General features: G+C 47.3%; 2 long non-coding RNA genes and 1 pseudogene across 2 annotated transcripts; 2 read left to right on the forward strand and 1 right to left on the reverse strand.

Annotated features, from left to right (window-relative positions):
- The first annotated feature begins 15,249 nt into the window (after positions 1-15,249).
- LOC120846566 lies at positions 15,250-21,541 on the forward strand. The gene is made up of 3 exons (XR_005717063.3): positions 15,250-15,352; positions 17,438-17,631; positions 21,436-21,541. It is a non-coding gene; the product is annotated as an uncharacterized LOC120846566 (long non-coding RNA).
- A 14,732-nt stretch (positions 21,542-36,273) lies between these two features.
- Positions 36,274-37,221, reverse strand: LOC120846562. Its single transcript, XR_005717060.2, has 3 exons — positions 36,578-37,221; positions 36,416-36,490; positions 36,274-36,328 (listed from the first exon to the last, which is right to left on the reverse strand). It is a non-coding gene; the product is annotated as an uncharacterized LOC120846562 (long non-coding RNA).
- Positions 37,222-60,884: 23,663 nt separating this feature from the next.
- On the forward strand, positions 60,885-105,746 carry LOC120842987 (annotated as a pseudogene).
- The last annotated feature ends 38,433 nt before the right edge of the window (positions 105,747-144,179 follow it).

Raw genomic sequence — 144,179 nt, forward strand, 5'->3', positions numbered from 1 at the left:
GACGCTCGGTCACTCGCGCGACGACGCAAGCCGCATGAAAGCGGAACGATGTTTTCTTGAAATCCAAAAACCGAGTGACGCGACGAGCGATAGTAAGAAATCTTCGTAATACGTCGCTGACTCGTCGCTGTCGCCGCCGCTCGCTAAATCGCTTTATGCAGTTCAGCCTTTATACTCACGCTAGTACCGACCTGCATTACCCGCTGAGCCCAAGCAAGCGATAAGGATATTCAAATATGTCACAACAGTGGCGTGCATTCGCTAAGAAAACATATATCTCAAATTCCTGTAGTTTGACTCGGGATCCGTTACTTGTTCTGCTGTCACCTTGGCGAAACGGTCACTAAAGAGAAACTAGTCAGTTTGTTTTATCAGAAATTATAAAAACCTTATCTAGCCACTGTTATGCACAAAAGCACTCTGGAATTTCATATAAATAGTTTAGAATAAACTGAACACAATCGGTAACTTAATTTTCCAAGCATAATAATAAAAAAAAAAAATCTTAGAAAACAATGTATTTTTAAGGTGCTTCAAATAAAAAAAAATTGAAAAAGGAGCCTTATTTCAGCTGCACTATCACGTAAATACTTTGGGAAAAAAATATCCATTGAGAAGTAGGTTTTGCAATCTCTAATTTGCTTCTTTCAACTTTCCAGTTACTTCATGCATACTTGCAGATTGTATCCTAACAAATCTAGACAAAATTGTATAAAAAGTAACAGTCTATATAAAATTTATAGCTTAATTAAATTCACATTTGTTTGATAATGTTCAATCTTAAATATTAGTTTTAAATTTCACATCTATTATTACAAATGATTGAATTACATGCTGCTTGATGCATGCTGTGCCGCCCCCCCCCCCTTCCCCTTTTAAATATATATATCCTGTATATTTGCTGTTTAGTTGTTGTAAACCTCTTAATGTCGTGTTATTTGTTTGTTGTTGTAGGTGTGTGAATGCATATGTTGTACCCCACTCCTACTTGGGCCTTCAATGGCCAGTAGTATCCTCTAAATAAAATTAAAAAAAACAAGTGAGCAGTAAAAATCTGGAAGACAAAAGTAAACACAGAGCCGTACAAAAAGGCATTCAGTATATGAAACAGATACAGATATGGGCCTCTGGCGGTCCATCGGTTCAGCCTCCACACCGCCTAAAGACGGCAGTGTTGCAGTATTACGAACCAGCGCACAGGTAGACAGTTACCAAAAATCCAAACACAAAAAACTCCCATCAGCGCTGTGCGAGTGCATATTTTTGTGTATTTGGATTTTGAGTAACTCGTCTACCTGTGCGCCGGTTCGTAATTATGCCGTACCAACTCGCCCAATCTGCCGTATTAGTAGTGTTGCAAAATACTTAGATCAACTATAATGCTAATGACTGCAGTGTATAAAAGCAAGCTACTCGTCGGAACGAGCTTGACGGTACGAGAATAAAGAGAATGTTTTCACAGTTAAACTCAGAGTCTGTTGCACCGTGTCTTCCGTCCTCAAGATCGAAAGTGCTACAGATTGGTGACCTGGACATGATGATTGACTCCGAGCACCTGCTATCCAGGGGAATGTTCTTCGTGGCCAAGGGCACGGCAATGGCTCTGCCTTTTCGGACGAAAATGCAGTAGGCACATATTCAACTTTCTCAGCCTCCACATCTGCAGCGCCTCCGCAACCACCTCTGCTCTGTCGCATCTAGCACCGGCATCTCCCAGCAATGGGCTGCGACCACCTTGCTTGCCCCACCGGCAGGGCAAGTGAATATTCATCGACATCTTCACACTGTTCACAAGGCATGTTGCTAGCCGACCAGGGTCTCCTCATCGTTGCCATGTCAGGCATTCGCTCTCAGTTCGGTTCCTCATCTTAGGGGATGTTGCATCGGCCCCGCAGCCGGCCGGCATCCCCCTTTCAGTCCGAGGCTGTACACTCCAAACTGATCGAGCCGGACTGAAAGCACGACAGGGTCGATTTCCCCCGTCTGCTGCCTCATTTCCTGACCTTGGCGTCAACTACCATGCACGGCTTCCAAACGCTCTCTTTCCTGCTCTCTAGTATGTCATCCTGCTTGCGGTACATGTCAACAGCAACGACACCTCTCTGGAGCCGCAATCACTTCAACAAAATCGTGCCATTCCTCAAAGTGCAGAGCTGAGGGCGATAGCTCTGCGGCAGTCTATCGGTTCAGCCTTGGCATCGCCAAAGATGACAGTGCTACTCATACTCGTCACCATGAGCTCAACGACATGAGAATAAACAGAATGTTTTTATTGCTCGGAGTCGGTCGCAGCATCTTTTCCGTCCACAACATTGTATACTCTATAGGCAGTAAGCAAGAGACACACTTCAGATGAAAAGAACAAATGCTCAGATCACACATGCCGCAGGTGTCCAAAATTATCCATCATGTTGAATATTGTTTTGGTTTTTTTTTAATTCTAACAGAAGACAAACATCATTATCGCGCAATAAAAATGAATACTTACGAAACACCTAAGTCGCAGTGTAAGTGCTCATCGCTGAGCTGCGGCTGTGGCATATATGTATTTATTTAAAAGTGCACCGATGATAAAATCTTCAGGTTTGGCAACAATACCGAGATTACAACGGTTGTTGTCCATTATAAAATACAAAAGAAATAAAAAATACCGGAAACAATGCAAGGTACAAATCTGCACAACAGGCTTCCGAATTCAACTACTTCGTCGTACTGGAGTTTGTTACAATAATAACAGCTTTGGATGGGCTGTGAGGACAGCATTCACACTGAACTGGGTGCCTTGGTGACTATCACCAGTGTTGAGGAGTTGCCACTCCAGAGTTGGAACGATTCCGCACTTCCACAACCCTGGAATCGAATGCAAATAAAATGGTGGCAGCACTGGAATGGAATGGGAATGAGATTAGTAGTTACATTTTGCCCAGAATAGAGTAGGAATGGAATAGGCTTTGTTCTAATGCGAGCTGCTTAGATGCCGTCAAAGGGGCTTTCGAAACGGCATTATTGCACTTAGGTAACTGACGGTTTGGTTATCTGACTGCTTATGTTCTTTCGAGGATGAAAGTGGCAACCCCAGTGAAGCAACCCAAACTGTAGAGTTGTAGGCTGACAAGGGCAATTTACTCGATCTTAATCCAGGGTAAGGGTTTTGCACCTCAGCGTTCCAAAAACTACCCGTGCCCAGCACTTTTCAATCTGTGTTGTCACGTGACACGACCCATTGGAGTAACTTGGATCTATTTGGGTAAGATTTGGAACACAGCCAAAGTGTCGTTCCTGGTGCTGCGAGATGCAACCGGCTGTTGGGACCATGTGTGATTACAGCACCAGTTGCAGGCCACCAGGCAGGGACAATGTCACACCGCCCGCACTTCGTTAATACACGTGACTCCTCACTTATTATGTATCTCGTAAAAGTGGAGGACATATACGGTTCTTTTGTGGAAAAGATGGGCTACTTAGTTTTCCTCTCTGTTACGAGGCTTTTACACCTGGTGGTGCGGTCAATATCTGCAGTGCCCCCATACCAATTGCCACTAGTGCTATGTGCGACCAAAGCTCAACTTAGTAAAATCAATGATTGCGGGTAGGGTTTTGAATTTTGCAGTTGTCTACGCATTTCACAACGCCAGCTTTACGCCGACGTTATTTTCCGGTAACTTAGTACTAGCTGTCAAGTGCCATTTTCACAATTGGGAGGGATTGAGAGGAATGGAATGCAGCAGTTCAGCCATTCCAGGAGTGGGAATGGGCCCAGTTTTTCCTTTCCAGGAGTTCAAAGGAATGGAATTAGTATTAGAAAATTCCAATTCTCTGCAATGGAGTTGGGTGGAATGGGGAATCTTTTGTTTGTTTGCACGCCTAGAATGTTTGAGATGACTCGAGAATCTTGTTTGTTCGAGCTCGGAACCTTCTAGATACCTACGGGCTTACAAAAAGAGCTTTGCATGGCTGCTCGAGTCAGTCGTCCTTTTGTCGCTGTCAAAGAATGTGCGGTCTTTGTTACTTTATGTTTCTCGGCACAAGTTCGCTGCATTTAACATTGATCTGAAGTTTTATTAATCAAGTTGGTTTTTGTTCATGACATATTGGTGGATGTGCAGGGTAACGCAGTCTATGCCCATAAAGCGTACCATCTGTGAACACGATAAGTCTGAAGACGACGATCGTGAAGGCGACGTCCTTGAAATCATCCTAGGACGACTCCAACTCTGACACCAACGACGACCTCAACTATGGCCTCGGAAGCGACCCGGACAATGAACTTGACAAAGCCCCTGGCTACCACACTTAGACGAAAACATCATGACGACTTCTACGCTGATGATGAAACGGACGACAACTCCAAAGACCAAACCCGGCTACAATGTCAACAACCAACCTGACAACGGCCTCGATGACAAACAGTCTTCAACCGTGGAGACGAGACTGATGACGACACTGATGATGACCCAGGCGAAGACTCAAACAATTTCATGGAAGACGATCCCGACTACGGCTTTGACAGTTATCCAAGGGCAATCCGGACGATGACTTTAAAGGGCAACTCCGGCCAAAACTCGAAATTAAAGAAATTACTGGTATCGCTGTAGTGACACAAAATACGACCCCAGCCAAAATATTACGTCCGTGGGATGCCGCATTCTCAACTAATGCCGATAATAAAAATGTGACCCGCCGCGAGCCGCTGCACCTTAGCGGTCGGCTAGCGGGTTGCCGATCACTAAAGCAACATTGGGCCGTGACGTCAGTATCGTTCTTTTTTTCCTCCAAGCGTTACGCGGAGTGCGCTTCTTTGAGCCGCTACCACCGCTACTTGGACTTGTGATTGTCATGTTTAGCCATTGCTTTTATCTGTAGCCTGTGTAGCTTCGGTATAGCCTTTTGTTTATTTGCTTGTGAGGACTCAAAGACTGGTTTTAGCGAGCAACTCGTAGCGCCCAAGACTGCCCAGCTGTTCCTCAAAGGATGCCGAGTAGAACTTGTAGTGCTGTGGGCTGCTCAGACAACCCGCTGCACAACCCGGAGGTGCTTTTTCACAAGTTTCCAACGTACCAGAAATTGAAGAAGGTGTGGGTAAACGCTGTTCGACGAGTGGACTTTGGCTTTTACGCGCCCAAGGAAAAAAGAATGCAAAAACAGACATGTACAGCCCTAACGCAGCAGCCCGTGCCGGAAAGCCTCAAAGCTTCGTGTCTGTTACTGACCCGCAGCGCGAAAGCGAGAGGGCACCCAGTACTGTACTTCACTGGCAGCGCGTCGTAGAGCAACGCCGCTCCATCCACGGAGCCCCGATGACAATTTAGGCCTAGCGACAGAGTACGGAAGACTGCACACACGGCGACAGCCGCCGAGTACGGTACTGAACGAGTTCACTCGTTTTCCAGTCGCTACCTTTTGGGTATACTAGCGACAAGTACGGCATGGCACACGCACGGCGGCAGCGGCCGCCGAGTACGGCACTGTACGAGTTTACGGGTTTTCCAGTCACTAGCTTTTGGGTATACGCACTAACTCTTCCTACATGTGCTGGATAACTACCACATATACAGAATTAAAATAAAATCAGCTTACCTCCTACCTTTAGACGGCTAGCGCAACAGAAGTAGCTGCTGATCAACCTGCATACTCGTTGAACAAGAGCGATCCTGACGTCACGTTCACATAGCGGCTGATTTCTAGTGCTGACAGGGCCTCGAGCGGCTAGTTTCGGTTTTGTTGGCCGTGCCCCAAACAAAACTTTCAGGCGTCGATAACTTTAAAACTACGCACAATAACGAGGAAAAAATTACACCTTGCAATTCAGGGACGCAAACTGCACTAAAAACAGTCATAATCCCAAAATTGAAAGTATGGTCCGGAGTTGCCCTTTAACGACAACCACGACTACAAACTTGACGGCGACCTTGATGATGAACCCGATGACAATACCTACGGCAAGTGTGGTATCTGTCACGAAGACGAACAGGACGACGACGCCTGGTATGTCACTCAACGAACGGAGGAAGTTTGCCAGCTTGGTAGCATTTTGATGCAAGCCAAAACTTCCTGACGATGACTGCTACAATCTTTGTCACCACGACGCCCAGTTTCAGCCTGGCTACCCACTGTGAATCTAAACACCAATTCATCGTCGCAGCAAGGAACTGTTAAAGTGGTGCTTCGACCTCAAGGTTATTCGCTACATGAGACCCAAGTTGCAAGTCGTTGGCCAATGGCACATCAACATTGTCACGCTGCCCTCTGCGACCCGTAGGCGATTCACGTCTTCCGACTCAACTGAACTAGGTATGCCCGGTAGGACTGTGACAATCTGCTATTTACGAGACTGTATTTTGACCTAGTCTTGTTTAAGCTAATTTAATTTAATTTTGTGTTGCATAAAGACGATGAGTCTTTCACAAGAGGGGAGTAATGCCACGTGCAAATAGCCGAGTCAGCAGCGTGATCGACTCGCATGCCGCTGACCCCGCCAGCGCATGTCCTTCTTTCTATTGTTTGCGTGACTGGAATGATGAGACGACTCTAAATGTTTTTTGTTCGAGCTCAGAAACTTCTAGATACCCACGCGCTTACAAAAGTACCTTCGCTTGGCTGCGTGAGGCAGTTGTCCTTTCGACACCATCAAAAGTCTTTGTTAATTTATGTTTCTCAGCACAAGTTCCGCGCATTACACACTGATTTTAAGTTTAATAAAGAAGTATGTTTTTATTTGTGACAATATTTAGATGAATTTTGATAATTCAATCTTCTGATATTTCAAACTAAAGTGTGTGGCTTCCAGGGCCCGTTTGCTCAAGCGCTAACCGCGGCTAAAGTTAACCGCAGTACCTAGGAGAGGGATTTTGAAATCACGTGACTGGCTCGGCAGGAATGCAGGGAAACATGGCGGTGCCCCGGTGAGTGAGCGCCGCTCGCTTTGAAACTAATATGTCGTTGTAGCTGCAATATTGGGCGCGTTAGTCAGCAATGAATGGTGCCAGAGGCTTTCGCTTTGCCTTACTTCATTTAAATCGCAAAGCATGAGCATATGACCTCGCCGCATTTTTTAGATAGTCTTTCGATTCTGGCCATTCCTAAGCCTAAATGAATGCGATAAATGTTAGCATGGCAATGTCTTGGGAAAGTGGATTGCCTTGACTCAATCGGCCGGGTATTAATAGCACACAAAAGCAGACAGCGTCCCAATAGACCATATTAGACCTTTCTCTAAATTTCCCAAGCACCGAGGTGCATGCTACAAGTGTAGTTACACGCGTTGCACGTGCTGGCGTCTGAAGTAGTAACTGTTCTAAAGCAAAAAGTCTAAAACAAATTTTGTCTTGCACGTGCGTTGGTCAAATATTTATTATGATTATTTACTTCGAATCTTTTATAAGAGGAAGGCCAGTGCGCGCAGACCGCAGAATTATACTTCCAGCGTTCTTCTCGATGCTTGGGTAATTTAGAAAAAGGTCTATAGGGATGCTGTTTGCTTTTGTGTGCAATCAATACCCGAGCGATAGAGTCAACACAATCCGCTTTCCAAAGATGTTGCTAAGCCGACAATTACCACATTCATTTAGGCTTAGGAATGGCCAGAGTCGAAAGAATATCTAAAAAATGCGGCAAGAGCCTTGCTCATGCTTTGTGATGAAGTGAGGTAAGGCAAACCGAAAGCCTCCTGCACCATTCGTTGCTGACCAACGCGCCCGGTATTGCAGCTACAACGACATATTAGTTCCAAAGCGTGCGGCGCTCACTCACCGGGGCACCGCCACGCTTCCCCGCATCCCTACCGAGCCAGTCACGTGATTTGAAAATTTCTCTCCTAGGTACTGCGGCTAACTTCAGCCGCGGTTAGCGCTTCGAGCAAACGGGCCCTGGAGTTTGAAATAATGAGAGTCGACTGTAAAACACCATTTTTGCTACCCCAAGTAGCAATTTATTTTAGTGTAATTTCTGGAATCTTTTATTCAGACCGAACACTTCTTTTTCAATAAGCTTGTCGGCATAAAATTTAGACTATTTTTTATAGCCTAAACGTAGCAAGCGTTCAAAACAAATACAACCTAGTGCATCAGATACACAGAAAACACAATATTAGCAAATGCTACTTTTATTGAACACATCTGGAGTTTCTGTTGGATACATACAGCGCTGTGAAGAAGTACACCATTCTTATATGAAAATAAGCTTCTCACCAGTGAAATTTCTCAAGTTGGACAGCCTTGTTGTAAGTCAGGCAGGTTAAAGAGAACCCTGCCCAAGTTTTCATAGACACTCTTACGAAGTTGTTTCATCCGTACAATAGCGACTTCAAGGTAGATGTGTAGAAACTTCCCAAAGTGCAAACATTATGTGAAGAAACTGCATTTCAAAGTTGACGTCCTTGCAACCCCCCCCCTATCGGTAGCTGCTCTACCGGCAACAATGAAAAGAACTATAGAAAGACCGCTGAGGCCACATAACGTAAGACATGGTGTCCAAGATTCGCCATGGACAGCATTGTTGGTAGTTGGACTTGTTTGTGCTCACTCTTTTACCCAGTCTGTCGTTTGACAGCTATTTAGAGTGCATGATAGGAACTATTTGTGCTGTAGACATAAAAACATGTACATGTTGCCCCCCCCCCCCCCCCCCTTTGAATCTGGCAGGCGAGACCACTCGAACATGTTTGAGAGTAGCTGTGTAGAACTGACATGTTCTAACATTCTGATGACACAATTATTCATATTAAAAGGTATGCTTAACCGAAATTCGAAGCTTGCAAAACAACACTGGGGCGGTAGGCGGGACGCTGCAAAACCCCCAAAACATCACACATAGAGCATTATTTCTAACGGATGGCCGTATTTTTGGAAACATGTGGGATTCAACAAGGCCGACGAGACATGTGATGTCGCGATTCTCATTCCCTCTCCTCTAGGCTCCATGCCCTTAAGCAGGTGAACCGAAGCGGGAATGAGAGAAGGGAGGCCGCTTCCCCTCATTCTAAAGTGTACCAGGAGAAGTATGATGTCACATTTCTTGTTTGATTGTGCCCTTTTTTTTCCAAGAATACGGCCATCCGTTTGAGATATTAATGTATGAGTGATGTTTCGGAGTTTGTAGAGCTCCCATTCAAAGCTTCCGCGGCCTTATTTTATGAAATCCAAATTTTGGTCCAGCATCCTTTTAAAGGGAAGCTACGGAGCTTCTTGGAAAAATTGAGTTAGAAGTGAATTCTAGTGTATTTTTACCCCATGAACCCGAATACCCAAACCATTTGCTGCGTAAGTATTGTTAAACGCGAGAAAAACGCGAAAGACAGTCGCTGTCCGTGACGTCATCGACGGATCTTTTGGCTGCCCAAGGCTAGGGGGGCGGGGCTTCAGCCCTATTTTGAAATTGCTCTTGTGGCTCTCCGGCGCGTCGCAATGAAATATAATTTTGATATCTGTTATTCTAAAGGCCAAATGAACGCAATTCAAGCGTTTTTTCTCAAATGTAGAAGTGCCCCATCTTCCCTTTAAACAAGCTTTTTCAAATATTAGCATAATGAACATACAATTGGACAACTTGCTAACTCACAACAGCATCCTCCCGATGATGCCGTACAAAGGTTCTGTCACACGCACCAACCGAGGGGATTGGTGCAAGTCCATCCACCCTCAACTTTTAGTCACCTTTGAGACTGAAGAACTGCTGTATGAGGCCCGTCCAGCCACTGCGCACACAAAGATAAACACGGGAAATAACACTCAGTGACGAGCAAAGTCTCTGGGCGGAAAGCCCTCCATGACAAATGAGCACTGTTGGGTTACGGCAACGGCGTAATACACAGGTTCTGCTTCTTGGATGCCTTCACCGCTGCAGTGGGTGGTCGTAGCTAGTCGTAGCAGATAGTGTCACGTTTGTTGCTCGTACCAAAACACCAAAGCCGTGTAGTATTCTTGTTGCCGAAGTTCATAAGCCTACGTTCCCGGTCTACACACACTACACAAAGCCAGCCACGAGCAAAGCTAGCTAACCCCGTTTCTGCTTCGGCGACAAGCCGCCAGGGCGGTGACACCGCCGCTGAAACTTCTGCCTCGGCTCTTCAAACCAGGGCCCCTCAGTGCACAAGCATGACACTTGCTAGGCTGCTCTGCCTGTACCAAGTGACACGTGCCCGCATGTTCCCTCTCATAATTCTTCTGACTGTACGTGCCCCGTATTGTACACGGCCATACTGTGCACATGGCGAAAGTTCCCTTTTGAAAGTGCTCCACGGTCGGCTTACAATGCTGCGAACACATAGCACATGACCACTATAGGTGACGACACTTGGGACACTTGCCATCCGTCGTTGTGGCGCAAAGTCGCTTTCTCAGTCGTCCTCACAAGGGGCGAGGAAAGGCAGGCACTGCATAAAAAATCAATACATATTATAACACTGGCTGTGGCAAACTAGTTTCAAAGATGATACAGTCAATATTTTTTTTCTATAATGTAAGGTGTTTATATGAGAAAATTAAATTTAAAACAAAAATTGGATAACAAGCATAACCAAACAAACAGTTTATTCAGCTAAAAGATAATGAGATGTGAGTTTGCTCTATCGCTTTAGAGCCGTTTAACATGGAGCACTACTGTCGTTTACAAGAACAGATACCCAGGCTGTAAAGTGATGATCGGCTGAATAGCAAAAGATGTTGCACTGTATGCACAAGCCGGATGTAATTGACACTTAGCTGCCGGCAGTCAGGATCCTATAATCTTATGATCGCAGACGGGAATTACATCCGGTGCCTACGGCTGGAATAATGTCTCGCTTCGTAACAGAAAAAGCACAAAAAAAACACAGGATGGAGAAACCGGGTGTCACAAATTCAGGCTTCTCTTAATTTTTTTTAATACTTTTATGATCTTTTTTTTGGACCACTTTAAGTGTTGGTACGGTCAAAAAGGGGGAGTGTGGTGCCACTTTTAATCTCAGTTCGTCCCGTCGTAGTTCCTTTCTAAGTCCCCAACGAATTTGCTCGTTTGCGGAATGGGTTTTTGTTAACGGGCGACGTAGATCATCCCAGGTCACAGTTTGTGGGTTTGACCCCCGCGGACGGAGGGGTGCGTATGCTGGCTCGCGTATGGTGCCGATTTGACATGCAGGGGCGCCGCCGGGATACAAAGATCCCAAGCAGCACACTTGCTTGGGCTAGCTGGGGCCAGGATGGGGCCTTGGCCGTAGTAGACTGGACCGGGACCGCCCAGGGAATTCGGTGAACTGCCAGCCTGGCGTCTCACCGTATTTCCCGGGCACCGGTATGCCACGGAACTGCCAGGGAAGGGATTTCCCTGGCGTTCCTCGTCTTTTCTTGGTCCGAGCAGACCAGTGTAGACAGGCGGCCGCCAACATTGGCGCTTCAGTGTGTTCATTGGCCCCAGGATTTTACGGAACTGCCAGGGAAGTGATTCCCTTGGCGTTCCTTGTATTTTGTTGGTCCGAGCCGACCGGGGTAAACAGGCGGCCACCAACATTGAAGTCTTAGTGGCGCTTCAGCGTGGTCATTGGCCCCGGGATTCTACGTAACTGCCAGGGAAGTGATTTCCTCGGCGTTCCTTGTATTGTCCTGGTCCGAGCCGACCAGGTTAGACAGGCGGCTGCCAAGATTTAAGGATTTCGTGGCGATTCATTGTATTCACTGGCTCCAGGATTCCACGGAACTGCCGGGGAGTGGTTTCGGGCAGTGGCGTCACAAGGGGGGGGGGGGGGGGGGGGGGGGGACCGCGCCCGGGTGCTGCGCTCAGGGGGGGGGGGGGGTCGCGACGGGATGCGGGGGGAGGGGGGGGGGGGGGGGCGGCGGGCCACGCGAGAGCGGAGGGGGGGGGGGGGAGTTCGCGGCGGGCCACGCGAGAGCGGAGGGGGGAGGGGGGGAGTGGCGGGTCACGCGGCCACGCACGAGCGGAGCGGGGGGGGGGGGGGGGGGCGGTGTCGCGGCGGGCTACCGCCGCGAGTGCCGCTGACCCTCGTGACGCCACTGGTTTCGGGTGTCGTTTATTTTTGCAAGATCAGCGCGCGAAGGAACGACGGGCAATTACCGTCGTTCATTATTTTTTGTCTGGAACTTGCTTGACATCGGACCCTGAAGTACTTGATACGGCCACTTTTACTTACATCAACTTAAAATCCGTTCTTACGTTGCGCTTAAATTTGACTCTCACGCTATTATCACAAAGCCAGTGACATACAGCTTCGTACACGAGAATCTGTGCTTAGACCTTTGGCCAGGAACAGTTTCCTCCTTTTCAAGAATATTGCGCTTGCCGGCGTGACGCGATCGTCGGGCTTTATTGACACACCCGTGCCGACAGTACATCGCAACCGCAAGCAGGGTCCGCAAAACAGCAGCCCCCATGTCTGATTTCACAAAAACGCCAAAAACAAACTGTTGCACTGGATGTGTAAATTAGAAAAAAAACAATAGAACACATTTCATCAAATTCCAGAGGTCGGTGTTTATTCCAGAACAAATTAACTAATCGCAAATCAGTCGGCGCTTCAAGAAAAAATATGTGAAAAACATGCTGCTCAACTAAATCTGCGTACATTGCAGAGGCGTTGAGCGCGCGTGTTCAATTTTCCGTTCGCTAAGACCCCGAGTTCTTTCCAGACTGAAAAGAATGACCGGGTGCTTCAGTCAAATTGATCGTCCCACATTTAAATAAACAACAAATATCAGTTTCACATGCTACGTAATTGCATCCTGGTGGTGCGTTTTCTTCGCGAAAGCGAAATTGCCTCACAAGCTTCAAGCAAGAAATGCTTTTTAAAACCGACATGTGCTAAGCCTTTAGTTTTTCAAATGAAACGCGACACGCAAAACTTCCGACACGAGAAAAGCTTAGATGTTGGCTGGTATTTCTAAGTTCAAGAAGAGGCAAGACTGCTCTCGCTGCACCAATGTCAACGCTTAGTGCCGCAGTATGAGAAACTGATTTTTAGTATTTATTTAAAGCGGGAACGACCCATCTGACTCACCTTACACCGCCAACACACGTGGAATGCGGTCTGCACGGACCGCACCACAAGTTACGAAAGCCTTGGCCACGCGTGGTGTAAAGCAAAAGTGTTGTATGTGCAAGTGGCGCTAGTGATCAAGTACATAAAAAAGAAGTTTATTCAGCTGAAAATCGCATTCACTGATGTAAGGAATCGAAACAAAGTAAAGTGCACCGGGAATGTAAATATTTATTTACATTTTTATTTTAATCTCAAAATTAAGCAAGCCGGATTTTAATCCGCGTTTGGATAGGTTCCCACGTGGACTCATGCTTATCAGAATTTGTAAATACGAAATAGGCTTAGCGTAGGCAGTCAAAACATAGATGACATAGATCTACCCTGCCATCTATTACACTATCTACATACAAAACATAGATTACATCTATGTTTTGTATCATTCCTTTGTTCTATGACTCTTCATTCTCTCTTTCGCCATAAATACGAGCGAAGGTGAGCTCGTGACGTGTCAACATCGACCTTACATTGCTTTCGCTCGCACTGAGCGTGAAACGAAGTGTAGGACATGTGGGGCACGTTTCGGCGGTGCACGCGTCGACGTGTTCAGAACTAATTTGTTCTACGTCATCAAGGTTAGCGTAACGTCTGCAGGGCAAAAATTGCAAATTGGGTTATGGGGATATTTTTACAGCGTGCAGTTGGTCAGCCATTTAAAGTTGCGACGAGTCACTCGCGGTATAGATGAGCAATTTAGCCGGTGCAGTACAACCACTAGCGTGGGGTCCTTAACGTGCACCACGCAGTAGTGATACACGAGCGCAGGTCGGTAGGATGCTCATCCAGATCGAAACGGGCAGGGGTGGGGCTCGAACCCAGGATCCCTGGGTTCTGCAGCGCGAGCTTTCACTCCACGCGCGTCGAGCTGGGTGTGCGCTTTAGCCCACTTCTGCAGGGCTCCAATTTCGTCAAAGCTGGGGTGAGCACATGCAAATTAGAGGCAACGCAAAGCCTCGTGGGCGTGCTCTTGTAGTTAGTTTTCTGAATGCGCTGATCACGTGCGCTGAACCTGTAGCTATGGCTCCAGAGAAAAATTGGGGAGTGTGTATGTTTATACAGCCTAGAATTTGGTCTGCCTCAACGGCCGACTGGTCTCCCAGCTGTAGATGAAAAATTTAGCCAATGCAGTACAACTGATAGCGCAGGGTCTTTAACGTGCATCACGCAGTAATGATACACGAAAGCGCGCCTGTAGGATGTTCATCCAGGTCGAAACGGGCAGGGGTGCGGATTGAACCCAGGATCCCTGGGTTCTGTTGCGCGAGCTTTCGCTCCGCGTGCTCCGAGCTGGTGTGCTCTAGCCCACTCGGCCGCCGATCCCGCTCCGGAGGGAAACAAGTCTTCTGTTTAGACACGCACAGCAAGTTAGCGAGTGGATTACACCGCTGTATGCACTGAAGCTGTAGCGATCTAGAAGGTCCACGAAAAAAAAAAAAAAAATACAGCCACACTCGTTGGCAGGTTGAAAGTAAACGCTGGGGAGGGGGTCGGCTCCTCCCGAGCGTTCGCTCTGCAAAAGTGGAAAGAGATGGGAGGAGCTGCTTCATCTCAAAACTAAAAGTTTTCAGATGAAGCAGCTTCTCACTCCTTCGATTTGTGTGTATGTTGATAAGGGAAAAAACGCAGTGCCTCTTATGCTCATTTAGCGACGCAGCCAGGAATATTTTCTAAGGTGGAGGGGAAGGGGGGGGGGGGGGGGGTGCGCTTCTCCCGCCTCCCCTGTATTTACATCACTGGTGTATTGTCGGCTGTTCATGATCTTGAATTTCTCAAATCAACCTGTTTTACTGAGCCACAAAACACGGCCTGTAATTCAAACCAAACCAAAAAAAAAAAAAAAACTTAAAAAATACGTACATTTTCTTAGCAAAAAAATAAAAACTTAAAACAGATATCCAGTGAATGATTAAGCAATTACATGTATTCACGAATAAGAAATCAAGTCGAATTAAGATATTGAACACCGTTTGTTTGAAGGACCAGATGGACATGAGTTGATGCAGATTCCAATCAGCAAACAAAGGTTATCAAGCAACGTATAACAGGAGAAGAAGCTGGGAAATTACGTCTGCTCGCATTAGATTGACTTCAAAGTTCGTATAGAGTACGATAACTGCAGTCATGTCAACCGTAGTGACACCGGTCCCAGAAATATGGACTGAGATAGAGTGGGGTCGAAACCGAAACTATTAAGTCGTTTTTCAATCCTTGGCTGCCTTGGCTGGCTTGGCTTCGTGCCAATTCAAAGCCGCAAGCAACTTCTGGATCCTTGTTCGTTCCGGAGAGGACACAAAGGCCTTTCTCGGAGTGCGTCGGTCGATCCGAGTTTAGGTAAGTTTTGCCGATTTCATATTCAAAATGCATGCTAGAAGAATATCCAGATATGCTAGATCATCTTCGGAACAACGTAGCTCACGTTGCCACCATAATTCGGATGATTTTTCACTTTTTTTCTACGATTTGAGTCGAAAAAAGTGAAATCGTCTTAGCACTGACCGGCGGCGGCGGCGGCGGCGGCGGCGCCGCCGCGGTGCCGCCGTGCCGCCGTGCCGCTATCTTGAGAATCCCGTGAATGCTCTGCGACACCGGAGCACTGCAGAGACGATGATTAGATTGTTTCTAAAGTACGCGTTGCTATCAGTGAGCTGTTCTGTGTTGTTAAACGCTTGATTGCGTGTCGTCTCGTCCTTTTTCATGCTAGCGGCAGCGTTGAGTTGTGCCCACTGTTTTGAAACTCCCGGCCCGCGCGCTCTGGGTTTTCACGCCGCGTCCAGCGGGATGGCGCGGTTCGACTGGCGCTGGCGTTTGGCGTATTGATAGGACACGCTCCTAACTGGGTGTCGTCGTTGTGCTCGTGTACGGCGTGTGCCTCGCGCCGGCGTGCGGTGCGTGGCGTTGGGTTTGAGGTGCTCGGGCCTTGAGTTTCTTATACTTGGGACACACGGGCAACTCGAATGCCATTTACAACGAATGACATTTGAGCGGACGGCCAATCGGCGCGCGACACTCCGGGCGTGACGCATTCCACGCGCGACAGATAGCGAGCTGATTCGCCGATCACACAATTGTCATTCGTTGTATATGGCATTCGAGTTGCCCGTGTCGCACGGGTATTAAAAGTGTTGACCGAGCCCTCTTAGTCTCATCGTTCTTGTTGTTTTCTCCCTTGCTGCCTGTTTGTTATTTTGATCATCTTGCTCTGGTTGATTGGCTAGCAGACGATCGTGCGTACGGGCCCCTGCATATATGTCTAGCCTTGCGAGCCACCCAGGGTACTACTGTCGCTAATAATGATTATTATTGCTTGCCTTAGCGACGTTTTAATTTACCCCGGCTACATTCGTGACTTGTAGAACTCGTGGGTGCACAAGTAGTTTACATGGCTGAGGAAAGAGGTTGAATGATTTGATTAAAATGCTCTGATCTGGTATAGAACGTTTAGTGGTACTGGGGAGACACATACAAAGCAAGGAGATCCAGCTTTGAATGTGATGGCTCCCTACTTACTACAACGTTTAAATACCTGAGGCCCTGGTAAAGTTGAAGGGAGCCTCTTAAAACATTTGTGGAAAGACCCAAAGCTGGATACAATTTTAATCTAATAGCTGGTCTACACTGCAGCAACCGACTAGGACTGACTCCGACAAAACCAGTCTTTAAGCCTCTTGTGACGGCTTATGACCACGCCGTCCAGCAGTAATAATGGCAGTCGTAAGCGGCTTAAAACCCTGTTTTGTTCAACTCGGTCGTAGTCAGTTGCAACAGTGTGAACCAGCTCTAACGCCTCTTAGGTGCATGCGCAAACAGTAGCTTCAGGATAAACTTGCGCATTGCACTGCCCCAGAGGATATCGATCACATCCCCGGTGTTTCTTTTTAATCTGTATCCCTGCACTGCAGAACATGTCAAGAGGCTTGTTGATTGCTGTGCATGTGCCTACCAAGCGAGCTGTGCTATTTTTAAGTGGTGTTTAATTTGTTTTTAGCTTCCTGGGATTTCTTAAGGTACCAGTAGGTATCTAAGCTCTACATGCACATTTTTCTTAACAGGCACTTCACAAGAAATTTGTTTTTTTTTTTTTGGGGGGGGGGGGGGGGGGGGCGGGGGAGGGCCCAGCAAAATGGACGATTTTGGTGGGTGGGGGATAGGGTAGGTAATAAAGAAAAGGTGAGGTAGGCTCCTACCCCCCCCCCCCCCTTTCCGGCTGCGTGCCTGGTTCTTAATACAATTACGTTATGAAGAAGCTCATTTTCCTTGTTTGGTTGAGTTTAATGGTGCTGTCATCATGGTCTTTGCACTGTCGACAACAAGAGAAGCGTAATGTTGGCACTTTTTCTTTTGTTGATCTGTGAAGCAAGTTTTGGTTTCTTTGTTTGTTCCAGAATATCAGGCTGATTCTTATTCATGGTATTGCAGGAAGTCTGTATCATCAAGAAAAAACTGCAGGTGGCTGGAAGCTGCCGATCAGCTGCCAGTCTGGATAGTAGCCATCAACTCAGCAAAGGCCTGCAGGCTAATCAGCCCAACCTGTTTCTCTGCTGCCTTTCAAGACAGGATGGTTTGTGAAAAGTGAAACGGGGCCCATGCACCGCTTCCGCAGGGCCCTGCTGGTATTTATCTGACCTTTTGTTTTCCTAAACAAATAACACCATTCCAAACTGTAATATACCAAGCAATTGCCCACTCTAAATTGGGGATGACCAATGAGAGCTGGGGGATAGGGTAGGTAATTAAGCAAAGGTGTACATGGTCGGGTGGTCCCTTGGTCTGACCACGGAATTACAAACAGCTGCCTTTTGCAAAGCTGGTTGACTGTGCAAACACGTGAAAACAAACAGTCTGTTTTTTTTCTTTTTTTTTATTACAAATTAACATCCTAAAGAATGGTTGCTTACGCACTTGCTTGTTCTTGTTATAAAGCCTTAAATTTATTCTTCCGAGTTAGAACAAAAAAGCAACCCATCTTTTTTTGGGCACAACTTTCTTTGGCAATGAAGAGAAAACTAGGGAGGGGGGGAGGCAGGCAGTGCCAAAGGCTCTGTGTTAGTGCACCAAATAGTTATTGTTTTTTGTTTTTTTTTTGTCTCAGTTTCAGTTAGGGTGTTGGCGTGTCAACCACGCAGTTGCTTCATTGCATGTTTTTGTACGAGGATTGCGGTTGAGGGAGCTGAACCGCGATCGCCGAGCATGCAGGCATATTCAGATCTATTTCTGAAGGCTTCACCCGTTTTTAAGCGTAAGCCAACACTTTGACTGAAGCACTCGGACAGACTTGCAAGGTAGATTTCACCGTGGTCAATCTCCTAGAATTTAATTTGTCTCTCAGCTGACGAAGATAGGCAGTGTCGGATCAGGAAAAGCTGCGAACTTCATGATAGATAAGCGCCGGAAAAATACCTGGACAAAAATTTGACGTGAACACTGGCGTACCGGCAACTAACATTTATTGAAAACAAAATTTCTTATATAGTAAGTGGTAAGGATGCAGATTTGTGGTAATGAACTGTCCTCTCATGTTGATATCTTTTCAGATATATCAGTGTTTAGAAGGGAGCTAAATTTTTATCTTTAATTCGTGATTGCATGTTAGTCTGTTCTTTTTTACAAGTGGAAGACATTGTGTTAAGTCATCTACTACCATTTTATGTGCCACCACACTATGGCCTAGTGGTCGTTCTGGGGCATGATTCAAATAAAACATTATTATTATTATTATAGCTGTGAAAAACGTCAGTCATGACTACAACTGGTCAACCCTCTATCAAAAAATTCATTCTTTTGCTGATAAGGTTATGGATGTGTCACTTGTACACCTGGTGCCTTTGGCTTTAATCTTAAACGCCTGGTGTAGCTCTCTAGATTCTTTATCTGGGTATCTGGCCAAAAATTTAGTGTCTTTAAACAACTGGGAGCAAAAGCAGCGTCTGCAGTGTGTGGCCAGATGTCGTGATGGAGATCGCTTGTGTGGCCACCTCGCGTTCGCGGGCGCACTCATTAATACATAGGCCTGTCTGACCCGTGTACACAGAACCATATGACATTGTGATTCCGTACACAACTTTGGTTGTGCATTCTGTGAATTTTTTGCAGTGTTTAGTTTTGCATTTGTCTTTTCCAAGGGCCGCTGCTGCAGCGACAACACACATCAGCTGCTGCCCTTGTTTCCCGTCATTTAATGACACCAAATTTTTGGCCAGATACCCAGATAAAATGTCTAGAAAAAGCTACACGAGGTGTTTGAGATTATAGCCGAAGGCACGAGTTGTACAAGTGACACATCCATAACCTTATCAGCAAAAGAATATGAATTTCTCGATAGAGGTCTACATTGGTTGTAATCATGATTGACATTTCTCACAGCAATGTAACAGATTGTTTTTTTTTTTTTCAATGATGTTAGTTGCGAGTGCGCCAGTGGCAACTTCTTGACCCTGTCTATTTTTTGGCGCTTGTCAATGATCATGAACCACCTGACCCGAATTGCCACATGAACGAATTTCATGAGTGCTGCCGCGTTTTGAGGTCAGTTATCTGTAAACTCTTCTGGTGCTGAAAAACTATTGCGCGGGAGGAATATACAGAAATAGAAGCACGCACACTCCACGACGCGAAGTCGCATTCCATTTGGATCGCATTCAGTTATGGCTGGCCCTAGGGGGTCGCTGGCACAACACAGCTCAGAATATGTGTAGCGAGGATTGCGCCGCAGAACCCAGGGGTCCTGAGTTCCGTCCCCACCCCTGCTCAGACACACCAGTGAGCTTGCTAGCCAACCGGCATACGGAAACAACTAGGAGTCCCGGTTCCCACTGTCCCATTTGTCATACATGTTGCACACCACTTGCTTGGTTTGTTTTAAGATTTCTTGGTTGCCAAACTTCATAAAAATCTCACATGTCAAACAAAGGGGCGAGCTCACAGAGTGTGCCTGCAATAAACCGCACTGATGATGCCCAAAGATGCGCATGATAAAGATGCCATCTTAATTTTGCAGGGAGCTAGAAAACCTAGGGTGAATTTAAACCAAGAAAACACAAAATGGCTAAAAAGGAAATGCTCTAGGTTTGGCACATCCTGGCCAATGTTATGCTAACATTCTAAAGTCAAAGCTAAACAGAACAATTTTACATATATTTTAATTGGTTACGTTCCACCCAGCAAATTATTATGGTTGAACTATATTCAGCTATGCAGTGAAATGGTGTCCTTTGGCTCTCTAGCTTTAGCTTCATTGCCACGGAGCATTGTCCCCAAGTATATCACTTTCTAGCTCTTTTCGACTGCACCCCTCCTATTCCTCTCCTGCTTTGCTGTTCTACTTGTTCTATCCCCATTCTGCCTGCCAGTCGTGGAGATAAACGCCCATGGCGACAGGGTGCCTGATGTCTCTTTCATATATTTTTTTAGCTTGCTTAAAATAGAGGAATAGGCATTAATATGTCCTTAGATGAGTTGATATGTTTCAAAAGTAGGGGTTGAGCGCTTACTCTGCCGCGGGTGCATGCTCGGTGTTTTTTGGTAGTTTTATGGCGTTGTGCGTTACTAGAATAAGTTGGGCTTTAGTATAGTTACCGCATATGTGTACAGTAATTCACGCAGTTGTTAATGGCCGTTAGTACCTGACTCAAACCTGTGCAGGGTTTCTATGAGCTGAAAATTGGTATTGTTGAGAAATTCGGCAATTGGAAAAGTCTCAAGATTTCCAGCCTAATCAGTATCGATCAGGGAATTTCAGCCTTCCTTTCTCTGAATGTAAGCAAAAGACACGTGTGGTGTGACACATGCACCTTCCTCCTACTCAGCAACTCGGCCGGCCTGCCAACGTAAATCTTTGCTGGAAACTAGAGTCTTGGTAGAATCCAGAGATGCAACTTCATCTCGAAATGTATTTACAAGGCAAACTTCTATACTTTCAACGAACTGCTGCTGCTTATGGCAGATTTGTGGAATGGCTTCATAGTGCGAGAGTTTGTCTCTATAGCTACCCTAGTTGCTCCTGAATAAACTTCTAGGGGATCTTTTCCGGGCTGTGAACATCATGACAGTTGAGGTAGTTTCTGCTGGAAAAGGGAGGGGGGCAGAGAGGGTATCCCTCAGCTTGACAGTCCATAGAAGGTTTGTCAGCCAGGATTTTGAATGTTGCGAGGACAATGACAGCTGTGTTAGCTCATATATTTTTTGCCAGAAGTTGTACGACTAACTGCCAGGATTGCAACATCCAACAGCATGACATGCCAGCTCCTGTGGTGTCATTTAATTTTGTCGCTTAGAGACCACTTTTGGTACATGGGTTATATAGAACACTAAACGAACCAGTTGGAGGTGCATTCCAGGCACCATAACGTAGCCTCTGCTGCTGAGATGTTCTTATTGCAGGTATAATTTCCGATTCTGCTTTTTTTTTTGTTTTTCAGTGGGAGCTCATGGAGGTGGCACGGTTCATGGAAGGACAGAGTGGCTGACAGTGAGCTGCCCAAGCAAGCTGCTGGCTCTTGTGACCGTCTCCGAAAGCCTCTGGATGGGCTAAATTGCAGACGTGCCTGGACATTTATAAATGGTAAACACAATCTAGACTACCTTTGAATTATGCCTTGGTCTAACGGATGTAGCTTGGATGTCGTGTTTGGCTGCTAGAATGGAACTGGATAGTGTTAAGCGGCACATGTCACCAAGTAAGCACACGCTGGGACGCTTATCCACAAACTCGGCTTCCCAGTCCACGAGCCACCAAAGACCCAGCCAAAGAGATCCCGAGTCATCCATGATTTCATGTTTCATACGTATATGATGGTTTTACTGCAACAGCTCATAATATTTGGCATTCTAAACTTTCCCATCACTAAGAATACATTTTTGTGGTGCCATCCGTGTTGGTTTTCAAAAGCTCTGATATCTGGGCCTTGTTCTGTTAGTTTCCATGCGAACTGTGAATCGCTTGCCAGGGATGCTTTTGCCACTGCAGGCCAATTTCCTTGGCAAGGCATTTAACTATTTCTGGTTTCATACTTGGCTTCAATTGATTGTTGAGCCATTGACTTTCTCTTTCGACGCTGGCACTGCCACCACAATAGTCCCATCACATACACTGGCACTACTGCTCGTTACAAAAGGTACAGCCGTTTGCATCTATCTATCCATCCCTTAGATGGTCTTTTCTCCTATGCCATGGTGGCCCTTAAGTTAATGTTGCTATCCACTTGCAATGAAGTTCTTCACATCAAGGTAAAAGGAATCTTTCACATTCTTTTAGAAGATTCTTCACTTCAAGAGTAAAAGGAGTTTTTCACATGCCTTAAGAAGATTGGTCCCAATATAGGAATGTTGCTTGCCCCGACATCTCTAAACCACCTCTGTAGTGGTTTCTCGATGTCTTAACATGCCGTGCGTCAGAATGTGTTTTGTCGCGCTTTTATGTCACACCGTTTCTTGAGTAGTTTACAAAGATCTTGTGGGCTCCAGTGACACAAAACTTTTTGTCTCCTTCTCCACATGCCTTAGTATTTCAAGTTTTGTTGCAAATGTCAACTTTGCCCTCTAGACATTCACAGTCATAACAACTCTCACAGAATTCAGTGGTTATTGTACTCTTTTTACTGGTTTCCTTTTTGAGCAAAATGTGCGAGTGCCAAAAGCACAAGCTCGGAGGAAGGGATCAAGAAGAAAGAAGATGGAACCCGCGCACGGTGTGGTTGTGGTGGAACGCGAAGCAAGGCATCGGCGCTATGGCCGGTGGAACGGCAAGCAAGGCTTCGTGGGTTTGGGTGGTCAAACCTTGAGCAAGGCTTCGTCAAGACTGTTGGTGGGCCCCGAGCAAGTCTTAGACAATGTGCCTGTGCTTGTGAGTGAGCACTGTGTGGTGCTGTAAGCACCCAAGCCACCACCGACATCTTGGGACCATGATTGGACTCTCCTCCTCCTCCAAATGTATGGCATCTTTGATTTGGCTTCTGTTCCTTTTGTTATGCTTTCAAAGCTTTTGTGTTTTTCCTTCTGCGGTTATGAAGAGTGGAACGCTTGCAAGATATGTTCTATTCCTTTATTTATTCCTTTTTTTTTACGACTGTGTGTGCGTCCTGTGCACCTTTTCTTTACTTTTGAATTTCTTTACTATTAAATAGTGTTCCGTAACGCCAGGCTCGACTCACTCTCAATTCCTACCGCCTCTCAGGAAGTCCATCGCCTAGGTGTGGCCTTAGCACCTGGACAGTGGTCCAATTCAAATTACAAGTTTGTTTTTATGGGATCTTTTCCAACCGAACCTGTGACTAACTTGTGACAGGTTCAAGTCCTGTAGTGGATACCAGTTTGTCACAGGTTCGGTTGGAAAAGATGCCATAAACAAACCAACTTGTAATCTGAATTGGACCGCTGTCCAGGTACTAGGGCCACACCTAGGTGATGGACTTCCTTAGAGGCGGTAGGAATTGAGAGTGACTTGTACCTGGCATTTCGAAACACTATTTATGAGTAATGAAATTCAAAATTAAAGAAAAGGTGCACAGGACGTACAAACGGTCGTAAAAAAATGAAAATAATGAAGGAAAAGAACATATCTTGCAAGCCTTCTGCTCTTCGTAACAGGGGCAAGAAAATCACAAAAGCTTCGAAAGCGTAACAAGGAGGGAACAGAAGCCAAATCGGAACAGAAGCCAAATCAAAGACGCTATACATTTCGTATGAGGAAAGTCGAATCATGGTCCCGAGATGTCGGTGGTGGTCCCAGTCCCTTGCGGCACCAGTCGGAGTCGAGAACTTGTGGTGGCTTGGGTGCTTATAGTGCCGAACAGCGCTCGCTCACAAGCACATGCACATCGTCGAAGTTTGCTCAGGGCCCACCAACCATCTTGACAAAGCCTTGTACGGGGTTCGACCTCCCACACCACTGAAGCCTTGCTTGTTGTTCCAACCACTGAAGCCTAGCTCTATGCAGCTTCCGCCTTCCTTCTTTTTTTCTTTTTCTTCTCTTCCGAGCTCGTGTTTTCGGCGCTTGTGCATCTTACTCAAAACGGAATCACACGAAGAAAAAAATCGTTCAATTCTGTGACAGCAACATGTAGGCCTATTTGTTGGTTGATTCTAATGTCAAATATCCATGATTGTCCACATTGGATATCATTTGCCTGCGGTGTGTTCTGCAGCCACAAACATCTGCCATGCCACCGCTACGCATTAGTGTTCAGTGGAGAAACCTGCTACGTGGCTTCAGAGCGTGCAGTCATTAATTTCAACACTAGGGAATATGACAGTGCTGTCTCATGCAAATGGACACCTCCGTTCCTACCCAAAAGCGTCCATAATGTGAGCTGTGCATAATAACAGGACAAAATGCTGGTATTTACCCGGTTGGTCCCCAAAAACGGTTTTTATATAGCAGAGTATCCATATTATTGAGACATGACTGTTTCCCCACCCTGCCCGAGTCCTACTAGAGCGACAAAGAGAAACACCTGACACTGATATGCCTCAAGACTGGATAATACGCCAAAAAACACAGACGAAATGAAGGAAGATCTGGGCAGGACACGTCTTAACTTTTAACTGAATAGTTTACTTTGGTAAAAAAAATATATCTACTGATAGGGAGTAACACATGCTGTGTGAACACTGTAAACCTGATTCGCATGGTGTGATTTTACTTGGGAGTTTGCTGTTGTGACGTCACTCATGCAGCGAAATATAGGCATGGGGGAAGCTGCAGTGCCTGACGTCACAGGTGTAAATTTGCAAGCGAAATTGCGCCATGTGAAGTGGGCTGATGCGTCGTCTGAACGCACCCCCCAGAAACGAGCGTCATTGGCTCTGCAGACCGTGGAATTCTTTGTCATGTATTAGTAATGAGGGTGGGCTCACATGAGTTGTTATTCTAGGATTTCATCAAGAAGGCATTGTGAATTTTCCTCTTTGCTTTTGTCTTGTAGCAGCCCATGACACTAGTCTTTTTCTAAGTTGGACTTGCACTCACAATGGACACAGTGAATTGCTAGGTGACCTTCTGGATAAAATACCAGGGTAACAACTCTTGTCTGAGGTGCACCCTTAGTGTCATTGTCTGACAGAATTTCACTCTCTGTGGAACTAGTGGCACTGGTTTCTGAGGAAGTGCATTTTGACCTTACAGTGTTCTGCCAGCAGGTGTCAGTTTTTATCTGTATAGATGCTTTTAGGGAGTCAGTTGCTCGAGCTGCCACCAGTCGGCGCGCTTAACGGGCTGCCATAGCTGACCTTCATTTTGTCGCCATTGCTTCGCATTGTGTGCTGCACCGGTCACCACCAGAGCTTTGTTTTCGTGTTCTTTTACGTTCCGCGTTGAAGTCGAGTGTTTTCTTTAGGTCTTTTTGATATTTCAGGCTTTCATTTATTCATTTGATACCTAAGTTTCAATATAGATGTATTTTCTTATTTATAGAATGGAATCGGACAGTGAATGGATCACTATACAAGATCATGGCCTAGGCTTCAGAGAACATGTAAGTTCATCACATTCTTTTGTTTTTGTCGCTAATAAAGGGCAGTCAACACCATTGCGACATATGAAAATATCAACTGACGCAGTGAGGCTATCTCCAGATGCCCGTCGTTGGTTTGGCACGCAAAACCCCCAAATTTTTGGCAGTGAGGCTATCGCAGTCGTGCTTCTCGGTGCATGTGCGCGCTTTTAGACATTGTTTCCGTAGATAAAAGCCGGACCGCATGTAAGCGCTTTAGCAAGCAAGACGAGAGACAACGACGAGTCAGCAACGAAAGTTTCTCACTGCCACCCGTCGCGGCGCTCGGCTTTTTGATTTCTAGAAAACCGCATGAAAGCGATTTGGGGAGCAGCGAGACAAGCGACTCGCTTCGCTTTCGCTCGATCAGTCGCGCGACGAGGCAAACCGCACGCAAGCGACCAAAACGACGAGCGACGTTTTCTAGAAATCCAAAAACCGAGCGATGCAACGGGCGACAGCGAGAAATCTTCGTCGCTGACTCTCATCGTTGTCGCCGTTGCTCGTCTCGCCGCTCGCTTGAGCACTTACATGCGGTTCGGCTTTTACTTACAGAAACAATGTCTAAAGTTCGCACATGCAGCAAGAAGCACGACTGCGATAGCCTTACAGCGTCAGTTGAAATTTTTATGTGTCGCAATGGTGTTGACTGCCCTTATTAACGATAAAAACAAAATGTGATGAACTTAATGGTCTCTGAAGCCTAGGCCATAATCTTGTATCGTCGATCCATTCGCTGTCCGATTCCATTCCATAAATAAGAAAATACAAGAGCGATGTTCAAATGTCGGTATCAAATGATTAAATGAAAGCCCGAAATATCGAAAGGACCTAAAGCAAACACACGATTTCAACGCAGAACGTAAAAGAACTCGAGAACAAAGCTCCGGTGGTGGCCGGTGCAGCACACAACGCGGAGAACTGCGTGAAACTGAAGGTCGGCTGTGGCGGCAGGGTCACGTGACGTCAAGGTGGCGGCGGCGCACCCATGAAATGTTGCCTAAAAGGGTCTATGTGTATTTCTGTTTTTTTATACGAACCATTCAGTTGAAGGTTATGCAGTGTTCTGTCCAGATCTTCCTTTGTTGTGTCTGTGTTTTTTTGGCATATTATTCAGTGATGAATAGCCAACTTGCCATCTTAAGCCCCAAGACCATGCAGCATGCATACCAAGATATCTTTTGGCAGGCTTGCAATAACTTGTGCTTTTTTCATGAGCCTCGAAAAATGGGAAGCCTGCCAAAGGTATCTTCGTGTGCATGCTGAATGTATTTAAGTCGTGTCGGGGTCGGTTGTTGTTCCTCTTGGTTGCTTTAGTGGGACTTTCATCCCATTTTACATTGAAAGTTTATAATACAATTTCACGAAAATATTGCTCACATTCATTGTATTTATTGATTCAATATAATCAAGTCAGACTGAATGTTTTTCTGATCTGATTTTCTTTTGTGTCGTTTTAATTTCTAGGGAATTTGGTTTTTTGTGGGTTTATAGCTTCAGGGCTGTCAGTGGAAGTTGAGACCACTTTATATTGCAACCTTAGAGGTAGCAAGGTGTAAAGTTGGGCGAGTTGATTGGTGGTCATATTGGATGGGTTAAAACAGCGCAAAAAAGATTGACGAGTAAAAGGAAAGACAGCGCTGTGTTTGTGATTAAACATGAGGAAGATGCAAAGAAAGGGGGGACGGACAACGAAGTTGTCCGCCTGTCCCCCCCTTTCTCTGTGTCTTCCTCATGTTTAGTTACTGTTACCAACATGCTCGTTTTGTACGTAGCTGTGTCCGTGTTTCCTTTTACTGGTCCTTCGTCTTTTTAGAGGTAGGTAACATAAATACCAAAAAGTACTTCTATGCATTTAAAGAAAAGCAGATAGAAAACATTGTCTTTACAGTGAAGTTGTACTTATGGCTTGGTTTTACTATCAAGAGAATCAAGAATTCCCTTGCGGCAATTCAAAGTCTGCTTTCAAACGATCTGAGCAACCTTCCACAGTACTGTATGTTATATGTGGTGTTCACATTGAGGTGCTCTAACTGGCTTTTATTTTGCATTTACTGACAGTAGTATTCTACAAATGGAGGGAAATCATGTTTGTCACTGTCAAGTTCTGTAGTTCCTGCGTTATGTATTCTCCTGCAGTATGAAAGACCCAGTGGGAGCGCCTGGCCGAGGCAGTGACTGGTGTGCTCTGGGAGATCCCAACCTACCCAAGGGGGAACTCACTTAGTGTTCAGCTAAAGTGCAATGCACACTTATCAGTTTTTGGGTTCACGGTGGAGAGCAGTTCATTCACATTATGTCACAGCCACTAATTCTGAAATGGCTGTCCGAGAGAAACTGGCCCGAGTCAAGGCAATTATTTTCACTTCTAAAGTGTATGGTCCATGCCATCCTTCTGATTAATAAATCCGCTCATCAAGACATTTTATTTTTCAAATATGAGACTCGGGTGCAACATTAATATTTGTGCCTGTTTTCAAATTTTACACCAGAAACAACTGATAACAAAAACAATAATGAGCATGCTTACTTCGAGCCTCCATGATCATATCTGTGGGCGCAATGCCGATAAAGCACGCTCTTAGTCTAAACCTAAACCAAAAACTGTCCGCAAGTTCAGGACCAGTTCAGCCCCGAGTGAGCGTCCTTTCCTCGAGGCAGAACAGAATCTCGTGGAGCGCACATAGCGCCCCCGACCACGGTCATCTCGGCCACGCGCTTTTAGTACGTCTTTTATATTGAAGGAGACTGAAGATACCACCAAGACCTTTTGGGTGGCCTTTCTGCTGTTATAATTTAATTAGGAGCATGATTTATAGTTCATGTGAAACATATTTACTAAACATGCATCGCTGGTTATCTTGTTCCTTCTCCAGGTGCTGCTATCCAGCTCTACGTCACAGCCATGAAGTGGCCATGGGGTGAACTGTGTACAACTACTGTCATTAGTACTCGAATCGGCAGAGCCACCTACTAGCTCTGAAGCGCAGTTGCCAGGCACCAGATACTCGACCAGCAACCAACCTTTGTCGCTCTAGTGGGACACGAGAGCGACAAACAGAAACAAACGACAGCTACAAGACTCCAACCCATTCCGCATGCCCGTGGTGGTACTTTTGGCAGGCGGCGTTTATTCGTTCGGTGCTCGTGAAATAAGCATGAGTGATTCTAAGCCTGCCAAAGATACCCTCGCGTGCATGATGCTTGTGTTTAAGCATAGCCTCCTTTATTCTACAAAGCCTGTCAAATCGGGAAAGACTCGGGTTTGAGACTTGTCGTCATTTGTTTCTGTTTGTCGCTGTAGTGGAACTCGGGCATAAGCTAGCACCATGTACTGAACATGAAATAAAAAAAACCACTGTATCAAACTTGACTTGATTTTGCAGCTTCATTCGCATGCCAACTGCACAATAAATACAGCAGCTCGCGCACTTTCATTTTATTGTTCAAGTATTCTGAGAAAATTACTTTAGCAGCTCCATTAATCGTGGGTCACTAAATCCGGAACAAGGTAGCAACCAGTTTTTTTCTGCGCACAGCACCAAAAACTGGAGATGTTTGACTATATCATATACCACAAAAAACATCCTTTGAATGACAACATAGACTTCCTTGGGAGAAGTCTGTAAATTCCCCGTATAGCCAAGATTGAATGACCAGAGAACCCCCACCCTGGCCCACACTGCATTTACACCGTTTTGCCAAGCTTGACTGACCACTGAACTGCCAGTGTGGCCCAGGATGCATTTAGACCGTTTTGCCAAGCTTGGCTGACCACTGAACTGCCAGCCTGGCCCACGCTTGTTTTACACCGTTTAGCCAAGCTTGGCTGTACAAGGAACCCCCACTGAACTGCCGGGCCGGCTAGCCAGGCTGGGGCTAGCTTGCCCCTTGGAGCAAAACGGTGCTTGGGCCAGGGAAACTTTCCCCGGCTGCCCAAGCAGGCTCAAGCTTGAGCCGGTGAATTGTGCTGCTTGGGATGTTTACGCTGGCTAGCACGCTTTTTGAAGGCGGCGGCTTTGCTCAGTCTGCCGCCTGTCGTGTTCTATGTATCGGCGATAATTGATGTTTTTGGACTCGTACGGGGGAATGGATGGGCACATATGTTTTGTTGTCTGAAAAATGTAATAGGTTTTGCCATTTGGGTCGTTGCTGTGTAGCTTTGTTTTTCTTGAAAGTTGACTGACCCGAAAGGAGGGGAAACGGGAGGTTGGTCGGTAGACGAGCCTATAAAAGGGGGTTCGGGAACAAAGAAGGTAGTCCAACCCCAGAGCTGGCCGGGTCGCTACTCAACGTGGTTACTCCCTGCAGATGAGTCTTGGAACGTGTAATTTTTGGCTTCTGCCCTGCCTGTCGGACAAGTGTTTGAGTTTGTTGTGCTGAAGCGTGTGTGGCTGTGTGGTGCGCGGTGTCGACCTCATCAAGCCTCTAATTGGACCACTGGACTTCGAGACGCCGTTCTTCGGCCGACAACTCCAGACTACGGACTGCTCTGGACTCGGCACCTACCGGAAAGCTAAGCCTGGTTTTCTAGGACTTGTCTACTGCATTCTCTGGCTCTGAAGTACGAATTGTTGAATGTTGGGAAGATTTTTACACAGTGCTACTTTCTGTCGCGACTGTTTTGGGGGATTATCCCATGTGTGTAGCGGTAACGTTCGAGCTCCATCTCGGTTTGCTCTCGTTGTTAGTGTCGGGTTTTCGTCACTGTTTTGTTGGCTTATTCCGGTTTTATGAGCGTCGAGTCTTTTTAGTATTAGTTTCTGGCTCGCAGGGCTCCATAGCTTTGAGCTGGAGTGTGGTTTGTGTTGAGTGCTCTATTGCCGTGTACAGCTTAGTTTTTCACTTTATTAAATCTAATCTTTTGTTTGCTTATCCTCCCTGTGTCATCGTCTTTCTCTACTGATTATACACCAGGCGTGGACCTAGCATTAGTCACTGGTCGAACTTAGCTCTTTTGTTCTTTTTCCGTAATTTCTTGTTTATCCTCAGAGTGGATCATTGAATTATTTTTATTAATTTGAACCCCACTCCGTGACACCGAAACAGATGGGAAAGCACCACAAAGTATTAAACTCGTCGAACATTAAATGTTCTTGAATTACACCTCACCCTTGCTTGTTACGTGATGAAGCCCAAAGCTTAGTTCAATGCCAATCAATATTAAATGTCTTTAGATGGGCACCTGCTGCCCGATCATGGCCTTTATTGTAAAGCACTGTTCACACATTTGCGAGTCCTGCAGTGCCTTGTGGAATGGTGGGCGATACTTGCCGTTCCGCAAGGCACTGCAAGACAGATCAGGCTCAACTTTTGAATGCCAACGTGCTTACGGAATGCTGCAGCAAACCAATCATTCGCCGAGGGAAAAAGAAAGGAAGCTGCATGCCTCCGTGTGCTCATTGCCAGTGTTTTCTGCTCTGCTATGTACCCTGCTTGTGTGCTGTGATTTGCAAGCCATCGCGGGATATATTTCCTTGATTTGCTTGTGTGTTCAGCTGTGCGAGGTTGTGATTGAAACAACCAAGAAGTATAGACCGCCATTCTTTTCATCAAGCTAAGGTTTCGCTCATCCGAACCGGGGACGATGACTGCTGTTGTTTACACGATTTTCGACAGCTATGTGGAGTGGCTTTGTGTTTAAAATTGCAATCCCAAGTGCAAAAAGAAGTTACCGCAGACTATACTGTTAAAGGTTGCTGTTTATAAATTTCAACTGGCAGGCCCTGGCTACAACCACCTTAATATTCATTCAACATTGTTTGCATTTCTACTTACCCGTGATCGCTTCATTTGCCAAACACGTTAGTGGCCGGTCACCTTACCAATGAAACTAATGTGCTGGTGTCTCCGGCGAAGAATTCCCTCAGGGCTACATGCAATGCACAACCCAGTTTGTAGCCCGTTGTGACTGAAAGCTTTCACACTGGGGAAACGTTGTTGTCACAAACGCAGTCAAAGAATGCGATAGGATTGAGGGAACAGGGGGATTGTCCAAGTTGACTGACTGCATGAGCATATGTTTCTATCGCCACCGTGTTTCCTCCACGCAGGCGACAAAGAAAACGATATAGAGACTCCTCGCGCTTGCCAATGCCAAGTTTCTCTAAAACGTCGAAATACGAGACACCCAGCAGCGAAGTGTCGATATTGCCGGAGAGAGCGGCGGGACAACGATCAGCGCAGGATCGCGGCTTCGCCACTCTTATGCGACGGTGTCTTCGGTTTCCGCTCTCTGCAGCTTCCACCGGGACGCTAGCCGTGCCTAATTGTGCTAGCTTTGAGCACCACAGTTCATAGGGTTCACAGCGCCCGCAAAAGAACCGGCGAGCAGTCGAGTCGTTTCCAATCGACGGGGTGGCTAAACGCCGGTTGTGTGAATCGGGCTTAACGCCTGAGCCGGCTTGCTCAAAGCAAATCTAACGTTCTTGAATGTCATGTAATAAAAATCTGAGACGTGCTACATTCTATACAAACTTGATAAAAAAAAATCAAACACTCACCTTCGGCTGCTACGTCCGCCGTACCGCTTCAAGGCAGAAGCAACATGGCGCTCAACGTTTTGGGGTGTTGGGCTGGGGTTTTTTCAGTGTTGCTTACACGCCTAGTCGTGTAAACCGAAACCGAAACACCAATTTTTACTACCCCAAGTAATTTTTTGACGATTTATCACTAGCAGAGCGTGTAAAAATATGCTAACGAGTGAAAATGGGGTGTAAACAGGCGAAATATTACATTTTCGCTAACAGTGTAGGACACACGCGGCCAGCGTGCCTGTTTCATAAGTCCATAAAAATATCCAGTTTCTGCGTGGCGCAGAAATAAGCTATATTACTGTATTCTTCAAATACCTGCACAGCAATACGGCTTGTACGCAGCTGGAAGCGACTCTATGCACAGTGGCAAGAACACATCCTCTGTCAAAGTGCAACCTCTACGGCGCATCACGAGACTGTATAGACCATGTCACGATAATGTCTTTCTGCAGGTCTAGTCAGTTCGGTCACGCGACAAGACGGTGACGACAATCTGCTTCATCTTACCATGGACCGCAACAGACAACACGAGAGCCATCGAAACCAATCCAGTGCCTTCAGAGTGTCGCGTGACCCTTGGGCGCAGCAACGCGCCGTGTGTGTAGTCCCCCTCACGGTGCTAGGTTGGCTGGGGTGACTCGTAGCGTCCGCAGCCGTCCACCATAATGAAACACAGTAAGCAGAGTCTAAAGTCAAAGGAAATGAGCGGGAGTCACTTGAATGTAAAACATATAACGCAGAAAGCATGCATCGGAACAAAAACCAAGTAAAAGGCGGACTTACACGTAAAAAAATGCAGTGTACACTCTAAAAAAAAAGGTGTCAGAGGAGAGTAAGTGCCCCAACTTACTCTATTTTAACTCTCTCTTCATCAAAGTTACTCTTTTGCGACCACTTCTTTCGATGATACCCTCCCTTAACCCTCACTCGAACTCGAGAGTAACTGTAGCGAGAGTAAGTTTCTCCTCGCGATATCACGGGCTGTCAACAGATGGCGCCGCTATGGGGTCGGCGCTAGAGTTCCTGTATATGCTACGTAGGGAGCCTATACAGGAACTCTAGTCGGCGCTAACGTCCCTGGATATTTTTTCGTTTTTAGAGGTAGAGACAACTTTCCTCCTTTCCATCTACGATTCCTCTTTCCCCCCCAAAATTTTCCCCTCTCCCTCTCTAGCGCCGCCATGGCCCATTCGCTTCCTAACGTCAGACGGTAGGGCCAGGAGGGCGGTTCCGCTGTGTTATGTGATTAGCAGTAGCGTAGTCTTCCTTGTTTTGGTAATTTCCAGCGCGTGAAATTAATTTGGATATCATCGGGTTACTTACGTGAATCGAAGGTAAGCTGTTATTTCCGCAAAAGCACATATATATATCAATATTTTGCCGCAATCCCTATCATACCGCAGCGAGAGCTTTCGCGAGCAATGCTCTCGGCGATGCTAGATATGTGCGCGCCTGCGTTACAGTAAACTATTTATATTTGTAATAAAGACAAATACCTTGTAAAAATTTCGTTCCGTCGTCGATAGAGCCGCATGGTTAAGCTATTGTGAGAGCTCTATTTTGTTTGCAACCATTCTCCCTCGTGGCGAGCGTTGGTAATGCTACGCAAACGTGTGCACGGTGTAGACGCGAACGCGTCTGGAACTCATTATTTTGAGGTGTATCTACATGACTTCAACACGCATTTTGTTATAAGTACTAGTAGCAGTGTTTGGATGGAAAACAAACGTCGTGCAAAGTAGTGACCTTGAAGAGTTTGGACGGTGCGAGATCCAAACAACATTTCGGCTGAAGTTACACCATCGCACGTACTATCCCCACATGCGATAACGGGCAATCTCGTCCTCGAACCTCTACTGCGAAGCCGTGTTTGGTCTCAAATAACTCTGTAAAGGATTCTAGCTGGCAACTTTCGCTGTTTTTGATTGCTGGATTCTTCACTGCACACTGAAGGTGTGCAGTGAAGAAATGTTGCGTACAACTTTTATTATTTTGCCACATTAAACGGTGAATCCAAGACCAATTTTATTAGATCGCGTTCAAGGAATTCGTTATGAACGTGTTTAATGTCTCTGCCTACTTTTTTCTGCCTAGCTTCCACTGTAACATCCACGTAGATATTTTTTTAGACAAAACCCCCGAGACTGGGGGGAAGAAAGGACAACACAACACGAAGCACATGCATTGTGCAGACATTTTTGTTTATTTCAGCTCTTGTCGTGCGATTATATATACTGTATATCTCAAAAGACAAGTGTTGAAACTCATGAGCAGTGCAGTAAAATATAAGTAATGTAATTGGTTTCACACAAATGCAAAGCACATAAATAGTAAATATCGGAAGAGCCCAACTTTCTTGCAATTTAATTAAACTGCCAGATGTTATATGTATGCAGTTTGTGCATTCATGGTAGTGAAGATATGAAGAAAGTGTCTTGGATAAGACAATGCAGATTTTTTTTTATTCAAGATCTTTTTAGGAAGCAATCAATGTTGCAGTCGAACAAGTCATCCCACAGGTGATTAGGAGAATGTGCTTAAAATAAAAGATAACACAAAAAGAAACAGCTACTAGGGTGAGCTAGAGGGGGAGGTGTGCTCATTGCCTACTTCGCTCCGTTTTAGTGATCCAGGATGGAAGTGTAAAGAAGAGCACCTACAGCATCACTTCCAGCCTACTATGCCACAGCAGAAAATGAGCACACCATACCCCTCCAGCCCACTCTACCAGCACTCTTACAATAGAGAAGACACCATGAATGCTTTTCTTGCATGCGATCAAGTCCTCGTCTTTCTCTTCATATAAGTGTGTCCTCCCTTTCTCCTATTAGCACTTCAAAAAGATAAAGATGTCCATGGTGGTTGTGCTTCCTATTTTTGAGTGCCGAGATACTGGATTTCTGGTGTTTATCGGAAAACCAACTACTGTGTCACTGCCAAACAGGGATGGAAGCGCTAAATAAAAATTCTCCGAGCGTTGAAACTGAAAACTCCTCCGAAATCAACGACGTCTCGCGAGTACAATGGCCACTGACGCATTCAGCACGAACCCCAGCAGCCATTTCCGATGATAACAAAAGTGCCAATCCAACCGGCGATGACCACCAACCGACCTGAATGGCGATGATGATAAGAATTTCCAGTGACAGAGAAGTGGCTTTTGCAGCGATTGTGAGGCGAGCCGACAGGGAGACAACACCAGAAAGATGGTTGGCCTTGGTGATCGAGCGAAGTAAAGGACCACATGGACGGATGCCCAATGGTTGGTGGCCAAAAATAACAATCAAGCATAATCGGAAGCATAACCAGAATGTAACGTCGACAACGATGAAAAACAAGCATACCCAGTGCAAAAATTAACAACAGCCTACTGAATCGGGCAGTGGTCAGGTGGCCGAAGAAAGAGAATGGCCGTTGCCAGCGACCATAATAAACAGCCAACTGTACACCAATATAAAGAATCTGCTGGCCAGTAACATTGAGCTGGCCCTTAATCGCCAAACTGACCGAAAGAGAACAAGAAAGGTATACAGTCAGGAAGTAAACTATCAGGTCATCGGGATTGAGCTGGAAAAGAAGGTGAATATTCTAGCAGAGCTGAATGATTTGATCTGCGCTTGCCAGCTGACATATGAGGAGGTGACAAAAGGAAGTTGAACTGGAAGGAGGCCATTAAAATAAAGATCAAGGAGCTTAGTCAACAGCTGTAAATTGTCACCAGTCAAACAGAACAAGGCTCCCTTGAGAGCATTAAAACGAATTTGCAAAGCCAACCAGTACCACTCTAACAACAAGGACCAGTTGAAGAAGCTTGAGGACCAGATCGAAGAGGAAAGGGCAGTTTTTCACAAAAAACCGATCACTGCGGCAAACCGGATTGAGTATCGGAAAACGAACACGCTGTTCGAGCTCAATCGGTCTGCCTTCTGCCGGAAACTTGACGAAGACCAGAAGGAGATGGACGAGAACATTGATGTTGATCAGGCGATTACTTTCTGGCGACGAATCTGGGCAACCGGTGACGAAGAAGGGGAGCACCAGGAATTGATTGACCTATTGGACCCAGGGGAGGTGTACATGACTGGGCGGGGGAGCAGCTGCTTCCAGGAATGAGGGAACCGCACCTGAGTAGCAAGCAAAGAGCACAGCCAGCATCAGTCCTACCGTTCACTTCTACACACGACTGTCATTCATTCAGGAAAATGCCTTACCCTTCGAGGCACTTGTCCCCTGCGGTGTACCTGGCTGGAAGAAGGAGCCTGCTGCCAGAAATGAGGGAACCGCTCCTGAGTAGCGAGCAAAGAGCCCAGCCAGCGTCAGTACTGTTGTTCACTTCTACACACGACTGTCATTCGTTCAGGGAAATGTCCTACCCTTCGAGGCAGTCGTCCCCTGCGGTGTACACGGCTGGATGGAGGAGCCTGCTGCCAGGGATGAGGGAACCGCACCTGAGTAGCGAGCAAAGAGCACAGCCAGCATCAGTCCTGTCGTTCACTTCTACACATGGCTGTCATTCAATCAGGGAAACGTCTCACCCTTTGAGGCAGTCGTCCCCTGCGATGTACATGGCTGGACGGAGGAGCCTGCTGCCAGGAATGAGGGAACCGCTCCTGAGTATCGAACAAAGACAACAGCCAGCGTCAGTCCTGTCGTTCACTTCTAGACACGGCTGTCATTTGTACTTTTATAAGGAATGCTCATAATTGTGGAGGGAGCTGCTCCCTGCAGCATTAATCGAGAATGGGCATAAAGCTCTTATATGTTCTGTGTGTAATTTCATGCAAAAGCAATATTGCACCCTTTGGCATTGACCTACTTTGTTTAAGCACAGAGCACTGACCAAGAGTTCTTATTAGGATGGAGCCTCCGATTTTCGATTTTTGTATCGAGTCTTGCAGTGAACCTGTAAATTTTGTAGGCACAAAATGAAACCCCACAATATGGTGCATGCAGCAGACATTTGTATGGCAGAGTAGTCAATGGTCACAGAAATGCATTTGTTTTGAGAGGGACCAATAAAGACAAAAAGAAAGAAATTGTTGTCGTCCTGCCACCAATAGACCCACCTCACCAAACGTTCGGCGCATGCATGAAGCCGCCATAACTTTAGTTCACAATAGGTAGACGGTGGTGCCCGAAACGGCTTGTGCTGTCTCACGCGCAGAGTTCCAGTGTTTCGGGCACGTGCAGAAAGACTGAAGTTCCCTCAATGCATTGCGACAGCTGTGGCGCGTAGTCAAACTGGCTGGTGAGATCGGTTTATGGCATGAATTCCGTACGCCTCACCCCACTGGTGTTAAGGATAGTTCTGACCTAACAAAGTGCGACACTGTTAATGCAAACAAGGGATGAAAAATGTTCATATCGGGCACAAAGTTGCACCCTATTATTTGGTGCCAGCATTTACTAATTCAAAGTAAAATGCAAAGAGTGCCGCAGTTGTACTCGCACTAACAATGTCATGCAGCATTTGTGTCTGGCCATCATGTTACTCAGGAACTGCAGCATCCGCATTGGACACAAACTCCCAGTCGCAGCTTTGCATCTCGCTGGAGTGGGCGGCTGTGAGTATGGGCAAGGCTCGTGCTGAAGCCGGGAATTTTATCAGCAGGCAGTTAAATTCCACTCACGCTGTTCATTACAGCAGGGACCAGGGGCGGATTTAGAGGGGGGGTTCGGATGTCCTGACCCCCCTCTTGAATTTTGCGTGTGTAAAATTTAGGACGTGAAACGAGGGGGAGGGGGTTCCTAAACGTATGGTACGCTGACCCCCCCCCCCTCTCAAAAAATTCCTGCATCCGCCCCTGGCAGGGACGCATGTATGGTGCAAATCAACACTTACCCAAAGCACAGAAGAGCCTGCTGACATAAATTCCAATACTTTTTTACGATGTCCTCGGTACATACCGCACATATACGCATGGCAGGATAGTCGATTGTTGCAGGAATGCCCCAGAAAGCACATACCACATTTGAGATGGGCAAATACAAGCCGAAAAAGAAGGAACAGAAGAATTAGCCCAGAGTACGCCTGGCACACGGTCGAGTAAAGGATGATTGTGACTGCATATGTCGCTGCGTGTGCCCGGCTACTAAATGCTGGAATTGCGTGTGACTCGCCAACTGGGGGGCCCGCCTGAGGCACAGACTCCTGGTCGCAGTTTTGCACTTTGCTGGATTGTGCCTCTGTGTGCGAGGGCAAGGCTTGTGCTGAAATTGTAAACTTTGTCAGCATGCAGTTCAATGCTACTTGCATTAATTCATCACCTTGGACAAGCATATTCTCAATAATCTGTGAAGGAGGAAATACGACACCTGTGAGAGCAGCAGTTGAATGCAGAGATGGAAGCGTCTGGATGCTGTCTTCCTCCTACATTGGCTCCCCTGCTTAAAATAGGTAGCATTTTAATACCAAATCTAGCAACCAAGTGACTGCAAATTCACCATCTCTGACTGTGTCAACTTACTTTGGATGTTTCCCATTTCCCTTTCTCACAGTGGTCATCGAACTGGCTTTGGCGGCCTATGGCTAAAGTTGCTGTGACAGCGTCTGGTTTAAGTATTTTTGATGCCATGGCTCTGCCAGATCCGAGGTTCAAACTTATCCGGTGAAAAATGGTCCTGTCGAGAATGAACAGGGCTAACTTGCAAATCACGGTACAGTGCACTGAGAACACTAAGAAATTCGACTTTGTTTGGAGGTAGAGAGCGTCACACTGTTAGTACAGAAGAGTGATCGCCGCTTTTTCCTCTATCGGAATAAAAAGTTCGTCATCAAAACTGCTAGCGCGGTGGGAAGGGCTAATTTGGGGCGCTAACCTAAGCGGTAAAATTTTGCGCAAAGCAACACTCCATGGAAGTAAAAGACGTAGAGACACCGATGCTCTGTTCGCGCTAACAGTGCCGCGCATTGTACGCCCTCCACTCGCGCGGACAGTACGAGCTGGAACACCCGATCCAACCTCTTTCTGCGACTCCCACAAGCTCCATTATTCCTCAACTTCGCTTTCTCTTCCTAGTTCGGACCACAGCTCTCTCAAAAACAGGTGGTAAGCCAAAGAAACATGAAAGGCGTTTTCGGCTCATGTTGTCCTCGATAGTAGCTTTTCGTATTTCCTAGAGGTTCACTGCGAGACACTCACAGCTGAAGCGGCCAATCGGCGGCTTCATCTATTCATATCGTGTCCCTTAAAACTCAGACTACGCGAAAAACTTTGCCGGCGAACAACCGGGTTTTCGAGTGAAAAACAACGGGCAAAAACGGCAGAGCACCGAGGCCGCATTTCAGCTGAGACCGAGTTCGGCAGTCAGGCGCGTCAGGAAAAACATTGCATGTGTACCTATGTGAACGTGTGTGGAAGAGGTAACTAGCCCAGAAATGCTCACCTCACAAAGCTTGCTGCTTCTGGTAGAGACGAAGTTTTTCCTCCCAATCATGTGGTGCCATGCCTTCTGCCTCTTCAGATCGGCTTTCCGAAGCGGAATGGCGAACAAATTTTTTCCACTACCAGTACTCTGGCTGCACCCAAAAGCGCAACACCCCGTCATCTAACACAAACGCTTACTACTTTACTTGCCTCATTACGGTTCAGAAACACCAGAACGTCGAGCTAAAGTCGTCGGCGGGTATCACGAAACACGCGAGCGGACGGAGCAGCCGAGCACCTTGGAAGCAAATGGCGGACGGAAGTGGCGAGAATTCCGGAAATCACGTGACATCGCTCTCCTCCAATAGAAACAGATGTCGGCGCGGCAAAGAATGACGGTACTTGTAAAACGCAGTGAAAAAACATCGAGGGACTTTAGTCGGCGCATGTTCGACGCTGCTCGGCGCAGATTATTTTTTTTTTCGTATGTGCTTTCTTTTTTTGTTGGAAGGAAGATGGGCGAGGATGTCTTAATAAGTAAGTTGGTGCCGCCTACCTTTATTTAATTTTGTCAACGCACAATTCAAATGTTTTTCTGCAAAGTAAAAAAAAAAGGTGCGGAATTTACGGGTGATTCTTTGCTGCTCCTTTGTGCATATGCGTCGCCAGCGATATGAGCTCATAGGGACCGCCAAATGGGGCCGCCGATGTCCGCGTCTATGCATCGCCCTCCCGTCGCGGTGAAACGCTTGGGACTTTTCGCTTTAGATTATTATGTTGACTCTATGATCTTGACAGAAAAGCTTCGTACCCTAACTATGGGTTTATGGACTGCACTTCGTGTCAGGTGAAGAACTTTTTTGCGATTGACTAGGTCAAGAAAATATTCTGAAATGTTGTTATACAAAGACGGCTTTATGACTTTACAGCACTACTGCTGTCACAATAAGACGCCGAATGCCTCCGACATGGCGCCAAGGCAGACGACAATGTTGGCTTTGATCTACAGTTTAGCTGGAAGTGACGTCAGCTGCAATAAATCTATACTTAGAAGCGCAGGAAGAAACAAACAATTGAACTGTAAGAAGTAGTAGTGCAAACTCGGAGCGCTACTGGCAACTAAATTTTATTTGGAAAACAAGAACCTTTTTGCACACCAGTGGCGTAGCCAGAGGACGGCGTGGGGGGGGGGGGGGGGGGGGGGGGTGTTCAAGAATTGGAACATTCCCCAAATTTCATGTTGTCCTCTTTACCTCTTCTTTACCGTTTCACAACTTATTACGGCGAGGGGCCGTGCCCACAACATACCAAAGCAAAACGAAGAAAACGACGCTGTCCGTGGACTGGGTGAAAAACACATCTCCGGCTTCGGCTTTTGGAACAGCTAGCTCTCTCCAAACTCGGCCATTTTAGTAACCGAAGCTTTTCTTCAGGCCCGCAGATGCGAAGGGCTCAGCTCCCGACGTCACAAATGCCGCGAAATCCTTACCTCGAAGGACACTGGCCTCGCTTCAAGAATTGCAGCCGGCTTAAGTAAAGTTCCCCCACCCTTTGAGTGTCAAGGACTCGATGACAATTTCAGGGCAGCGCAAGAAAATCTCAAAATAGCAATACTTTGACTTTACGAACCCCACAATGAGGAGGAAACGGGACGACAAAATAGCAAACAGCTTAGCGGTTTTTTTTTTTGTCCCGTTTTTTTTTACGTTTTACTTGCCTGTACTCGTTTAGCTTCAAACAAAAATGCAAAAAAGAACACACACACAAAAACATTCACATCTTTGAAAAAAAAAAACAAGAAAGGAAAGAAACAAGAGAGAAAAGTGACAGCATATGCGCTGTCGAAGGAGCTTTGGAATGCTATTAATCACTTGGTTTCAAAGCGCACCCATACCCATTTTCACCTCAAGAAAAAAGCAAGTTTTGCGCATTGTTCATATGCGGCGCGAAGTAGTTCTAGCGAGATTTGGTTGTCGGAGGAAAAAGCGATGCTTTTGGCGTTTGGAACGTGTATGTGTTGATAAGATAACACGTATCTAGTCTACGATTCACTTACATATATCTTAATTCTCTACATAAAGGGGGGAATCAGTAAAGGGGTGTCCAAACAGGACACTACAAAACCCGCGACTCCGGCAAATCGTGCCGCGCTCTGCCGCGATCCGCTTCCGGCCGTCGGAGGGAAATTTCCCTCCGTCAATCCTTCCCGGGGGGAAACTTCCCTCCGTCAAATCTCCCCCTCGCTTCCTCCACGGCGGCCTTGCTCTGCTCATCACGTGGGTCCGGAGAGCCACCCACACGCTCTGTTGGCTGTCGGTCAATCGCTCAAGGCCTCCGCTCACAATACGGAACCGCGTCGGACGCCATCACGACGAAAGTGAATCTCGACAAAGAAAGCAGATCCGAGGCGGGCGAAACGCACCCTTCGACGCAGGAATGTCCCAAATCCACCCAAAGCCTTCCTTGGCCTTCGAGCCGAGGCGACGGCGGTACGCGAATGCGTTGGCGAGGTGAGACAGACGCAGGTGGCGTGTGACGTCAATCTGAAGAGGAGAGCAGTCGTGATCGTAAAAATTTTCACGACTCCTGCAAACATTTTCACGACTCCGACAGACCGTAAAAATAGAAGCGTCCGCTTCAATTTTCATGATTTGTCGGAGTCCCGGGTTTTGTAGTGTCCTGTTTGGACACCCCTTAATACTGCGCGAAATGCCAGACTTTTTTTACTATGGTTCTTGAGGTGAAAATGGGTATAGTTGACTTGAAGCGAATTATGCGATGAATATCTGACGAACGTCGCCCTACGGCACGCTCGCTTTGCGCGCGACGTAGCAGCCACTGTGCTGATGCCACGCGCTGAGCAAAAGCCGCCGGGCGTCGATGTTTTGCGGCGTATTCGTCCCATGGACTTCAGCCTTAAATCGCTGCAGTGGGTAAGGTTTACGTGCTTGCGTTTAGCATGTGAGTAGTGGAACTTCCTTTACGTATATAAACTTTCAAAAAAGAGTTCAAGAGTCAAGCTGTCGCTTGATGCTTTTTCAAAGATTGATTATTGACCTACAACTTCAAGCGTGCCATCAATATCTCCAACAGAGTTGGCACATTCACGTCAGGCAGCATCGTCCACCCTAGGCGAGAGTGATGTTGTGGCCAACGACGCCGGTCTTTGTGTCGCAAGCCTCGATTTCGAGCTAATATCCAGCCTGGGCGGAGCGTTCGTTTTGTTAAATGAACTTCCTGGGGAAGTACAAGTTTTGACACAGATGTGGAGGGACCCCACCACTTAAAGGGCCGCCCACACCAGCGAGAAAACGCGCGTCGCACGCCGATCGCGGGAAGGCGCGTCCCACATCCTGAACACCACACTAGATAGAGTTCTGCCGCCGCGAATGTCACGTGACAGCACAGGAGGCCTCGCGCACTCTTGAAGCACTCGAGCGAACGCATGATTTCCCGCAAGATCTCGAGGATTCAACCGATTTTTCGGAACGCGTTTTCAACGCGATCGGCGCGCCGCGCGCGTTTTCTCGCTAGTGTGGGCGGCCCTTAACTCGTCTGGGCGGTACAGGCAACTTGCATTTGCCCAGAGGCCTTGTATCCTAATGTAACCCGCCTGCTGCAAATCGTGGCCACCATGTTCGTTAGCAGCGCTGAAGCGGAACGTTTGTTTTCGAGACTCCGGAGACTGGGACGTTGAAGCACCTTAGTGCTTAAACGTCCCAGGGGCGCTTGCTACTTCGTTCTAAGCTGAGACCAGACGCTCCACCTTTAACGCGAGCTCGCTGGCTTCGGCAGTGCTTTGGTTGCGCGTGCCTGCGCGATCACACTTGTTTTTGCAAGGGCAGAAAGCTCGCGCTAAAAGCAGAGCTTCTAGTCTGAGCTTAGCCGGGAGCGCAGTATAGGGGCTGCGCTTTTGAACATCCACCGGAATATGCAAATCAGCACCGAAAGGGTACTCTCGCTTCTTTCTATCGACCGACGGCGGCTTCCACTAAATGTTTAAACCCCAGAAAGTAATAGAAACTGGTATTTTTCTCTTTCGCTTTCTTGTAAAACGACAACGAAAAACGGAAATAACCTAAAACATGACTATACAACGATAATTTCTGAAAAATGTGATCCGGGCTGGAACAATGAGCGTGACGCTTCACTAGCTCATTGCCCCAGTGCGCATTGTAGTTTTTGTGTTTAACTGTATTTTAAACTTCGCTATTCTCTGTCACTTTTCCGTAGTTTTCAGTCGTTGGATACCCGAATGTTCCGCATTGAAGTGCACACACCGTAATTTTTCGTGACCCCGTCTGGACTTTTTTGTTTAAAGCCAATTATAATATTTTATGACTGCGTTGTTTCGTCGTTGAACAATAAATTTCTATTTTTTTAAATATTGTAAGAACGAGATGTGGCAAAAATGTTTGGACTTTTTTGTCTAGGAAACAGGAAAATAGTAAACAAAATTGCGTTTGGACAGTTTCTTTCTCTCTCTTTTTTGTGTCTTTCAAACAGCTTAAGCAAAGAAAAACATCCCCTGCTAAAAGTTTCCTGGCTACGCCACTGATACACACTTTATTTTACCTGAAGCCAAATGAATCTGAATTCTTTATTTAATAAAAGAAGTGACGACGCACTGATGCAACTGTCATCTGTCTTTACACTGACATTGAACGCCTCAAAAACTTCCCCTCTGTTTTCCGTTCCTACTTGCCCGGGATCTGTGTTTTAGCTAGCAAAGAGTCATACGGGCACTTATCACAGTGGACTGCCAAGTTTCCCAAAGGAGACTGCTTTACAGAAAGTTCATGCCCTATGTACGATCCCGTGGTGCGCACGGTAGCACCCGATGTCAAATGCCCCACAGGACTTGGCGTCAGTCGTGCAAGTGTTTTGGATATTCTTCTTTGTAATAGGTTTCCATCGATCACTTCCGCTTCAGTAGTCCCCGGAATAAGTGATCATGAGGCAGTAGGAGCGACTATGAAATGTTTGAATGTGCCTAGATATAGAAACCCACCCAAAAAGGCATACATGTTCAATAGAGGAGATTATAATAGTTTAGGTTTTGACCTTATGAATTTTTTGTCTGATTTCGAGGTGTAGAGTATGTCATGTGATGTGAATACCTTATGGAACATCTTTAAAAATAAAATACAAGAACTTGTAGAAATTTATGTTCCAACAAAGATGGTCAGCGCGAAGCGCAAACAAGATAAGCCATGGATGAATTCAGAAATCAGACGTTCAATAAATAAAAATAAACGTGTTTTCGCACGGTATAAAAAAAGTAACGATTCACTGATATTGAGCCAGCTTAAAAATCTTCAAAAAGATCTCAACGTAAAAATAAAAAAAGCTGAGTCAGAATATTTTCTCTCCCTTTAAGGCAAACTTAAAGGGGCACTGACACATCAAAATCATATTTTATTTTACTATCCGAAACGATTGAAAACGATTCCTGGACATTACCCTCAAAATTTGAAACTTGGGAATTCAGTATTTCTGAATTAAAAAAGAACAATTTCCAAATGCCGAATTTGAAGTTCCCGCGCGATCCGCGCCAGTGCAGTGAGTCAAATTTGGCGGTCTCCTGCGACTTGACTTTCTTTCGGACCTCCGCTCCACGCTGTGAAGCTAAGCGCTGTTGCTACCGCGGCCCGAAGCGAGGAGGAGGCGAGCAGGCGGGATAGAAGGGTGCCGGCGCGGGAAAAGAACCGGTTTCGTCCCCGACTCGCCAATAATCCTCTGCTCGAGCGCCGCCAAGTTTTCCGAGGGAGCATACAAATCCAGGAAGCGACATCACACCGAAATCGGATTTTTGGTATTTCAAAAAGAAAGGCCGTAGTGCGTTCGCAATTGAGTTAAAAAACATGTTTTACGATTGCCGTTATTAAATTTTATAGAAAGGTCGCCTACAAAGCTTCTAAATTTCCTGATTTTCGACGTCACCGATGAAAAGAAGCAAAAAGGTGAGCGCGGGAAATATAAACGCCAAAAATAGAAAGGCGCGCGCGCGCGCGGGGAATTTTTTTTCGCGGTGCGTTTTTTTTTTGCGTGTTTATGACTGCAACGTGCATCGTTTTAGACAATAAAAAAGAATACGACCTTTGGGGTGTCAGTGCCCCTTTAAGGACTGTCCCAAAGAACTTTGGAAGTATGTAAAATCGCAACGAAAGGATGTGGCTGGTGTCCTCTCTCTTTTGGTTGATGGTAATCTAGTGACAGACGATAGCGTCAAGGCAGCCGCTTTCAATAAATACTTCAAATCTGTGTTTTCAACTTTCGCACCTTCATCACTACCGCCGACGGTTGATAATGATTAGCGGTAAAATGAACGAACTCGCGTTCGATAACAATAGCATAAGAAAATTACTAGGCAATATTTATTTATTTATTGATACTGTTAGCCCTATCACAAGGCCATTGCAGGAGTGGAAGGTACAAACGATAAAAAGCAAAGAGATACAAGATGTAAATACGCACAGTTCTCGCATTTCGCTTAGTTTCATAAAAAATGCTGACACTTCATAGATAACTTCCCGTGCTGGCACGTAATCACGACGATACACACGATACTCATTCAGTTACTCGCACATGTCAAAACGTTTTCAATGCAGTGAAGGAAGGCCATAATGGATGATGATGTCACCGTTTCATTCGACAGTTTATTCCATTCCCTGACGGCTCTTGGGAAAAAACTAAATTTAAAGCAATCGTTTTTCACAGAATATTCTCTTATGTATAGACTATGCCGGTGAATTGATTTTTCGTCTTTAAGAACTTGGAAATAATTATCTTTGTTTATCTTTACATATTCATTAATAATTAAGAAAATAAATTTTAATCTCTCAAAATGCGTCCTAGACAACTCGGAAAAGCACCTAAGCCGGATGGAATTCAAAATATCGTATTGAAATCTTGCTCCAACATTGTAGCATCACACTTATTACTAATATTTACTAGGTCGCTAGAGAGTGGACGTCTACCATGATGATTAGAAGTTTGGTAATGTGGTCCCCATACACAAGAACGGTAAAAAAATAGTGTCGAAGACTATAGGCTGATTTCCCTAACGAGTGAATGTTGTAAGATAATGGAACATATAATCTATTCTAATCTTATTAGTCATTTAAATATCAACAATTTCTCTTCCTCGGCTCAACACGGTTTCCGCACAGGGTTATCATGTAACATACAGCTCTAGAATTTTATCATGACCTTGCTTGTGCATTTGATAGATGCTGCCAAACTGATTGCATTTTTCTAGATTTCAGGAAAGCTTTTGACGTGGTTAATCACTCGCTCTTCCTTCTAAAATTACATAGCCTAAACATCGATGTAAAAGTTTTGCAATGGATAGCAGATTATCTTAATGCTGGGAAACAGCGCGTCATCATGAATGGATTTCATTCATCATATGTAAATGTAATGTCGAGTTTACCACTAGGCTCTGTTTTAGGGCCCCCTCCTTTTTCTAATTTTAATTAATCATATCACGCACGGAATTTAATCGAATATAAGGTTGTATGCTGACGATTGCGTTTTATACAGAGAAGTGACAGATGACACCGACGTCCAGGCCCTAGAGGGTGATTTAAATAAGATCACAGAGTGGTGTGACAAGTGGAAAATGTTCCTTAATGTATCCAAATGCGTCCACGCTCGATTCACTAGAAAACGTAAAACTGTCTCTGCCGTTTTTAAACTAAACAATCTTTCTTTGCAGCTTAGCACTGAGGCAGTTTATCTCGGGGTACGCCTAACCGTTGATTAAAGATGGAATAATCATGTGAAGTTCTTATGTTCTAAGGCCAGCGGCATGCTCCATTTTTTGCGTCGCAATTTCAGAAAAGTGTCGGCTCATTTGAAAGAAACTCTCTTCTTATATTATGTCCTCCCAATCCTGGACTATGCTTGTATTCTTTGGGACCCACACACGCAAACATGTATAAATCATATTGAAAGAATTCAAAACCACGCCGCTAGATATGTGCTAAATAACTAAAATTTTTATGACGGTGTCTCTCAATTAAAGCTTCAACTCGGATGGAAACCTTTACAACTAAGACGAAAGTGCCTCCGTCTCAAGTTCATGTATAATCCTTATCACGGTAGCGTCGGTATAGATAAGTCGAGATACCTATTGGAACCTCATTACGTTTCCCTTAGAACTAGTAATCAAAAAAAGACCCGAGATTTTCGCGCACGGACCGACGTTCTAAAATATTATTTTTTTCCGCGGGCAGTTAATGACTGGAATGTGCTGCCCGACTCACTTGTAGAGCTTCCTACTGTACAATCATTTTTTGATGAAAATATATTATTGTAGTCGGTTCGATGTGTGACTTCTGCACGCTGTTAATCATCTTTTGTTTCATATTATTGCAGTATATATTGGCATGTTTCTCCTGTTTGACATGGTTATTTTGCTGTTATTCATTTTCTTATATTGTTGCAGTATATATGTTTCTCCTGCTTGCCTTGATGTTGCTGTTCTGCTGTACGTTTGCTTTTGTAAATTTCTTTCGTCCCCCCCTAGTGTAATGCCCATCGGGCGATGTAGGTACCAAATAAATAAAAAAATAAATAAACCGGTCTGGTCTCTCTCGGTCGTAGTCGGTCGCAAGAGTGTGAACGGGCATTAAAGGTCCGTTCACGCTCTTGCAACCGAGTAAGACCGAAATAGACCAGACCGGTTTTTAAGCCTCATGCGACCTCTTAGGACCAGCCCCGCTGCAGCGCATCCGGTCCTAAGAGGTCGCAAGAGGCTTAAAAACCGCTCTGGTCTCTCTCGGTCGTACTCGGTTGCAACAGTGTGAACGGCGCCTGTAAAGACCATCGCCGGCGCGAAAGGCGCCACCGTCACGCCCCCCCCCCCCCCTCCCCCCTCCACCCTCTGCTTTTCGCTTTGACGCTTTTTTTTCTGTATTGCATTTGTTTTGCGTATAAGTCTCTTAGCGCTCCACGCGGGTTAGCTGTTTCCCGCCAGTTCATTTTATTTCTGAGCAACTGGCTCGCTGACTGGCTCAATTTCGCTGACCGTAAACACTAAGAATATATGAATAGAAGAACCGGGTTCATTCCATTCCCCTTCCATTCCGGGCAAAAGGCGTATAATTCCCTGTCCCATTCCACTTCCCTCAACGTTGCCGCAATTCCATTCCCATTCCATTCCGGGGTCGCAAAAATTTGGAATGATTCCAGAATCGTTTCAACTCCGGAGTGGCAAATCCGCAACACTGGTCGACATTTCTTTGCGGGGGCTGTAAAAAAGGGTGGGTAAGGGGAAGAGGGAAGGGACGCTTTTAGTTCCGCTTTTGTAGAGGAGGGAAGCTCCACGAAGTTTTTGCTTTTGTTATCTTAAAGACACCCCGAAGGTCGCATTCTTTTTTATTGTCTAAAACGATGCAAATGGTAGTCATAGACAAGCAAAAAAAAAAAAAAAACCGCATCGCGAAAAAAAAAATATCTTCGCGCGCGCGCGCGCCTTTTTATTTTTGGCGTTTATATTTCCCGCGCTCACCTCCTTGCTTCCCTTGATCGGTGACGTCAAAATACAGGAAATTTAGAAGCTATGTAGGCGACATTTTTATAACATTTAATAACGGCAATCGTAAAACATGTTTTTTAACGCAATGACGAACGCACTACGGCCTTTCTTTTTGAAATACCAAAAATCAGATTTCGGTGTGATGTCGCTTCCTGGATTTGTGTTCTCCCTCGGAAAACTTGACGGCGCTCGAGCAGAGGCTTATCGCCGAGTCGGGGAAGAAACCGGTTTTTCCCCGCGCCGGCTCCCTTCTATCCCGCCTGCTGACCTTCTCCTCTCTTCGGGTCGCGGTAGCAACGGCGCTTTGCTTCACAGCGTGGTGCGGAGGTCCGAAAGAAAGTCGAGTCGCAGGAGACCGCAAAATTTGACTCACTGCACTGGCGCGAATCGCGTGGGAACTTCAAATTCGGCATTTGGAAATTGTTTTTTTAATTCACAAATGCTGAATTTCCAAGTTTCGAATTTTGAGGGTAATGTCCCGGCATCATTTTCAATGGTTTCGGATAATAAAATAAATTACGATTTTGATGTGTCAGTGCCCCTTTAAAGCGCGCGCAAACAATCTATATAAAAAAAGAGAGAACTGCCTTTGGTTTACCGTAATATCAGGACGTTCAATTTTGTTCAGCATCTCCCGTTTTGAGCTGTCTCTACCTATCGAGGAAGGCACTTACTAAAACTGTCTAATGCTAGAACGACAAAACCACACACGCATGCACATTTATATATTGAACATATGATAAATTCTTAAAACAGTCGGTAGTGTAGCGCGCGACCACACACGCTCGGAGTTGGTAATAACGTAATCTCGCAAAGGTACGCCGGCGGCACTACCGATTTTAGCCGTCCCAGTGTTACCTCATTTGGCCACGCTGACGCTCTCTGGATGGCGATTGCCCCGACTTCGTTGCTGCGCGTCGTGGCGTACTCCGAGTTTAGTTTCGCTTCGCGACTTGCGACCTTTTTTTACCTTTTCGGCGAAGATCCAACGATCAAGCAAGGAGCAAGCTGACATACATGCAGTCATTATGATCCCATTAAAAGAACCAGGAAGCAGACTCAAGATAAATAATCGTTCCTCTAGACAGCTGTTTTGAGTGACTGAAGTGACGTGTGCTCATTTTACCTTGGTCCTCAGGAAACATACCTGCAATGGCTGTAACGTTTATCTTTGTGAATTTTTCTTATCATTCCTAAGAAGAAACTGCTTTCAGAAGATCTCACAACCTAATTAGACGTTTTACCCGTAATAGTCTTAAATCATATTAAACACTTTTCAGAATCGAAAAAAGAAAGATGCACGAAGATTATAAATAACCTTCTTTCGCAGTTCCACACGCAAGACTGTGAACACTGTAAGAACCCTAGAAACACAGTGGGCATGCATGCAAACAAATGTGGCCCATGAAGGAGAAAAATATTGAAGGTTAAAAAGCCTGGCAATTCGATCGAATAAATGGCCCGACCGTTACCACTTCATTAAAAGGGAAGAAAATGTTAAAAGCTTGCAATTACGAAGCCCGGTTCTTCGGCAGGAACTTCGGGGTTGCCTTGTAGCTGACTCTTCTTCGCCCACCTGACAGAAGCTGTTTATTAGGTGTAGGGTCTACACATCTTGAAAAGATAGCCTCTGGAAGGTACCATCTAGAAGGCTTGTGCGTAGCGTATGGCGCGTGTTTTCCTCGCTTTCTCTGGCGACGCACACGCGCCTGTCCGGCTGTGGAGCAGCACACGCTGGGCTGTTGCTTGGAACGCCTTCATGTGCGCTTTGCTTAGGGTGATGACATCGGACCATTTGGTTCCTGATGTTTTTGCAGGCACGCATCCCGGAGGGGGGGGGGGGGGGGGGGGGGGGGGCAATGGCCCCTCCCTCCCCCCCCCCCCCCCCCCCCGAAATCTTCATTTTTACAGGGACCTCCTCTCTTCCCTCCCCTGACCTAATTTTGGTGGTCAGCTTGTTTCCAGTCCCCTCGTCGCCGTGTTGAAGACGATTATGGTGTCCGAGGAATGTTTTTTTTCGTGCAAGCTGCCTGTACTTTGACCGGTGTCGTACGCAGTTGCTCGTCGCCAGCTGATGCTCGTTTTTGTCGATTGAATATGCTCTTCACTTTTACATAGAACAGAAATAGACGCCACATGGATAACCTTTTCTCGTAGGTTAAGTAAATTTTTTTTAATTATTTCTTGAGAAGACTGTTAGAACCCCATAGACACGGGTCGAAATAGAGCAAACATGTCGGGCAGCTACGCGATCATGCTAAAGGCGTAAACGGCAGTCCGTTCTGCAATCGGCGAAGCGGAGAAAGCGCTGACTCCGGTTTTCGGTAACTACTCCCAAACATTCACAAAACGTCGTTCGATCAAGATATGTTCGCAGAACCGGCTCCCTGCTCTGCGAAGTGCGCAGCAGTGCACTTCGCAGTGAGAGTTTTAAAGGAGCCCTGCAAGGACTTTTTTAGTGGTTTTTAATTTGCACCGAACCTTAGCGCACTGAACGTAGTAACTTAATGAAACTTTTCTTTTCTCGAATTTCGCTTTATTTCTTGAAAGTTATAGGCAAATTAAAATGACAAAAACAAGCAAAAAAAAAAACGACCTCCTTTATGACGTCCTTGGTTGCGTGAGTGGCCATGAACTAGCGGAGGGGTAGCGAGCTTAGCGAGTGCTCAAAGGCTTCCGCACTCTGTGTCGACGGCTCGAGAGGGCGCCACTGAAGCATGTTCTGGATAGGCTGTATGAAGCGGGAAGCCAGGGCGGCTCGCATTGCATTTGCTGCGGGATTAAACACTAATTCGGCATGACACTTTGTTGGCCTCGAACGACAGCAAACACGGGGCAAAGATCAGTTCAGAACGGGAGCCACTTCGCGCTGCCATACCTCCAAAGGGCCAAACCGCAAGCCAAGGCTGGTCGCCGAAGGCCTTCGGAACTCGGAACGCTCGGAACCGGTCGCCTCTTTGACTGCAGCGCCGCCGCGCACATCCGGGACCTTTCTACGCTCGTCGTTCGTCGGTGCCTGATCCCACTACACCTTCCTAGTATGCGCCGCTTTTCCACCGCTTGGTGGCGGATATGTCGACGGGTCATTTCTTGTTTCCATACTTTATAAACTGCATTTGTATTTTTCCTTATCTAAAATACTGAACATGAACAGAAACTACTTTTATAAATATTCGAAACGGCTCTCGCCACTTATATTTTGTATTTCGACGAAAAAGTTTCTAACGGCTCCGTCCAGTAGAAAGCCCAGGACTTAAAACGTCACGATGTCGTCACATATTGCGCGCTTTCGGCACCGCAGGTCACCCCGTAGGTGGAGGAGATTTCCGCGTCGTCCTGTTAAAATATGACGCACTGATATTTAGTTACTTTCACCGCGCCTGCTGGCTTACCCCAACCCCAAACGACGTGGAAACCGCAAAAAAGGGAGACGCGTAAATATGATTGCAGGGCCCGCTTAAAAAACTGATCTCACTCGTCATCGCATAAAATCTAAAGACACCGCCGTTCTCCAAGATTCAAAAATCACTCTGTCCCAGCGGCGTAGACTTTCCATTTTTCCGGGGGGGGGGGCAGGCTGAAAAGTTCTCCCGGAAGGGGGGGGGGGGAGGGGGAAGGGGAGGGGATGCTTTTCCGCGCAATTGTTTTTAAACCGGCAACTATCAGTAAATTATTTTTAGGGGTACAATTTAGAGCGTATGTATATCGCCATATGTCCGTCACTGTGTGCGTTTTTTGTTTACATGCCACTACTAGAAGCTCGTTATATGGCACGTAAACAGCGTCTCGGTAAGGATCATAACCCGGGGGAAAAAGGGGGGTTGTGCCCCCCCTCCCCCAGGATGTCAACAGGAAAGGGGGGGGGGGGGGCACGAGCCCCGATGTAGTCTACGCTTATGCTCTCTCCCCTCTTCGTTCACAATGTTAATACAGTTGCACTTGTCAATCTTATCTCACTCCCCATACACAATAGTGAACAAAAAGATATGATATTTTGTTTCTTTTACAGAAATATCGCTCGACGTCTAATGAATAGCCAATTATATTTTGTTTTGATATGGTACACCATAATGCAGCCTTTTTAGCCACCAGGGGTCGGGTTTAAACCTCTGGTGGCTAAAAAGGATAAAAAGGGATACCTCGTACTGAGTTGCGGTGAGCGGACGTGTTTCCTGGTTCTCCTCGAGCATCCGAAGCTAAGTGCCAGTTTTTCTTCTTTTCTCTCTCTTTTTTTGAGAGTTGATTGGAAGTGACTATGCGGTAGCAGTATTAGGTTTGAACAGCAGCAGTTAACGTTAGTTTCGCAAAGTAGGCTCTGTTTGAATTTTTGGCGGGAAGGGACGGTTTGTTCCCGGTCTAGACATGGGTCTAGATTTGGGTCGGCATGACAAGGGTGGGGACGAGTTGGTGCAGTGCGAGGGGTGTGGGAGGTGGTGTTACCTGGAGGAGCCGGGTTTCGGGAGCCTGGACGTGGCGGCGGAGGTGAGTTTCGAGTGTCGGCTTTGTGTGAAGCTTCAGCAGGTAACTGGGGAATGGGAGGGTAGAGTTCGGGAGATTGATTTCCAGCTTAAGGCAGAAGGAGAGAAGCGGGTGGGTCTCGAGGCCCAGGTAGAGGAGCTGACTAGGCAGCTTAATCATGAGAGGGAGCAGCGGGTCGGCCTCGAGAAGCAGGCGGAAGAGCTGGGGGAAGTATGGAAGGCGGGTTAGAGGAGCGTAAGAGGGAGTGTGACAGTAGGGTAGAGCGCCTGGAAGGGGTAATTCGAGCGAGTGAGAGTAGCGAGGGAAGAAAGGAGGAAGTGTCAGTTCTAGCGGGACGAACCACCAGTCTGCAGGCTGGGGTCCCTGGTGGTCGGGAGTCCGGCCTGTTGGCAGGCGGGCTCGACGACGCTGGAGAGCTGATTGAACCTCAGCTCAATGGCGCCTTCGAGCAGCAGGCGTCGGGCAGTCAGGTGACAGGAGATAAGTCGCAGGACAAAGGCGCGCAGGCACCAGGGGGATTTAGGGTACTGGTAGTGGGGAGCTCTAACGTAGCACGGGTTAGGAGGGGTGTACATAACAGGGTGAAGGGAGACCAGAGGGTAACTGTAGAGGTCCAGCCAGGGAAGTGTATGGTGGATGCTATGACCGCAGCACGTGAGGGGGTGTGGCATAACCGGGAGGGAAGGAACCTAGTAATAGTTCATGCGGGGCTTAATGATGTGCTGAAGAGTAGGAGCCAGAACCTCGGAAAGCAGCTAAACGTGGGAATACGTAAGCTGAGGGACGTGTCTGAGAATGTGCATGTGGTTGTGTGCACCATTCCAGAAGTTCGGGGGCAGTCCGGGTTAACGGAGAGGAGGGTTGTCGAAGCCAACGGAGTAATTAAGGGTATGAGTCGACAGCTTCGGTACGACGTAATGGAAGTAAACAGAGAGGTGTACGAGGCTGGCTCCCGCCCTTTTGCAGATGGCATTCACTACAGTGAGGCCACGGGTTACAGGGTGGGGGATAGGATGGGCCGCACGATGACTGCTTTTTTGGGGGGACCGAGGGCCCTGGGGGCACTGAAGTAATTGAAAACCCAACGAAGTCAGGAGAGGCACCCAGGGTTAAAAAGAGGAGAAAACGTAAGAACAGGTATAAAAAAACAGCACAATCAGACATTGGATATATTAACATGCAGGGTGGTAGAAATAGGTTAAAATGGGAAGAGGTAGAGGAGCAACTAAGAAAGGAGGATTTAATGGTGTATGGGTTTGTGGAAACACATCTCAGAGACATGGAGCAGCCACCTTGCAACCCTGACTATGTGTGGGAAGAATGCAACAGAATGGAGGGAACGAGGAAGGGAGGTGGAATTGGAGCATTTATTAAGAAGAATATGAACTTTCAAAGGATCAGAAAAGAGTGCGCCGAACATTTGTGGCTGAAAGGAAAAGTCGCTGGGGAATCAACAGTCCTTGGAGTGGTTTACTTATGGACAGGGACAGGTGCTAAAGAGGAAAACAGAAAAATGATTGATTGCATATCAAGAGACATTAGTAAACTAGGGGAAGGCTCCGAAATAATTATTATGGGAGACATGAATGCCCATATTGAGGGTCTGGATGGGTATACGGACTCAACTGGAAGCATATTACTAGAACTGGTGGAAAAACATGACTTAGTTTTATGTAATACCAGTCAGAAGTGTGACGGGCACATAACTTGGGAAACTGGCAATCTGCATTCAACTATAGATTACGTACTCATGTCACACAAAATATATGGTAAGTTACAAGTAATGAAAATAGATGAAGAAGGTTCCAAAAGTCTTGGTAGTGATCACAAACGTATTAAGCTGAATTTTGCCAGAGAAGTAAATGCTGAAACTAGACAACATAATTCAAAGCAAACTTTCTGCAGCGACAAAGAGTTGGAAATAGTTGTTGAAAGAATAGAGGCAGCAGTTTCAGGGCAACGGCATACAGATTGGACCTATGAGAGCCTAACTAGGCTTTTTGCTCTAGAACTAGACAAAGTGAAGAGTAAACGAAAGGGGAACCAAGGACATAGACCAAAAAGCTGGTGGGACAAAGAAGTGAAGCAAGCGATACAAAAACGTCAGGAAGCCTCTAGAGAACACAGGTATTCCAAGCGTAGTGGGGAGTCCGAAACGGAAGTAAAAAGAAAAAGGGACAATTTTATAACATGTCGCCGAAAGGCATGCAGTTTAATAAATGCGAAAATTCAGAGAAAGGGTGAGGAATGGATGAGTAATGTAAGTAAGAAAGAAACGCTGCCAAGAAGTTTTGGGAGCACTTGAACTCACTCGGTGAAACAACTCAAGCTAGAGAGAGGTTCATACTCTCGCATCAGGGAGATCAATTAGAGGGAGATGATGCGATACAATATATAGGAGCAGTGATGGAGGAGAAATTTCGGGAACGGTTACATGTGGAAGATAGGAGAACCGAAGGAAGTAGCAGTCCAGTTTGTGACATCGCGGATTTTGGACAAAGAGAATGGGAAAAGGCGGAACGAAGAGTCCCTAGTGGCACGTCGACAGGCACAGATGGTATCCCTATCAAGCTGGTGAAGAATTTGGGTCCTAAATCTAAGGCAAAACTAAGGGAGGTAGTGAGTACCATGATAACAAAAGGAAATATTCCAGATGAATGGAGGCTTAGTAGGATGAGTATGATATATAAGGGAAAGGGAGATAAGTCTGATATTAGGAATTATCGTCCTATAACCATAACACCGGTTATTTACAGGTTGGTAATGCAGATTATAAAGAACAGACTGGAGGAATGGGTAGATTGCGAGAGCATACTGGGCGAATTACAGAACGGGTTTCGAAAACAAAGTAGGTTGGAGGACAATTTATTTTCTCTAACACAGTGTATAGAAATAGCGCAAAAAGAAAACAGACAGCTCTGGCTGGCATTTCTGGATATCAAGGGTGCCTATGACAATGTGAAGCAAAGAAACCTGTGGGACATAATGGAGAACTTAAACCTAGATGAAGGACTAACAGCACTATTAAGGAACATTTACAAAGATAACAAGGTGATTATAACATGGGAAGGAAAGGCGACAGGGAAAATAGAGATAAGACGAAGCCTTAGGCAGGGGTGCCCGTTATCGCCTTTGCTGTTTATGTTGATCAGAGAGGATTGGAGGATAGACTAGAGAAGAGTTGGCTTGGGTTCAACCTTTCTTACAGTAAGCAAGGCCAAAACATTCAGCAATCCTTACCGGGATTGATGTATGCGGATGATATTGTACTAATGGCTAACAACAGGACAGAGTTGCAGGAATTAATGAGCATCTGTGGTAGGGAAGGAGAGGAATTAATTTTAGAATTCAGTAGCGAAAAATCGGCAGTCATGATTTTTAACAAGGATGAAGTTGAGAGGCTGAAGATACAGAATATTATAGTTGAGAGAGCTAGTAAATACAAGTATCTAGGAGTATGGATATGTGATGGTGCAGAATATCTCAGAGACCATGAAAAGTATGTAATAGGTAAGGGCAACAGAAATGCAGCTGTAATGAAAAATAGAGCACTTTGGAATTACAACAGGTAGGAGGTGGTGAGAGAGATTTGGAAAGGGGTCATGGTGCCTGGCTTGACTTTTGGAAACGCAGTGCTATGCATGAAATCCGAAGTGCATGCGAGACTAGAAATAAAACAGCGCGGAGTAGGTAGACTGGCTTTGGGGGCACATTGCAAAACGCCAAACCAGGGAGTACAAGGAGACATGGGATGGGCATCGTTTGAGAGCAGGGAAGCGGTGAGCAAGGTAGAATTTGAGGATAGGTTGAGGCAAATGGACGGGGAGCAATGGGCACGAAAGGTTTTCAGCTATTTATAGATGAGGAGTGTAGACACAAAGTGGAGACAGCGCACTAGGAAATTAAGAGGAAAGTTTTTGGGCTATAGCGAAGATACGGAAGAGCAAGTCTCAGTTAAGAAGAAAGTTAAGGCCACAGAAAGAGATTGGTGGCTAGAGGGAATGCAGACAAAGACGGCTCTGGAAAGCTATAGATTAAAAAAAAAGAGTTATTGCCAAAGAAAGCATTTATGACAATTCTAGGGGAAGCTCATTTCTGTTTGAGGCAAGAACGTGTGTTCTGCGAACCAGAACATACAGAGTGAAGTACCAGGAAATTGATACAGTGTGCACTGCTTGTGGAGAGGAGGACGAGACGGCTGAACACTTGATACTCTACTGTAAAGGGCTTCACCCTATGCCTACCGAAGACAACATAGATTTAATAAAGTCATTGGGTTTTAGAGACAGCGAAGGGAGAGTGGATTTCAAGACTGTAGAGATTACCAAGCAAAGATTAAGTGAATGGTGGCAGAAATCGAGAGAAAACTAGGTATTTTCTTATTCACTGATGGCAAGGGGGTTTCATAGCCTCACTTTCTTTGCACTGCTGAGTGAATATAGATTTCACATTTAAATATTCTAAGCTTAAATGGTAAAACAAAATGGCTAGGTGGCGTAAGCTACCGCCCGATCCAAAGGGCTCAGCCGTATTCATCCATCCATCCATCCATGGCTAAAAAACGGCTGAACAACCGACCCCTTGTGTCAACGTTGACAATTTCCTGAATTCCATGCACCGTCGGTGCCAACCGGTAATCGATGCAAATGGTTTCCCTACAAAGTACTGATCAGCTTAGGTTTATACCGAGACATAAGGTTTTACGCGGTGTCCCATTTTGTCACAACAACCAGATTATTGACGACGTCCTCTTGCACTGCTGTTACCAGGTTTTCAATAAATATCGATTACAAAAAATTGATTCATATTTAAGTAAGCACTATTTAAGTAAGTAAGTAAGTAAGTTTTGTGCTGAAAGAGCTGCAGGCAACGCAATCAAGAGCGGAAGAGGATGGCCGCCGCTTCCGGAGGCGCGTCTGCAAGACCTGGCCGGACACATCAAATCCCGGCCTTACCGGTAACTCCGGGACGGCAGTCCCGGAAAAGGGACTGCCACGCCAGCTGTCCACCCTCGTCGGTCATGTCGGATGCATCTTTCTCCGACGTCGAGTCATGCATGGAAGAAGCGGCGATACCCTTGAACAGTGACAGGGACGACACCGACGACGGTTTCATCCCCGTAAGGTCCAAGAAAAGTCGGCGAGCCTCGACAAACAGCGGTGACACCGTGGTCTCCTGGGGATCTCGCACGTCATCTAAAAACGCGGCCAATGGACACACGGTGCTGTTCCGACCGACAGACAAGACCAGCGTACGGGCGCTCAGCAGACCTCATTTGAATGCCCTCTTTGGCTCCGTTGCTTCCCAACAGGTCAGGGAGATAAGGGTCAACGGCAGGAAAAATTTGATAGCAGTCGACGTCCTGACGGAAGAAGCTGTGCCAGCGCTCCTTCAAATTGAAAAGATCTGTGAGACGCCTGTCGACGCACGCGTACCCTGGGAGGTCCGCCACATCGCGGGAGTCGTCCGTGATGTAGACCAGGCACTGACGGATAAAGAAATTCTCGAAGCCCTGCGGGCCCCAGATCACCAAGTCCTCGACGTGCGGCGTCTGGGGAAGAGCACCGCAATCCGTGTCACCTTCGCAGGCAAAGCCCTGCCGCACTACGTCCACATGGGGTACGTGCGTCACCCAGTCACGCTCTACGTGGCAAGACCACTGCAGTGCTTTCGATGCAACAGAATCGGACACGTGGCAGCGGCCTGTCAAAAAGAGCAGACGTGCGCCAAGTGCTCGGGCGGGCATGAATCCACGGCGTGTGACAGTGAAACTTCTCGCTGCATCAACTGCGGAAAGGGCCATGCAGCAACTTCCGGCCAGTGTTCAGTCCTGAGGAAAGAACGCCGTGTGTGCAAGATGCGCGCCAAAACGGCGTACACCCACTCGGAAGCAAAAGCGGCTGTACGCAAGCAGAACACCGGCAAGGGTCACCGAAACGCTGCGCAAGCAGCGGACACAGAACTTCGCAAGGCGAGGTCCCAACAGAGGCTATCCTTAACAGATTTCCCGCCGCTGAAAGGGAGTCAGACCGAAGGGAGGGAGAAAAGGAGGGACCAGGATACCACTCACCCTCCAAAGAAGAATCACAGCCGCGGTCTCCGGCCGGACGACACTACGATGGAGGACAAGGGCTGCCGCTATGCCAAGGCCGCACGCAGGGCTCAGGGCAAAGTTCCTGCGACGATGGAGACAGCTGACGTCGCCTTGCTCCGAATGGTATCACGCTTGTTTCGCGCAGTGAGGCAACTGGCCCAAGCACGGGGCCACACACCAGAAGCAAAGTTCGCACTGGAAGTTCTTGACGCCGTCAGCGAAAGTCTCAAGGCTATCGCCCCACAGTCCGCCTGAGCACGCACCATGCGCCCACAACACCAATCTCCCACAACAGTAACCCGTTGTCCTAAGGAAGAGTCCCACCCTAGGCGGAGTGACGTACCAACTGTGCTGCAGTGGAACTGCCGAGGCCTCTCCGTCAAACACAGTGAGCTCAGCCTGCACCTGCAACGCTATCCCAGCCCTGTGCTGGCACTCGCAGAAGCAGGGTTACCAGGGAAGCAAACTTTACCTGGATACGTGAAACTTACAACCCAATCCATACCAAGTTTCCCCCATGGGAGCGCGGCTCTTTTTATTCGACGAGGGGTGCCTCACGTCCCAGTTGACACCAGCCGACTGTGTACATTATCGCCGGAATTCGTGGCCGCAAAAGTCAGCCCCGGAAATCGCTCGCTGCATGTACTCGTCGGATACGTACGTCCCGATGGTACGCCGCTGCCGACGAAGGACATTGTAGAGTGGTGAAAAGGCATTGAGGGAGACCTTTTACTGTGCGGCGACTTCAATGCGCACTGCGAGGTATGGGGAAGTCAGAAAACCAACAAGCGGGGAGACGCCCTCAATCAAATGATAGAAGAGCTCGGACTGGTTGTCGCGAACAACGGTGCGCCTACCTTCTTCAGGCCCCCTCGAACGTATGTGTCCTCGACGTCACAGCACACACACCATCGCTGGAGCTGACTTGGGAAACAGCACCAGATACCAGAGGAAGCGACCACTTCCCCATTCATATCACGATAAAGGGGTGCCAGACGGCCCGAAAGGTGACGCGATCGTGCACGAACTGGGACGTTTTCCGTGCATCCTTGGACCTCACCCAAACAGACATCCCAGAAGCCATCGTTCACGCGCTGCAGGCGGCAACGCGCACGTCCCGTGTCTCGGAATGGCTCCCCAAACCGGACCTTACTTTCCTCAATCTCCAAGCGGCACGTACCAGGGCGCAGAGGAAGTACCGCAGGACAAACAATCCAGCGGATAAGTCCAAGTTCAACAGAATATCAGCCAAGCTGCGAAGACACGCTAAAGCGCTGGTTAGAAATAGATGGAAGCTCATGTGCAAAGACGTCAACGCACCCACCTCCCTCGCGAAGTTGTGGGCGGTACTGGGGGCAATGACCGGGAAACGTCGGACAAGACACGCTTTGCAAGTCCTAGCACTTGCGGCTAACGTAACACTCGTGGATGCAGCAGAGAGACTAGGCGCACTGTACGCCCCCGCAGAAGCGACGGAACGACCGCTGGCACCCGACGCTGCGCCTGGGCCCCTAGATGCCCCCTTTACTGCACCGGAACTCCAAAGCGCCCTCCGGAAGTGTCGTAAGAAGACTGCAGCTGGGCCCGACGGGATCCCTTACCAGGCGCTCACGAACTTAACGAACGATGCACTCGAGGCCTTCCTCACCTGGTTCAACTCCATATGGGACTCTGGCGACGTCCCAGAAGAATGGAAAGTAGCAACGGTTGTTCCACTACTGAAGCCAGGGAAGCCCCCAGACAAAGCTGAGTCTTACCGCCCAATCTCGCTGACCTCGTGCATAAGTAAGCTGTTCGAAAGACATGTGCAGTGGCGCCTTCGGTGGTACCTGGAAGAACGCACGTGTCTCCCGGAGTCCATGACTGGCTTTAGGAGAGGGCTGGCAGCACAAGACAGCATCCTGGACCTCACGAGCGACCTTGAGGAAAACAAGAACAGGCGGAGAAACACGGTGGCAGTCGAAGCCGCTTTTGAGCCTAGTACAAAAGCTGTGATGACCTGACAGCTTTTACCTTGGAAAGAATCCGTTGTAGCCCACACACCTCGGGTAGTGTCAGTTACAAACGGAATGAATGGAAGCGTAACAGCTCCACTTAATGGTGCAGGTTTCATTGATGATTCAGTCGGCCGGCTGTTGAATGACGGTTTTGCCGACCTCGACTGATAGGTGGCGGTGGTTCGACCGGATATGGCGTCAGTGTCATTTCCGCCACGCCTCTTTTCAGCGTAGCACGTTCCGTTTTCTTTCCTTGTGTGTTTGTCTACGTTTCGCAATGCGCGCAAGGAACATAATAGTGGCAGCTGTAGGTTTATTTCTAGATTTTTATTTATTTCCATCCTTACGTAGCAGCCACGCTTGCGAAATGGCTTGACTGGCTAGCAGTTTTGAGATGAACTTCTCCGGAGCAATGTCCGTGTGAAGTGGGTGGAATTCCTACTTGTCGGAAAACTCATAGTACACGACACATTGCATACTGCATACAGAAGAGTACTAAAAGAAGCTATTATCTGGACTTGTGTAAGGTCCGCATCGGCACTTCTTTGTGCTATATATCACAAGGCATTCCTTTTGTTAGCAGTTAGCGATAAGTTATCTGCGTGGGTAAGGTTATTCCTACACTGGCCGTGAAGCGGTTCTGGTGTCTTCGATCGTTTGCTCGGCCTACGAGTCTGCCAGCCTCTTTCGCAACCAAGTAAAACAAATTCAAAACCTGTTGCTCGACCTATGGAAACCAGTTTTGGGAGGTTCCAACAATAAATATTTGTCCTTTTTTTATTGAGTTTCTGACCTTTGTTTTACTCTAGCTCTGACGTTTCGAACACCTGCGCTCTACCAGCTTACAAACGGGGTTGTTGATTCCTTGCCATTGCATCTGCCCCTAACAAAGACAGATGTGGCAAATGGAGTAAACGGCTGATCTTTGAATGGTCTTTCAGAATTCATTTGTAGTGTTCCAGTTCTCTTTGTAATGAAGCATATAAGTGTACTCGTACTAGGCTCTCCAATGAACATTGTGATTTCAAAAATCACAATCTTTTTGTGAACTTTTTAGAAACCTTTTTCAAAAAGTTTTGTCGTGCACAACATTACAATAGTGAATTATTACCCAAAATAAAAAAAAAACAAATATGAGGGATATTGAACAGCCCCCTCCCAACGTTTTTATTCTCTCGTATATTTACCTAATCTTCCTTGGTGTGCTTGCACTGGTTATTGCAACAGCTTTCATTGGACAACTTCAGGGTGTCTAGCGACCGGGAATGGTCGGGGAAATTTTAGTTACTGGGAAAAATCGGGGAATTGTCAGGGATATTGTAAAAACGCGAGCCCATCAGAGAAAATGTGCCGGAAATGCCATCGAGTGTCTTCAGCATAGACTTGAGGACTTGGGGGAAGAAAAATAGGCAATGGATTCTGCTTAGAGCGGAGCGCGGGCTCTGCTCACCCCATGCAGAGTGCTACCCGATGCAAAGGGAACAGCTGACAAATCCAGTCCAAGGCTTGGATTGAATTGAGGGCACGAAACTAGGCTAGATCTAGTTAGAGCTACTAGATTTAGTAACAAATGGGAAATCCGCGGACCCCAATTCAATCTAAGCCGAAAGTATCCGAAAGTGTGCATCTGGGGGCTATGCCGTCATGCTGCCGTTCGGTTATTTATGTGTGTGGTTGAGCGTCGTGCTTTCATCGTGTTTCCGGAAGTGGCCCCTTCACTGACGATGTCGGCGGCAAGAAAGTGCTCGTTTAATCTGGACTTTACGAGCCCAAATATTTCGGAATATGCAAGTTGGGTTAAGCCCATGCAGAATGATCATCAGTGTTCAATGCTTAATGCCTTGTGTTGTAATTATCTTTTATATTTACCCGCCTCTACATTGGTCAGGGAATTTCACCTGAAATTGTCAGGGAAAATCTGGAGAAGTCGGGGAATTTCAAAATATAATTTGCTAGACACCCTGACAACTTTTTTTATAATTGAAGTGTAACGGCAGGTGTAACTGTAGACGCACTTCTTGCAGTCGGGGCTCGCTGATGACTTGCATTTTATGGGGTATACATAAAAAACTTTCAGTTCTTTTTTTTTCTTTTTAAAATGAGCCCTATTGGTCTGAAGCGAAACTGAGACAAACACGATTGAGTGCTTATTGGACTAGCTTTGAGTTGTGTACTGTGGTCACCTATCCATCGGTTTTTATCGCATAACATGACCTATTTCAGATTAATACTCTTTGGAAGTGATGCCCGCTATCCAGAGCCATCTTTAACCGTGTGTTTGAGGAAATGCCGACAATCCTGCGAGCAGCCACTTCTCGTAGTTGGAGTAGGTCTGGTCACGCAAACACTTTCAAGCCTTCAGTCTAGTTACACGCAGTTGATTGCCACTAAAGGCCCGTTCACACACTTGCGCTTGACTTGGACCGACTGAGACAAGACCGGGTTTTAATTAAGCCTCTTGAAACGGCTAACGACCGGATGCGCAGCAATGCAGCCGATCTTGAGCCGTCGAAAAAGGCTTGAAAACCGGTCTTGTCGGACTCAAGCGCAAGTGTGTGAACGGGCCTTCACACATAAATGTGCAAAGCAGCCTTTTGCCTAACATCGTTCACTGACGTGCATTTGCTTGCAACTTTTTAACCCCGTCAGACTCGCCAAACGAGAACGCGAGTGGTCCGCGGCTGAGCAATGGGTCACATCGCTTGAATCTCAAAACGTTAACCTCCAGGGACGTCTGAATCAGGCCCTTCCACAACTCAAGGTAAGGAAAGCGGCCAAACGCTTGTTTTTACGTTAACCGTCGTTTGTCAGCGTGGTCGGCTTGCTGAGTTTTCCGACGGCTTACTTTTTGTTGTGGTGGGAGGTAACTGGCGCTACGTCTACCAAACTTCTGGACTGGCCTTGGTTTGTGTTAACATTTTGGAGCGACAGCCTTGCGTGGAAACCCTGCACGGACCTTAGTCGCTCGTGTTGGCATTGGTCACGGCTCACACGGTAGCATCGTTGTGGTAGAAAATGTCTTGGCAGAGTGCAGCTGTTGATTTGATGCAGTAGTGTGGAGTGGAGGAAGTAAATGGTGTAACACCGTACCCCTCCTCAATGAGTGGAAGGAGTAATTACTCTGGTAACATCCCCCTCCCTCGACATGGAGTAGAGCAGTACGTAGTGTAGTAACATCCCCACTTCACTATTACCTCTACTGTGTAAGGGTGGGGCTGCTCATTGAGGTAGGAACTGTGTATTAGTGCTATTGCACGCTCGTTGCCTTGAACAAAGTATCTAAACCAAGCTATCTTTTTTATGGTCTTAGTTTTCAAGCGTAAGCTATGTGGGAGTATGTGCATGGATGTATATATTCCTCTTTCTGGAATCTTCTTTGCAAATTACGAAGCTCTGTGTAGAAAAATTTTCAGTTTTCTAGACACCGGGTTGTGCAGACATAGATATTGTACATTTCAAGAAAAGCCAAGTCTAACTGCAACTTTTAAATGAAAGAGTACAGTTGCTGACCAGGTGGAAACGGCAGGACTCGTCTTGGTTGGTGACCACAGTCTGTGCCATATCCACGGTCTAGAACGGATGCAAAGCCCTTTAATTTTGTTGTGTTGGTCCACTTTTTAGGATGTGGAGGCAGAGCGGGACGTGATGGCGAAGGAGCTTGACAAGCTCCGCAAAGAGCTGCAGGCGGAATTTCTGCGGAACGTCGAGCTGCGGAACAGGGCCAAGATCCTCTCCAAAGACCTGGATTTCCGGAAGTCCCTCTACGAGAAGGTGAGCATCAGAATGAAACGTCGCAGAGTAAGCGTGCTTCCCAAGGACCTTTCTAGAATTTCCGGACAATAGGGAGCATGTGGAAGGAGGACCCGCAAAAGCTCTTGAAATTTTCTTGCATGTGAATTTAGAAAATTCAGTCTGATCGGCAACTGCGTGAATTCAGTGGGCAAAGTATGCAAAAGGCTGTATTTTCAAAAGCGTTCTGCTGTCTAATGTTAGTGATGTGATGCCATAAAATCCTGTGAAGATACCCTCCTTCCGACGGGTAGCCCATTCGATTTTCCTAGCTAAATATTCATAGTGGAAAAACTCCAACGACCGCACGCGGATCGCGCGGTCGATGCGATTTCCGTTGACAAGAATCTCATCAACTGCGCGATCCGTGGGATTGGTACGCGTGGCAAGCACATTTGTAGTGCGTTTCTTCGTTTTTTGTCTGCAATATGCAGAGATAAACACAAAGACAAGTGTTCATCACGACACCGGTTTCCGTGACGGGCAAGTTTGGAGCAGACTACTGCACGGTCATTGCAGTATGAAACTCAAATCTGCTGCATCCACAATCTACGGCAGTGGTTCTCAAATGAGGGTCCGCGGACCCTTTGGGGTCCGCGAAGCCCTGCCTCCTGGCGATAAAACTTGTCTTTTTTGCAGATTAAGAATAAACCTTCCATTTCTTGGGTGTGTTTTCCCGTGTATACGTCAATAAGAGAAATCCACTTCAGGCTAGCCCTTAGTTACATCCATTTATTAAATCACTATCATAATTAATCAATAACTTTTCCTTCCCCTCACCGCGAATGGGGTCCTCCATCATATCCGGCGATCCACAAGGGGTCCGCGAAACATCAGTGGTTGAGAACCACTGATCTACAGTATCCTTTCCCGTGACAGAGTTTGTAGCGAATTCTCGCGTTTTTATTGCATCGTGAAACGCAAACTTGCCACATCCGTGATTCGTGGTGACGCTTTCCGTGTAGCATGTTTTATAATCCTGGTGTTCGTCGCTAACTTGATAAAATTGCTGTGGCATCCCCAAGATAGCCCACCCCATCTTTCCACAAGTTGTCTCTATTTTGGGTGAACGTCCACAAGGAATTTTTTGGTATTTGATGTATCGGCCAGAGGGGTTCACAAATTAATCGAAGAATGCCTTAATTAAACGGGCGACAGAACAATGCGTTCCATCGGCCGTTCATTCGTACCCAGCTTCTATATGCGCTCAGTTTGCTGGATCACGGAGCGCATACTAGTTCAGTGAAAACACTATCATCGTACCGTGGTACAATTTCAGTTTTGCCCGTGAGTCAAAATTCGTATCTCAACATAAATATTAACAAAAACAATTTTTTTACAAACGTTTTGAGACATGTCCGTCCAAACCAGGTAGAAAAGAAAATTGCCTATGTTTAGTGTCCCTTCAAAAAAGTACTCCGGCAATTTTTTTTTAGCTACCCTAAGTAACTATTTTTGCAATCGCTGGCCTCTACCCTTTCCGGCATGCTATTCAGTGTCGCGAAATTCAGAAAAAATGACCGCATCTCCACGTTCTGAATGATATTGATTGGGATAAAGCTCTGCTGTATGCTGATGATACTGATATTTTTTTATTGCTCATAGTTAGTGCTGAGTTGCGGGTTGCGTTTCGACTTCATTGTTACTGCTTTGTGGTCGGTGAAATGCGGTGCCAGGGGTTCTTCTAGCAGATCAGCTTGGATCCGCTAGAAGCCGTGGGAACGGATCTCCACCGCTTAAGTCAACGGTCCATGTCAGAAAGAGAATATATGGTATGGAACGTAGTTATACACGCATTTGAGCATTTCACCGCAGCGCCCTCTCGTCTATAAACGTTGAGCCAATGCATGCAAAGTTTAACACGATTATATACGCATCTGACCGCAGCGCCCTCCTGTATTGACGTTGAGCTGCTACATGCAACGTTTCATCCATGGCGAACCCCAGCTCTTGTGTTACTACCACATCTCAGAGCCCCCTACTCGTCCCGCAGTCGTGGCCGAGTGGTTATGGTGATGGACTAAAAATCCATTGGGGTTTCCCCACACAGACTCGAATCCTGTAGACTGCGCCAAGATTGTTTTCTTTTTATGTGAGCACAGACGCCGGCCGGACGGACGGACGGAGAAGGCTAGACCCCAAGGAGCTTCGCCCCTAATAGCTATTGTGAAATCGGCAAATGAAAATGACTCCAAAACCAAGATTCAAATGTACCCTCGCTTTTCAATGCCGTGACATTAGAGGAAAGGCAGGCTTGCAGGTTGAGCGGGCAGTATGGGAATTGACTGTGCCCAGCGTTCGTTCTGTGCTGCTGGGCAAAGACTGGAGCCAACTTCCAAAGCATTCCTTTGACACCATGAAACTAATCTGTTGGGAATAGTCTACAGCCCAAAGAGCAAACCCCTGCCTTCCCCTGAGGTCACCTCTTCATTGTGGCCAGTGGACTCGCTTTGAAGGACAAGGTGAGGATGACAATTGTAAGTTCAATAGCAGATTTTTTTTTTATTTTGGCACAATATTTGGGTTACTTTTTCAGTGATCTTTTTTGGCGTGTTTAACGAATTTCCAGGCAAATCTGGCACTACGACGACAATGCCAGAGGACACCTTCAAGGGAACGACATCCATGCCCCCCCACCGCCCCCCCCCCCCCCTAAACCTTCCCTTGCCCTGGCGTGGGTGCCATTGCTCAATGCAGGAGCTCCTGGAGGTGCGCGTGGCCAAGCAGACGGAGACCACGGAGATTGACGGGCGGCTGAGGGAAGACTACGAGCTGCGCCTGGCGGACACGCTGATGAAGCTGCGAGAACTGTACGAGTCGCAGATGCAGCTCGACCGGGAGAAAACGCAGAACATCTACGAGAACAAGATGCGTGACCTGCAGAGACTGCTCGAGCAGAGCTCCAGCGACAGTTCCAGCAAGATGGAGGAGATGCGGGCGTACAAGTCCCGCCTCGAGGGACTGAACTCCAAGATCTCGGAGCTCGAGTCGCAGGTCAGGGACGTCTTCCTTTTTGTGCAGAATTCGTTGGGGTTAGGGTGTTAAGAATAGATTTCGCAGGCTCTATTGTGCAAACAGACCTGGGGTCACAGATTGCATCCAGGGCAAACTTCTAGCACAAAGAAATCGAAATCGCTTTGCACTGAATTCTTCTTTAAATTGAGTTAGGTAATTGGCACGACACGGCATCACTTTCCACACTATGTTTGGCGGGAAGATGGACGTCGGGTCAAATCACGACAATCGTGCGACCTCAGTTTCTCTGCTGAATTTGGAGGAGAAATATATGTTGCGTGTCGAAAATTTGTTCAAATAAATGTTTTGGGGAAATTGGCGTGCTAGTCCTCCGCAGCAGTTTCTCAAGAATTTTTCTCGTCGAGTTTATTGAGCGCGCTACACCTCAGAGTCAGAGCCATGTAGAGTTTCTAACACAGAAACAAATTCTGTGTTGGAAACTCTGCATAGTTGTAGCTCTGAGGTGTACTGCACTCAACGATGTAGAGATGCGGAGAGCGTTATCAGCGGGTGAAGCAGAGGCCGGATTCTCAAAGCGAACTTACGACGAAAAAAATGCGTACTACAAATTTGAGAGAAAATCCGTATTTTCGAAACGAAATTGTCGTAACGTTTGCGCAGGTTACGACAAAATCCTACGACAGCTCCGAAGCTGTCTTACGCCCTTTCTATGATCAAAATAACATGGCCGACAACGTCGCTCAGTTGCTCGGTCGCGACGACCCAACGGACATTTATTTTTCTACCTGCTCTTCTTGCTCGTCCCGACTTCAAGCAGCAAGAAAAAAAATGAAGAAGTACTTGAAACCTACCACGACGAACATGAACGCTGGATCCACAGACACCCGGAAAAGGCAACAAAGACGACGACCCCACCGACCAAGCGAGCTCGGCAGAATATGAAGGCCTAGCAGGCACTCCGACCCGTTCCGGCGCAGCATTGCTCAGACGGTCTTTGGCCAAGACCGTCTGCCCACGACCGGCTGGCTTCCTGAATGGAATATGCCCGCGCGACCCTTGTGGACACTCCCGTTTGATAGCTGAACTAAATTTCAGAGGTCAACCGATTCCCGTTATCATCTCGATCACCTTGTTTTTCGAGGCGGCGGTGACGAACGCTGTCGTCGAAAAGGGACTCCTCGATTCTACCTCCCTGTTGTGTGGTATACAGCTCAAATAAACGCCGTATGGATTACCTTCGCAACACGGTATGTACACTTCCTTATTAGCATGCCATTTTTAACTGTCGAGCTGTATATCAGTTTGTGGGAGCTACGCGATGCCGGTCCAACCTTTCTTTGCCGACTGTCACGTCAGTATCGAGTTGCAATCATAGTAGATCGGTTCCGAAGCGCTTACCGAAACGCAGTCTGAATCCAGCACTTCGATCAAACGCACGCGTCCGCTCAGAGTGTGAACAGGTATTTGCGTGACTCTTGCTGACACTCTCGTAGTTCAAACGTATCTTTTTTAACGTCGGCTCGCTCCTGCATTTCCGAGGCCGCGAGAAACGCCGCGGCGGTTTGTTTCCTTCTACGTCGCTTTGCAAACGACTGGCACGGGGCTTTTACCAACGATGACAGTTGTGTTGGCTTCGTAGCGATCGAGTTTGTAGCAGTCAACGAAGCGTTTAAATCGTGTTAGCGTCGATATACCACTGCACGGACACGAACCCCAGACAAGCGGAGGTGGAAAGGTCGCCCGTGTTTATGAGAATCAGCTTGAACACTACACATTTACACACAGACAGGACAGGACGTACACAGAGCAGTCTATCAACGAGTGGTTAGCCTGTGTTTGTTATAAACAATCCAAGTGCTCCGAACTGTGCCTAGCTCTCTAATTGGTTGTTCGTTTTGCCGAAGACGCCGTTGCCATAGCAACAGCACCTGAAGTCATCGTTTCTCCGTAAGAGGTCGTAACTTTCCTCCTCTCACTTAAGAACGCGTTTGTGAATACAGTTCTCGCCTCATCTTACGATGATCGTAACTTTACGAACTTCGTAGCTAAGTTGTCGTAGGTAAGAGGTTTTTTATGAATCTGGCCTCAGATGAGCTGCACTCGTCCTGAACAGTTTGGAGGACAACTCCGGGGTGACGGGTTAGGCTCGTACAAAATGGTCGAGTGTGGACAGTGCGCATACATGGGAACCAGGTCCAACTAGCCCCCCCCCCCCCCCCCCCCAATTGATCAAGATCAATAGGGGGGGGGGGGAGACTAGTTGGCTGAACATCTAGACTTTGAGTTAACAAGCGCAAATGACTAAGGGAAGGGGACAGGACAGAGTGCTCACTTACAACTGTCGATATTATAGAGCGTGTTGAGAAAGACAAGGTGAAAGTGAAAAATAATAGAAAGTTAGAAATAAACTCTGAGCTGCTATTAAGACAAAATAATTAGCTTTAAAAATCGAAATAAACATTTTTTTAAGAATATACTTTAAAAAAATTGGAATGGCATGGATACTGAGAGTAGCATATCCCATGTCGGCGCGCTACAGTCCACGCCAGGCGTCATGATTGCCTTCAAGATAGACTTTCTAGCCGCACAGTGAATAAACTGCTCATGACGCCTGGCACGGACTGTAGCGCGCATTTTCTTCTTCTCCTCTGGGTGCCGACATGGGATACGGTGCTCTCGGCATCCATGTCATTACAACTAAATATTTTCTCTTAGTGGCAGCTGAGAGTTTATTTCTATCTTTCTCTTCTCCTTTTTCACTTCCACCTTGTTTTCCCCTACATGCTCTATTAAACTGACAGTTGTCAGTAAGCCCACCGTCCTGTCCCTTTCTTCTCAGTCGTTTGCGCTTGTTACCAAGTCTAGAGTTGATGCCCAACATTTTCGGTACTCAAAGACAGTTCAGGTGCGGTGCCTCGACCAAGTCTCCAACCGGTGTTTTAACAACGTCCTTACAAATGACCTCAATTTCCACGCAATGACTCGTAGAAGTTTCGTCGCCCTCCACGGTCGTGGCGGTGTCGCAGCAATCGAAGTGGCAGACTCCTGCTGTGCAGCAGGTCGCTTTCCCGTTCTTCAGTTCACGGAAGCTTGGCAGGGGCGGCACAGCCGCGCCATTTGGATACAATCACAATTTCCTGCGCCTGGCGGTGCCAAAAGGCTGAAATCGGCCGTAATTGTGCCGCGCTGCTCCGAAGATTACGGCGACGCTACGTTTAGCGGATGGCGAAACCTCAGTCGACCACCTTGGCTATTTCGTTGCCAGGTGCTGCAAGACGCCACCCGATTCCTTGGTTCAGCCATATATGTCAATCCATCCATCCGATGGATTCGATGTATCATACATCCTAGCCATCGTACTGCTGCGTCATACATTGTACAGTCGGGGACAAAAATCCCCAGGACGCGCGAGCTGCGACTGAAACGTATTGCTCTGCCATCTGCCGGCGGACCGCCTGGTTTCGAGATCACAGAAAAGCGCATGCGCGTCCTACTGAGTCTGCAAGCATGTGTGTTTTTCCGCTTTTCTGCGGCGCGGCGCCTAACTCGGAATCGGGCGCGTGGTACCGCTTCGGAGATAGCGCTTGCGGCTGACGAGCGTCTGCTACACATTCCAAAACTGGAAATACCGCCTGCGGCATTGTGCTGCATTTCGCCGTGGCAGCGCATCTTGCTTTATAACCAGCTGGGCTTATCGTTCAGTTGAGCAGCCGTGACGCCCTGCTTCATAGTTGCCATGTCAGTAAGCGCGGTGAGCGCTATCTCCGAGGCGGTCCCACGCGCCCGATTCCGAGTTAGGCGCCGCGACGCAGAAAAGCGGCAAAACACACATGCTTGCAGGCACAGTAGGACGCGCATGCGCTTTTGTGTGATCTCGAAACCAGGCGACCCGCCGGCAGATGGCAGAGCGATGCGTTATAGTCGCAGCTCGCGCGTCCTGGGAACTTTTGCCCCCCACTGGACATGTACATTTATATTGTACGTATACAATGTAGCATCTAAAATTTGTTGCCGAGTCTTGCCCCTTCGGTTTTAATTAAATTTTTTTCTAAAATAAATTTCTTTGTATGTGCGATTTGAGATATATTTTGCACTAAATTTTAATGCAATTATTTCCAAGACTTGTAGTACCAACCTCATTGGTTTAAGTTGAACTCGTGTACAACTGGCCGAGATGCTTTGTTAAAATTTAATTTAATTTTATTACCTTAAAGGGCAACTGAAAATAAAGTTTTTTGTTGTTCTTTTTCTAAGAAGTTGTGCAAAGATTTTAACGTTGAAAGAATTGGCATCTCTTGCTTTTCACATTGGTCATCTTGTCTCAAAGAACGGAAAACACACCTCCTTCCTTCGAAATGTTGCGATTCCGCCGCGTAATCGAGAGGTAAAAATTAAAATATCCCGCGACCTGCAGCCGCGAGCGGTGGCTATGAGAAACGCGTTGCCTGACGTGAATGGGGTGTCATTTAGAAAGATCGCAAGTTGTGCGAATACCTGCTTGATAAAAATCACTTTTTTATAAATCTTGTTGTTTCAACATGAATATAAATGTGTCAAAAACCTGGTATCATCGACAAATCTTTTATTATACGGAGTTTTAGTGGCGCCATCTATCCTAGGTCCACAAAACCGTCAGCTCTATCTGCTACCGCGAACAGCCGCAAGAAGCCGGAGGGGGACAGAACCGGAAGGGAATGGCCGGACCCCGATGAAACTTTCCTCCTTTCACCATATTGTTCGCGTTGCGCTGGCTGCGCCCGCCAGCACGTAGTCACGCGGTCGCGAGCGGATGAGTTATCACTGCCCACAGATGGCTCTAAAGAGGAAGCTTCACCGGAACCCCGCGTAAAACCTATTGACGTCACAGCGCACGTGATTAGGAAGATGGTGAAGGAGTTGAGAGGTGCCGAAAACCTCAATCTTTGTCCATTTTTAAAATAAAAAATAGGACATGCAGGCAAAATCGGTTTTTCTTCGTTACTGCAGACAGGTCAAGACACCAACTCCCAAATTATTTAAGCAAAGCACTGGAACTGTCGCAGAGCTCCTTTAAATAAAATTATAACATGCCTGTGAAAAATTTTTTTTTAATTTTCTTTAGTGCAATATCGACGGTGCGAGATGCGATTTAGTTGGTAGTCACCTTGTTTCCACTCGTTTGTTCTCGGCATTTCGAGCGTGTGGAGGAGAAGTGGATCGGCTTGACCATCACGTTAAGGTGGAGAGAGTGAATGACCATTTCATGATGTCGTGGACTTCGCACGCTGTTGTGACCGAGAAGCTCCCCAGGCCAGGGCAGGAATCGCAGGACGACTCTTGGTAGGAAGATTGGGAAGAGACCGTGACTTGAGTCTTCCCGCCGCAGAACCTGTCCCTGACGGCCCGTGTGCGAGACCTGGAGCGTCTGCTGGACCAGGAGCGGGAGTGGCAGGGCCGGGCCCTGATGGCCAAGGAGGAAGAGATCTCCCGGTTGCGGGCGGAGATCGAGGACCAGCTGCGGGAGTACCAGAACCTGCTGGACATCAAGGTGGCTCTGGACCTCAAGACTGCCGCGTACCGCAAGCTCCTGGAGGGCGAAGAGTCCCGGCTGCACATTACGCCCAGTGAGTCCGTAGAGTTGATGTGAGAATCTCGGGGTGGGGGTTCGCGATGGGAGCAGAACGCGGCGAATTGCGTAAGCGCTGGAGTAAGTAATCCCGAGTGAAATGAGAAAAAAAGCTACAGAAGGGCGGAATACGAGAGCAGACAATAGGTTGGCCGGGCTTTTGCTAGTACAATCGTTAGGGCGCTTGTAAACTTTTTGTTGTATAGAATGTCATACGTCCGTGTTTTTCTTTGTGCAAGTACGAAACAAACCTGAAGTAGGTGCAGATCTTGCAACTGATGCTTTTTTGCTTCTTTGTCTGAAAGCATTGCCAGTGATCTGGGCCCTTGGGAAACAGCCATTCCAAACCGGCCCAAATGCATGCGACGTTTCCCCGTGGAAAATTATATTAACTCTTAAAAATGATCTAGAGGAAAGGGTTCCATGCATTTCGGCCACTTTGGAATGTGTTGGTCCCGATAAGGCCACGTTGCTGGTGTCGCTTTGTTACACACAAAGAACTTCTTCAAAATGAGCAGGGAAACCTCGCCCGTCGTGGTTCTCTTTACGCAATGCGTAAAAATGATGTTGGCGATCCTTTGGGAGCAACTCCGACTCGTCGCAGCGAAAGAAACTCGCCTAACCTATTGCCGTATTTTTTTTCCCACTTTTTAATCGCCCTTGCGGAGACTCTTTCCACGCACCGCACCACCACCACCACCCAGAAGACAAGGCTTGCACATTACGTTGTCTGCTCTTTTCACGGAAGATCCTGGCACGGGATTGTAGGCGCACACGTGCGATCGCCGGTTTTCCTTTTTTTTTTCTTAGAATCAAAAGTGCTGTCGTCAAAACTGCTAGTGTAGGGGGCACATATTTGGGAACGCAACGTGAACTGTAAAACGCAAAGACCACTAGCGTCCGTAAAAAGTAAACTGCGAAAAAGCAGCATTGTCGTGGTGGTTCCGACGATATTGCTCAGCGCGCATTAACGGCGCAAAACCAAACTCCATACAGAGGACGCTGCCTTTAATTTTTTTTGCGCCTCCTTTCTTGTACGCAATGAGACTCCTCGCTTTTATGCCCCTCCCCTTTCGTGCGAAGGGATGGATTTTGTCAGACTCGCTCGTCGTGTAGCGCAGTCAAAGGCGGGCAATGGAGGCGAGCGACGCGTTAACCGTGTCGCACACACGAGATACACCGTGCGAGATGCGAACGATATTTCGTTTCTCTCAGGCGCATCTACCAGCGGGGCTGAGATGTACACCAGTCCGCTGCTCCGAGGCGCCAAGCGCAGGCGGACCTTCTCCCACCGGGAGGAGCAGTCAAACTTCGACGTCCAGGTCTCCGCATCCGCCAAGGGGGACCTGGAGATCTCGGACCACTGCCCGAACGGAAAATACGTCATCGTAAAGAACAAGGGCACGAAGGTTGGTAAACGTCGCCCTCTTCTGCCACCTAAAGCCCCCTAGACGTCTCCTGGGTAAGGCCGTGGTGCCGAATTTTCGACGTCTTCTGAAGGGGCAAACGCGGGGGCATAGGGTGGACCCAAGTGCTGCGACGGCGTTTAGCCGACGGTCAAGTTCTCGTCGATTAAAGACAAGTCTTCATCAGACGCTGATGTGGCACTTGATCAATCAATGCCCCGTGTTGCCTCTTTAGGCGGCGTTTAGAATTAATAACTGCAGCCTTGTTATCTAGGAGCTGTAAGGCCAATGCTTGGAAGCCTGTGACATGAAAGGGAAATCATGTTTGAATTGCACAAAGCCTAACACCGTCTTGTCGGAAGTCGGAACACAACCAAGGGCTGAAATAATCTCAAGCGGATGTGCTCGGAAGTGTGAGGTCACAGCACATTTGACGGCGACACCGCGGAGGTGCCAATTGTTTGCTCGAAAAAACGCCAAAACATAGGGCCAAAACGACGGGGCTCGCACCATGACGCGAGCCCTGTCAAACAGGACCGGTCCGGGTTTCCTTGTTCTCCAGTGCCTATTCAACGCCTGCGGAGAGCGGGGCAACTGAAACGGTTAGGTTCTGATCCGTTGCCACCACAAGTGGCGAAACTCGCAAACACGCCGTCAAGAAAAACGCGACATCACTAACGCAGAGGGGCTCGTTACAAACCTGATCCTTTTAGTTGCCCCCGCAGGAGTTGCATAGGTGCGAGAGTAAAGGAAAATCCGGTTCAGCAAAGTTTCACAGGATTTGTGCGCTTGTAGCTTGCCTGAGTACTTTCGCGGAGCGGTGCTGCTTTTAATTTCAGAGTGACGTGACGGCATTCGGTTTAATTTTTCTTCAATAATATGTTGGTGCTTTAAGAGCAAAAAATTGGTGTCTCTGGTCTGGCACAAACGTGGTTGACATTTCGACAATAAAATAGGCGCTCGAATATCGTCGCGCTATGTACTTGAAGCCGCTTGATATACCCTATTGGCTCGTGGCATAGCGACATTAGGACTTCAGGTAAAACAAAGTTTAACACATAGTTGATTTCTTCTGCATTCTTTCCCAAGCTAAAGTAATCGTCGTGTTCGTATGTCTATACAGTGGGACGTAGTCGCTCCGTAGACAGAAAATTTAGCCAGTGCAGTACGGCCACCAGCCTGGTGTTTTTTAACGTGCATCACGCAGTAGTGACACAAGGCTGCACGCCGGTATGATGCTCATTCACATTAGAACGGACAAGAGTGGATTGAGCACGTGATCCTTGAGCTCTGCGGCACGAATTTTCGTTGCACAAGCTGCAGTGCTTTCATACTCTATGCTACTGTTTCCCTGCCCCTCTCCTAAGAAGCAGGGGCATTGTTATCTGTAGATTGTGTTGTCGTTTACTTTCAGTGTTTGAAATTCCATTTCTATTTTCGTTTGCGTTGCTCGCAGACGTCTGCAACGATTGAACACATTCGCAGTTAGCTTCAATAAGGCAAAGTTTTTTCTCGAATCTCGACAAATTGGAGCAGCCTGGTATGGGTGGTGGAAATAAAACAGACGCTTCACTCTCGGTTAACTGCGAAAACGGAGTACATTCCACAGCATTTTAACATCTCTAAGTGAAATAAAAACCTGTGCAAGTTTCCGGAGAACAATTTGGTGCTCGACTTTGCTTTTCGAATTGCGGCACAAGATTGCCAGCTCAGCTGGCCACTGGGTTTGCGAGAAATATTTGGGATGCTCTCCTTTTCGGGCTCGAAACTCCAAGGAACAGGCTCCACTCCCCGTAAGCGACGGTCGAACCGCGCGTTAGCTGATCCTTGCAAGTGCGCCTTCGATATATATATATATATATATATATATATATATATATATATTTTTAGGAGATTCCATTGGCTGGCTGGCGGATCCACCGCAAGTCCGGCAACGATGAGTTCACCTTCCGGTTCCACCGGACCCACGTCATCCAACCGGGAACCACCATCACGGTGCGTTGCAGTTCTTGAATTGTTTTTTTTCGTCGAAGGCACTGGTTCCATTTGTTTCATAAAAGTAGAACGAGGCTTTCGTCAGTTCAAACTTAGTCTTTCATACAGGGACTGGCGTAAATACCCCCTGGCTTGCTCTTTGATGGGCGACATTTTTCGAAGATGTGCTCAGTTTTTCTTTAAGTCCGACCACAGGCTGCGCTACCGTCCTACAGTGTCGGTTGAGCAGCGCCCGAAGCGCGTCGTCCCTGCCCTTTTTGCCTTTGCGCATCTGCCATCGTCGGCTACACCAATCGCGTGCAGTGGATGCAACGAGGTCCCACCTTTTTTTTATGTTTGCGATTGGTTAAGTTTGTGATGGCGTATCCACAAAGACGAGCGGTGTAACGGCGCGGTTTTGGCTCTGCTCGATTGTCTTCGTCGAATCGTCACGTCGGCTGTGGTAGGATTTGCAATGAAACGGTGCATACAGTGGTCTCGCGATAATTCAAGCTAGAAATTTTCGTACTCACTTTTATTTCGGACAAATTTAAATATTTTGCTTTTCCCGCTATGTTTTCGATGCATTTTTAAGCTGCTTAATTCAAGTGGAGCTTTCGCTTAATTCGTGCCATTCGTTCATCGGGAGCGGGCCTGGCCCCGTTGAGGGCACTCCTTGCCAAGCACCCGTGTGCTGCGGAAAAGCAGTACCCGCGAAGCTCGCGGGCATTGGTTTTCCGCTGTACGCGGATGTTCGGCGGGGAGCGCAGGCATTACAGTCCTGACAATCTGCTTTTATAAATCGTGTTTATTTATTTATTTATTTATTTTTGTGGAGGATTGAGAATAAACAAAGAATATTTGTGTCTATCGCGCTGATTTATAAATTTGCTCGGTGAGGATGGCTGGGCGTCTCTTTGGGGTTAATTTTGCGTCAAATCTGTCGTTTTCTTTTGCCACCCATATGTCGGCACTGGACTTTCTGAGGCCATGGTTCACGGATATAGTTACATTAAAACTAACAAAGCATAGAAGGGGACAAGTGAAGGTTGGGAGCAACCTTCACGAGTTCAGCTGAATTTTCGTTTAAGCATGGTAAAACGGTAGTAAAAGGTAGTGATGGGCCAAACTTTTGCCGAATCGAAAGTTCGGTGCCGAATTTTCGATTCGATACATTGTAATTAGGCTTAGCGTTGATATTTAGTTTTTCTTGGCAAAAAAAGTGTTTTTTTTAACTTAAAAACGACACCGATACAATTACCTTGTAGAATGTCATCTTATTTAGTAATAACTGGGCTTATATGCATTACATGTTGTATTTGTGTGTTTACTGGCAATTTTAGTGACTCATTGCAGGAGTGGCGTGACAGGAAGGTTGGGTAGAAGCGAGCGTGGCGCAGTCACGAATCACGCTACGAGTTTCGGTTTTAAGGTATCATCAGCGCAGGCCGGCGTGTGTGTGCACATTGCTAAAATGAAGGCAATAACGCTGCGGTCTTGCTTTCTCTGGGAGCCACCGTTTTGTGCGGGAAAACGAATGCAACGGTTGCTGAGTCACTTGGAGTCGGCTTTGCATGAAAGTGTGCGTCCCATATTCACAACGTCTCGTTTTTAACCTTTAAAATACCGGTTTCTGGTGTTTAGGAATACACGAACGTTTCGGAAGATGGGAAGAGTGAATGTCAGATGTGCAACGTCGAGCATTATAGTTCTGTGTTTAGTTTTATGCAGATACATGAAAATTGCGAAATAACACTACTTGAAGAAACAATACTTTGTTTTGCAACACACTAATCCTGAGCCGAAAAAAGAATTGTTATAATCGCGAGGAGTGCTTTAAAGTAATTGTGGGACAATGTCTCTATGTTTCAGAATGCACGGCATCATTCGTCACTTGCGCAGTGGACTGCGTAAATTACTGGTCGATCTTCTATTCTTGAGGCAGAAAATATTGAAGAGGACCACACTCGGTCACAAACGCACAGTTACCGTGTTGCCTACCCCACACCGCCCCGTAACCGCTGGTTGTACTACACTCCACGATGGTAACCGCACGACTGCACAGCGTCCATTTGCAATCCAAGGCTCCGTCGCGTTCTCGCGCGTGCGCAGACATTTTCCGAAGTTTTGCCGAATCTTTGCCGAACTTTGCCGAATCTGAAGTTGAGCAGATTCGGTCCATCACTAGTAAATGGCTCGAAGAAACTATCCGATAATCGGTTAGAAATTATTCTGCCAAAACCGCTATTGGCTTTGAGCTTGAGCAATTCTTTATGCGTGTGCCTGCTTGATATTGGCCTGGGTCGAGAAAAGTAAAATCTGTTTGGTATGTGTAGCTATTCCTATAGCAAATTGCTACTTTGCTTTGTATCATAAGCCCATAGTGCTGGTAGTGGAAATTGAAGTATCAATAGAAACCCTACCATAACATTTTTTTCGTCCTAGTAAACAGACTAGGCAGACACCGTAAATCCCAGGGCGAGGGGAAGACTGGCCAAGGAAGACCGGACGAAAGACAAACAAAAAACTTGGGAGTTTAGTGTGTCCTCTGTCCGTCCTTTCCCTCGCACCAGGATTTATTATGCCCTTCTCAAAAAAGCTGAAGCGCCTTAAAAAAACAGTTTGGAGCGGTCTTCTACTATAGCTTTTTGTCCCATGAATTCAGTCATCGCGCTTTTGGACTGAAGTAAACGTAAACCTCGTGTATTTTGAAATGTGTGTGCAGCGATTGCCGAAGGGCATGCGGCGAGCCTTGCCGCCAGCTGTTATCCGTCGAAGACATTGCGACGTTATAGTCGTCCTCCCCGCACAGTGCCGAGCAGAATCGTTTGACCGATGACGTCACTTTTGTTAGTCTCGCAGCGAGAACTGTTACTTGCCACCACTTGAAATAACGTCCGTTGTTTATGGCAATGTAGGACGTCCGTCACCAGTGTTGCAAAATCTTCAAAAAAGATTGCTCACCGCCTACGGGCATCAAACCCGGGTTCGCTCCGTGCGGAGTTGTTGATGCCACAACATCAACAACCCGCTCTATACCGGAGGCTTTTGTAGCACCCACCGCACGTGCTCTCTGGATAAGAAAAAAAATAGCCGATAACAGAAGGCCGTTGTAGCACTGTCAATGCCAAGAGCTCGTGCAGGGGAAAGCGATTTTACGCTATCCGGAACAAAAGGATACGAGCGTTTTTCAAAACAAAATAATCGTATGCCTACTTCGTTTTGTACGCTTTTGTTCACGCACCCCACGGTGTGTGAACGCAACGCCGGTGCCCGACAACTTCGCCATGTCGTTTCGTGGCTGTCGCTGCGACTCTACTGTGGATCAGCGCGGGATTCCTGAATTTTTTTCTATCCACCTTCACGCTCTCCTGCTCTCGGCATGCAACGACGGGCAGGGCTACGTCGAAATTTTAATTAGCGATTTTGACACTCCTTGTAATAAGATCGAAAGAAAACTTGGACATAATTTTTAAAATGCCTACATTAAAACATTCATTTTTTTGTTTTTCTTCTCTTAAAGAACTGTTTTTAGCTTCTCTTTCAACCAGCTTGCCCACATTCTTGCTTTAGTATACCTCCTTTGCGGTGAGATGACCACGACTCATCCGAAGTTGGGATGCTGTGCAGGTATGGAGCTCCGACGCCGGTGCAGCACACAGCCCTCCGTCGGACCTGGTCATGCGCAACCAGCAGTGGCCCCACGTTGAACAGATGCGCACAGCCTTGCTCAGCGCTGATGGGGAGGAGGTGAGCGCCTTCGGTTTAGTGTTTTGCCATTGTAGATGGGCTGCACTATAGGTGTAATTTTCTTGTGAAGTTGCTCGTTCAGTTACCACCTTTGATAGGCCTCCTCCATCTGTTCGAAAACGAGCCAGTAAAGTTAAACTAATTCAAGTCATCTAGAGCTTTCTTTAGAAAAGCCTATGTATTTCCCGCACGTTGATATGGTGTGAAAACCTGTTAAGCAGCTTTTTGCCTTGTCATTCATATACTTTTAAACCCTTAATGTTTGGGAGCCTCTAATTTTTGCGAAATACGTGAATTGTAAAATTGGTTTTAGTGGTTTTAGTTTAGTGGTTTCTATAGGTAAATTCCAGCCTTAAGAAATCGCGAAATTTAATGGTCGCGAATATGACCCCGCAGTCCAATTTTCGAAAAGTCAGGGCCGCAAAAATAAAGGGTTTCACGGTACCAGAAGGGAAAATAGTTATTCATAAGACACTTGCATGTAAGATATCATCGATGTGTGAAATGAAAGGGTACAAGCTTTGCTTTTCCCTTTGAATTGCGGTATTGTGTCCTTTTTTGGTGAACACTGCTTGATTTATCTTTGATTCGACACCAATAGTAACCATTGGCACGTGTTCATGCTGTGTCTTTCTACAGTCGGCATGTAGTTCAGAAGTGGCTTTTACAATGAGCTCTTCTCGACATTTCTATTGCCGTGTCTGGTTGCTCTTCTGAGGGGCTGATGCTTGCTGTGATTCTGTCTATCTCCATATAGTGCTTTAAAACTTTTCTAGTTGTCCCTGGGCTCTATTTGCAGGGGCGGGACAGCTGCACCAATTGTGCCATTTTGATACATTCGAATTTCCTGCGCCTAGCGGCACCAAAAGCGTGAAACTGACTAACTACGCTACGCTCTCCAACAAATCATGGTGGCGCTAGATTTAGCAGAAAGTGAACTCTGTCGACAACCTTGGCTATTTCATATACCAGGTGGCGCAAGCTGCTGCCAGATTCCTTGGTTGAGCCGTATCTGTCCATTTATCCATCCATCCAATGGATTCAATGTACACATCCATAAATCTTAACCATCGTGTCGTTGCATCATACATCATAGATGCTATGGTGTATGGTGCATGTAGCATTATTGATCGAGAGTCGTGCCACTTTAGTTTTAATAAAAATTTGTTCCCAGAATAAAAAAAAATCTCCCAGTACAATTTCAGGTATTGCACAGTAAAGTTATATTCACATGTAGTCTAGCGACTGGGAAAACCGGGATTGTCAGGGAAATTTTAATTACCAGGACAACTCGGGGAATTGTTGGGAATGCTGTAAAAAAATGTGAGCCCAGTCAAGGAAAACGAGCCGGAAACGCCATTGAGTGCCCTGAGCAGACTTGAAGACTTGGGTGCAGAAAAATGGGCAATAAAGTCTGCTTAGAGCGGAGCACGGCCTCTGCTCACCCGATATAGAGTGTGCTACCCGATGCAAAGAGAACAGCCGTCAAACCCAGTCGAAGCGTTGGATTGGGTTGGATTATATTAAGGGCACGACACTAGGCTAAATCCAGTTGGAGTTACTCGATTTAGTAACAAATGGGAAAGCCACAGACCCCAATATAATCCAAGCTGGAGGTATCCAAAAGTGTCCATTTGGCGGCCGTGCTGCCGTTCTGTTAGTAACAAGGCGTGTGTGGTTGAGCATCGTGTTTTCATCGTGTTTCTGGAAGTGGGCTCTTCACTGACGATGTCCGCGGCAAGAAGGGGCTCATTTATTCCAGACAGGACGAACCCAAATATTTTTTAATATGAAGGTTGGATTAAGCCCATGCAAAATGATCCTCTCAATGCTCAATACCTTGTGTTGTAATGGTCCTATATATTTAATCGCCTCTACAGTGGTCTGAAAATTTCACCTAAATTTGTCTGGGAAAACCTGAAAAAGTCAAGGAATTTCAAAATCATTAGCTAGACACCCTGTATTGAATACTTCCCAGCACTTGCAGTAAAACCTAGTTTATGTTCCAGCAAAGTGAAATGCTGCAAATAAAACTGCTATAGTTCTTAAAAACCTCCCTGTCAGCACCTGTGCACGCGATTCTGCATTTAGGGGATGAGCTTTCGTAGGTGTACTCACGGTCGTTCACATGCGGCGGTCACCTTGCGGAGCGGCTTCTTTGCTGCGGTAATCCTATGGAAATGACCCTCGAAGTTCGTATGTTGTCATGTTGAAGCTCTCGGCCGCATTGAAGCTCTCGGCCGCATTGAAGCTCTCGGCCGCATTGAAGCTCGCGGCCGCATTGAAGCTCTCGGCCGCATTGAAGCTCTCGGCCGCATTGAAGCTCTCGGCCGCATTGAAGCTCTCGGCCGCATTGAAGCTCTCGGCCGCATTGAAGCTCTCGGCCGCATTGAAGCTCTCGGCCGCAGTCCCGTTGCTCGGCCGCAGTCCCGTTGCTCGGGCACTATACGAATGACACACTCCGCTGCACACATTTTGAAAATTACCTGCAGGCAGGCCTCGGGCACATTCAAAGCACCTTTAACACATATGCATGCTTCGAACGTTTCTGCAGACAGTTTTTGTATGACCCATGTGACGAGGCAGTGCATTGTTTGCAAAGTCTAATTTAGAGCGCAGCTCTTAGAGGCCCGTTCCCGGCTTGAGCGGCGTCGCAGTCGGCGTAACCGCGCGGTGCATCATGGGAAATGTCCCATAATGCACCGCGCGAGCCCCCCACCGGGGTCACGTGACTTCGTGGGGGGCACGTGACCCCCCCCGAGGTCACGTGACTCCCCTGAGGTCACGTGACCCCCGCCGATGTCGCGTGACCCCCGATGACGTCATCGACACTGATGACGTCACCGGCATCCCCATGGTCATCGTCATCATCACTGATGACGTCATCATCAGTGATGATGACGATGACGATGCGGATGCCGGTGACATCATCAGTGATGATGACGATGTGGATGCCAGTGACGTCATTAGTGATGATGACGTCATCAATGTTGATGACGTCATCAGTGACGATGACGATGTGGATGCCGGTGACGTCATCAGTGATGATGACGTCATCAGTGATGATGACGTCATCAGTGATGATGACTTCATCAATGATGATGACGTCATCAATGATGATAACGATGACGATGCGGATGCCGGTGACGTCATCAGTGATGATGACGATGACGATGTGGATGCCGGTAACGTTACCGATATCCACATCGTCATCATCACTGATGACGTCATCAGTGACGTCACTGATGTCGTCACCGGCATCCGCATCGTCATCGTCATCATCACTGATGACGTCGTCAGCGACGTCACTGATGACGTCACCGACATTCGCATCGTCATCGTCATCATCACTGGTGAAGTCATCTGTGATGTCACTAATGACGTCATCGGTACCCGCATCGTCATCGTCACTGATGACATCATCAGTGACGTCATTGAGGACATCATCGGCATTGGGGGTCACGTGACCCCCCAAGGTCACGTGACCCCCTAATTAGTCCAACCCCCCCCCCAGCGCCCCTCCCCCCTCCTCCTCAAGAGCTGCGCTCTAATTCGGTGTTACAGGGAGTTGTAAGCGGCTTTCACTTTTTTATCATGAATTAGCAGTGTAACCGGAACTCTAGCGCTTCTGCGCCATGTTACGGCTGACGAGTTGATGCTCACTTTCGTTGCGCCCCCAGGTGGCCTTTCGGGAAAACCGGCGGCGTCAGTTCAGGCGCCGGCACGGGAGGATATTCGACGGGGCGTGAGCCCCTTTTCCAAGAGCACGTGAGTACCTCTTCTTTCCTTCGGTTTCTTCAATGGGGCATGACTTCTTAATCTATGCAGGAAAGAAAAATTAATTAAAACAATTGGAAACTTTTTCTAAGAGCATATATATATTTAAACTGGGTTCTGCAAGGGTTTGCCGAGAGTGCCCCAGCAAGTTTGAATTCCGGTCGGGGTGGTTCCATTTTGAAAGCTTCTCCCGGTGATCGAAATTAATCCTCAATTCTCCGCAGGGGCGTTACAGATACCCTTTGTTGGTACAGCAGGTGAAAGCGCGCCAGGAAATTGTTCTCCATTTTAAGACTTGTTTTGGCAGAACTAAGCAACTAATTGACGCGTGACAATGAGGTGAACGCTCGCTTATATATGTATTGTTTACATTGTAGGCGTGTTTACTGCTTCATCGCATTCCAGGGGCACTAAATCATGTTCCGCGATAGCCTATGACCACTACCTCAATCTATGGGCTCTAAGCGTGCTAAGAAACGAAGCATCACATCCATGCGTGGCGATTCCTCTAATGAGATCGGTATTAAAGGTTGATTACCCTGGAACTATCACCAACACCAGAGGCCGCCGTCGGACAGGCGCTTATTTTTTTCCGACTGTGCCCTCCGGCGTGTGATAGTTCTGAGATAATTGACCTTTGATACCTATTTTAATTTTTTTTAATCTGCTACACATAAATGTAATTTATTGTTAAGTAAGTTTACTGCTTGTAGATTGAATTGGCACCTAGACTACCGTAGAAAGTGGTTTAGCGCCCCTTTAATGCCAGAACCAATAGGGGTTCATCAAGTTTAGAATGTTTGATACGCCCAGTTTTGGAGGAATAAAGCAACACCACCTATAGTGTTCAAAGCCCGTGTGCTAGTATTTCGACGTTGCAGCGAGCTATTGCTCGGGTCTAGTTGCCGAGCGGGCGCTATCCGGGCGCGATAACTTTGCGTGGACTTAATCCAAGGAGGCTGTTGGCAGGCCTTGATTATTTTGGTTCGTGCTGTCTAAACTGGCATTTCGGTCTCCGCAGCAGCGGACTTGCACGCCTCTGGCGGTTGAGAGCATTCTAGTCTCCCGAACGCCGGACGGGGCTCTTTTCTCTTCGTTGACTTTTATTAATTGGAAGTTTGTATCTTTCGGACTGTTTCAGCAGCCCCCTCGAAATTCGGATTAACGAGCTTTTACTGTAATAGACCGATCTGGCCGGACAGTATGACTTCACTGCATCGAGTGAACTTTGTCAGCACAGACGACAGCTTCTCCGGAACTCTGCCCGTGCGCAGCGTTGAGACGGCGCGAGCCCTCCCCTGCACCGCCGTCTGCCTCCCGCCAACTAAAGTTCTAACGGCGTCGTGCATGTGCCGAACACTTGGAGAGATCGGTCGTTAGGGTTGTCCTTGTTGTGAAAACGCATTGGTGTTGCGAAGGCTCATTGCACGCCGTGAAATTCACGAACTTTGTAGGGCCTGTCATACCCGACCCTCATCGTCAAACGAAGGTTAGCTGCATTAATTAGAGCAGATGCTTCTTTTTTTGTCTTCAAGATTTTGCTTTTGCGAAAGCTTTGAATAAGCCATATTCTGCATTTCTTGGGCTGCGAGTGGATATGGTGTTGGTGTTGGTGCAGCGATGTTGGACATAGTGCATAGCAACATGTTTTATACTTTTTGATTGCTCTAATATGCATGAGAGCTTGCATTTCTTGTCGGTAGGTGTTACTTTGGCCCATGTTCTGCCGGCGCTTTGCTTCCGGTTATATACTGCCACCATCCCAGGAATACCAAGGAACTCTACTCATGGCAGTCTGTCGTAAAAATAGGTTACGTGAGTTTGTTTTTCACACATTGACGTTGCCTTTTTGCGGCCTTTGCAGGATTCCAACGACCCTAACTGCTGCTGCGTGATGCAAAGAAGCAAGAAAAAAATGAAAAAGTCATTAGAGTGGCGGAACCTTGGTGCCATTTATTTTATTGGTTATATTCCTTTTTTATTTCTGTGTACTTCTCTCTTAACCCATCTGTTTGTGACTGCCGTTGTTTTATCCTTAGAAAGAAAGAAAGAAAAAAAATAGCTTAACGTGTCCCCGCATCACCTGTCTAAAGCATTTCTGTAACCTGTTAACTTCATATTCTAACCCCTTTGTGTGCGTGCTTTTGTTGCTGTCGTTTCATGACGCATGTAACCTACGTCATGTTATATTAAAGTGCTGTCTTCTTCGTAGTGTAGTGCTTGTTCGTTTAGTTTTGTGGACAGGGGAACCACATTACTTTCAGAAAACCTTGCGTGGTGTTTGCTATGGTTTTTCCGAACTTTTTTCCTGTGTTTGAGCTAAAACCTCCAGTTTTTAAACCTTAATCGCTTTAGAAAAGGGTGTAACTGTAACATCACTGCGATAGGTTTCGGGAGGACATCATTCAGCAGCCCTGGCAGCAGTTTCTGAAGCTCTGGTTTCGCTAAGAATTTTTGGCCAGTTTTTTGGCAAGCCGACTCCGGTGTGTTGCAATTGTAAGCGCCGGTCGTACCAAGATCAACATAAGTACCTGGTGAACCATATTTCTTAGTTTGCCAACTGTACCTGTGAAGTGCTTTTTACCAAAAAAGCAGGTTGCTTTTTTTTACGTGGGCGACACGGGGGTTAATTTGTTCTACGGCACACGCGACTTTGTCCTGCAGTTTATTGGAATGTGGGCTGTGTTTTGGAGCACTAGATTATGGATGTTTTGACTTTGATTGTTGTCTTCGGAAATGTCTGTTCGTTTGACCTCGCAAACAAAGAAAAAAGATTACCTTTTTTTCACAATTTTGTTTGAATTTATTGTGTGTTACATCGGAGCACCATATTTATGCTTGGTTTGTAAGCTGCCCAGTTGAAATTTCTGCGTTTGGACAGTTTAGTGGTTGCACTGGTTGTTGAATGATGTATGTTAATGAAAAACATCGCAGGCAAGGCTAACGTGTTGTTTGGGGTTAGTCTCTAGATTTTCTTTGTCAGGGGAATATGGATCTTGTCAATCATTTCCCTCCACTCGCGATTTTCGCAGTTGCAGTGTTCTCGGGTGTGCACACTTGTACGCAGTCGTTGATGTTAATAATTGCCAAGGTAATTGCACTGCCGACACAAATATCATTTCACCTCCTCCGCAATCATGGCAGTTAGTTTAGATCCTAATTTTTTTTGCCAAAGGTTTTGGTTACACTCTGTGTGAACTGCTCGATGTTTTGCCCGCTAGATTTTTCTACAAGCTACTTAATACAACGTAACTGTCGAAGTCCTTCAACAGAAACCTTTTTCGACTGTTGGACGTAGAGCCCCATTTAGTTTCTCTGTTTGACATGGAATGTGCAGTTTTTCTCCTTTCCAACTTGAGGTGGACTACAGCAGCTGCTACGAGCCCTCGGAAAAAATCCAGTGCTGTATTGGCTGGGATTTCTCGTAGCATGCACTGCAATCCATCATTGCAGTGCATGCTTCGATGGTGTAGAGTAAGAGCTCATCTCTTGTATTGGGTTTGTCTTTGTTTAGTTGTGTAGCCTCTGCAAGCGCTTTTTTCCTTTGTCTTGGATCCCAGTGAAAGTGTTCACTACTTCCAAACTCGTTCGTGTCAAAATGTGCTTCCTGGTATTTTTTCTGTGGGTAGCATTTTTTTAATGGAAAGCTAAACCTATGGTGCCAGTGTCCACTGCCATGCCTCACCCTAGCGTGCAGTTGAGTATTATTTAACCGTGCATGAACCCGCTACATGAAGTTGCATATATTATCAGAGTTTCCCAGAGTATTCAATATTTTTAGTCTCGCAAGACGTGTTTGCGCTCCTCAAAAACAAAAAAGTGCCTCTCCGCCCAGCCTTCACGTGTCCCCGTCCTACATTGACCTCGCTTTTGTTCAAAGTGTTACTTTTTCGGGGTACCTTTTTCATAAGTCTCGTGCTGGTATATGACCCTTGCAAATTAACTGGCAGTCTCGGAACTGTCGTTCTTCACTTTACTGTACAGATTCGCAATTAAATGTTTGTTCATTCGTACCTTGTCTTTGTCACTTTTTGCGGCCGACCTGCTCTGCCTCATGATTGTCCATGTGCTTGCTGCGTTAAATTGGTTCTCAACTGTCGGACGAAGGTCTCTGCCAAGTGGTTACCCCCGTACACTGTGTTGCATCTCACCAAAAACGTGATGTAGCTCGGAGCATGTGGGCCGTAAACTTGCACTATGGAACCTGGGGACCATGGGTTCAATCCACTCCCCTGCCCGTTTCGATTTGGATGAGCTTGGCACCGGCGTGCGGTCGTGTATCATCACAGTATCTTGCCCATTGAAGATCCCAGGCTGGCAGCGGTACTTCACTGGCTAAATTTCTCGTCTACAGCAGAAAGCGGACGCCCACTGAGGCTTATTTCACATAATTTTTCAAAATGTGAGAAATCTTGTTTCATTCTGATTGTAATACCAATGACTCGTTCAGGACCTTGTCAGACCCCTTCCTTTCATGTTGCGGTAGGCCTGTTCAAATCTTGATGAGCTCAATATTGCTTCAAATACCGTACTATCCGGTTCGATCATTGCATAAAACATTGACGAAACTTGTCAGTTGGGCTTCGAACTGTGCGGAGGAAGTTCGCCCACGACGGTAAACATTACAATCTCGCTTCGCTGCAGCACACCCGCGTGCTTGAAAAGAAGCAACCTTCGAGAGAGGGACTGTGCTTGCACATTCGCGTTAACCTTGTGGTAACAGTTTACAAGAAAAATCGCTATGGTATTGTAAATCGCGATACTGTGGTAAGTCGTGTGCATTGGTGGTTGTGATTTGTCTCAAGTCGTGCCTTTTAAAATCGGCTTAGTCAATTTTTTAATCTTTTATTTCCGAATTTATTAGATTATGTTCAGCTTTCGAAAGCAGTCCTGTCCTTTGCGGGAAAGCTTCGTAATGGCAGGAGTCTCCCGAACACGGAACACCGCTCTAGATAAGTGATGAACAAACTGCGCATAGGAAAGGTTCAATCTGCGATAGTTTAAAAATGCCTAAACAAATATTTTGGTATTTTGAAACTTCTCAATTTCGTGGCACACTTCTACTACGAGGTGACCTACAACAGGGGTGTAAGATAGGCAAGTGGGGAAACAAGAGCCAAATAAGCGATCAGATTGCGTCCTCCCTCGGTTTTATCCCTAGTTTTCTTCTTTCTGTGGTGCCATCTATGTGGAGCACCGCGAACTTTCCTCCCGGTGGGCGACTGGCTAAACTGACGGAGAGGGGTTTCTCGCGGATTTTCAATGGGCGACTGTCGTGCTCTTGGCTTACTTTGCATGCTTTGAAGGATCCACGGCAGTTTATTCATATAAATTGAATATTTCATTCAATTTATGAGTTTTTTTTTTCTTGCTTAATAGTTCGGGGGGACATCCACAGAGTGGCGGGATCAGAGTAGATTGGAGTGGTGGTGGTGGTGGTGGTGGTGGTGGTGTTTCAGCGAGTTCGGTAGTAAGTTTCGATGCTCAGCGCTACATTGTTAGCAAGTTATCGTTTTGCCTTGGGCTCGCTCGGATCTAGACAGCACTGCGAGCTTAGAACTGCAAGCGTTAGCGCCGTAACCGCGCTGAGGACTCGATTCGTGTTTATTTAGTACGCACGTGAGATATGTAACCATTAAGCCAGATATCATTTTTGATAGATTTTGGCTGCATTACATGTGTGACCGTGCGTGACTGCTATGACTTTCCTCAAGGCATAGGAGATGCAGCTTGTTAATTATCTTCACTGAAGCCGAGGTTGTTTCATCTGACTGTCTCTAAAAGGGAGTTTGTATCATAAAGAGAAGCTATGTAGGTTTTTGAAAAAAAAAAAGAGTAAGAAGTGAATTCTGATGTATTTTTACCCTGTGAACCCTCATATCCAAACCATTTGCTGCGCAAGTATAGTTACACGCGAGAAAACGCGAAACGCAGTCGCTGTACGGGACTTCATCGACGGATCTTTTGGCTGCCCAAGGCGGGCGAGAGAGGCGGGGCTTCAGCCCTATTTTGAAATTCCTCTTATTGCTCTTATGGCTCTCCGGCGCGTCGCAATGAAACATAATCGTGATATCTGCTATTCTAAAGGCCAAACGAACGCCATACAAGTGTGTTTTTTTTTTCTCAAATGCAGAAGTACCCCATCTTCCCTTTAAAAGGGAGGTGCATGTACAGCGGCCCAACTTTTAAATAATATCAAGCGAGCGTCGACCGACGGGACGGCCAGCGCTGTACCGCGGAAAAATGCGGCGTCACGGGAGAGATAAAGCGTGTGCACACAAAGCTCTTTCTGTTGCGAGCGTCGTCTGCTAGGCTATTCCGTGGACCGCACACAGCCCCTGTTCATTATCTTCCGGCATAGCTAACCGCCTTTAAGCAAAGATCTGAACACGAACAGCGCTTGCTTTCGTGGTAGTGCTCAGGCGTGGCCGTGGCGAAAACCGCGTGTCATCTCAAGTTTAATTTGCTTTCTTTTTGTTGATTTTATGTTTGCTAACAAAAATTAAACACACGGTGACGCGACAATGCAACGATGCATTAAACTATATACCGCAGACAATGCTATACGAGGCATCAAAACCAATCCAGTGCTTTGACCCCGCCACGTCACATCGTGCTTCCCCGTGGAGTTGTACTCAACGGGAAGGCCACGTGACTTACTTTTAGCGATGGACTGGACAAGATAACTCGTAGCGTCGGCTGCGGTACAACACAAAGTGAAACGGAGTATAGACAGGGTCTCCGCTTGGGCTTGATCCTTTGTATTATTAACTGCGTTGTTGCTGTCGTCATCTAGCCTGTGTAGCCCGGTAGTCAGTTTTCTTTGACAAGCGGGCGCGCGCGTACATTTTTATGCCTCCTCTAGGGCCCATAAAAACACGGGAACGTGTTGCGAGAATGTCGATGGGCGGCATGACACAAAGGAATATAGAAACAACAGTCGGTATTACACAGGCTAACGTCAGTAGGATTTTGAATGCACTTCAAGAGCAGGGGCGTATCGGCGATGCACTTCGACATTGCAAGCGCCCTGATACGGAGCAGGGGTTGTGAGCGGTCACCGGAATAGCCTAGCAGACGACGCTCCCACCAGAAAGGGCTTTGTGCGCACGCAATTAATCTCTGCCGTGACGCCGCATTTTTCCGCGGCACTGGCCGTCCCGCGGTCGACGCTCGCTTGATATCATTAAAAAATTGGGCCACGGTACTATTAGCCTATTATGTGCTGGCACTGGTCTGTTGGCTCAACTGGGTCCTTTGTTGAACCCTTTACCCTTTAATTATTTTTTTGAACCCTTTTACCCTTTAATTGTTGAACCCTTTTACCCTTTAATTATTTTTTTTTACATGGTAAGAATTACTTTTGGTGATGACTACGGAACAAATAAACATTTTGTGTACGAAGATTTTGTGTGTCAATGATTATTTGTCTTTGTAATCATAGACATAAAATTTGCGTTTCAGAAAGCTTTACGAAGACCTCTAGCACGTAAAAAAATTCTGGCTTCTCATTAAGCAGGTTTTTTATTCCTACAGAGGAAATGGAAAATTCGACACGCATCCAACTAAGTCAGCTTTACAAAATATTCCCCGTGAGTGCCCAGGCACCACATGCATTGTTTCGGCAGCCCCCTGATGTCTTTGGCGTAGAAAGAACTGGGCCGCTGCTTGAGCCATTGCAGGACCTCTTTCTGTAGCGCATCATCTGTCTGGATTCTTTTCTTCGCGTGCACTTTACTTAGGGTGATGACTGATGACATTTTAGGTAGGTAGAAAACGTTTATTGGAAGCCAAGAACTACGAATAGAAAGATTGTAGTACCCGATGCCGCCAGCACGCGCGCTCACGAGAAAATACAAATAGCCGCTCACAAACTACCGCCGTAGCACTCAATGCCCAGCGCTCGTGGCGACCGGAGACGCGCTTGCTCGGGAGCAGAAGAGAAACAAAAGCGTCAGGAGCAAAATGGTCAGTTGTCATCACCCTAAGCAGAGCGCACATGAAGGCGATCGAAGCAACAGCCCAGCGTGTGCTGCTCCACAGGCCGGCACGGGCGTGTGCGTCGCCTGAGAAAGCGAGGAAAACACGCGCCATACGCTACGCACAAGCTTTCTAGATGGTACCTTCTAGAGGCTTTCTTTTAAAGATGTGTAGACCGTACAGCTAATAAAGACCTTCTGTCACGTGAGCTGGGCGAACAGAGTCAGCTGCAAGGAAACCTTGAAGTTCCTGCCGAAGAACCGGGCTTCGTAATTCCAAGCTTTTAACATTTTCTTCCCTTTTAATGAAGTGGTCACGTAGAGCCATTTAGTTCGGTCGAATTGCCAGGCTTCTAAACCATCAATATTTTCCTCGTTCATGTCCTCATTTGTATGCATGCATGCGTACTGTGTTTTTAGGGTTCTTACAGGGTTCAGTCTGATGTGTGGAACTGCGAAAGAAATTAATTTATAAACATTTATAAACCTCGTGCCTCTTTTTTTTTTTATTCTGAAAAGTGCTAAAGTGATTTAAGACCATTACAGGTAAAACGTCTAATTAGGTTGTGTGATCTTCTGAAAGCAGTTTCTTTTTAGGAATGATAAGAAAAATTCCCAAAAATAAACGGTAGAGTCATTGCAGATATCTCCCCTAAGGGCCAAGATAAAATGGACACACATCACTTCAGTCACCCAAGACAACTCTGTAGAGGAATGATCAATCGTTGGATTCCCGCCGAAAAGGTAAAAAAGGTCGCAAGTTACCAAGCGAAACGAAACTCGGAGCACGTCGCGACGCGCAGCAACGAAGTCGGGGCAATCGCCATCCAGAGAGCGCCACCATCGGTTGATCATCAGCGCCAACGTGGGCAAATGAGGCAACACTAGGACGGCTAAACTCGGCAGCGCCACCGGCGTACCCTTGCGAGATTACGTTATTACCAACTCCGAGCGTGTGTTGTCGCGCGCTACACTACCGACTGTTCTAAGAATTCATCAAATGTTCAATATATAAATGTGCATGTGTGTGTGTGTGGTTTTGTCGTTTTAGCATTAGGCAGTTTTAGTGGGTGCCTTCCTCGATAGGTAGAGACAGCCCAAAACGGGAGCTACTGAACAATATTGAACCTCCTAATATTGCAGTAAACCAAGGGCAGTTCTCTCTTTTTTTTTTAAATGTTTGAGCGCGCTTAAGGATAACAAAAGCAAACACTTCGTCGAGCTTCCCTTCTCTACAAAAGCGGAACTATAAGCGCCCCCCTCCCTCTCCCCTTATCCCTCTTACCCTTACCCACCCTTTTTTTACAAGCGCTGCAAAGAAATGTCGACACGAAAATGGTTGCCGCCGTCGAAGAAACCGCCACTGCGCCTGCGCGCCGATGGTCTTGGCTGTAGAGTTCCGGGTAGCGGAGGGGTTTAGTGGAGGGGGAAACACGGGTAGCAGAGGGGCTGCTCCGCTAAGCCCCTCTGCTACCCGGAACTCTACAGCCAAGGCCATCGGCGCGCAGGCGCAGTGGCGGTTTCTTCGTAGAGGAGGGGAAACACGGTCTACTAAAACTCCCTACGGTCTACTAAACGCGGGAACGGAATGAGCGGCGAAGTGCGCAGCAGCGCGAATGGTTTCATAACCGCCGCGAGGCCGCTATCGCCTAACGTTCCACTGGTCAACCACTTCATATTCCCTTGAGGAAGAGGAGCAGATCGCTCGCCTGGAAAAGCCACCGCCGAGAACAGAAGCTACTGCTCCGCTGCTCTTCCTTCTTCACCAAAGTAGAAAGGCTGAAAGTTTTGCCAAGTGAACGTTTCCTGGCCCAATTTTGGTGATCAGCTTGTTTCCAGTCCCCTCGTCGTCGTGTTGAAGACGATTATGGTGTCCGAGGAGTGTTTTTTTCGTGCAAGCTGGCTGTAGTTTCGCCGGTGTCATAAGTAGTTGCTCGTCGCCAGCTGATGCTCGTTCTTGTCGATTGAATATACTCTTCACTTTTACATAGAACAGAAATAGACGCCACATGGATAACTTTTCCTCGTAGAGTAAGTACATTGTTTTCAATTATTTCTTGAGTAGACTGTTAGAACTGCATAGACACGGGTCGAAATAGAGCAAACATGTCGGGCAGCTACGCGTTCACGCTAAAGGCGCAAACGGCAGTCCGTTCTGCAATCGGCGAAGCGGAGAAAGCGCTCAGTCCGGTTTTCGGTAACTACACCCAAACATCCACAAAACGTCGTTCGATCAAGATGTATTCGCAGAGCAGGCTCCCTGCTCTGCGGAGTGCGCAGCAGCGCACTTCGCAGTGAGAGTGTTAAAGGGGCCCTGAAAGGACTTTTTTACTGGTTTTTAATTTGCACCGAACCTTAGCGTACTGAACGTACTAACTTAATGAAACTTTTCTTTTCTCGAATTTCGCTTTATTTTAGAAGTTATAGGTAGGGTTCGGCGTTTTCGGTTTAAACCGATAAAAACCGATAAAAGTACGCCGAATATATTTTCGGAAATTCGGTTTTAACCGAAAAAGGTCAGTTTTTAGGGTCAACATTTTCGATTGAAACCGATAAAAATACGTCGCATTCATTTTCTAAAATTCCGTTTTAACCGGAAAAGCTCACTTTGACCTTGTAGTCGTACCGCAGAGCTGTGGCGAAGAAATGGAACGACAGTGTCTATCGAAATGTGCCCGAATTTATGGCATACACGGATGGTATCACGACGTTTTGGTTTGAATGTGCCACATCATCGATCCGAACGTGAAGTTTGAAATGCCCCCTGACTCCCCATATACAAGCGTGTTTTTTAACTCGTTGTAGAGAAGACTGACTTGATTCAAGCTCTGCATGTTATGTTGTGCTTCAATACGTCGCACCGTGTATCTTTTGGTGGTCACAATTGGTTGATGGGCCAATTTTGGCTCAGGCAGCTCTTCATATCCTCAGCCTGCCAGCGTACAGTGTTAGCGTTGTGAGGGCATTCTCGAAGCTCAGGGTTATATTAACAGGGAAGAAAGAGTGCGGATCAACGAGGAGAACTTGGGAATGTACATGCGTGTGTACTATAATAAGATCACGTAATCCTGACGTACAGACGGTAAAGTTCCATTCTTTGGGGGAAATAGGCTTTATATCTCACTTGTCTGTACTTCTGTTTTCTTCTTGTTTCTTCTACAGTTGCACACATTTGCCAAATAAAGTGTCCATTTCTTTTTCAATGTATCTCTGCCTTTATTCTTTGAATGATCAAAAATATCAGAGCTACAAGAATCACCTGATCCGGTGACCGTTGGTGTTTATTGTATATACAATGGAAAACGCCGATAAAATTTTGTGGGCATAAATATACGCCGAAAAAAACCGAAAATTTAATTCTAAAATAAACACCGAAAAAAGTACGCCGAATTTTGAAAAAAAAAATAGAAACCGAAAACGCGGAACCCTAGTTATAGGCAAATTAAAATTACAAAAACAAGCAAAAAAATAACCTCCTTCATAACGTCCTTGGTTGCGTGAGTGGCCGGGAACTAGAGGAGGGGTAGTGAGCTCAGCGAGCGCTCAAAGGCTGCCGCACTCCGTGTCTACGGCTCGAGAGGGCGCCACTAAAGCTTGTTCTGGATAGGCTGTATGAAGCGGGAAGCCAGGGCGGCTCGCAATGCATTTGCTGCGCGATTAAACACTAACTCGGCATGACACTTCGTTGGCCACAAACGACAGCAAACACGAGGTAAAGATCAGTTCAGAACGGGAGCCACTTCGCGCTGCCATACCGCCAAAGGGCCAAACCGGAAGCCAAAGCTGCTCGCCGAAGGCCTTCGGAACGCTCGGAACCGGTCGGATCCTCGACTGTAGCGCCGGCGCGTACATCCGGGACCTTTCTACGCTCGCCGTTCGTTGGTGCCTGATCCCACTACACGTTTCTAGTATGCGCCGCCTTTTCCACCGCTTCGTGGTGGTATGTCGACGGGTAATTTCGTGTTTTCGTACCTTATAAACTGCATTTTTTTTTTCTTATCTAAAATACTGAACAAAAACTACTTTTATAAATAATTGAAACGGCTCTCGTCACTTATATTTTGTATTTTGACTAAAAAGCTTTTAGCGGCTACGACCACTAGAGAGGCCAGGACTTAAAACGTCACGATGTCGTCACACATTGCGCTCTTTCGGCACCGCGGGTCGCCCCCGTAGGTGGAGGAGGTTTTAGCCTCGTTCCGTTAAAATATGACGCACTGATATTTAATTACTCTCTCCGTGCCCGCTGGCTTGCCCGAACACCAAGAGACGTGGAAACCGAAAAAAAGGTAGACGCTTAAATATGATTGCAGGACCCCTTTAAAAAACTGATCTCACTCGTCATCGCATCGAATTTAAGGACAACGCCGGGCTTCAAGATTCAATAATTACTCTCTCCCAGCGGCGTACACTTTCCATTTTCCCAGGGGGGGGGGGGGGGAAGGGGGGGGGCAGGCTGAAAAGTTTTCCGGGGGGGGGGGGGATGCTTTTTTGCGCAATATTTTTCACACCGGCAATTATCAGTAGTTTATTTTAGGGGGTACATTTTCCAGCGTGTGTATATCGCCATATGTTCGGCGCTGTGTGCGTTATTTTGTTTACATGCCACTACTAGAAGCTCGTTACATGGCACGTAAATAGCGTTTCGGTAAAGATCATGGCTTGAGGGGTGGGGCCTCTGCCCCCCCTTCCCGGATGTCATTAGGGGGGGGGGGGGGGGCACGAGCCCCTGGGTTTATCAGAGTTTATTTTTATCAGATTCCCATTTTTTTTTAAATTCGAAGTATATTTCAATGCGTTCTTATAATTGAAAAAATTAAAAAAAAAATGAAGTCTGGGAACCATCACCAATTGTTCTCTAAGACAATGGGTCATGGTACCTTAGAGAACAAACCCGTTTTTTGACTAGCTTTACATATTTCAGAGGAAGCTTATATGGCATCTCCTCAGGGCCAGTGATCATATAAAGTTTATTTGTAAAACATCGTTTCTTTTTTTTTTTGTTATTGAGACGTCGCAATTTTCTGTTTTCTGATGAATCCGAATCGACGGAAAATGTACAGGAAAGTTTATTTTTTATTTTTTCGGGTTTATTCGTAAAAACTGAACCCATACGAAAGACCGCGAGGCAAGTAAATTCTAAAGGAAAGAAAGACGGAGGTTTGTCGACTCTTATGTTTAATTCCCGATCGACCTCGCAACGTTTAGCGGCAGATCGTCGATACTTCTTAGAGCAATCTATGTATAATATAGCCATACAAAATATAAAAGAATGTTTAGTATTTACAGGCAAAAATTTTGTGAACATTCCCAAACATGCCCTTACAGCCCCAATCTTTCTTTTTTTTTTTCTGAGTAGATATTTTGGAGTACGTCAGATTCAAATTGATGGCACATACAGCCCGTGACATTGTCTTGCAAACAAAGTATAATTCATATATTGAGAAATAAACTATGAAAAATTATGAGTTTTCAAATATCGTACAAGCTCAGCACGCTGTGAATAAATACAGATCTCTATATGCTTTATTTTATTGCTTCACATTCATTTCATGTATTCCTTTGAACACGTGAGGAGGAAATGTTGTTTCAAGTGCCAAGCTTCTAAAAGGGTAGAGCCAAGCCCGGATAACAGTTTGTTTGATCACCCGCATCCGATCCACATTCACGAACTCTTTTATCCGCACCTGAACCGCATTCGCATTGTTCTTACAATATTGCATCCACGTCCGATCCGCATCAGCATACATTGTACCCGCATCCGAACCGCGAAATTTGGAACCTCGTCCGACACCCAAACCGCGCATTCATGTTCGTCAATAATTCGAGCATGGCTAAAAAAAACCTTCAGCCTTTCCACTCTCGTGAAGAAGGAAGACCAGCGGAGCTGTACTCGATACACTGTATGTTTCTTCGTCGACATCAGTTTTTCGCGCTGTTTCCTACGATGAATTCCCACCAACGCGCCCAACTATCCATTCTTCTATAATAGCTGGAAAGGTTTTCGCCATCTACGAGCGACGGCGGATACCATACTGGTTGTGTGCTTGCCGCCGTCGCCTATAGATGGCGGTAGCTGTCCAGGTAGGTTTGTGTCGACATGCCGGATACGATTCTGGGAAAGAAGAGCGTCAGGGCCGTTCGCTAATTTTTGCACAACGAACTCTTCAAGTCAAGGCTGGGTTGCACACTTGTGACTGGCGCCATTTAGACTTGGAACACTGGCATTTTCGTATATTTCCTGTTTATGTGGCGCATCATTCTTACTTCCTTGGCTTGAAAAGCTTTTGGCAATATCGTATCTTATAAACAAACTTATCTCATAGATAATACACACACTCGGCCGAAAACATTTGCGGGACATGGGAGCGGCAGCCAAACTAAAGCACTGGATATAATGGATTCTACAACTACCGCCATGGACTGATCGTGCCGCGCGCGTTCCGATTGGCCACAGCCGACGCGCCGCCATTTCTGGCTTAGAAAACATTGCAGCAGACGACGCTCCGCTCTGGCTCAAGGCTGGCTTCGGGGTGCTCGGGCGGAGTGTCATCACCAAGGAAAATTCCGAGTTCAACAGAGCAACTATAAAGCGTTATATGATATTTAGTACTTTACTAAAATTAAAATATGACTGCACTCTGGACTTGTAAAACTTGTTTAGTTACGCACCCTTTGAATTGTTTAAGAGATTCCGATCGACAGTGATTTCACTGCCTCACTTGGCGCGCTTTTGTGGCGCGCTTCGTCGGCGCGAAGTCGCGATCACTGTGGTCGCGACTTCGACCACAGTGATCGCGACGCGAAATTCACGCGGCCGTCTGATCGTTCGAACTTTCGCCTGCTCTTTCAAACGTCTGCTTTTTGTCGTCTGCTCGTTCAAACAAAAGCGGCACGTAGACCGAACTTTTACCCGGTGATTGCAATAAGTGATTGCAGGCCTCAAAAGACTTAAAGGGAAGATGGGGCACTTCTACATTTGAGAAAAAACGCTTGAATTGCGTTCATTTGGCCCTTAGAATAACAGATATCAAAATTATATTTCAATGCGACGCGCCGGAGAGCCACAAGAGCAATTTCAAAATAGGGCTGAAGCCCCGCCCCCTAGCCTTGGGCAGCCAAAAGATCCGTCGATGACGTCACGGACAGCGACTGTCTTTCGCGTTTTTCTCGCGTTTAACAATACTTACGCAGCAAATGGTTTGGGTATTCGGGTTCACGGGGTAAAAATACACTAGAATTCACTTCTAACTTATTTTTTCCAAGAAGCTCCGTAGCTTCCCTTTAAGTAGGCTCGGTGTAAACAGTAGATACAAGATGTTGATCATTGGTGCCGGTGGCCATCACCGACTTGTTACGCTTGGTCTGTTCCCGCTTCCGATTTTCAGTATCGACTTTGATCATCGCCGCTACCTTCTACACTTTTGCAACACGAGCGACGTCGCTACCGAAAATAACTAGAAGAATCTCATCATGGTTTTGGCGTCCATTCTGCGGCGTTCATGGGAATGAATCGCTGCACGTCACATTATTTACGCCATGTTTAGCGGCGTAACGAACCTTGATAATTTCGCTTAGGCGATTAAAGTGGTAAGACATTGCGATGAGGACGTAGAATCGACAATTCCAACGCGAAAAAGAGTATGCAGACTCACACAGACGCCGATAACGTGACATTCGAGTGGTTTGTTGGCGCGGGACGGCGGTGCTTCTTGCCCGTACCCCATTACGCATGCGTTCGAACTGTCGTCTGCTCTTTCGAAATTGGCTGCTTTTTGTCGTCAGCTCGTTCAAACGACAGCGGCCCGTAAACCAAACGTTGACCCGGTAATTGCGATAAGAACAAAGTGCAGGCCTCAAAAGACTTTTGCAGGTTGGTTGGGGTAAGTAAACAAAGTGTAAACAGATACAAGAAGATGTTGATCGTTATTGTTACCAAAGGCCATCACCGACTTGTAATGCCCGATTCCACTTGCGGTTTTCAGTATCGACGTCCACCATCTCAGCTACGGTCCACGCTTTTGCAGTCCAATCAACGTCGCGTCTGAAAACAGCGAGCAGAATCTAATCATGGGAGTCAGGTTTAAGCGCCTATTCTGCGGCGTCCACGTGAAATGAATCGCAGCATGTCACATTATTCACGCAAAGTTTGGCCTCGTTAGTTTTGCTGAAGCCGTTCAAGTAGTCAGACATTGTTAGGAGAACGTAGAATCAACAATTCCAACGTGAAAAGGAGCACGGGGACTCCTACCGACGCCGACAACAACGCAATTCAATGGTTTGTTTATGGGCGACGGCGGGCTTCTTGCCCATTATCCACCGCGCATGCGCGGCGCCGGTGGCGTCCGCTAGAGGCGCTCCGGTTTGTTTGTAAACATGAGTTTGTGTATAGCTTACAATATGCCTCTGCTTCAAGGACGTGGTTTTCCTGCTGATGTTTGACAAATTAACACAATACAAATCCAGTGACTTTCAATTGCTTACACAGATTCTTGGCAACTCACTCTTGGGAAAGATTCAATGACCAACAAAGTGGTTGCTACAATTTCTGTTAACCATAAACATCCCGTCCGGGTGTGCAACAGCCGTAACATTAAGAACCCAAAATATCTGCAGAATAATTTCACTGACTGCCATTAAACCGTCACTGTTTCACACTCATATTTAGACGGACAAGAAGGGTGTGTAAAGCGATTTAAAGTACAGCCAAGATATTGATTGCAGCACAGTACTTCCCATAGCTACACAAAATTCTGGCACAAATAATATTGTCAGAAAGCAATGGACAAAATGAAACAATTCAGTCAAAATCAATAAAAAAGCATCAGACTTCGAGGATGCAAAACATACGCAAAGAATACCTTCTGCACAAGCCTTTGGAGAGGCAGCTCGTCTTAATTGAGGCGCTGTGTGCAATAGTGGTAAAAGTGCAAATTCAGAGCGCGCCAAAAAGTCCCTCAATAATTTTATCTGTACATGTCAAGGTCAGTTTAGCGTTTAAACTTCGAGTAAATAAGTGTACAGCGTTCCCTAGTATCAAAAGTAGAGTACCACATGCATAAGTATGATATTTGGGACTGTTAATATCATGAATAGTACAAGTGTACTTGTACCACTATTGCACGTAGCCCCTCAATTGTAGGCTTGCACGATTAGCGGTTTATTGGGATAGTGCTGCGTCATTCATAGCCTTCGCAAGCCACAATGTTCCGGCTTTCTTTGCAGTAAAGCAACGTTGCATCGGTCGATTTGAACCACTATTTGCGCAAATCTCCTTCGGCTTGTATAAACACTCCAATACATGAACCTAAAAACATTTTTTGCATGAAGTCATTTTGTGAAATTGCATATAGGTACATCTTCTGCACGCACTCGCATTATCTGTACAACACATTCAAGCTAAACGACTGAAATATGATGTTGGCAAATGTGCATCCAGCGTACCATTTGTTTAAGATCTTTGCTTTAACAAACTTGCCACTGTAGACGTCAGCACGTGCAGCATGTGTAACTACACCGCGCAGTATGCTCTTTGGTGCTTGGCACCTACTCTGTTTCCCCTCATGTTGTACTGCAGCAAAGGCTAGAAGTGCAAGCTCAAGAGCCAACAACTGCTCTTGCTGTGGTAGAGCTTGTGCTGCAAAGATGCGCCCTAAAGCAAAAAGCTCGTGCTTCTAGCCTTTCCTGCGGTACATCACAACGGTGAAACGGAGCGGACAGAGATCACAAAAATCAGCACATTCACACTTTAGGCCCACGCTCTCAATAAAAAGGAACATGCTCAAGCTCAAATCTAAAAACATGTCTGTCGTGTAAGGTACATCACCATATTAGGCACAGGAACAAATCAGCCCTCAGCATTAGGTCCTCATTTCGAACCCTTTGGTGTAAGACAAGGTCCCCTTTCGCCCGAAAGGGTGAAAGGGCACCTTGTCTTACACCGTATATGTTGGGAGATCATCATCATCACCTCCGCCGCCGGGTGACCCTGGACTCTGCCCACTGCTTCCGAGCGAGGACCCTCTCTACCAGATCGCGACCAGACAGGGCACGACTCACACCTGTATTGCTATGCTAGAATAAACATACGCGGTTGAACCAATCTTGTCTTAACCACGGCAGTATCCTTCTGCACAATAAGGTCTGACCATGACAACAAAAAGCTGGCTGAATGGACGCATTAAGCAGCCCAGCGTCTGAAGCCTGAAGTTGATGATGTCATTTCTCCATCTGCCGTCAGCTAAGAGCAAAGTGGCGCTTTTAGCAGACGACACCTGGACTGGAAGCATTTGCCTCGGCTGCCGGTGTCTAGTTTGTCTTCCCTTGATACAGTAGCCTAGCTCCGACAAGGCTGGGCACAAGCTCAAGCCTGATATTAGACACCTCCTAAGCAAAGCGCCGAGTGTCCATTTGTTGCGCGGTCTGTTCTGGAGCCAGGGATGCGCCACGAACCATGATCGCCGCGTCGACTAAGCTAGGTGAGCTGGTGACTTTAGCATACGGCGCCCAGGTTAGTGGCGCCGGCTCTTGCCGGTTTGAAGCGCTAGCTTTTTGTGCACATTCATTTAATCAATGCTTCTTTAGCAAATGGACGTCTAAAGCAGCAGACGGCGACATTGTGAGATCAGGTGCATGCTCACGTTTCTTAGCAATGCGTTTCTATAGGAAGAAAGAGAACAAAATGAGCTCGAAGTAAGGACCTAGAGCAGATGGCTGGATTTCTCGAGGGCCCAATATTTTGATGCGCCTTGCACGAAAAGCCAATTATTTTTTTTGCCGCTCCGATGGCTAGTTTTTTTGTTTTTTTACTTCTAAGTCCAAAATATAAATTTGCCAACCATTTAGTTTTTTAGAGTGGCATGGATGCAGTTGAACATACCAAGTGTCTTGTAATTAAATTTTCTAAAATGAATAATACCAAACTATTCTGCCTCCTTATTTTTTTATAGGTGAGGCGACACCACTTGGTAGCGTGACACTACCACATTCAAGCACTGAGGCACTTCAAAGAGAAACCGCGGGCGAAGTGGCAAAGGTGTCTGTTGCCCTCCAAACAAGCTTCTCGGGACCATGTGTCTTGCAGCCAGACTCAGCAAGAGCCATCATTGACAGCCTGGAGCGACAGCTGCAAAGTGCAAGGAAGAAAATGAGCGCTCTGGTGGCTGACAAGACAAGAGCCCAGGACATGCTGGACAAGATGCTCAACCCAGACCAGTATGTTGCCATGGAAAAAGGTACCTATAGACATTTCCATTTTAGTAGTTGCCTCAACGGCGGACAGAGGGCGCTGACGCACTCGGCGCCATTAAGTTGCTTCAATTTGGTCTGTTTCGGTTTGAACGTGCACGCGGTTATGTTGCTGTTTTACGTGGTTTTTGCTTAATTTGGTAGTACAATTATTTTCCTTGTAGCACACAGCCAATGAAACAGTGACATCCAGCCACTTTGAGGACTACAAGGCGTTTTTGAGCCTAAATAGCGGGCTTTTTAACGAACTCCTTTGATGTAGCTGATTATGGTCGGTTATGGTCGGATTCGAAAATTCCGCATTATGGCTTCCTGAGATCTACAGGATAATAGTTTTAGCTGCCTCTACTACATTTCCTCTTCTCCCTTTAAAAAAGATAATTGGTATGATGTAAGCAGGAAACCTAAGCAGTGGCCAGTATAATCACAAACAGATTGGCTTCTGTCATGATCCAGAAACAGACTAACATATCCTCAACAAGCTTGACGAGATAAGCCCCCTTTTGTCAAAAGTAATATTTGCTAGGAAACTGGAGTGACCTTCCTCAGGATCACGGAGCTTGCACGCTGAACAAACCTATTTGAGGTACACATTCCAGTGTTTACATCTTTTTCAACAACAGTGACCTCGAAAATTGGAGTTTATAAAAAAATTAGTTATAAATGACAAAAAAAAAATTAATTCAAAACAGTATATAAAAAATGTAAAAGTGGGCCTTTTTAAGATAATTCATCATGGCAGCCATAACAGCTGTGTCCCGGAATGATGCTAGATTTGTATTGCATTTTAGGAACCATGCGTGGAAGGAGCTGGTCAGACGAAACCATCCAGAAGGCCCTGAAAGTGCGACTTGCTTGTGGCACACGTGGCTACGACGTCGTCAAAGAGCTGTTGACTCCTCTAACAAGGGAGCGCACCCTTCAGCGACGCCTTATAGACAAAGTTCCTCCCAGGCATACTTCATGAGGTCCTTCAACCCCTTGCACTAAAAGTCGAGTCCATGACGGAGGTAGAACGGATGCATGCCTGATGATTGACTAAATGAGCATAACTCCTGGACTGGATTACGACAACACTACCAAGCGTATAATTGGAAGTCCAACAATACAACCTGCATCTCCCGCCTCAAAAAAATCTCCACTTGCAACGCATGCCCTTGTTATCATGTTGGGAGGCATATCGTCACGGTGGAAGCAAACCGTCGCATACCATTTCACGGGTGCTTCGTGCAACGCAAAAGAGGTGAAGGATGTCTGTTTTGACATAATCAAAGAAGCAGAGAAGATTGGCACCAAGGTGGATGTAATGATCTCTGACATGGGAGGAAACAACCAAGCGGTCTGGAAAGTATGTGACATCGTGTGCGGCAAACACACTCGCCTACGCAACAGTTGCAAACCTCCTTGTGGTGGAGGACGACAGCTTTTCTTCATGGCTGACACTCCACACATCCTGATGTATTTACAAAACCACTTCACGAAAGGGCACACGATCCTCATACCGGATGAGTACGTACAGAAGTACAACCTTCCGACACGTGACGTTTCCATTTCGGCAATCAAGAAGCTCCACGAGGTCGACACCGAGAACAAGCTCAAGCTGGCCCCGCGGTCCAACGAGAAGTGCCTGGATCCCTCTTATTATGACAAGACGAAGCTTGGCCTTGCCTGCGCGCTACTTGACCACAGTGTGGCCGCAGCCATCAAGTACCTGGTGTAGCAGGGAGACACGGAAAAGGAAACGCTGTCCACTGCATGGTTCATTGAAAAGGTAAGCACTGCATTTGACGGCCAAGTCCATGGATTCTCAAGAAATAATTCCGTCTCGGTAACTATGGCAAATTAATGAGCACAGCAAAGGTAGCAGAGAAAAACTTGTTGGAACAGTTCTAAGAAACAACCTGGCTCCTACTCATTTGGCACTGCAGATTTCTTATGTGCAATGTGGTTAAATGCACACTTATCGGTCTAACTCTGTAACAAGTACTTGTCTAAAACCGTTGGACAATTGGAACGAGCAAGTGCGTCTGAAATCTTAGGTTAGGCAGGGATCTTCAGTTCAACATTGAGATACTGTACATTTAATTTTCGCGAGAACCTAAATTTTGCGAATTTTGTGATTTGAAAACAATTGCGAAAAATTGGTCCTGCGAATAATTCACTGCATGGTAATGAATACATAGCATACTACCCTAAATTGCAAAATTTCGTGCCCGCGAAAATTCTTTAAAACCGGCACTCCGAGAGTTTTGCGAAATATTGAGCTCGCAAAAATAAAGTCGTTCACAGTATTTAATACAACCATCCCTATTAAATGGTAAAAGAAATTTCGGGGGTTCACACGCCGAACCAACGAGGGCATGTGGCACATTCCGGCAGTGGACTGAGGATTAAGTGCGACTACCGGGGAATCTTGTGACATCCAACCGAAATCTCGATTACATGATTAAACACTATGCCTTCTTATTTCAGAACTATTTGTTTTTTGATTTCAGGTCCTCAGATGGTTTAAACTGATGACTTCAAAGACGACGCAGTTTGCAATGAATTGTCAGGGAGAAGAAGTACACGACGATGACATTGAGTTCCTGCAAGAAATGATCTCCCTTTTCCAGCACCCTGCAAGCAACAGCACTGGCAAAACTTGGAAGCCTGTGCAGTCTGGGCTTGTCCTAACAACGACGACGGCACTGAAAATGCAAGACTTGTTTCTGCAAGACAAGCCCTTCAAGTATTTGTTTCTGAGCCGTTTCACGCACGATGCTCTGGAGAATGTCTTCTCGGCCATCAGAGCTAAGAACTCTGTGCCACGAGCGAGCGAATTCAAGATGGCCCTTCGCCTCATCGCCATGTCACAGTTCTTCAGGCCAAGTAGCTCTGGGAGCTACGACGTTGATGATTCGGCGTACCTGGCACAGTTTGTGGCCTCACAGCCCGCAGAAGCACCTTCTGAGGAGGAAGATGAGATGCCCAACTGGGACCAGTACAAGACCACCAGTGAGGACGAGCAGCAGTCGCTCTTTTACCTGGCTGGGTACACCGTTCGTGCAGTTAAGAAAAAGCACAAGCTATGCGAGCAGTGTTTAGCCGCAGTGACGGGTTCTGCTGCCTCTCAAAATGCCAGGCTGTGCCAGTTGAAGTGCTACGTAAGAGACGGCAGCAATCAAGAATTGGTAATGCCATCCCCCGACGTCTTCGTGCTACTGCTTGTTGCAGAAGGAGAGTTCCGCAAGCACGAAGATCTCATCATTACATCGAAAAAGACCCTCGACGATGTACATCAGAGCACTGCAGCACTCACGAAGCAGCTCCCGCTGCCAAAGTGCCACAAACTTGCACAGAAGCTAGTCGAAGCATTTGTGCTCCTCCGTCTTCGGTTCACATTGAAGCAAAATAATGAAGAGTGGAAAAAAGAGGCTCTAAGGCAGACGAAATGCGGCTGCAGAAGCGTGGCCATGAGGGCTGCCGTAGCGAGAGTTTAATCTTTTACGGCTTCGGTGTGCCCACTAAGACTCTCCGGTTGTTGTTTTTTTTTTTTACAGAAGAGCTGTTGTAGCCAAAGCTTATGCCTGGACTCGAGCCATTCACCAGCATCTTTTTTTACATCTGTGGCGGTTAAAGTTGGAATCTACAACACTCTGTTGCGCGCGATGTGCCCAGTGATATTACTAGTCGGAAAGGTTCCTGTTTTACATGAAGAGGATCGGTGTTGTTTCGTTACCACTATACAAAATTTCTGTGATACTCTCCTAGTCAGCAAGCCTGCTGTTATTGCCCAGACTATGTATGTTACTGTTAAAATTTTCTAGCATGAATGTGCCGCTTACACAGAACTGCTATCTGGACCAAACCCCTTGAGTCAGAGTATAAGTGAAGTTAGATACTGGAATTTTTGTGCTTTCATGGTTTTTATGTGTTTCTGCTTGCTTTCATGGTTTTCATGTGTTTCTGCTTGCATTATATATTGCCACACTAGCTCTGAAGCTGCATCAGTGCTTTATACTTTGATATATTTTTTTTTTAATGTTTGAATGTACTTGGGACGTTTTGCACCCTCTATGTATAAAATAGTTTATAATGCTAGACTATTGACTATGTTGTTGGAAATAAATTGAAACATGCTGACTGACAATTACTGATTAGTATACTGCTTCTGCACATGGGCAGCTTGAAATAATACGCAAAGTAGCGTCCCCATGGTTTAGCACTGCTGATCTTAATTGAATACTGCATTGTGCTATGATTTTACAGCTGGCAGCGTATGTTGTTCCGAGCACCTGGTCCGTATGTATATGCTTGGCCAAATTACAATGAGAGTGTCGTAGTACCCGTGAAGCTAGAGCGGCGTTTTTTTCATACTTCCAAAAGTCCTTAGCTTGAACTTTACTCACGAATATCTTTCTAGAGCTGCTGAAGTGGTCCTGCAATATGTTTGCTAGCTCGAAGCAGTGTTTAGACATACAATGGTAGTACTGGGGTATTTATAATTACGAGGGCAAGCTGTCCGACTCGCATGTTATCTGTCAAGATGCTGTCCAACTGTTTAAAAGTAGGCAGTGTATATTCTGTTGGAAGCCGGCAGAATAATTTTTCCGCAAATCTACCAGCAGTCGCCTCCCATTGGCTTCCTGAAACTTGGCGTATGCAACAACTCCGGGTGTCCACACTGCCCTCAATCATAGTGGCCACTCTAATGTTCGCAATGTTTGCGCCTCTGTTGTTTTCTCCATGGCATATTTGTGGTTTCAGCAGGTGCATGCTCTACGGCTTTTCTAGAGTGTTTGTTGTTTTGTTCATTTGAGAACGTTGAAGCTGACCAGCCGCAGTTTCAAGGACAATGGTGTGGTAGTTGCCATTGGCGACGCAAAATGTGCACCCCTACAGATAACAAGCCTGCATTCAAACCACCCGATCCAAATGTCTATCAATCATTTCTTGTGCGAGAGTACAAATGCAGCCGTCCTGAGGAGAAATATATATTCTTTAAATTCCGTTGAATTTTTTTTATTGGTGTCAGGAGAAGAGAGACTAATTTCTAGTTCCCACTTAATGCAGGATTACTTAACGATTCTACCAGCAGCTGCCATTAGAACTTGGGGGAAATCATTCTGCCAACAGAGTAACAAAACGAGTACATCACCCGAATTCGTCACATGGTATCAGCAGCCAATGGGAAGCGACTGCCGCTAGTATTGTGGAAACATGATTCTGCCGGCAGAATCGACACTGCCTTAAAATATGCCAGAAAAACTTTGCAGCTTCACCTGACAACCCAACCAAAAAAGGGAGGGCTTCGTTGCTTCCGCGATGCGCCGAACACGCACGCACGATCGGCGCTTAGGTTTTGTTCAACGAGCTACCAGCCCTCACAACTGCGTTATATATTTATTCCTCACCGTGTCTTGGGAATGTGTCTCGAAGGCGCCTAGTTAGCGACGAACGCACGATCCAGCTACCTGCAAGCGAACACCAAGTACGGCCCCGGTCAGATAAACGGCGCGAACGCTTTAAAACTGGTAGATTGTCACGTTTTATTACTCTGAAGGGTTACATTAATATCCCGTCTTCGTACCTAACGTGTTGCGGGGCGCCAAAGCGACCAGAAAACTGCTTGGGCATACGATGGGAGGCAGATCAGCTGATCTGCCTCCCCTCGTATGAGCAAACCGTTTTCTTACTTTTCTTCATAAATAGATCGTGTCCTGCATGTTCCTATGTCAAGCGCGAACTAAACCTTGGCGATGTTTATCTAGGGAACACCTCACGCTCGGCCGCTGACCGTTCATGTGTTCACGCAGAGGTGGTGAGGCTCCGACGAAGCGGTTCGATAGCGAGGTCGTCTGACGAAGCACTGGATATTCCCGCGGCCGCCGTATTTTCAGAGCATTCAGATCACCGAGAAACGTTCGAGTCCCGTTTAGGTAGTAAACTGTCCTTGCAAATACGCTGGCTGTCGGCGTTTTTTATTCGTCACTCAAGACCAGACCGCGATCAGCAAGCGCCCGCGGTACGCTACTATCTCACAGGCTAGGCAATGCTTCTATTTTGTAACACTTGGCAAAGCATAGCTCCACGGGCACATAACAAGAGTAATCACAGGTACTCACTTTAACATACCGTGAATATCCAGTGCTTACTGTCATTAGAACGACTTGCAGCTGTAGGCCCACCGCCCACGGCCCCACCTTTCTGATCCAAAAATGGACGGGCATCCCATCATGCAACACATTAGCGGCACTTGTAGAAATATAAAATTTATCCAGTGCTCTAAGCCAAACTAGGTCACTGTAGCCAAACTGCATTGCCGTCTCGTGGCCCGCTGCCTGGTGGCGATACCCGCGGCCTTTCAGACTAGGAGGCTCGTCCTGTTCCCTGGCTTCCGTCCGACGCGCTCCCTATTGCTGCGACCGGCACAAGGCGCTGCTTTGCAACCGCTATGCAGCTAGTCTGTTTTAGCCGGCGCGACGGGCAGCCGAGCTCGCTTGAACCCACTTCGCGGCGCGGTACACTTTCCAGATAACATTTCTCTGGGATTTCGGCTACGGGTTGAGTAACGATTTATTTTTATTTTGGCCTTATCCATATTCTTTCAGGTTGTGCCCTCAAATTGATAATGACGCACTTTCTTCAATGTTTGACAACGACTGCGATTATATTTCTTTATTGTTTCGTAAACCCGGGCCGTTTTCTTGGATACCAACATGCGATAAAACGTATATAAAGCAACTCGCCTTGCTAAGGCTTTCTGTTTTGAGAAAATGCCACCCAGAGTTCCAATCAAGGAAAGAAGCTTGATTGCAAGACTTTACACCGAAGGAGTTTCACAGCGGGAGACCTGCCGCCGTACGCGACGGTCGAAAACAGCGGTAACTAGACTTATTAAAGCTTTTCGCGATAATGATGGAACACTCTCAGACGCAAAGAATTCTAAGTACCCCTACAAAACCCTTTGCATCCACCTCCTACTGTGGCACATCCTCTCTTGTTTACCCTCCTCTCTTCCTCCTCTTCTCTGGCTCCTCGAGCGCAGTTCAATGGCCAAGGCTATGAAAGCCTGACTCAGCCGCAAGTCCGGTAGAGGACGGACGTCCACCGCCGACGGCATGTAGTTTGTTCTCAACGAGGGAAGGTGGGCCGGACTCGTACGATTGCACCAAAAGCTCGCCGCTGTGGTTGTGCACCCTCAGGTGGGGCAGCCACCTGGTGAGGGACTCCAGGAGGCGGTCGTCGACCTGCAGCACGTCCGGGAGCGAACGTCACGCGGCGCACGAACCGTCCGCACAGGTTGCCCTCTCACTCGTCGGGGGTCCATTGTTCGTTTACCGGTACCGCCAACCACGTAGGCATGTTCTTGAAGCGCCGTTCACACACTTGCAACCGAGTAGGACGGAGAGAGACAACACCGCTTTTTAAGCCTCTTGCGACGTTGCAGGACCAAATGTGCTGTTGCGGAGCAGGTTATCCGCCGCATCAAGAGGCTTAAAAACCGCTCATGCCTCTCTCCGTCCTACTTGGTTGCAAGTCTGTAAAAGGCGCTTTATTGAGCGGTCGAAATACGCAAAGTTACTACGGTGTGGACGCACGGGCAGCATCCGATATTTCGCCGAAGAAAGCTACTGCGCATGTTCAAAATGCATTCCGCAACGCCGGTAGCGTATTGCCACGCGCCAAGTAGGCAGCGCGGCGGTAGCCTAACGGTTATCGCGCTTGCCTCCCACGCGAAGGGCCAGGGTTCGATTCCTGGCCGCGGCTACGCATTTTTGTTTACACTGTAATGTGATTTTCTGGTGAATTCGAGAACCATCTAGCTGATTCTAGGTTAGAATGTTCTACGCGTCGAACATTTTACATCGAATGCTCCAGAAGCCAACGCGTGTACAAAAGCGGCTCCGCTGGAAAGCAAGATTCAGTCTCGCCCCTGCGTTCGACTCAGCTGTTACGCCGACTTCGACGCCCGCGACGCTCTGTTATTATCTTTGTACCCTTTTATTTTTCGGCACGTCGTGAGCAACAAAGGTGTTCTCCGTGACCCTGAGAAGACCCGTGCCGTGGCTGCATTTACGCCGCCGTCTGACAAGAAGGCCGTGAGAAGATTCCTCGGACTTTGTGCCTACTACAGACGATTTGTTCGGGACTTCGCCGAGCTGTCCACACCGCTGACGCACCTCACGAAGGACGCCGTAAAGTTCGAATGGACAGACGAACACCAGCGGTCATTCGATGAGCTGAAACGAAGACTCCAGACGCCCCCGATTCTTGGCCACTTTGACCAGTTCGCTGATACAGAGATCCACACTGACGCCAGTAACACCGGACTTGGCGCGGTGCTTGTTCAAAGGCAGGACGGGGCAGAGCGAGTCTTCGCATACGCGAGTCGGACGCTATCTAAGGCGGAGAGGAACTACTCTACAACTGAAAAGGAGTGCCTTGCTGTCGTCTGGGCGATAACAAAGTTTCGCCCATATCTGAATGGAAGCCCTTTCCCGTGGTCACGGACCACCATTCGCTCTGCTGGCTCGCGAATCTGAAAGACCCCTCCGGACGACTCGCCCGGTGGAGCCTACGACTGCAGGAGTTCGACATGACCGTTGTGTACAAGTCCGGTCGGAAGCACCATGACGCCGACTGCCTGTCAAGAGCTCCTGTCGAGGCCGGTCCTGCCTGTATCGAAGACGACGACGATGAGTGTTTCCTCGGCGCTTTGGACGTCAGCGACATGGCAGCACTCCAACGAGAGGACCCTGAACTGCGAGCGCTCATCGAGCACTTAGAGGGACAAGCGAGTTCGGTTCCCCGTGCTTTCTTAAGAATCCTGCATACATTCTCCATGCGGCGAGGGGTGCTGTACAAGGAGAACTTCGTCAACAACAACACAGCATGGCTGTTGGTTGTCCCTGCCAGCCTTCGAGACGAAATATTCCAAGGATGCCATGACGACCCAACGGCTGGACACCTTGGCTACAGCAGGACGCTCGCCAGGATTCGAGAAAGGTACTACTGGCCGAGGCTACCGAAGACCGTTCACCTATACATTCGATCATGCCACGAGTGTCAGCGACACCAAGAAACCACCAACGAAGCCGTCAGGAATTCTGCATTCGATTTCTCCCCCGTCTATGCCGTTCCAGCAGATCGAAATGGATTTACTTGGCCCTTTCCCATCGTCAACGTCGGGAAACCGCTGGATTATCGTCGCCACCGATTATCTCACACGGTACGCCGAGACGAAAGCCCTTCCAGCAGGCACGGCTGTTGAAGTCGCAAAGTTTTTCATTGAGTCCATTGTCCTCCGGCACGGTGCCCCTGAAGTCCTCATCACAGACCGTGGATCTTCGTTCATGGCCCAGCTGCCGCAAGAGATCCTTCGTCTCAGTGGCACCGGCCATCGTCGAACCACTGCATACCACCCGCAGACCAACGGGCTGACCGAGCGACTCAGCAAGACAATCGCCGATATGATCTCTATGTACGTCGACGTAGAGCACAGGACGTGGGACGAGGTGTTGCCCTATGTCACGTTCGCCTACAATACGGCGGTTCAGGAGACCACTGGATTCACCCCTTTCCAGCTGGTACATGGTCGGAAGGTAACGACCATGCTGGACGCAATGCTGCCCCATGAGCCATCTGACAATGAGAGCGACGACGCCCAGGCGGTTGCTCAACGCGCCGAAGAAGCCCGCCAGCTCGCCCGACTCATGATTCAAGACCAGCAACGCGTCGACGCGGGCCGCTACAACCTTCGTCGCAGGGACGTTCACTTCCAGCCCGGAGACAGGGTGTGGGTGTGGACGCCTATCCGTCGCCGCGACCTCAGTAAGAAACTCCTAAAACGATACTTTGGACCATACAAGGTACTTCGTCGCCTCGGCGAGCTCAACTACGAGGTGATGCCCGACGGAACAAGAACATCATCACGCCGCCCACCACGACCTGAAGTCGTCCACGTCGTGCGCCTGAAGCCGTACTACGCTCGATAGGACTGTGGATCTTATGTGTTTCAGATGACTTTTAGTTTTCCGTTCTTTTTATGTGCTTTGTTTTGCTTTGTGTTGCATCGGGGCGATGCACTTTTTAAGGGGGGAGTAATGCCGCGCGCCAAGTAGGCAGCGCGGCCGTAGCCTAACGGTTATCGCGCTTACCTCCCACGCGAAGGGCCAGGGTTCGGTTCCTGGCCGCGGCTACGCATTTTTGTTTACACTGTAATGTGATTTTCTGGTGAATTCGAGAACCATCTAGCTGATTCGAGGTTAGAATGTTCTACGCGTCGAACCTTCTACATCGAATGCTCCAGAAGCCAACGCGTGTACAAAAGCGGCTCCGCTGGAAAGCAGGATTCAGTCTCGCCCCTGCGTTCGACTCAGCTGTTACGCCGACTTCGACGCCCGCGACGCTCTGTTATTATCTTTGTACTCTTTTATTTTTCGGCACAAGTTCGCCACATTAAACGTTTATTTCTCCCTGTTTATTTCCTGTTTCCTTTTGGTCACCACTCGTGACAGTATTTCCAAAACCTGGCCCTTCCAGATCTGCCGCGGAGCGGCGTGCTCTGATTGGCCAGATTACCGCCGCACAAAATTTTGACGGCGACACACATGCGGCGCCGGTCGCTGGCAGGAGCGTCTGCTACACTCCGGCCGATACTTTGGTGCCGTGGTGGCTTAGTGGACGCGTTGTTGTGTAGAGCACGCGTTTTTTCATCTGCCAGTGCATATCCATTGAGTTATTCCGTATATCACGCGCATAAAAGTCGGTAGCAGAAGTTTCGATCATGCCGATGTCCACAGTTCGACTGCTCCAACTTCGGCGATTCTCCACCCAAGCTCGAATGAAGTAGGCCTCGCTGCTCTGTTCCGTAATTGAAACCGTGTACACGTGGAGTGCTTGCAGTGCTAATGCGCAGACGTGCTTTTCAACCGTAATTCAAGAAGCGAGAACCATAGCCCTGCACAGCGTGTGTGGCTGGTGTCGACGTTTTCCGTGTGACTCTTGTCAAAGTAAGCCTTGTCGCCTTCCTACGCGCCCGCGTAGCGCCCGCAATGCTGTCAATCGTACTGCTCAATTCGCTTTTTTCTTGCTCTGAAACGCTATGCATATTTTATATCCACTTCAATGCTTCACAGCTGAATGAACGCTTGTTTGTCGCTGGAGAAGATTGCCATGAACGGATTTACTTTCGCGGTTTTACGCCCCGCAAGTGTTTACTTTTTCTGCCGTATTTTCACGTTTTATTGCACAGACTGCTTTGATTTGTACCAGTTTGAAGCTATTTTGCGCATACCAAGTTTTCTGAAATTAAAAGGACGCGAATTGGTTTCAAGCTGTTTGTTTCTTACGCCTATCATTATTTCACGTCATATTACTTTGATCAGCGCTGGAGGTGAGCTAGGAGTGCCCTAATATGTCTTTTTAACCCCAAGGAGCAGAGAATGAAGTACGATATAAAAACCCATGCAGAACTTGGTTTCAAAATATAGGGACCTTGTCCTGGTGCCTTTTTGTTCACTGTTCCCGTCTCTGCACTTGATACATAGGTATGTGACCTGTTCAGTTACCTGAAATGTCATCTGCCCTTTCAGTTTGTGGAGGTCCATGGGATTTAGAACGGAAGCATTAAAGCCATCTTCAGAATTACTTGTGCATTAAACCCTGTTACCCACGGGACATTCTTGTGGGAATCTGAAGTCCATGCTATTGATTGCTTCTTCATGCTAGTGATAGACTCCAGCTACAATCTAGTTTTGTCATCTTTATTTCGGTCCCATCAACTTCCAGCTTCTGATGTCATCACTGTGTAATGCTGAAGTTTTAAAAGTCCCATAAATTACAGGCAGATCCAGACTATCCAGGAAACTGAGTACAACGAATGCGATGCTGCTGGTTCTCACGACGAGCGACTTATACGCACACACCCCTAACATGCCATAGGCCGAGTCCCTAATAACCGCGTACCACTAGAGCAACAGCGACAATGAGCGACATACGACACTGACAGACAGCCTGTTTGTCGGAGTCCGCCGTCCCAACTGGGCGGACACGACGCAGAACACGGGGACAAGGAAACTTGTTTCCTAGTGGGACTGGAGTTGTCAACAACACTTCAAAATACAGAGACAAACAGAGTATGGCGACGCGGTTTTCTTGTTTTGCTCTTTGGGCATCAAACGCGCCGACAAACACGGTGAAAGTGGAGCCAGTTACTTTATTCCTTGTTTAAAGCTTCCGCTTGTCTTCATTTGCCGTTGGCGACTTTCCGAAAACAGTCGTGACAATCGACGCCCAACTTTTTCAGAACTAGAATTCCTGAATCGTTCCTTTTTTGGGTCGTTCGATGCATTCCAGGTGAGTGCCACAGAATTTCACGTCGATTTGAGGACGTTTTTAACTTCATATCCGAATGATCGAGGGCAGGCAATTTATTGGGGAGAATACGGGGGTAGTTTTATGGGGTACAATCACTGAACGGATGACAAGTCTCTCGTTTTGCCGGAATGGCTTGCCGTGGAACTGCCGAAACGTGTCCTACTTTGTGATGAAGAGTCTTACTTTGGTCTGTCTTCGCACATGGGTGAATCAATCCTGATGCAGGGGCGTAGACCTCATCATTCTGAAGCACCACCTCGTGCACCATGTTTTTGCAAGCATACCAAGTTTTTGCAGCCACAGCAAATACCGTTTCGCAACACGACCACTAGCACGCAAGCCGCGCCCGCGACCACTACGAGCAATCCAGGAATCGAAACTGCGGGAGCGGGAACAACGGTGGCCGCCAAGGGCTGAGTCACGGGAGGAATGGGAGGAAGGGTAGAAAAAGGTTGGGGAAGACAGCAACCGAAGGCACAAGCGGGTGAGAGAATTAAGTTTGTCTCCGAGAGATGTTCCTCAGTGGGGCTGCTTGCTGCGCTTCAAGTTCAACGACAGACAACAACTCGTCCGTCATCGATGGTTTGTCGGCGCTTGTTGCAGATGTTGGTTGTTGCAGTGGAACAGCATCAGCGACACAAAACTTAGTGATGTTGCCGGACAAAAATCGGTGTTTGTCGCTCCAGTGGGACGACGCTATAAGAATTTTCTATTCAAAGCACACAAATCTATGCTATACACCCCTTGCGAGGCCTTTCCCAGATTTAGCAACACCTTCCCAGATTGACAATCATGGATGAACCCCTGGTCTCAATCCTGGCAGTGTTGCAGCAGTAGAATGTGGGCACCGCAGATGCCTGTTCTGCTGCGACTCACTAGCATGTCAGTCGAGGGAGACTCAAAGAACTCCAAGTTGGGACGTTGCGACGAAAGCAACATTTTCCCCCCTTTGCTAGGTACCTTTGCTTGAACTTCTAGAACGAGCCACACCGGGATCGAGACAATCTGCAGAAGTACATGGTGGCTACTATGACGCCTCTTGTAACGCCTTTATCTCAATTGCCATTCTCCAGCAGTTCTTCTAGGCACAGTCTTCAAAAGGTAATCAGATGAGCATGCACAAGCTACGTCAGAGTTCCAGGTGCAGTTCGGGGTCTTGCATCTGAGCAATATTTCTCGACAGTCACCAGATATGTTGATGAACACCAGTGTTGCAGGCAATCATCTGCCAAGAAACCACACTTGATCATGCAGACGCTTGCTTCCCAGAGGTCGATTGCATAGAACTCTATGGTGAAGCCCAATCCTGCCCATCAACCAGGCCTTTGGCACGTTCCCTCTACTGTGTAGCATTGCAGATGCTTGAAGTAGACTGCAGACTGCCTGCCTGATAGGAAAAAAAAGACCAAGCAGTCAATCCAAGCCACTCTTGAACCAATGTGCAGAAAAGGAAATTCAAACATGGAGATATAAAACATGCTGTATGCAAGCCAGATTGTTGGTCGCTATGCCTGTTCTGGGTGCGTCCCGATCAATCCATTGAGTGGGAGTGGGAGACTCGCCCTATTAAAAAGCCCCTGAGAAGAAAAAAAAAAGTTTTTTTTTTTAACTATCTAAATGAAACATACGTGTCAAAAAAAAAAGATTACGTGAAAAAATATTTTTTAGAGCAATATTGACGGCACGAGACGCGATTTAGTAGGCAGTCACGTCCCTTACCGCTTGTTTTCTTTCTTGGCATTTCAGGCGCGTGGAGCAGAGGTCGATCGCTTTCGCCTTCACGACCAAGATAGTCATTTTGGAATGACCAGTGACGCCACGGACTTCGCGCACTATTTCAATTAAATCTCTCGCAATCAATATTGCTCTAAAAAAAATTTTTTTTAGCAGAGGTGTCCCACCAGTCCGTTTAAAAATTTTTTTTTTTCTTTTCAGAGGTCCTTTAAGTTAGCCACAAAGTTACTTCCCAACCAGCAAGTTATCCCTTGAAGTCCTGCTGCATGCTACCTTAGTAAGAAAGTTGAAGATGGGAAATTTGGATCCGAATGAGCAAGAATGCTTTCCAAGGCGAAAAGCATTGATGTGTATGCTCCTCCAAAGTGCTTACCCTGCTACATTTCACCAGAATGTGATGAATTTATGCCTACATTGCACCATAAGGGAGTTTCCGTTTATAACTACCAAAACTAATAGTTCAGGCGTCACAGTACTGCCAGACTGTTCCTGCGACATTGTGTGAATCGTTCAGAACTTCCGGTTATTGCTTAGAATAATGTGCGATTTGATTTGATTTACACACCGAACATGACTCAGTACTTGGATGTTTCGTGGTATCTCTCATTGTATGTGGTATGTTCAGGCAGTCTAATTATCTCGGTTGAGTGCGCTTCTCACACCACACACTGGTGCACTGCCGAAAAGCTACACCCGTGGAGTAGGCATTGCAATTCTGCATATGTCGCTTTGCCGCAGCTCAGCCGTGTCTTAAAGGGGTACTAAAGTGCTTTTTGAGATCCTCGTTTTATTGTTATCACTCAATTTACAAGCACTAACCATCCTAAAAAAAAGAAAAAAAATTAAATTCATCTGTGGTTGACTTCCATACCAAGAAAATAATAAAATTTCTTGACACTTAGCGCTAGCGTCAGCACAGAATGACAGATGGCGCTACCGAACCTTCGTAAATATGGTCAAACATTTTTAAATCTGCCTCACCGATACAGCACGTCAGCGGCGGCGGTTGCGGTGCAAGACGCTGGTATCAAATCGAATAGCGCTGCATCATTCGTAGCTTTCACAGCGCAAGACAAAAGAACGAGGAGAACCGTTTTTGTTAGCATGCAGCATGTTGAAGCTGCGAATGACACTGCGTTATTTGGTATACCAGATGCGATGCATGTCTTGTTCGAATCGCAGCGCTATTCGATTCGGTCCGCACACCCCTACAATGATCTGCTAAAAATTGAGAGCCAATCAGCAAATGGAGCATACACGGAATACGAAACTTACCCATTGATTGGCGCAACAGTTCACGTGACCCTTTTCGGCGGCACTCCGCCAACTCGCGAACACACTGCGGGGACAGCACTTCAACTGACGAAGTTTCCAGGAACAGTTGGCATCTCGCACGTCCGCAAAATCTCCGAAATGGCATCGCGGAGCGTCCGCAAACAAGTCGTGACGGCCACGACGACGACCTCGTCGTCCCAGTACGTTTCGCAGCACTACCGCGCGGACAGCCCTGCGAACCCGGTGTCGCCTCGTACATCTCGCTCGTCGGACACCAACGCCGGCGGGAGCCGGGAACGCTCGCGCTCGCCGCTCTCGGCGTCCAGGGTTTCGAGAATTCGGGAGAAGAACGAGCTGGCTCACCTCAACGACCGGCTGGCTGCGTACATCGACCGCGTTCGTCACCTAGAGTCTGAAAACAGCAAGCTGACCGAACAGATGACGAGCCAGGAGACCCGCACCCGGGAAGTCGCCAGCGTTAAAATCCTGTACGAGCGTGAGCTTGCCGACGCACACCGCACCGTCAACCTGACCGCAATCGAGAAGGCCAAACTGCAGCTCGACGCCAAGAAGTGGCAGACAGAGGCCGAGACCCTGCGAACGAAGTAAGTAGCCAGCCCATATTTCTTTTTCTTGAGGCTATTTCTAAACCATGCGACTTCGGCGAGCGGCTGTGGCTCGCGGTCTTTCGTTGTCTGGCTTCTAGGCGTCCGTCGCTCGAGCTGTCTTTTCGAAGCGGGGCGGTTTGTGTGACCGCGAAATCTTTAACCGGCTTCGTGAGGTTTGGAGGCAGAGTCATGACAAGCTAGCTAGTTAAAGCTAGACATGATAGAACTTTAAAGCAACTAGAAAAAAAAAAAAAAAAAGAGCGGGGCATAAACGATTTGTCACAGCTTGTCGTGTTCTCCCCCCGCCCCTCACCCCCTTTTCTTTTTTTTGGTTCATCGTGGGTTTTGTGTAATTGCTTCTTCGAAGCTGCTTTTGAGCCGAGTACAAAAGCTGTGATGACCTGACAGCTTTTACCTTGGAAAGAATCCGTTGTAGCCCACACACCTCGGGTAGTGTCAGTTACAAACGGAATGAATGGAAGCGTAACAGCTCCACTTAAAAGTGCAGGTTCCATTGATGATTCAGTCGGCCGGCTGTTGAATGACGGTTTTGCCGACCTTGACTGATAGGTGGCGGTGGTTCGACCGGTTATGGCGTCAGTGTCATTTCCGCCACGCCTCTTTTCAGCGTAGCACGTTCCGTTTTCTTTTCTTGTGTGTTTGTCTACGTTTCGCAATGCGCGCAAGAAACATAATAGTGGTAGCTCTAGGTTTCTTTCTACATTTTCATTTATTTCCATCCTTACGTAGCAGCCACGCTTGCGAAATGGCTAGACTGGCTAGCAGTTTTGAGATGAACTTCTCCGGAGCAATGTCCGTGTGAAGTGGGTGGAATTCCTACTTGTCGGAAAACTGAAATACTACATGACAGATTGCATACTGCACACAGAAGAGTAATAAAAGAAGCTATTATCTGAACTTGTGTAAGGTCCGCATCGGCACTTCTCTTAGTGCTATATATTACAAGGCATTCCTTTTGTTAGCAGTTAGCGATAAGTTATCTGCGTGGGTAAGGTTATTCCTACACTGGCCGTGAAGCGGTTCTGGTGTCTTTGATCGTTTGCTCGGCCTACGAGTCTGCCAGCCTCTTTCGTAACCAAGTAAAACAAATTCAAAACCTGTTGCTCGATCTATGGAAACCAGTTTTGGGAGGTTACAACAATGATTCTTTCTCCTTTTTTTATTGAGTTTCTGACTTTTGTTTTACTCTAGCTCTGGCCTTTCGAACACCTGCGCTCTACCAGCTTACATACGGGGTTGTTGATTCCTCGCCATTTCATCTGCCCCTAACAAAGACGGATGTGGTAAATGCAGTAGAGGGCTGATGTTTCAATGGTCTTTCAGAATTCATTGGTAGTGTTCCAGTTCTGTTTGTAATGAAGCATGTAAGTGTACTCGTACTAGTCTCTCTAATTAACATTGTGATTTCACCCAAAACGTTTTGTCGTGCACAACATTACAATAGTGAATAATTACCCAAATAAAAAACAACAAATATGAGGGATATTGAACAGCCCCCTCCCAACGTTTTTATCTTCTCCTATATTTACCTAATCTTCCTTGGTGTGCTTGCACTGGTTATTGCTACAGCTTTCATTGGACAACTTCAGGGTGTCTAGCGACCGGGAATTGTCGGGGAAATTTTAGTTACTAGGAGAAATCGGGGAATTGTCAGGGATATTGTAAAAACGCGAGCCCAGTCAGGGAAAATGTGCCGGAAATGCCATCGAGTGTCTTGAGCATAGACTTGAGGACTTGGGGGAAGAAAAATGGGCAATGGATTCTGCTTAGATTGGAGCGCGGGCTCTGCTCACCCCATGTAGAGTGCTACCCGATGCAAAGGGAACAGCCGACCAATCCAGTCCAAGCCATGGATTGGATTGAACTGAGGGCACAAAACTATGCTAGATCCTGTTAGAACTACTAGATTTAGTAACAAATGGGAAAGCCGCAGACCCCAATTCAATCTAAGCCGACAGTATCCGAAAGTGTGCATCTGGCGGCTATGCCGTCATGCTGCCATTCGGTTATTTATGTGTGTGGTTGAGCGTCCTGCTTTCATCGTGTTTCCGGAAGTGGTCACTTCACTGACGATGTCGGCGACAAGAAAGTGCTCGTTTAATCTGGACTGGACGAGCCCAAATATTTCGGAATATGCAAGTTGGGTTATGCCCGTGCAAAATGATCCTCAGTGTTCAATGCTCAATGCCTTGTGTTGTAATTATCTTTTATATTTACCGGCCTCTACATTGGTCAGGGAATTTCACCTGAAATCTCAGGGAAAATCTGGAGAAGTCGGGGAATTTCAGAATATAATTTGCTAGACACCCTGACAACTTTCTTTATAATTGAAGTGTAACGGCAGGTGTAACTGTAGACGACCTTCTTGCAGTCGGGGCTCGCTGATGACTTGCATTTTATTGGGTATACATAATAAACTTTCAGTTCTTTTTTTTTTCTTTTTAAAATGAGCCCTATTGATCTGAATCGAAACTGAGACAAACACGATTGAGTGCTTATGCGGAGGGCAAGTTCGTCTGCATCTTGCGCAGGGGGTAGCGGTGACGTCAGAACGCCGAGCCCTTATTGGCTGATCGCGCACCCTATGTGAGCGTCGTCTGCTCCTTTGGAACGTCGTCTCTTCGCAACGTCGTCTGCGTCTGTCTTACCTTTCCTGCGACTTTCGGAAGTGCAGAGGCCAGCTTCACGAAACGATCTTACGCCAAAAATGTGCGTAAGACATAACTTAAAAATAAATTCGTATTCACGAAACGAAATTTCGTATGTTTTGCGCAGGTTACGACGAAATCCCACGACAGCTCCGAGCTGTCTTACGCACTTGCGATCAAATCAGCATGGCCGACAGCGTCGCGGTCGCGACGACCCACGGACGTTTATTTTTCTATGTGCGCTTCTCACGCGTCCCGACTTCAAGCAGCAAGAAAAAAGTAAAAAGTACTTGAAACAGACCACGACGAACAAGAACGCTGGATCCACAAACACCGGGGAAAAGTTCCAACGGCCATGATTCTACCGAACGCGACCAAGCGAGCACCGCAGTTAGGCCTAGCAGGCACTCCGCGACTCGGCGACCGTCTGCCCACGACCGGCTGGCGTGCTGAATGGAATGTGCCCGCGCGACCCGTGTGACCCTTTCCCGTATTATACTCTGATCGCTGACCTCAATTTTAGATTAAAAGGTCAATTTCTTCCTCTTGTTATCTCCTTGTTTCCCGAGGCAACGGTGACTCTCGCCGGTGAAATAGCGGTGAATCTCCGACAGACGCAGGAAAAGATAAAGCAGCCATCGCTTTGACTAGCAGACTTAAAGCAGACGACGTCAACTGTGCCAACCCGCCGACGCCGTTAAAGAGTGAGGGGTCTCGCCGCGCACGAAAGGAGGGAAAAAATATTTGGGAGGGAACTTGCGGACAACACGGTCACTCTCGGTTCTTAGCAAACAAACCTCGGCGCCTCGGGACACCTCGCCACTGAGTCCTTTGACTTCCCTCCTTGATGCGCGTCTGCTAGTTGTTAAACAAAAACAACCTACCGTTCGAGTTATTTCGTCTGCCCTCTCTGAAAGGCGAATTCGAGCTCGCTCGCAAAGACCTGCACTTCTGATAGTCGCAGGAAAGGTAAGCCAGACGCAGACGATGTTGCGAGCAGACGACGTTGCCAAGGAGCAGACGACGCTGAGATAGGGGGTCGCGATCGGCCAATCAGGTCTCGGCGTTCTGACGTCACCGCTACTTCCTTTCTCATGCGCAGAAGACGAAAATGAACCCACTTGCAAGGCGTATTGGACTAGCTTTGAGTTGCGTACTGTGGTCACCTATCCATTGGTTTTTCTCGCATAACACGACCGATTTCAGATTAATACTTTTTGGAAGTGATGCCCGCTATCCAGAGCCATCTTTAACCATGTGTTTGAGGAAATCCCGACAATCCTGCGAGCAGCCACTTCTCGTAGTTGGAGTAGGTCTGGTCACGCAAGCAGTTTCAAGACTTCAGTCTAGTTATACGCAGTTGATTGCACTCAAGGCCCGTTCACACACTTGCGCTTGACTTGGACCGACTGAGACAAGACCGGGTTTTAATTTAATTAACCGGATGCGCAGCAATGCAGCCGATCGTGAGCCGTCGGAAAAGGCTTGAAAACCGGTCTTGTCGGAGTCAAGCGCAAGTGTGTGAACGGGCCTCCACACATAAATGTGCAAAGCAGCCTTTTGCCTAACATCGTTCACTGACGTGCATCTGCTTGCAACGTTTCAACCCCGTCAGACTCGCCAAACGAGAACGCGAGTGGTCCGCAGCTGAGCGACGGGTCACATCGCTCGAGTCTCAAAACGTTGACCTCCAGGGACGTCTGAATCAGGCCCTTCCACAACTCAAGGTAAGGAAAGCGGCCAAACGCTTGTTTTTACGTTAACCGTCGTTTGTCGTCTCCGTGGTCGGCTTGCTGAGTTTTCCGACGGCTTACTTTTCGTTGTGGTGGGAAGTAACTGCCGCTACGTCTACCAAGCTTCTGAACTGGCCTTGGTTTGTGTTAATATTTTGGAGCGACAGCCTTGCGTGGAAACCCTGCACGGACCTTAGTCGCTCGTGTTGGCATTGGTCACACGGTAGCATCGTTGTGGTAGAAAATGTCCCGGCAGAGTGCAGCTGTTGGTTGCTCTGATTTAAATGGCGATATGAATAATGCTTTAACTCATGTCGATTTTTATTAGGTATAAGTGTCAGCTAGAAGTTAAACAAAAACACAAAGGATAGAAAGGGACAAACACAGCAAATCATTATTATAATTTGTGTTTGTGCTATGTATATAATACATAGCATGATGTTGCCTAAGCCTCGGGTAAAGTCACTATGTTTGGCTTTCTCTGATGCTTATTGGGCAGTCACAGGTTTCCGCTGCGGGAGTTTTGTCGACAAATGTTCAATTTTTCACCCGCACACGGATGGTGATAAACATCTTGGGGGCTCCAAGATGTTTATCAAGATGTTTAGAAAGGGCTCGGTATGGGTGGGTCACCCATACCGAGCCCTTTCTCCGAGCATCTAGGCACCGGCCATCCCTTGCCACTGCTGTGTCATCGCCGCGGGCGCGAGAACTTGCGAGCGAGACCTCCCTGATCCAACTTGACTGCATACAGTGTGTGGAGTTTCTCTAATGTTCACTGTTTCCCCCTTTTTTTAAATACAATTTTTTTCTCTCGCAACCACTGTTCCAGGATCCCGAGTCCTTTTCCTCTTCTAATGGGACGACGACGAAGCGCTCGTTCTAACGGACGTGTTTTTCCTAGCTCCGCCGACATATATTTATAACTCCGAGTTTAAAAGGCACTCGCGCCCCGGAAAAGGGCCCCATGGATCAAGGGCAACCCTCCGCCACCCTCCGACCGTCGATTTTGGATCCAGGAGGAACCAGTTTGGTGAATATGGAACCCGATACTATGGACACCTCGCTAAACCTAACGTCTGGAATGCGAGACACGGAAACTCAGGCTGCCGCTACAGGGACAACCGCGACCACGGCGGGCCCATCGACGGAAGGCCTTCAAATCGTACTGGACCTGAACACCCTCGGCAAATAAACGAATTTGGAGTTGCGAGGGAAGATATCGGAAGGCTCTTTGTAAGCTTCTTGACCTACCTCGCTACCGCACAGCAAGGAAAAGGCGCGCAACCAGCCGCAGCAGAAAAGGTGAGCTCAAGCCTTGGACAAGAATATCCCACGATAGCTCAAGCAGCACAATTGACAAAGACCCCGCTAAAGAGCCAGAATGTTAAACCTAACGGGACAGAAGCCACCCTTTGGCGGAAAATATCGAGGACAACTCCTGGACACTAGTCCAGAACAGGCGCCGCCGTAAACGCTCGCTGACATCAATCGAAGAACCCGAGAAGAAAGTCGCTGCTATGTCCATTGATGAGACGCCAGGCAGTAAAACTACCAGGGCCATTTTCCTGAAGCCGGTATGTAAGGAGGCAGTAAATGGCTTCAGAGCCAGGGACATCAGGCAGGCCGCGGAAGCGGCAGGAATCGAAAGCCAAGAGGATTTCAAAATCCAGTATCAGACTAAGACCAACACTATTACACTCACTACGCAAGAAGGCACGGCAGAAAAGCTGATACGGTTTAAGGCAATAGAGAAGAACGGCAAGCAGTGCACAGTTTGCCCCTACAGAGCAATGGAGAAGAACCAGATCCGCGGTGTCATATACCCGCCGGGAGACAACAGCGAAGAGACACCAGAGACGCTGCTCGCAGACATGAAATGCGACAAGGCAAGGATTATCGCTGCCCGACTTATGGGTAAAGGCACAAGTGCGGTGTTAGTTACCTTCGAAGGTAACAAACTGCCCAAGAGGGTCGTCTTCTGCCAAGCAATCTTGAGCGTGAAATAATACCGCCCGCGCGCGATCGTGTGCTTTAGCTGCCACGAGCTCGGGCATAAGGCGGATGTCTGCCCTCGCAAGGAACGAAGGTGCGGTCAGTGCGGGAACGTGCACGACGAAGGAATGGACGAGTGCAATCGAGAATCAAAATGTCGTAACTGCGACGGCCCACATCCGGCCACCAGTAACGACTGTCCAAAAAAGAAGAACTCCTGACAAAAAGATGAAACCCAAACCTCCGGCGCAAAATAAAGAGAGTTACGCTGCAGCTGCCACGTCCATCGCGGAGCGACCCAAGGCATCGGGGAAAAACGATGAAAACGAGCTTCCCACATGGATACCGGAATGGGCGAAATCTACCCAATGACAACAGCCAAGCCAGCAGGCGTCAGACTTCGACGCCGAGAAAGAGATGAATAAACTCAAGAACGACGTCCACATCGGCTTCAAGATGATCTTCGAGGCCATCGGAGAGATCAAGAAGGAGCTGGTGTTGCTGCGACATGGGAAGTAACTCCCATAGCAGTACAGGACAGGCCACCACGGAACAGACCCGCATTATCCAATGGAATTGCTGCACATTTTCGACCAAAAGTGCAGAGCTGAGGTTGAGATTCGAGAGACAGCCGCCGTCGGATGTACTCCTTCTTCAAGAAACACGAACCCCGAACATAACGTTCCCCTGCTATAGTTTCTACACGGACCCGACCATAGTAACTACCCCAAGGCCGAGCGAAAGGAACCCAGAGACGAAGAAAGGCTGGGCAGCAGTAGCAGTCCTGCGGCACATACCACATGCTCAGCTCGATACGGCGTCACTTTGCAATGGCAACAGAGAAGTGGTAGCCGTAAGGCTCAGTCACAAACGGAAGAGGATGACTTTAGCCTCCGTCTATATAAGACCAGGAACGGCAACGGAAGATGACAAGGAAGCAACGGCATGGATAGGCGAACTTGTCGGTCTAGCCGAAGGGGATCCGATTGTCATAGCCGGGGACTTCAACGCTCGACACAAAGATTGGGGGTACTCCAACATCACGAGAAAAGGCCGGCAAATTAAACACGCAATGAAAACTGCGGGCGTTACACTTTGCAACGAGCCGGGAACCAAGACAAGGATTGGAATGCACGGTAGGCAAAAGGACTCCACCCTGGACCTCTCCTGGGCCACTGCAAGCCTAGTGCTCGACTGGTCAACGTGGAGAGACAACTTTGACAGTGACCACTTTCCGGTAGAAATGAAGATTCATCACGGACAACGCAACAGTGGCAAAGAACAAAGACCAGTAGTCAAATGGGATCGTTTTAGGGAACTGCTTGAGACAGAGGACCGCCGAGACATCGAGGAGCGCATTCGGACGGCTCTGAGCGAAGCGAAGACGAAAGTTCTCGTAAAGCCTGGAGCCCCAACACCGGACAATCACCTACTAAACCTCTGGGCCAGCCGTCTACAAGCACTGCAGCGGTACCGAAAGAACAGGACGCTGCATCTAAAAATCAAGCTCAAACGAGCAGCAGCGAAAGCGAGGCAGTACTGTAAACAGCTCGGTCGCGAGAGGTGGAGGACCCATTGCGGGTCCTTTAACGCACGAAACGGATTGGGAAGAGCTTGGAGAACTTACAAGGGACTGAACGGAGCAAAGCGCAAGACAAGAAACGCTGCGCAGAACCTGGCCCTCAAGCTCAATATCAGCGAGGCAGAGATGGCGATCAGGGCTGGAGAATTGTTCTTTCCCCAAGAAGAAGATAGAGCAAACCAGAAACCGGTTGCAATGAACACCCGCACGCCAGAAGAGGAAGGAATGGAAGACCCACTAAATATGGGAGAACTAATCGAGGCAATCTACACGGCGAAGACCGGTAGTGCTCCTGGCCCGGACGGGGTAACGTACCAAGCTCTCAGAAACCTCCCGGAAGAATCGAAGCAGAAACTTCTCGACAAATACAACACAGTATGGGAAGAGGGTATGCTACCGAGAGCCTGGAAACTCTCGTGGGTCACGCCAATACCCAAGCCCGGCAAACTGCTTGATCGCATTGAAAATATGAGACCTGCATCTCTAACATCTAATATCTGCCAGACGATGGAGAAAATCGTGCTCAGAAGGATACAATGGTATTTGGAAAAACACGAACGCCTAGATCCCCGGCAAACGGGCTTTCGCGAAGCGATGGGGACACAAGATAGCCTCAGGTTGCTCTATGAGGAGGTGCTGGCTGAAAAAGACAAACAAGACCCACGGCTCGTGGTCGCCCTGGACATACGCAAGGCGTTTGATTCAGTGCCGCACTGGGCAGTCGTCCGGGAGGCAAAAGCATGCGGCATCCGTGGAAGAACTTTGTACTTTATACGAGACTTTCTGCGCGACAGGAGGTTCCAGGTGAAGATCGGAGAGACCATGGGCCCAGAAACGCCGAGTAAAAGAGGAGTGCCCCAGGGGGCAGTTCTATCGCCGACCCTTTTCAATATGGTAATGGCGGGTCTCCCACCTCGGCTTCGAGTCATCGAAGGGCTGGGATTCACCATCTATGCAGATGATGTGACGCTCTGGACCCGAGGGGAATCCCTGGGGGAACAAGAGAGCACGATGCAGCGGGGCATAGATGAAGTAGCCACCTACCTGGTAGAGGTGGGAATGGAAGCGTCATCAGAGGAAACGCTATATATGATGGTCGCTCGCCCTAGGGACCACAGAAAAGGAATAGCAGGCTCAGTACGGCTAGAACTCAATGGACAAGAAGTCGGCAAAACGCCACATATCAGAATACTTGCACCTTCGAGCAGACGGCAAGAAGCACAAGATGGAACCCGGAGATGGAAAAGGCGTGGGCTCAGGGTCTCAAGCTCATAAAGAAAACAACAAGCAAGTCCTGGGGAGCCGATGAAAAGGCTCTGCGTATCCTCACAGAGGCCCTTCTCACGTCACGAGCACTGTACAGTTGCAACTGGCTGAATCTCAACCAGACGCAGTGGAAGAAACTCGAGAGACTTAACAACCAATCCAGGCGAGTAGTCATGGGCCTTCCCAAATACACGCCACTCGAAATGCTAGAAAGGGAAGCACAAATGAACAACATAAGAGACAGGGCCGAAACCCAGCACTAGTCCTGTTTAGTTGTTTTATCTTTGTCTTCATTATAGATGGATGAATGGATGAATGGATGGATGTTAATAGCTGTACCCTTTGTAACGGGCGGTAGCTTGCACCACCTAGCCAGAGTCTAAAAAGACAAATATGCAATTCCTCCTACCCTTCCAAGCCAATTATCTACCCCCTACTATCACCGGGCAGTGCAGGATATCGCCAGGATGACCTTTGGGCGATCCTCTGGTCGAACCTAGTGTGCATTACCCCGACACCAGGCCCATTATGGGACCGTGGTGAGACGTTGGTCGTACTCCTAGTTTTGTAATTCGGGGTGCTGTGTAGGTTCCTGTGTGCTCTCTCGGAGGACGCTTCCTCTCCCTCTCTGCTGACATGAGCGAATGTTATGCTGCAGCTTAGAGTCGAGCGAGGTCACGTAAGCTTCTCGCCGTAGTTCCTTTGGCAGCTACTAGCGGCTGCAGGTGGGGGAAAAAGCTCGACTTTTGGTTTGCGATCATGCAGCGGAATTACAACTTTTTTTAGTGGAGAAGATGTTTTCTCTATCCTCCGGGACACGATAAACAATGTAAAAATGATGCGATGCATATTCTTTTAATCTTAAAATCGTTGCACCCCTCCCCGCCCCCCCCCCCCCCCCCCCCCCTTTGAAAGATATTTTTGGTTCAGCAATCTCAAAACGGCACAAACATGAGGGTGTGGATTGAATGTGAGACGACCCGCTGGCTGATTGCAAGCGAGAATTGATCAGGCTGTACATGACTTGCAGAAAATGCTGGTGTATGACCCGGTCAGGCGGATTTCTGCAGAGGACTGCTTGGATCATCTACACTTCAACGACTAAACAAGACACCAACATCTATTTTTAATCAATGACTGACTCATGGACTGATGACTGGCTTTTTTAATCAATGACTTACTTTTTTAGTCAATGACTGACTTTTTTAATCAATGACTGACTCATCTGTGAGATCTGCATTCAGGTGATCCGTATTTTGTGTAACTTCAGCCATGTAGTTTTAAACAATCCACTTTCAATAGTTTTAGCTTCCTCTACATTCCTCTACATGTATGAGATGAACAAAATTTCTCCTTCCTTTTTTAAAGCAAGTTTTTAAGGCAAGTTTTTAAGGCAAGTTTTTAAGGCAAGTTTTTAAGGCAAGTTTTTAAGGCAAGTTTTTAAGGCAAGTTTTTAAGGCAAGTTTTTAAGGCAAGTTTTTAAGGCAAGTTTTTAAGGCAAGTTTTTAAGGCAAGTTTTTAAGGCGTTTTTAAGGCAAGTTTTTAAGGCAAGTTTTTAAGGCAAGTTTTTAAGGCAAGTTTTTAAGGGATGCACAACGAAGGAGCGAAAGATGGAAGGGGGGCTTCCATCTTTTGCTTCTTTGTTGTGTAACTTCTGAATCCATAAAAGTGACAAAACAATCATGTTTATTAAATCTCTTCTGCAGTATTAGGCTTGTTTGTTTGTGAATACTGGACAGTTTGTTCAACTTCAGCTTGTTCAGCTTTGTAGTTTCACTGTTATCTTTGTCGTTGTATATTTTGATGGGTCATTGTTATAACTTTGTGATTTACTAGATTTTTATATATATTGTTTGTATATCTTGTATTTCTGTGCAGCACTTTTGCCACCATTGTTTTCTTGCTTTATGTGTAACCATGTTTTTTGTAGCCTTATTTATGTTTTCCGCCCACCATGCTTGGACCTCGAAAGGTCCGCAGTATGTACTAAATAAATAAATAAACTTTTTGTGACACAATTTTCCATCGTTTGTGTAGTGTTCTTGTGCAGTGAGTTGTAGATTACAGTGCACAGATATACTAACAATAGTAATACAGTCGTTGAGGGGAGATTTTTGGCATTTTGGGGGGTTGTGTCGATCCCACTTGTGCTTTGAACACTGTGTTTTCTGCCCGAGCCTTCCGAGAGCTTGCAAGGTGGCATATGGTCGAGTTTGGAAGGGTCAGAGGTATGTGAAAATAGTATTTTATTGAGTTAAATATGCACTGAATTGTGTCAAAGTAGTTAAATATTTTCAGTGGTTAACAAAATAAAAGTGCTGCATATCCTGTTCGTTTCCCTGTACGTCAGTTCTCAGCTCTGTTGTGCTAGCTGCCAGTTAGTTGTGCTGCTGCATGTATTCCGGAAGTATGGGTATAAAAAGTACTGAAAACTGATACAACTGCACGATGCGAATGTGTTTTGACGGGCGGAGGCATGATAGGCTTCCCTTCATTTGCAGTTCGCAGACAACTCCCCAGACAGCGCTCGTTACTCGAAAAAGGTCCAGTGCTTGCATCAGTGGTCGTAACAAAGATGGGATTATTTACATAATTCCACGGAATTGTGGCATATTTTTTAGACCTCAAGAGCTCTGGGGAAACTTTAAAGGGATACTTCAACGAAATTGGAAATATTCCCGTCGTGTTTCAAAATAGATTGAATATGACCCACGATATCCGTAAGTGACAATCGTACGTTTGTATTTTGAGCCTGGTGGCTGTATTTTCGTTATAAGCGGCCCACTCTGGCAAGCGATCGGAGAAGGCCCAGCGGAGACCACGTGACATTCAACGCAATCGTGCCGTAGGTCGTCTCGGAACAAGCAAAGCTACGGCGATGCTGACGTCGAGAGGATGGCCTAATCGTTCCAGCCACCGAAGCGGCTGCTTTTGTACGAATTTTGAGTGACGGGTTAACCTTCTATAATCTTGTGGGGGACAATAGCGACTTGTGTGGCACACAAAAGGCATTCTTTGCAAGAGGGGAGTCCCTCCTTCCCCTCTTCTTTCGTCGTGGCCGGAGGTGAGACACTCACCGTCACTAGCTGTCAAGGTTCCTACAAACGAGGCGTTAGCGACATCCACCAGGTGCTCTTTCCTAATCGTTTAATTTGTTTTAAAATTCCTTTTCGAGACATTTTTAACAAGATATTGGTATGTTTGATGTGATACTGCTCCTTTGAACACGTATAGACCGAAAAATGAGCACCGAAATTTTGTTGTAGTATCCCTTTAAAGGATGTTATAGGGGTCGCTTAACAAAAGGTTGTTAGTAGCCACCACTATAAATCCCAGTGTTGTCCTGAGCCTGTATGCACGTTTTTCCCAAGGAGGTGGCCAAAAGTGTTGAATATAAAAACTGCAATCCAGGCTATGACAAAGCCAAGGTAGAACACAAAGAAAGCATTCTGCTGGGGATGTGAGGTGTACTATCTGTGTTTCACCAACATAAGTATTCCTTCGTTGAAAAGCACACGTGTTGCGGAGGCTAACAGTCCAGCGAACCAAAAATAGACCCTAACTTTCAGAACTAAAGGCCCGTTTACACCCTTGCAATCGACTACGACCGAGAGAGACGAGATCTGTTTAAACTTCTTAAAATTTCTTAGGACAAGAGAACACAGTGGCATTGTGGCGCCATCTATGCGGTGACCCTGGAACTGCATTTTACAAGAGCGAAGGTTTTGCGGGATTTCCAAGGTCAAATGTGCATAATACATGTAAGAAAGGCTCGTGTATAACGTTGACAAAAGGTTTTCGAGCCAAAAAAAAAAAGGATTATGCGCGAGAGAAATAGAAAATATGCCGGACCGCCAAGTTTACACTGATACCCAATAGATGGCGCTGGTGTCTCCCCTGGTTGTAAGAGGTTTTAAGGAACCTAGTTTTAAGAGTTCGCAAGAGTGTGAACGGGCCTTTGGGTGTGGGACACATTTTGTATATTCTTTTACTTTTATTTGTCATTTAATTTGGCATATCTGTAGAAGTCTCAATGTCTATACGTCTTCCGGATGTACCTTGTATTTTCAAGAAATAACATTTTAAAATCTTTTTTTCACAATATACCAACCTCTGTTTCTTTTGAAAGAGCACCTAATAGACCATTCGCTATATTACCCAAGCATCAAGGAGAATGCAGGGATTGGTGTTCCACACGCGCACGCCTTCCCCGCATAAAACGACCAGAAGTAAATAACCAAAATAAAGCGTTGACAAACGCGCGTGCAAGATACAATTTGTTTTAGGATGTTGCTTTAGAAAATTTACTACTGCTGAGGCCAGCACGTGCGGCGCGTGGAACACATATCCCTGCATTCTCCTTGATGCTTGGGTAATATAGCAAAAGGTCTATTGGCCACATACTGATGTGTCATATTGCTTTATATGCCGATTAGTTAAGAAAAAAAAAGTATTTTCATGGATCCTTTCAAAATTGCTACCTTTCCCGTGGTCAGGAAAGAGAATGGTAAAGAAGACAACTTCTGCACGGATCACTAACAAAATGAATTAGTACAGGTATTTGGGAGCATAGATCAATGAGAGCACTGAATGAATTGCAGAGCATGAGAAAAGTACAATTAAGGTCATTTGGGAGCCAATGATAAAGGGTAGAGCACTCGAGTTTTGGCAGGTGTGTAGGGGTCGGGGCGTCATGGTGCCACAACTGCCTTGGTAGTGCAGTGCATCATTTGAAGGGAAGCAACCAGCAAAATAGCATTGAGTAGGGGGTGCAATGGAAGACCCTTGGCCAACACCGGGAAATAGGAACATGATGTCAGTTAAAATTACAGCAAAAAAGTTGAGAGGCAACTAGAACTTCAGAACGGCAAGAAGCAGGTATAGGACACGAAATATATAATTTTTTTAATTATATTGACTTTGCTATTCACAGATGGCACAACATCTAACAAAACCTTCAAAGCTTCTTTCAGATGAGCACCCAAAAGTGATACTATCTGTGTTGGCATCAACCAGATGGTTTATTGTTTTTGTTTCCTCCCTATCCATAAAATGTTTTTTTTAAGCTTGCATATTTTTTTTAGATTTTACACTTTAGAAATTTGAGTATGATAAATGCACCACCTAAAGACACCTTTGTGGAAAGTTTAATTGCCTTTCGTTCACTGGCTTTATTATACTCAATTGTTTACGCCCAAAATGCGCTTGCGGAACATTGCGCTAGATGACATAGGTTTCTGCTTAATTTCAAATATGCTTAAGGGAGGAGGTCTGGGCCTGGGGAGGGGTTTGTCTAAGAATACTTAAACACCATCTCACTATGCTGCGCGCAACAGTGAGAGAGAGTATTGAAGAGGGGAAGATGTGGGAATCTCTCACCTGCCACGTGAGGCTCAACAGCGACTGCTTTTTATCTTGCCGCTCGGTTTCCAATTGGGAAGGAGGAGGGTACTTTGAACAGCCAAGCTCTGCCGTAATCTCGAGGTCGTTGGATGCCGTTGAAATCTTGCATCCCTGGAAAACAGTTATGTACAGTGAACTTCATAAAAACAAATGCAGAACATTTTTCTCCTAATCTTTATTCTTATTTTTTAGATTACTTTTTATGAGATAGGTTCGAGGTTGTACACTATTTCAGAAAACATATTTATTCCACTTTTAGGCCTATAAGCACATTCTCATGCAGTTACTCAGAATCTTGATCTTCAGAAGCTAAAATACGTTACGATGTTTCTCCGTATTGCATGAATTTAATTTCTAAACAACTCTGCTGCATAAATTAAGTTACTCCGAGATAGAGATTATTAGCTTTATTTTTTTTCTCATTTCAAGAAGAAAGACATAATCTTGAACAACATATTAAATATTTAACTTTCGTTGGGTTCGCAAAAATTAACTACGCATCGCTGAACGCGCATTCTCCACCCAAATGTAGCGCTAGCGCGGTTGGGGCCAGATGCTAATGTCTGAGTGTGATATTTCTAAGAAAATATCATAATTAAGAGACCGAACGCGAAGTGATGTATGGCTGGCTATCAGCCTCGGCTCGGACTGCCCGAGCGCCCTCGTCGTCGTCTTTATTCACACCGTGCTCCGCACCTCGATACATAACACTGAGAACCTACCGTTACCCGAATAAAAAGTTATTAGTGATCTTCTAAAAGTTTTCGTGATGGAATAACAGTGGACCCGCAACGCGCGGAGCACCTACCTCAAGAAATAGATACTTTTTTTTTTTAGAATTTCTTAGAATCGTTTGCAACCTTAGAATTTGGTTTCAACTGCGTTCTGGCGGAGCCTGGGCTTTCGAGAATGCGTCGTTTATTTTTGCGAAACGAATGGCGCGGTTGACTTTGTTCGTATCTACTCGCTACTTCACTTTTCTAAAATGCTCGCGCCCGTTTAAAATCTTTGTTCGAAAAAGCAGCGGTTTATCTCCGTGGTTTATCCGATGCTAAAGCTACAGACCTTGGTACTGTACAAGGTCTGTAGCGAAAACTCGGACCTAGTACATCCGGTTGTATACGGCTCAAATCTGTGTTTGATCCGAAACGCCCCAGTTCAAACCGGGTAGAATGAATGGCTATTCCAGTCAACAAGGTCGATGGATCGACAGGTTAATTATGGTAATCAACGAATTCGATGGATGTAGCGTTTCACGTACTAAGAAGTTATTCCACCGTCTCCGTGGTTATTCCACCGTCTCCGTGGAAATCGTCGCTGCCGCACGACTCCCCGGCTTCTATTCGAGGGTGGTTGGAAGCGTAAACGTGAGCCAGGTGCCTGGGCGTTGTAACACGCCCGTTGTTTATTTTTTCTTCGTTAACAAAGACATACGTCTGCTGCTAAGGAAAATACGTTAATAACAGGTTAAGAGTTTAGGTATCCCCACCTCTTTCCACTTTAGCAGAGCAGACGCTGGAGAGAAGGTCGCCTCCTCTCCAGCGTCCGCTAAGCTAAAATGGAAAGAGGTGGGGACTCCTGAACTCTTAACCTGTTACGGACTGTAGTTGTATTGCATACACAACGTGACGCTGTTAGCGCAAACAGGACTTCGGTTCATTTTCACATTTTGCTTGGGCCATTTGCCGCTCATGTTATCATTTCGGATTTATACATTTCATAATAGTAGACATTGTGATGATAGCTCTCCAGTTCTGTGAGAAACACACACGCACACACGCATACCCAAACAACCGGATATTACTGTCGCGCGTGCGCAGTAACCAGGAGCGGATTTATGGGTCAGGCATGGCGGGGGGGAACTTCGGTTGACGTGGCGGAGTCTGCAGAGATATGACTTTACGGTTCAGGCACGTAGCCAGTATTTTGATTCGGGGAGAAGGGGGAACAGGAGGCCCCAGCAAATTACAAGATTTCTGGGAGGGCGGAAGCCCAAGCCTCATGCTCCACCCTCCCCTCCCCCCTAGCGACGTGCCTGTTACGGTTGAAATGTTGCCCAGATCTATTTTGTTGACCTAATATTTTGTTGACCTAATATTCATCCCTATGCTGACGGTGCGTCAGCTTAGGGATGAACGGCTCCTAAGCTACAAGGCAACGGGCACATCGCCAGTGAGTTAAACATAATTTAAAACCTGAGAGGACAAGACAAACAGATCCCCAGTCTTGTACTTTTGTCATGCAAGGTCAAACCGTAAGCTTCGACCATTGTGAACAACAAACGACCGGAATAAATAGCTAATTCAAAACGCCTTGCCAAAGCCCCAGAACGCTTCGTGCGTCCCCGAGCAAAGCGGGTGCCGCTCGCGGCATGCCTCGCTGTTTTCCTTTGGAAAGTTTATTCGGGAATAAGCCTACAAGCAGATATCGCCCCCCATTTGTTGGGAAAGCACACAATTTAAGAAGCTCGCGCCATTCCTCAACTGGCGACGCTTCTGCTTAGATTTGTGAGTCGTGACTTCGTTTCGGCCATCTTGAAATCGCTTCAAGCAACAAGCACAACAAACGCCTCCTAGCAACGCATAGTTGCTTCAGAATACCGCTAGAGCTCAAGTGGGCGCTGGAAGTGCCAGCGTGCCAGCAGCGTGCCACGCCCGCCGCGCTATCAAGGCGAACGTAGCGGCGTAGCCAGCGTAGCTTCCCCAGGGACAGAAAACCAAACAAATTAGTTGTTAGTTGTTTATACTGGAGGAGTTTAGTCTGCCAGAACATGGCGACATTGTAACCCACTGTAGATAAGCAATTTAGCCAGTGCGGTACGACTGCTAGCCTGGGGTCTTTAGCGTACGTGCACCACGCAGTAGTGATACACGACCACACGCCGGTACGATGCTCATCCCGATCTAAACGGGCAGGGATCGGGATTGAACCCAGGATCCCTCGGTTCTGCAGCGCGAGCTTTCGTTCCACGTGCTCCGCGCTGGTGTGCGCTAGCCCACTCGGCCTCCGATCCCACCTAGAGCCACTGTATATGGCAGCGTAGCTGCCAGAGTAGCGACACGACGCAAAATTATCTAGATGCACTAGTGTCAGAAGCGCCGATGGAAATCTCCATTTTGGGCCTGCGAGGTTGCCATGGTAACCGTGCTGCTAGCGACTCCGGGCGGTAATTTTTTGCCAGTTGATATTGCCGCGCGCAGGGCTGAGAGAGCAATGCTCGGTCACGGACCTCTAGAAAGTTCCCGTTTATTCATGTAGCGCACGTAACTTCTATTATTTATATCCATGTATCTTCCGCTTTTGTTTTCTAGAAAGTTCGTGTTCATTCTCGCCCCGATCACGCGACGATCGAGCCGCTTTCGCCGAATCTTCGAGATAGCGACGCACTCTAGATAAGAGGCCGCCCGCGACCTTGTCGAGTCAGTCTCGCCTCAGCGTTTGATCATGCTGCTTCGCCGCCTTCGACGCCCGCGACGCTCTGTTGTTATCTTTCTTTTGTACCCTTTTATTTTTGGCACAAGTTCGCCACATTGAACGTTTATTTATTCCTGTTTATTTCTTGTTTATTAGTCACCACCCGTGACATTTTTGGTGGAGGTGCGGGGTACCGCATGTCCGTGCAGCGCAGCCCTCCAAGTTCCCGCACAGCAAGTCCGAACCCAAGCTCCCGAGGACCCAACGAAGACCAGATCGAGACTCGATCAAGTCGCCGAACCCAAGGGCTACACCCGGAATACGGACTTTTACCACCCAGGACCAGGCAGCCGACGATGGCCAACCAGTCGCAGACCCCCGCCGCTCCTGCCGTCGTCTACCTACACGTCGCTCCTCGGACACCGGCTCCATTCCACGGCGAGCAGTACGAAGACGTCGAAGACTGGATTGACCAGTATGAACGCGTTGCCCGCCACAATTGCTGGACAGACGAGCAGCGCCTACACAATGTCTATTTTTCGCTTGAGGGGACTGCCAAGCACTGGTACGAGAATCATGAGTCCTCCCTGACGTCGTGGGACATTTTCAAGAACGATCTCAAGGCTACCTTCATGAACCACCACCGCCGAGAGACAGCCGAGGACCTACGGCGAACCAGAACCCAGGGCCCCAACGAGAGTGTCACCGGCTTCGTAGAGGACGTCCTGCGCCTGAGCGCCCGCGCCGACCCTCGGGCTACAGAAGAGAAGAAGCTACGAATCCTCATGCGGGGCGTGAGAGAAAACATCTTTGGTGGCCTTGTCCGCAGCCCTCCGACAACTGTCGAAGACTTTGTCGCCGAGGCAACGAACATCGAGCGTGCCCTGCAAGCCCGAGCCAGCCACTACCAGAGGCTACCCGGCGTCAGCGCGGTTCCGCCGTCCGCTTGCGACCTTTGCTCCAGCATCCCAAGCATTCGCGAGATCATTCGCGACGTCGTCCGGGAGGAGCTGCGAAAGCTACTACCCGCCGCTGACCGACCAGCTTCGCTCTCCATCGCTGAGGTTGTGCGGGAAGAGGTGCAGAGAGCCATTCAACCAGAGGCTCCCATCAGCGCAGCAGTCTCCGAAGAACCTGCGCTAACTTACGCCGCAGTGGCCCGACGGCCACTGCCTCCTCCTCGCGCCTATGTCGCGCCGCCCCGACGCCAGTCTCCTGCGCCGCAGCACGACCGACGCCGCGACGACCAGCCCCAGTACGCCAGCCAGGAGCCCCGTGCACCCCGGAAGACCGATGTGTGGCGAACGCCCGACCGACGCCCTCTGTGCTTCCACTGCGGGGAGGCAGACCACACCTACCGCCGATGCCCATACCGTCGACTCGGGCTGCGCGGATTCCACCCAAGCGACCCGCGCCCCCGATATGGTGAACGCCCTCGGGAGATCGACGAGTACCTGCGACAACCCCAGTCCCCCGAGCCTGCGTCCCGCCGAGAGTTCCGGTCGCCGTCACCGCGACGTCCAGCTTCGCCGATGCACCGACCCCGACGTGAAAGCCTGTCGCCCCTCGCTCCTCGCCGGGGAAACTAGGCGCGGCAACCCCTGGAGGTGGAGTTGCCGAAGACGACCGACGTAAAGAGCCTCCACGAACGACGGAGCGCTCCCACTCTCCCGACGCTACGCATCACAACGACGCTCCTGCTTCGGTGTCCAACAACTTAAACGTTGTTATTGACTGCCTCGACTCATCGGCACTCGTGGACACCGGAGCAGACTACTCAGTCTTGAGTGGGAGGCTCTCTCGCCGCCTGCGAAAAGTCATGACGCCGTGGGATGGACCCCAAATACGAACCGCCGGAGGACATCTCATCACGCCAGTCGGGTGATGCACTGCTCGCTTCGAGATCCACGGTGAAACGTGCCCTGTGAAGTTCGTCCTTCTGCAAGACTGTTCGAGGGACGTTATCCTCGGAATGGACTTTCTCTGCGAGTATGGCGCCGTCATCGACCTCGGGGCAAACCATTTGACGCTGCGGCAACCTGTTTTACCGCCGGTGGAGACCAACACGACGTCAACCGCGATCCGAGTTATCGCCGACCATGTGAACCTACCGCCGCGGTCGAGTGTTTTCGTCACCGTTATAGCCGACGCAGCCATGCACGGTGAAGCTCTTCTGGAAGGCAGCGTCCAACTGCTCCTCGAAAAAGGAATTGGCGTCGCAAGAGGCGTAACGGATCTCCAAGAAAGACGTACAACTGTTCTTGTGACGAACTTTCGAGAGGAGCCGCAGCACCTAACGAGGGGTACCACCGTGGGCCACGTCGAGGAGCTTCAAGCGCCAGCGGTGGTCACCGCAATCTCCGAGGAAACCTCGTCGCCACAGCAGAAGAGCACGACGCCGCCGCCGCTCGACATTGACCCCGAGCTCCCAGCTACGAAGCGGCGGCAACTGATTGATCTCCTTGCCGAATACAGTGACTGTTTTGCCACGACATCAAAGATTCGCCAAACACCAATGTCGAAACATCGCATTGTTACCGACGACGACGCACTTCCTGTCCACCAGTCGCCGTATCGAGTCTCCTTAAAGGAAAGGAAAGTGATTCAAGATCAAGTCCAGGAGATGCTCGACGACGACATCATTCAACCATCAAGGAGCCCATGGGCGTCCCCAGTCGTCCTTGTAAAGAAGAAGGACGGAACCCTGCGGTTCTGCGTGGACTATCGTCGACTGAACGCCGTGACAAAGAAGGACGTCTAGCCGCTCCCCCGCATCGACGATACGTTAGACCGACTGCGCCACTCCCGATATTTTTCGTCGATGGACCTGAAGAGTGGTTACCGACGGAACACTGCCAACCTTCTCCATTCGACAAGGCGTACTGTACAAGGAGAACTTCAGCGACAACAACACGGCGTGGCTGTTGGTGATCCCTTCCAGACTTCGAGAAGAAATTTTTCAAGCCTTCCACGATGACCCGACGGCGGGACACCTTGGTTACAGCAGGACTCTTGCGAGGATACGCGAAAAGTACTACTGGGCCAAGCTTGCGAAGACAGTACACCACTACACCCGATCTTGCCACGAGTGTCAACGAAGGAAGAAGCCACCGACGAGACCGGCAGGACTTCTTCAGCCTATTGCGCCGCCATCTGCCCCATTCCAGCAAATCGGTATGGATTTACTCGGACCTTTCCCACCGTCGACGCAAGGAAACCGATGGATAATCGTCGCAACCGATTATCTCACGCGGTACGCCGAGACAAAAGCCCTTCCATCAGGAATGGCTGTTGAAGTCGCCAAGTTTTTCATCGAGTCCATCGTCCTCCGGCACGGCGCTCCCGAAGTCCTGATCTCAGACGGTGGATCATCATTCATGGCCCAGCTGAAGCAAGAAGTCCTTCGTCTCAGCCACACGAGCCATCGTAGCACCACGGCGTACCACCCGCAGACCAACGGGCTCACAGAGAGACTCAACAAAACCATCGCAGACATGATCTCCATGTACGTCGACGTAGAGCACAAGACATGGCACGAGGTGTTGCCGTACGTCACATTTGCCTACAACACGGCCGTACAAGAGACCACCGGAGTGACACCCTTTCAACTGGTGCATGGGCGCAAAGTAACGACCATGCTGGACGCGATGCTGCCCCATGAGCCAGCTGACAGTGAGAGCGACGACGCCCAGGTGGTTGCTCAACGGGCCGAAGAAGTCCGCCAGCTCGCCCGACTCCTGATTCAAGACCAGCAACGCGTCGACGCGGGCCGCTACAACCTTCGTCGCAGGGACGTTCACTTCCAGCCCGGATACAGGGTGTGGGTTTGGACGCCCATCCGTCGCCGCGGCCTCAGTGAGAAACTGCTGAAACGGTACTTTGGACCATACAAGGTACTTCGTCGCCTCGGCGAGCTGAACTATGAGGTGATGCCCGACGGAACACGAACATCGTCACGCCGCCCACCACGACCTGAGGTCGTCCACGTCGTGCGCCTGAAGCCGTACTACGCTCAATAGGACTGTGGACCTTATGTGCTCCAAAAGACTCTTTAGTTTATCGTTCTTTTTTATTTTGTTTTGTTTTACACTGCATCGGGGCGATGCACTTTTAAAGGGGGGAGTAATGCCGCGCGCAGGGCTGAGAAAGCAACGCTCGGTCACGGACCTCTAGAAAGTTCCCGTTTATTCATGTAGCGCACGTAACTTCTATTATTTATATCCATGTATCTTCTGCTTTTGTTTTCTAGAAAGTCCGTGTTCATTCTCGCCCCGATCACGCGACGCTCGAGCCGCTTTCGCCGAATCTTCGAGATAGCGACGCACTTTAGATAAGAGGCCGCCCGCGACCTTGTCGAGTCAGTCTTGCCTCAGCGTTTGATCGTGCTGCTTCGCCGCCTTCGACGCCCGCGACGCTCTGTTATCTTTCTTTTGTACCCTTTTATTTTTGGCACACGTTCACCACATTGGACGTTTATTTATTCCTGTTTGTTTCTTGTTTATTAGTCACCACCCGTGACAATATCTATATTCGTTCATTGAAAAGTGATAAAAGACGCTTGGCATGGCGGTACGGCACGGGCCTCTGGAGGAACGGTGCCTGTTTCTTCTGCGAAGTGGGACGATTTGCAGCCTGGGGACTGTCGGGTGACGAGAGCTGCTGAGTATCGTAGGTGCACGGACAAGGCGAGTGGTTTTGCGCGCCGCCGGGATGGCGGCCACTTCGTGGGACGTACGTATCCAGACAACACTTGGACATCCCCAGGATGTCGTCAGGACAAACTTTTGAGGACATTATGATGTCCTGAGGATGTCCTCAAATGATCCTGGAAACATCCTTAAAACGTCCCATTCTCTGGCCTCAGGACATCCTCAGAACGTCCTCAGGAGGGCAACCAAGAATTTTTCTAGTACATTTTTAGGACAATGCACTGCAGGTGCAGCTGTTCACCGAGCTGTTAGGATGCTTTTCTTATTGTTTCTAGGTTTTCTCCAACTGGATTTTGAACCTGAACATGCCTGCAAGAGCTGCCTGCAGAAAGAAATTCATTGTTGTGTACTATTTTAAAGTGGAATTCACACACTGATTTTAGATTACTAGTCAGTGAGGGGCTAAGAACATAGGGCATGGGAAAGGGGGAAGAAAGCTGACGGAATGCTGAAGAGGAGATAAGAAAACTTCTCCCCTCAAGCATCCCGTCTGCTTTCTCCTCTGCGTCTTCCCTTGCCCTATGTTCTTAGCCTGTAAGTCTATATATGTGAGCATTATCATGCCATTCATTGTTGCAAACAAAGGTAACTGTTCAAGAAATACTTTATTGGAGAGCAAATGTTTCAATGTTTGCACCATGCAGACATGCAGTCTGGCTCCACATCTTGGCCAGCACTAGTCCGAATAGTCAGCGGGATCTAGAAAAAAATCACTTCCATAAGCACTAATAATAAAAAGGTGATGTGAGAAACTTACCATCATGTCGAACATCTCCGGCTTTTGACTGCAGCTTTTTAAGTTTCTCTCCAGCGTGGCGCAGCCACACTTTGACGATGGTCTCCACGTCAACTTTGTTTGCACACTCAACATTTGCTTTCACTGCCCCTGCAACATTGATTTGTGATGACAGTCACAGCAGAAAACTAAAATGGTATAGAAAAAATCACAATTAATGTCAATAAAAATAGATGTTCCCGAAAATTATGTCCCTTAGTGCTAATGCGCAACTCTACATGGCTATCTGACCCACACAGCAAAAGTCACACCTATTTAGACAGGACTATGTTAAAAAAATAGTATCATTCTCCCACTCCCGATAGTTTGTCGGTCTTCATGTAAAATCAGTCTATCTTAATTTTACCGTCAGGGCAAGAATATTCAATGCAATCTGCGTTTGGCGTTAGCTCTGAACCCGTCAAGGCCCTTGTGCAATATTTTACATAACTACAGGGTGTTACAAAAGAAACTTTACACGGTCTTTTTTACCGCAAAAATAAACTAGGCATCGCCGAACGCTCATTCTCCGCGTAAAGGTAGCCCTAGAGGTCACAACCAGATGCCAAAGTTTCAGCCCGATCCGAGAACTTAATCAAAAGTTATAAATAATTTTCTAAAAATTTC

This window comes from Ixodes scapularis, unplaced genomic scaffold (assembly GCF_016920785.2).
Source record: "Ixodes scapularis isolate PalLabHiFi unplaced genomic scaffold, ASM1692078v2 ptg000137l_1___fragment_3__unscaffolded, whole genome shotgun sequence".
NCBI classification, from domain to species: domain Eukaryota; kingdom Metazoa; phylum Arthropoda; class Arachnida; order Ixodida; family Ixodidae; genus Ixodes; species Ixodes scapularis.